At 41.2% G+C, this 134,898-nt stretch overlaps 9 protein-coding genes across 9 annotated transcripts; 5 read left to right on the top strand and 4 right to left on the bottom strand.

Annotated features, from left to right (window-relative positions):
- The first annotated feature begins 20,362 nt into the window (after positions 1 to 20,362).
- On the top strand, positions 20,363 to 30,353 carry LOC149299105 (chromodomain Y-like protein 2). The gene is made up of 7 exons (XM_089486592.1): positions 20,363 to 20,368; positions 22,390 to 22,933; positions 26,552 to 26,769; positions 28,613 to 28,785; positions 29,425 to 29,635; positions 29,735 to 29,878; positions 30,195 to 30,353. The coding sequence occupies exons 1-7, from the start codon at positions 20,363 to 20,365 to the stop codon at positions 30,351 to 30,353; spliced, it is 1,455 nt and encodes a 484-aa protein (XP_089342718.1).
- A 7,713-nt stretch (positions 30,354 to 38,066) lies between these two features.
- LOC149299104 (COX assembly mitochondrial protein 2 homolog) lies at positions 38,067 to 39,442 on the bottom strand. Its single transcript, XM_089486591.1, has 4 exons — positions 39,406 to 39,442; positions 39,008 to 39,078; positions 38,537 to 38,608; positions 38,067 to 38,162 (listed from the first exon to the last, which is right to left on the bottom strand). Exons 1-4 carry the CDS (start codon positions 39,440 to 39,442, stop codon positions 38,067 to 38,069), a joined length of 276 nt encoding a protein of 91 aa, XP_089342717.1.
- Positions 39,443 to 42,112: 2,670 nt separating this feature from the next.
- Positions 42,113 to 48,013, top strand: LOC149299103 (centromere protein N-like). Its single transcript, XM_089486476.1, has 10 exons — positions 42,113 to 42,280; positions 43,582 to 43,627; positions 44,496 to 44,555; positions 44,657 to 44,733; positions 44,826 to 44,996; positions 45,361 to 45,462; positions 46,533 to 46,590; positions 46,785 to 46,897; positions 47,426 to 47,543; positions 47,889 to 48,013. The coding sequence occupies exons 1-10, from the start codon at positions 42,113 to 42,115 to the stop codon at positions 48,011 to 48,013; spliced, it is 1,038 nt and encodes a 345-aa protein (XP_089342602.1).
- A 2,812-nt stretch (positions 48,014 to 50,825) lies between these two features.
- On the top strand, positions 50,826 to 56,166 carry LOC149299102 (ATM interactor-like). Its single transcript, XM_089486500.1, has 4 exons — positions 50,826 to 50,867; positions 53,538 to 53,663; positions 53,930 to 54,129; positions 54,381 to 56,166. The coding sequence occupies exons 1-4, from the start codon at positions 50,826 to 50,828 to the stop codon at positions 56,164 to 56,166; spliced, it is 2,154 nt and encodes a 717-aa protein (XP_089342626.1).
- Positions 56,167 to 58,239: 2,073 nt separating this feature from the next.
- LOC149299101 (uncharacterized protein C16orf46 homolog) lies at positions 58,240 to 59,601 on the bottom strand. Its single transcript, XM_089486590.1, has 2 exons — positions 59,413 to 59,601; positions 58,240 to 59,247 (listed from the first exon to the last, which is right to left on the bottom strand). The coding sequence occupies exons 1-2, from the start codon at positions 59,599 to 59,601 to the stop codon at positions 58,240 to 58,242; spliced, it is 1,197 nt and encodes a 398-aa protein (XP_089342716.1).
- An 8,154-nt stretch (positions 59,602 to 67,755) lies between these two features.
- Positions 67,756 to 68,799, top strand: LOC149299100 (protein phosphatase 1 regulatory subunit 3E-like). Its single transcript, XM_089486589.1, has one exon. The coding sequence runs from the start codon at positions 67,756 to 67,758 to the stop codon at positions 68,797 to 68,799; it is 1,044 nt and encodes a 347-aa protein (XP_089342715.1).
- Positions 68,800 to 85,995: 17,196 nt separating this feature from the next.
- GCSH (glycine cleavage system protein H) lies at positions 85,996 to 90,968 on the bottom strand. Its single transcript, XM_089486587.1, has 5 exons — positions 90,827 to 90,968; positions 88,120 to 88,199; positions 87,441 to 87,504; positions 86,665 to 86,796; positions 85,996 to 86,093 (listed from the first exon to the last, which is right to left on the bottom strand). The coding sequence occupies exons 1-5, from the start codon at positions 90,966 to 90,968 to the stop codon at positions 85,996 to 85,998; spliced, it is 516 nt and encodes a 171-aa protein (XP_089342713.1).
- A 1,281-nt stretch (positions 90,969 to 92,249) lies between these two features.
- LOC149299098 (polycystin-1-like protein 2) lies at positions 92,250 to 118,355 on the bottom strand. The gene is given in 43 exon segments (XM_089486586.1): positions 92,250 to 92,369; positions 92,992 to 93,123; positions 93,561 to 93,662; positions 93,925 to 94,135; positions 94,843 to 95,003; positions 95,257 to 95,384; positions 95,500 to 95,633; positions 95,791 to 96,118; positions 96,288 to 96,473; positions 96,719 to 96,853; positions 98,004 to 98,100; positions 98,362 to 98,590; positions 98,835 to 99,045; positions 99,185 to 99,389; positions 99,893 to 100,113; positions 100,345 to 100,544; positions 100,736 to 100,882; positions 101,235 to 101,413; positions 101,949 to 102,050; positions 102,265 to 102,495; positions 103,044 to 103,287; positions 103,675 to 103,877; positions 104,680 to 104,811; positions 105,962 to 106,088; positions 107,495 to 107,619; positions 108,018 to 108,191; positions 109,379 to 109,504; positions 109,901 to 110,095; positions 110,305 to 110,450; positions 110,813 to 111,016; positions 111,573 to 111,720; positions 111,932 to 112,049; positions 112,324 to 112,531; positions 113,200 to 113,317; positions 113,691 to 113,731; positions 114,005 to 114,103; positions 114,448 to 114,852; positions 115,461 to 115,675; positions 116,030 to 116,177; positions 116,664 to 116,774; positions 117,409 to 117,588; positions 117,681 to 117,845; positions 118,070 to 118,355. Coding segments are annotated over 43 exon segments (7,377 nt in total).
- Positions 118,356 to 123,716: 5,361 nt separating this feature from the next.
- Positions 123,717 to 133,259, top strand: LOC149299097 (beta,beta-carotene 15,15'-dioxygenase-like). Its single transcript, XM_089486585.1, has 11 exons — positions 123,717 to 123,813; positions 126,215 to 126,343; positions 126,871 to 127,000; positions 127,683 to 127,830; positions 128,357 to 128,504; positions 128,658 to 128,878; positions 129,516 to 129,773; positions 130,454 to 130,559; positions 131,175 to 131,269; positions 132,140 to 132,251; positions 133,096 to 133,259. Exons 1-11 carry the CDS (start codon positions 123,717 to 123,719, stop codon positions 133,257 to 133,259), a joined length of 1,608 nt encoding a protein of 535 aa, XP_089342711.1.
- The last annotated feature ends 1,639 nt before the right edge of the window (positions 133,260 to 134,898 follow it).

Genomic DNA, 134,898 nt, shown 5'->3' with positions numbered 1-134,898 from the left:
ATGTCCGTGTTGATCAACGAAATAGGACGGTAGCTCGGGCATTGCTCTGGATCTTTACCCGGTTTGGGGATGACAGAGATGTACGCCAAATTAGTTTGTGGGTCCAAAGCAGCGTTGGATGCCAAGGAGTTAAACAGGTTCGCCAATTGGGGGCCCAATAGGGAAGCAAAGCGTTTATAATAGCATACGGTGAAACCATCAGGGCCCGGGGATTTGCCATTAGGAGTCAACTTTAAGGCTCCCACTACCTCCTCCTCTGAAACTGGGGCATTACGAGATTCCGTGGCCGCCGTCGGGAGGCGCTGGGCCAAATAAGTGCATGAAGGGACAAGGGCTTCATGGACAGGCTGGAACATCTATGGGATTTGGACAGCGAAGGTGGTTGGAACAGAGATCTTGGCAGTGATAGGTACAATCAAGTCACTACCCTCTTCAGAATAGTTTCATTGTGGCCAATACAGATAATTTGATAGGTATGGAGCAGACCAATCAGCTACTAGTAATCTGGACAGCCAATCAGAAAAAAGTGCTGGTGTTGCCATTTTCTTCACCATTGCCAGGTGGAATCCAAAGTAGTTTAACCATTGTAATTGTCCAAACAAGGATCAGGACTATATCTGTTCTCACATTTAAAAAGCAATGGAATTTCTATAAATTTCAATAGGCGCTGGGGAAAAGGCTATGCACTAATTTTGTTCCTAATTTGGTCCAAATATATAAAGTGTATTCAATAGATTTTAACTGACTTTACACTATTTTAGTAAAAGCTTTGCTATCATACAATTAAGCCATTAACGGCATTCTTGAAAATAGAACATCTAAAGTTATTCATTAAGTTATGGGGTTTACCTAAATGTCCTCTTTAGCCATCACAGGGTTAAAAAGATCATGCCAATTACGTTATGGTGATTATGACACATTCCACCCAGGGAACACTACTGTTATTAACAAGTAACTGCTCACATGAAGATCACAAAATGTTCCAAGTGGAAATCTTCAAGTAACATCTGCTCAAGGTCAGAATGCAGATGAAGCAAGTGTGAGTAGATAGTAACGCTACTACTTTCAGTTTTCTCTGAAGGCATTAAAACAGATTGCGGACCCACGCTGTGCTTCCTGTTACATGTCCTGCTGTTTAGGTGCCGCCCTGTCAACGTCAAAGTCATCAGTGGAAATTGCTGAAAGCCTCACTCCATACATGTCATGTGATGCCCTGTTTTGATCATTTAAAGGTCTGCCCTAAGAGTGAATCGCCAGAATTCTTATTTAACTCTATGTTGAATTCACCTAATATTTACAGACAAATATGCTTTTTTTTCATGCTTTTATCAAAATTAATCACCGATTGGCTGATCCATATTACATGGCTCCGAACCTTTTTGCAAGGCTGTCCATGTTCTTGGACACTACCCTGCTAAGAAGCCCCAGGGTTATGCTCCCACATGCACACCTTGTGATGCTCTAATGCTGAAGATTGCAATTTGGCTCTAAGGAAGGAAGGGGGCAGACCTGTCTCTAAACATCTGGTATCAGCATGCATATATGGGTGGTGTATGGTGTTAGTGTGTGTTGGCATATGGCATCAGAGGTAAGCCTAGTGTTGATGCAATGAAAAGGAGGGAGATAGTGTTCACCCTAACACAAAACACTTTCACACAAGTTATAGTTTTTAGAGCATTAGTATATGCATGTATTTTAGTTCCAGGGGTACAAAAGGTATACCAGGACCAAGGCACCACTCAACCTTCACATAGCTGTTCTAGGAAATCAGACTATAAGGCCAGGTCTTCACTCACTGAACATTCTAAATGCTTGAGAAAGGATGTACAGATAAAGCAGAGTGTGAAAATATTCCAAGCACCATGCTATTACTCATTGCTAAAAACACGGGCTGGCTGGGCCGGGGGGCAATTGCATCCCAGGCCGCCCTGAAAATAAATGAAACGGCCACCCACTGAAGTGGCCGATTCAACCAAACCAGGGCCGTCTTTAACGCAGGGCAAAAGTCTGCATCACCCACAGTGGGCCAGCCGGTCCGTGGGCCATCACGCCGAGATGCCATTTCGGCCGTAAGACACGCCGGCTGCTTTAAAATCTTTAAGCAGCCAGCGTGCATGCACCATGCAGCTCAGTGCCTCAGTGAGGCTCTTCGTCCCACCTCTTTGAAGACAAAATGTGCTGCTCAAGGGGGTGGAGTCAGTTCCACGTGACAGAGAGAACATGTCAGGAGAGGTCTGCAGGGAAGGCAGCAAAAAAGTATTTAAAAAAGTAATTTGGGTGATAGGTGTAAGGGGACCAATATTCAAAGGACGGGGCTGCCTTGGGACAACAAAATACAAAAACGGGGTGGCTGGGGGGTATAAGTACTCAACAGGGTGGTTGGGGCATCACAAATCAATACACAAGGGGGTGGGTGGTTGGAGGCAATACACGGGTACATCACAAATCAATACACAAGGCTGTTAGGGCATAAATGCACAAAGGGGGCTGGCTGGGGGCACAAATGCACATGGGGCAATACACAAGGGTGTAAAAAAACAAACCAGTGTGGAAAGCATTTTTTATGCTTTGTGTAGATTAACCCGTACTAATGTGGGTGTGTGGCAGAGCCCGTCCTGGTGCGTGTGTGTTAGATTGTTGGAATGGCAGAGCCTGTCCTGGTGCGTGTGTTTGGGTGTCGGTGTGGCAGAGCCTGTCCTGGTGTGTGTGTGTTTGGGTGTCGGCGTGGCAGAGCCTGTCTTGGTGCGTGTGGGTGGGTGTCGGTGTGGCAGAGCCTGTCCTGGTGTGTGTTTGGGTGTGGCCGTTGCAGAGCATCTCTTGGTGTGTGTGTTTGGGTATGAGTCTTGCAGAGCCCATACTGGTGTGTGTTGTGTGTCAGAGCCTGTCCTGGTGCATGTGTATGAGTGTTTGTCAGAGTCTGTCCTGGTGTGTGTCGGTGTGGCAGAGTGTCCTGGTATGTGGGTGTGTGTGTGGGTGTGTTGGTGTCAGTGATGCAGAGCCTGTAACTGGTGTGTTTTTTGTGTGTCGGTGTGGCAGAGCCTGTCCTGGTGTGTTTGGGTGTCCGTGTGGCAGAGCCTGTCTTGGTGTGTGTTTGGGTGTCGGAATGCCAGAACCTGTTCTGGTGCGTGTGTTTGGGTGTCGGTGTGGCAGAGCCTGTCCTGGTGTGTGTTTGGGTGTAGGTGTAGAAGAGCCTGTCCTGATGTGTGTTTAGGTGTCTGTGTGGCAAAGCCTGTCCTGGTGTGTGTGTGTGTGTATGGGTGTCTGTGTTGCTGAGCCTGTACTGGTGTGTGTTGTGTGTCGGTGTGGCAGAGTCTGTCCTCTGTGTGTGTGTATGGGTGTCTGTGTTGCAGAGCCTGTACTGGTGTTGTGTGTCGGTGTGGCAGAGCCTGTACTGGTGAGTGTTTGGGTGTGGGTGTAGAAGAGCCTGTCCTGATGTGTGTTTAGGCGTCGGTGTGGCAGAGCCTGTCCTGGTGAGTGTTTGGGTGTCTGTTGCAGAGCCTGTACTGGTGTGTGTTGTGTCGGTGTGGCAGAGTCTGTCCTGGTGTGTGTGTTGTGTGTCGGTGTGGCAGAGTCTGTCCTGGTGTGTGTTGTGTGTCGGTGTGGCAGAGCCTGTCCTGGTGTGTGTTTGGGTGTGGGTGTAGAAGAGCCTGTCCTGGTGAGTGTTTGGTTGTCTGTTTGGCAGAGCCTGTCCTGGTGAATGTGTTTGGGTGTTGGTGTTGCAGAGCCTGTCCTGGTGTGTGTGTTGTGTGTCTGTGTGGCAGAGTCTCTCCTGGTGTGTGTGTGTGTGTGTATGGGTGTCTGTTGCAGAGCCTGTACTGGTGTGTTGGTGTGGCAGAGCCTGTCTTGGTGTGCGTTTGGTTATCAGTGTGGCAGAGCCTGTCCTGGTGTGTGTGTGTGTTTGGGTGTTGGTGTTGCAGAGCCTGTACTGGTGTGTGTGTGTGTGTTTGGGTGTTGGTGTTGCAGAGCCTGTACTGGTGTGTGTGTTTGGGTGTCCGTGTGGCAGAGCCTGTCTTGGTGTGTGTTTGGGTGTCGGAATGCCAGAACCTGTTCTGGTGCGTGTGCTTGGGTGTAGGGGTGGCAGAGCCCATCCTGGTGTGTGTGTGTTTGGGTGTCGGTGTGGCAGAGCCTGTCCTGGTGTGTGTTTGGGTGTAGGTGTAGAAGAGCCTGTCCTGATGTGTGTTTAGGTGTCTGTGTGGCAGAGCCTGTCCTGGTGTGTGTGTGTGTGTGTATGGGTGTCTGTGTTGCTGAGCCTGTACTGGTGTGTGTTGTGTGTCAGTGTGGCAGAGTCTGTCCTGTGTGTGTGTATGGGTGTCTGTGTTGCAGAGCCTGTACTGGTGTTGTGTGTCAGTGTGGCAGAGCCTGTACTGGTGAGTGTTTGGGTGTGGGTGTGGCAGAGCCTGTCCTGATGTGTGTTTAGGCGTCGGTGTGGCATAGCCTGTACTGGTGAGTGTGTTTGGGTGTCTGTGTTGCAGAGCCTGTACTGGTGTGTGTGTTGTGTCGGTGTGGCAGAGTCTGTCCTGGTGTGTGTGTTGTGTGTCGGTGTGGCAGAGTCTGTCCTGGTGTGTGTGTTGTGTGTCGGTGTGGCAGAGCCTGTCCTGGTGTGTGTGTTGTGTGTCGGTGTGGCAGAGCCTGTCCTGGTGTGTGTTTGGGTGTGGGTGTAGAAGAGCCTGTCCTGGTTAGTGTTTGGTTGTCTGTTTGGCAGAGCCTGTCCTGGTGAGGGTGTTGGTGTTGCAGAGCCTGTCCTGGTGTGTGTGTTGTGTGTCTGTGTGGCAGAGTCTGTCCTGGTGTGTGTGTGTGTGTGTGTGTGTGTGTGTATGGGTGTCTGTTGCAGAGCCTGTACTGGTGTGTTGGTGTGGCAGAGCCTGTCTTGGTGTGTGTTTGGTTATCAGTGTGGCAGAGCCTGTCCTGGTGTGTGTGTGTGTGTGTTTGGGTGTTGGTGTTGCAGAGCCTGTACTGGTGTGTGTGTGTGTGTGTGTGTGTGTTTGGGTGTTGGTGTTGCAGAGCCTGTACTGGTGTGTGTGTTTGGGTGTCCGTGTGGCAGAGCCTGTCTTGGTGTGTGTTTGGGTGTCGGAATGCCAGAACCTGTTCTGGTGCGTGTGCTTGGGTGTAGGGGTGGCAGAGCCCATCCTGGTGTGTGTGTGTGTTTGGGTGTTGGTGTTGCAGAGCCTGTACTGGTGTGTGTGTGTGTTTGGGTGTTGGTGTTGGTGTTGCAGAGCCTGTACTGGTGTGTGTGTGTTTTGTTTGTCGGGGTGGCTGAGCCTGTCCTGGTGTGTGTTCTGTGTCGGTGTGGCAGAGCCTGTCCTGGTGTGTGTTTGGGTGTGGGTGTAGAAGAGCCTGTCCTGATGTGTGTTTAGGTGTTGGTGTTGCAGAGCCTTACTGGAATGCGTTTGTCAGTGTGGCAGAGCCTGTCCTGGTGTGTGTATGGGTTTATTTTTCCACCCTAGGACCCATGCAAGGGACTGCTGATTAGTGTAATTTTTGTATGCCTCTCCCTCTTAAGTCAGGCCCTAGGCCTGGATGGGCTAGGCCAAGATACAGCCATGCATACATGAGGTTCTCTTTAATCAGAGGATATTTCTGAACAAAATGTTATTGCTCAGTAGTGGCACCTACCGTAGTAGAATTAATCCTAAATGAAATTTGTTTAATTTTAATTCAGGCTTACATATTACTGAATTTTTATCTTGTGTGTTTCTATGGTTTCAAAAGAAAACCTTAGTTACCCTGAAAAGGATATCAATTTGTGCAGGTACATCAAGCACGGAAAAAAGGATAAAGTATTTATACTCGTTGATACTGAAGTTATGTTTGAGTCTTTACAACCGGATAAATGGATAGACCTGATAGACCAAAAGCATCTGATCTGTTTCTAATCACCAATATTGTCCCATTTGTGACCCAAGTCACTCTTCTGCTATAGATTCCACATTTTATTAAGACCTGAGGATAACCAGATAAGAAAGTGTCAGGGGCCCAACTTAATGACCTTCTAAAAAAAACCATAAAAAGCTTGCATGTCTTGGCAAGTCTTGATATTCAAAAGAAGCATTTCATACAATGGTTATAAGACTTGCATGTACACAGCCATAGCTGACAATCCTATGAGTAGTTTATGAAAGGTCATGGCGTTAAGGAAGCCTGGGGTCCCTGTCAGCAGTTCAGAATGGAGTTGGTAACCAATTGGTAACGGACCAATGGATAGCCAAGGAACATAAAAGACAGATTCCTAGGACAATACTTAGAGAGTCAGCTAGATAGATAATGACTTGGATATAGTAACAATTAAAGGTAAACAGAGATTGTGAAAAACTGACAGACCTAGGAAGAGAAAGCGTCTCGGTCAAAAAAAAAGCGGAGGAAAGCAGACTGGAGGACTGGAAAGCAATATGCCAGTACAAAGACAACGACAGAATTAATATTTGGCAATTTAATATGTAGTTGGTGGTGAGATTATTAATCCTGACTAGAGAGCAGGTGAGTAAAGGTTCTACAGGCGAGGGCACTCTGTTGTAGATGCAATAGCCGATTCATTTATAATATGAATCATGGTGTGTGATCAGGGGCCCAGCAGCAAATACCCCTTACCCCAGTCTAATATCCCCATGCTCTCCTCTGACTTTAAATGTTAATGTAAGCACATTTTTGCAACCCTCATTTTATCAGCAGATTTTTCTTGGCTAGAGCCACTGCAGTTACAGACTGCCCCTAGCCCCTATAGATACAAGGACTGGTCCACGTTGGGGCTAGCTGCGCATGGTAGGTTGAGCATGGTACCAAACACTAATCCCACCCAGCAATGAAACCTCCCTTAGAGGTGGTTTAATCTAGCTCCGACACATGCTCTGCCTGGACCTGGGACAGCTGACCACATCTATTGTATGGAGCAAACAGTTTAAAGTTGACAATAGGTGTCCAAAATGTCCACAGAAATATGCAGTTAGACCGATTATGTGGTTCTTTTCTAAAGTGAGGTACCTTAAAAAAGCCAGATAAGCAAGCTTTAGAGAATGCACAGGGTTGTCTATAAGTAATATTAGAAAATGATTGACAGAATCTATAGTTTCTAAAGGTTGTGTTCTCAGAAAGTATCCCGAAACAAAATTCCATTGTAAACAAAGTATTTCACTTCTAATTACTTTACTCCAACCGTAAACAGTTTTGAATATCCCTCCCAGTGATATTTAGTTTTACCAAACACAGAATGACTCATACTCAAAGCACAACCTCAAAATTCTACTTACTGACTCAATCATAACTTAACAGCATGTGAGATCCAGCCAGTCTCCATGGGACGTTAAGTGAAAATCTTACAGAATAATGCTGATCACAGCCATTCTTCTAATTGCCAACAAAATCATCAAAACTGAACATAAGTGTTAGTGACTCAATGCATAAACAATAAAAAAAAACATGAAACGAAGACGTTAACAGAAGCATTTAGATATGGGCATTAATTGTAAAAGCCAAACTGCAAAAATGTAACTTGCTACATTCTGCTTGTTTTTGTTACATTTACGGTATATGAAAGGCTGTTCGGGGATACCGTCTGTCGATGTGGCTACAGTGCTGTCTACATATTTAGAATTTGACTATTAGGTTCTAATAAAGATAACAGCTGAACAATGCTATAGCGTGTGGCTCAATGCTTTGTGGGAATTCTCTCTGATAATTGGTAATCAGCCCAAGGCATCCACCTGTTCATTCCGCTGTCAATTAAGCAAACAGCTTCCAGGTAATCGCCTTACCTTATAAAGCAGGAGCTGTTTAAATTAAACTAGTATGTAGGTTTTAGACACATTCATTAGAATACCTGGGAACCTGCACTGATCCCCCTGAGATGCTACAATTCCAATCCATCCCTGCATAGAGTAGAATTAACTGGAGCGGCCAGTTATGTCACTTAGAGTCTCTGGTATCTTTATGGCCTTATTGTCATGTAAACTTTTAGAATAAACCTGTTTTGTTAAAGGGGTGGTTAAGCATTTTTTATTTACACACCATACCTTGGAAGTCTCTGGTTTACCCTGAGGCTCTAGGTATTGCAGATGATTATGACTACTCCCGATCTCTAGATTAGCGACCTAGCGCTGCCCGCCCGACCATGTGCTTCCCACTTATAGCACCTTTGCATGAAGCCACACCCCTCTGTGAATAGCCCCACCTCCACATATACTGGGATACCTAGGCCACAGGCATGAGTGTTTCCTTAAGTATATATACATTACACTTATGAAATAAACTTAAATAGCATGAAATATAAAAGTATCTTATCTTAGTAGCAATCCAATTTAATGACTAAAACAGCAGTCAATATCCTGACTATTTTTTTGTAACAGTTTTATATTTATAAATCTGGAAAGGTTCAGATTATTAAATCCATAAGCAAAAAAAAATTCAAAACAAATGTGATTAGCATACTTCTGTGGAGTTCCACAAATGCATAACATTAGATTTTTCAGTGTTGGGATATCAGCCAACTGATTATACCCATTTGAGCAAATGCACTGATAAAATATACAAGGAGATATTGTTTTAGCTGCCTCTTCAACTCAATTCAACCTGCTACTTGTAAGTCCACACCTTATAAGCCAAACAGGCCACATTATCAAACCTTCCAAAAGAAATAAGCCAAACATTCCCTCCTTACAGTATACTCACTGCTAGCTCATACAAGAGTTCCAGAGATGTTTGAGATTCTGAGACTGAGATTGTGGACTGTCAAGGTTCTGGGCACCAGATTAGGTGGGCATCCTCCTACTGGAACAGACTCACACAGAAGACCCTCCACAGGGCAACTGCTCTCATCCATGGGTTATGTCCATAGCATTGAGGGTCACAGCAAAGCCTGGTCAATAATGAAGCACCTGCAAGAAAGAATCAGAAGCAAGCTTAGTCAGCAACAAGAGACCTTCATGAACCAAAACCAAATGAAACTGAAGCAAAGCTAGCAGCAGGTTTATATAGGCAGCCCTCTAGTGATTAATTGGTAATAGCGCACAGGTGGAAAAACAGGTGTGCCTAAAGAGCTGGCAATCAAATGGGTGGGGTTTACAATACAAAAACACCCACTTGCACTGTCAATCTCCAGTGGCCACAGCAGTAAAGCAAGAAACCCCAAGCCAGCAGATGTACCATATCCACAGGTTCAAACCCTGTTATCATAACACACATTAATATTGTGTTCTCTTTTAACAAAAATACACTGTATTTATCACTTTGCGCATAATAAATCTTTATGACATATTGATGTGAACCACCTGTACAAGAGGTAGCAAAAACTACGGACGTGTCTACAGTAAACAGCTAAAATGAAAACAGGCACCGTTATGGGAGTATTACAGGCTGCTGGTACATCTCCTGTTCGGTAATAAGTATGTCCTGGACCGATCTGTTCTGTAAGGTTTAAGTTGCCAATCAAATTTCAAGTGTAATAACAACCACTTAATCCAATCCACTCAACAGCATCTGACAAAGTCCCCTCGAAGTGTCACAAATGCTGCAGTTGCTGCCGAGTTAAGTGCAGGACTTGGAGAGCCAATGTTGTTGAGTTGTTGTTCAAAAGGTCATCAAGCCCCTAAGTTGAGTTGGATATGCGAGTATGTCATACAGGGTCGGTGGACAAGTTAATAATCATGCCTGTCAGTCCTATGTAATTTCATGACCTTTGGGCAAATTCACCTTTTTCTTACAACTACAGTTTGGCCGGTGTAGCAAACTGTACTTGGCCTGAGCCAGTCCCACCGACTATGAATAGACACCACAGTCTTTCCAGATAAGATGTTATATATTTTTCCTTGGAAAGGGGCAAAATCTAATTTTGCTTAGTGCACCAAGAGTACTTCCGTCCTCACCCCACACCTTTTTCGTGATTAAAGTCCCATAGACAGCTTAATTTCCTGGTCACTTAATAATGTAACCTTGAGCCAGAAGAGCCAAAGAGAACAATGACTAGTACTTTATTAGTAGCTAAAGTAGATCTGCACAGAAGCAAAAAATGGAAGATGATTGTGTAAAATGCCACCGATCTCAGCTCGGCCGAGGTGGACCTGTGTTTACATTTGCAATTCCAAATACAACCGGAACATTGATTTGTAAAAGTTACTACAAACATCCAAGGTTCTTAGGTGCCGAGCACTTGCGCCACACTCCATACATGCATGATTAAAGGGTATTAACGATCCCCCTAACCTGTATCAGAATAAGCTGGTAGGGAACACATGGTTGAGTAGCAGTGTTATAGCTTTATAAGCTTTATGGAGGAAATATGGCTTATGAGTCATATTTCTTGCATGTTAACTCATCTCTCAGTACTTGACCACGGATGTCTACATAAGTGTGGTATCCACCCCACAGCATTTCCTAGACAATGCCACCCTATTCTGCCTATGCCCCACCATTTGGATAAGGCTACCTGGAAGAAGTTCTGTGGGCAGCCATGTAACTGACCACCATTGAGGACACTCAGCACATATTAGTCTTTTTTCCATGGTTCATACCTAAACGATGAAAACTTTGCAAAACACTGGTAGGCAATGAATTCTTCTTTGACATCTTCTCAATGGCCACCCCAAGGATTTTGCTGACAATCGGGACTATCTCCGCTGCTTATAACAAAGGGGCTTATTCACTAACAGGAGAGTTGTGTTTCCCTTCCTTGACTTCACTATACTGTTTCATGGTTGGGAACGGATCCCACCAAGGTCACAGGACACACACTATTTTTAATGGGGCGTAGAGTGGGTCGTGCTTGGCCTAGAGAGTTTCCAGGTATGCTTGTCAGGTTTCAACCCCAGTGAGCTCATGCCACAGGAAGGGCTTGGCTGGTCCTGTTTAATGTATAGTTAAATCAGCAAAGTCTCCACACAATAACTGGAAACTGTATGGCTCTGGCTACCTGGAGCCCCCCTGGCGGGATGAAGGAAGGAGGTCCCGTCGCTGTTGGTTGGTGGTCCAGCTGACATAACGGGACATGCCGCGGTTTATGGGTGAGGTGGGCGTTTAGTGGGCGCGTCAGAACGCTACTGGGACCCAGAGTTCTCCGATGGTGACCCCAAGAAGAGCTGTTCTTCTCCTGGAGTCTCCGGGCAAGACCTGTTGAGTTCCCAGTTATGCGCCACACCCATTGAATTATGCATTATACAGGGCCAGCTCAACCCTTCTTTCTGGACACCCTTGCTGGTGTTGGCCCCTCATAGCGAAGTGAGTTAAAACCACTGCGCACCTTTAGTGGATGGACCCAGTGGTGTATCGGTTGGTACTATAGGCATGGCTTCCAAAGAGTTTCTGCAACACCTGAGGCCTTATGAATGTCACACATGCAGGACATGGAACGCATGTTCATAGCTCTTTTAATATAACTGAGTGATGGGGGGGCAGATACAGCTGGCCATAAACAACAATCCACGCTCTAAAGTTCTAAATGTGGAGCAGTCTCTATGGAAACCAGTGGCACGTTCTCGCTTCCTGCTCCGCATGCAGCCTCTGTGAATAGGTCCTGCGCCTGGAGCTCCCCCTGGCGGCTGTCTCCGCACAGTGCGCAGGGCAGGAGCTGGGACTCCCCGTGGCTGCTCCGCTCCGCTGTGCTCCAGAGCCGGTTCTCCCAGCCGCCTGCGTGTGATTCTGCGCACACTGACACCCGGAGCCCTGTCATTTTCTACGATCGCAGCCCCGGTACAGCGCGCAGCCCGGTCCCGGCATGGCTTCTGGGGACCTATACGAGGTACGGCGGCACCCCCGAGCACTGATCATCCAGTCGGGGGAGCAAAGGGGGCTGGAGGGGGTGGTAGTAGCTTGCAGCTTCTAAAGATAGGAGGGAGGAAAAGAGAGAGAGAGAGGAGAGGGGGGGGGGGGGGTGTTGAATGCACTTTTCATACGCAGGCCTTGGAAGGGGACAGGACTTATTGCCCTGATGATGTATAGGGGTGCAGGTAGGAGGTGAGGAGTGGGCTTTTAAAGATCTGGCAAAGTGGGGCATGAGAGAGTGGGGAGAGACTGTCGGGAGAGGGCAGTTATAGCTTTGCGATGTGTTGCTTGCATGCCCATGGACCTTAAGTGATGCCCTTGTGCCCAGTGCTGACCAGTAACAATACCCACCTACTGGTCTGCTCTTAGAGGGCATGTATGGCGGTGCCCGGTAGTTTAGCTGCTGCAGCACCTCTTGTCTTAAGGCTAAGTTTGGAAAGGGCCACCTGCTGCTGCTGCGGCACCTCTTGGGAAGATACGTCCCTTTTTATTTGAGGAGAGGCGGCTTCTGTTACTTTTCATGCAGAGGATTCGAGCTTTAATGCCCAATGGTCTTTGATGGGTATGTTGGGATTCTAAGAGGTGCTGCAGCTAGGCGCCCAGCTACGAGGTCATCGGGTAATTAGATGTTAGGTGGCATGATACAGTCCTGGCGTCATAGCCCCCGGGGTTGTTGGGATGTGTAAACTGGCTGGGTTATCTTTAGAACTGGTTTTAAGCTCTTGGAGCACCTGAAAGGTGACAGAACCCGGAGACATTGGCTCTTTCAGGGCATTCTAAAGCAGGGACTAGCCAACAGGTGTAGCTCAGGCTGTTACTTCACTGCAACTCCCATTATGTTCAGCCAGCCACATGCAATTTCTTTTTAGGATCCTGCCTAGTGTGCAGTTACCGGGCAGTTACCTAGATTTTTTTGGGATGTTGAATTTACCGAATACATGTGCCAATTCCTAGCGTTCAGTAGCCACGTGCTCGTTTGCTATGAATGTTTCCAGCTCTGTAGTGTGGAGCCGTACAGATCATCCCCTGCGTAACGTGAATCCCCCTATAAAAAGAACGAGTGGTTTAATGGATACAATCTATACGGCACGGTTTAAATAACAAATAGTACCCCCCCGGTGTATTAATAAGAATGCACCCAAACCCGGCTACTGATTTTCCATGGGGAGCCACCGGCGGGGATTCCGCTGCAAAGGTTCCGTGTCTGACGGTTATTTCACAGACGCTGGGAGACGAGGGAGGATTGATCTGCTTCCCGTGATGTTCAGTAAACGTAATAATAGTCTGAGCAAAAATCAATTCATCCATAGAAGTATTCGTCACATAAATGCTTCGCGGTTCCAGCCGGTTAACCTTCTGTGTCATCTGGACTTCAAGTGTGCTTAGAGATGTGTCCTGTCTGATGGACCTCATTGTCAAGAATATCAAGTATGACATCATTGGCACCTGTACTAGAATCCTTATATATATATATATATGTTTATAAATAACTCACCTTATTTACTAACGTATACAAGTGCGAATGTTGTTTGTATGAACATATGAATTTGTTACTTATTTTGTGATTGAATTTTCCATATGTTTACATATATTATGAACATACGGACAGCAGGTGGATGTGGAGATATATTAAATTATTTAGGAATACATTTATATTTTATAAATGTAAATTATTTGTAAGTAAAGTCTATACAGAAAGGCTTGTTGTATACGTTTTAAAGGTTTGGTGATAAGCGCCCCCCAGGATGCTTTATTGACCTTGTAGAACATGTCCTTTGCGAGCTAAGAGCTAAGTGTTGGGATTTTTGGGAGAATATGTTTTAGGGACTAGGGCAGAAGTGGGAACCGCTATATAGTTAATAAAGAAATAATTTTTAGAATGGAGGTGAATAGGTGACGTGGTTTAGTAAATATCGTACATTTCATCTGCCAAGGCATGTCCAGCATGGCTGAGGAGGACGCGTGGGTTAGAAAAAAAGCAAGAGTTCTAAGATTTCCATAGTAACAGCATAATGGGTTGAAAAAAAGACACATCCATCAAGTTCAACCTTGATGAAGATTACACCTAGGGACATCCATGAAGCGACGGTTTTCCTTTTGAGGAGAAGGGTGGTGGGATTCAGGTGGTCAGGGATAAGAGGAAGGGTGGCGTTATAAGAAGAAGTGGTGGGTCACAGGAGCGTAGAGACCGTATGGGCCGGGCTTTACTCATCCCACCCAAAAAATAAAAGACCAACGAGTATTAGTATGAGAACTCATTATTGGTATGAGAGCTCTCTTAGGAACACACTAGTAGATACCCTGGTATGTATGTGGAAGTGTTCTGGAATAACCATGATGTTTGCTGATGATTGGTCTCCTTAAGCTCATGGAAGTAAGACAAGGTCTCCAGTACCAAGTCCGCCAAATGCTGACCGCTTTAACGTGTCACTTCTCAGTGATGTCACCATTCCATTGTATTTATTTCACGTGATATTTCTAACATGGTGGACAATTTATTAATGCGGAACCAAGGCTGCTACATGGTGCTCAATATGGAATAACCAACACTAAATTATCATTCGATTTCTATGTGATATTACTCTTATATGTGAGCTTTCTTAAAATCACCCCGGGTTTAAGTGCTGGAAATGTGCATTTATTTTGTGTATCAGGTGTATAGACCGCGGAACACTCCGTAATACCTAATGGAATTTACAATTCTATTCTGTGTATTCTATTCCTGCCTGTGTCGACTAAAATGAATGGTTTAAACACGTTTCTGTGTAGTACTATTACCCAGCAGGAGTAAATACTGCACATCTTACAGCTCATTGTTTAATGAAATTGTGCAGGTATTTACTGTAATAGCTCCCGAAATGGTAGAATCAATGCGTCTCTGTAGCTTACAATAAATGCGTTGGCTATACAGAGATTTGTGACATAATAAACCCTTGTAGAGATCTGTATGAAGTCAGAAAAGTGGCATATGGGCCCTGTAATCTTGGGGCTTATTCACACTTGTGAAAGTAGTTGGCTTATACCCCTTAAAAGAGGAGTAGAATGTTATGAGGATTTACGTTATCTTGATATATATTTATATTTTTCACGTATTCGCATATATACCTACTAATTGACCAATCATTGAATGATTTGGCTCTACATACTTATATAACAGAAATTAAATCAAGATTGCTCAAAACTTTAAGATACTTTGGGTACTTTGTCATAAATTATATTTTCATCACAGGGTGCTACTCTTAATTATACCTGCTAAGGTGTGCACCCCCCCTACATTTGCTCTAGTACCAGTGATAAAACATTCACAATGTCATACTAACACTAAAACTACTGATTGTAATGGATACTATGATGCCAGACAAACATAATATAGAACGAATGGAAAAATAAATACACTACATAGTCTGTACGGTTGTGTACATAAGTGAGTGACATAAGTAGGAGAAACCACCATACTTGCTTGGATTGTGCATTAATGCACAAAAGTCTTCTTCTGTCTAAGAAACTATGGAATGTTCCAATCAAGCAGAGCATTTGAGTGAAGAAAGAATCAATTCTACTAAAGAAACGTGAACATTTTGGAGAACTTGACCCATTTCAGAAACCTTTTTGGCCAAAAACTATCAAGCTTGGCTGAGAGCAACTGAAGTTGAATGTTTTCATGGAACACAAATGATGGTCACCTGCTTAGACAGTTGCTGTTGAAACTGCTTGAAATCCAGGAATATTCTCCATTAGAAAGGGTATCATGGCTGTTACGCCTTGTGAATGGGTTGGCATCTGTTTTCAGACGGTGGTGAGGTTGGGAGAAGGAAAGACTAGACAATATCCAACTAAAGGACATAACAGAGACATTTGGCCAACACCTTCTCATGGAGTAGGATAAGTGAGCTAAATTATCTAGGCTTGGCACAGAGAAGGCTCCAGAAACCAACTATTTGGTTCCATTAAAATGTTGTCTAAAGATGGATTTCAACGAACAAAGATCCTCAATTGAAAATTATTTTTATACTTTAAACAAAATATTTTCTAGAGAGAAAATCACTCTGGTCCCATGTTTTCAGTACCAAGGTGGTGATTCAAAATAAATTGAAAACTTGTTGACTATATTGAATCGATCTTGAATTGACCTGTGGCTTGGGGTGGCAGTTTAGCTGATCTATATGCCCAGAAAGGGTGAGACATCTGGCCTGCTAACAATGTCCTAATTTTATCATGTTCTTTAACTCTAGTAGTTTGCCCTTTTGTTGCCAAGAAGTTCCCTTTTTATCATCCACTTTAAGGATAAAACATAACAATTTAGAGAAATATCTAGTGATGACATCAAGCAGAGGAATACCACGGCAATAACTGTAGAAGCAAAGCCCAACAAAAGTCTTGCTGGCAACTGATTAAAAACCAACTTAGTGTCATTGTTGGCTTCTAAAGCCCCAGAAGCCTTTCATGTATCTCATGGAATCATACAATTATCTGCACTGTTCCATATTTATAAACATTTTTCATGAAACATGGAATAAAATGCACATATTTAAATGGACTCCCATTTAGTTTTCTGGGCACCATTCCAATAAAGAAATTGTAAATCCCTCCAAAGGAAGCTTTCTAAATAATCCAGTAGCATCCTTTTCAAAGGCTTTCTGGACTTGTTCATGTCTTCTTTCCCCCGATTTTATTTTTTAATAGAGCCTTCAATCCTGGTTCGAATAAGCGTTAATTGGAAAGCTTGATTCAATTTCATTTGTTGTTATAACTCTACAGTATCCTCTTTGTAGCAGATGTCTAACTCCAGCTAATTGAGCCGTGATCAAGCCCTGTGCAACGTATACATAGTGTATTTACACTTTTACTCATCAAATGCGCAGCAGGTAGCCATTCCTTTTCATTTATTACCTTTGCATCCTTTTCAGAAACATCATACACCTTCTGATGTTTGTCATGGTCATTCATCGTTCACTTCAGTACCATTCGCTATGTAGACAAGGGCTTCATCTGCCAAGAACACCATACTTCCAAGAGCTTAAATAAGAACACACAGTTCTGTATAGATCACTCCAAACCTGCTACAATGGCAAAAACAAATCAAAAAGCAATGTTACTTTATCTTGCAGAATGCTTGTCGTCCATCTATTAACTGGTTGCTCTGCTTCTACCTTAAGGTGCGTGGTTCCTAAGTGAATGTAGTCCTCTGGGTGCTGTCATTTCTTAATCCCATGGACCCATGAGTTGGATGATTCATGTGTTAATGTCTGAAACTGTTCAAAAACACAACGTAAACCCTATGGCTTATGTAGAGGGTCCCATACCATTCCGAAACATTGGCTGGGGTGGGATCAGTAAAAAAAAACCAAAACTCTGAGGTCCACCGGTTAGACGGTAATGTCTTAGAGGTAATTGTATTTGAATAGCAGCTTTTCTTGCTATATTCTAGAATATGTGGGCTGAGAAAAGACACCATGGGAAACTTTGGTACAGATGACGGCAAGTGGCGACTCCTTGAATCCAAGATATTTATTAAAAAAAATATCTAAAATATTTTTGTCAATCTTGTAAATGTCTTTACATTTTAAAGACTTATTTATCCAACCTGTATATTTTTCTTTATATGGATAGAAAGTTGGATAGATGTACAATGAAATGAGAAGCTTAATGGCGTGAGATTCATTTCCCATCAAACTATGTAGTCATTGATATAACTCAACCACTCAGTAAAAATTAAGGAAAACAGATCATTCACCAGCTCTTTCCTTTTGTGCCAAGTTCCCTATACATTTGAACCCCTTACACCTAGTCCATTTCATCCACATATCCCTTCTTGTTTTAAGTTTTGGAGCTCCAGTGTTCCTCTAGTGGAACCTAGAATCTGACCCTTGTTTATTGCAACAAGCATAAAACAATATTCCATCGATCCTTTTCTGTTCTGTGATCTCAATAATAGTTTCTTGGCTACTTCTGGAATGCAAAGAATTACTCATTACTGAGGTTACTCATCTACGAGTCAGCTGTTTTACAACAATCCATGAAATAATTTACCAAGCGTCATCTACACAAACCCCACTGGTGACCTCCTCAAATAAATGTGCTCCATCATTATACATACTTTGCACTCAAAGTACGTATAAATGTCATGTTCCTCGGCCATCTAAAAACCAGAATTTATCAATATGCTCCTCACAAAATAATCTTATCGTGTAGACATATAAAGGACATATGATGTAAATGCAGACATGAGCATGTCATAAAGAAAGACCTTCGTCTGTGTCAGATCATTACAACATGATACTTAAGTTTACATTGTACTAAATTATAATAAAATAATTATCAGGAAATAAGCCAAATACTATATGTTTGACAAAATGTATACCTCTTCTAGAAGTATTAAGGGTTCCTGTGAATCCTAAACACGGATAGATGTCTTTTCAGTTGTAAAGAAGCGCTCGAGTTTGGAATCCCCTTGCTCCCAGTATACTTCTGTAGATGATCTCCTTTTTATATGGAAAGTGAAAACATAGACATTACATTTTTAAAGGCCGCTCTATACGCTTGACTTAAGTAAGTGTTTAATGGGTGGATGGTCTCACTGTCCCTTTAAATAGTGAGCGACTGCAGTTTTAGAAAGGTTCGTGTGTCATTCTGAAACCCATAAATAGCGGTAGCTTTATGTATTTTTTTTTGCTTTAGGATGAGATGTGACTCCACATGCAGTTCTGAAAGCAGAAGCAATCCAGGAACAGAACATAAAATCACTTTCTGTGTCCTGCAGTGGAATGTCCACGCTCTGTGGCCCTTTTCTTTAATGAACCGTTTCACACATTACACCCTACCGTTGGGTACATATGCTCTTAAAATACCCTTTCCGGGGGTAACGAATTTAAATGTCAGGCATATAATCAACCTCCTTACACCATGAGTTATTCTGGGTAAAAAATACAAAAAAGATTTTGTATTGTGTTAAAGCACTAATAATATCCTTAACCACTGTATATAAACAAAGCAGCAATATCCATGTATATATATATATATATATATATATATATATATATTTACCATGGTACCCCACTGTACATTGCTTTGGATTATAATGCTATGTAAATCAATAAAAAAATATTATAGCCGACCCTCAGCTCCAGGTATTGGACTGTGATTGCCGTGATTCTCAGTGTTGGGCCAGCAAAAGACTTGCAAAGGATCAGGGGGACTGGAATGGAACAACAGCTGTAGAGATTCCAGTTGGCTTTTCTGGTTTAAAGGGACTGATTTTAAGATTCCAAAGCTTCTCTCCAAACCATTACATTAATATGAAGGATCAAAGATCAACACGGTTAAGTCATGTGGCATAGTAAATATTATTTATTAATTTCCATGGCAGAAACTTTGTTATGAGAGTGACTCTAAAACTGTGAATAAATCTGTATATAATCTCAATCTGTTTATATGCTCTCTGCTCAGTAATGGTGGTTGGTGATCGGGGAGTTTTAGAAACGGTTGTTTGCCCTATTGCTGTGAATGGATTTATGGAAACATTTCATGTTGATGGCATCATTCCCAATGTTATTCACGCCTTGACATAGCTCCAGTTTACCTGACATTACAAACTCATTTACTAAACATCTACATTCTCTCATTCCCATCCACCGGTTACACAATTATTATGATTTTTTTATTATTTTTGGGTATGTACCTCAGCTTTACATTGTTGCCATTAACATTTTTATTATCTACAGTAACTGAGTTTTGTGCAGGTTTTTAGGCTCCCCTGTACATTGATTCATTGATCTGGATCTACAATTACCCGGTTGACCTATGTTTTCCTTAATGTATAGAAAACACAGCAACCTCTGGCCCCATTTGTTATAATACATGCCTATCCTATTACCAGTCGCATTGTAAATTCTCAATAATGGACTCCTAGCCTTTGTTTGAAGGGCAAACATCCAGGTTCCTAGGAAAGGCTGGTGAGTTATGTTCAAGCCAAGTCACATATAGAGATTTGTGGGGCACTAAGGAGCTCCACAAGAGCATAGGTTGCCTACCTACCCTACTTGAGGCAACAATCCCTCTTTGGTCCCTGGATGTCCCTCTTTTCTAAGAATGTTTGCTGGGTATGAGGACATTACAGGGTTCTAAAGCCCTTAAAAAATCACTACCATCTGTAGAGCAATAGCAGTAAATGGGTTCATAAGTAACATTGTTTAAATAGAATGCGTTGTTATCAATGAGTTGCCTGAAAAGTATTGTAGTCACCCCGTCAGAGTAGGGACTATTTGCCCTTATTAATATTACGGTACTTCTGACTCTTCGTTTTATGATCACGGTATTCAGCTGCGCTTTGACATAAACAGCCTCTTGCTTGCCGTGGAGCCGCTGGAAAGCCGTCCGGTCTCGTGGCAGGTGTGTTTCTGGCACAATTTGTATCAATACTAAAAAAAAAAAGACTACGAACAATAACCCTGATCTGGTTTCTTGATGTCGTTCGAAGAGGTTTCCTTTGTGCTTGGTAACCTAAATGAATTGTAGTTTGCCACCTACAGCTTGGCCCATTTACTGTAATGCTGAAGAACACCATGAGACTATTGAAAGGAACTGTGAAGGATCTGTAGACTTCAGGGTTACATTATAAGACATGTCGGTAAAGTGTATACATTTTTTTTTAAATGGGTAGTCAGACTTCAGCCACCCCAATCAGGGCAACCAACTGGTGACCAAGATGGCCATTATCCATCTAGATGCCTACATTAACCATGTACACAGATCTGTTGCCTTTTTCGAGGTGGCCAGAGGGCTGAACCGGCTGTAGATATATACAGTAAGGGTTAATTGTCTTGCTTGTACCCTATATATGTTTCCACTGGTATCGGACTGTAATCACTAGGTCTGGGAGGATCCCTTGTATCTTTCAGTATCCAACTATATGGTTCTTTTATCCAGCCATGAGGAACATTTGGAGAGCCAACTGCTGACTACCTCCCATTTTTTAAGTGATTTATTATATGTTTGTTTTATCTCATTATAAAGAAGGTGGTCATTGTGAGTACACTCTCAGGGTGTAACTCCAGTACAGTTCATGCTAAGGCACTATGGTCACTGAATGGTTCAGGAAGACTTATCCAACAAACAAGGTAGATTGTCGGATTATATTGAAAGTGACATGTAACTAGGTTGCATTAATGCCAGTGTCTAAAAGGTATCCCTTGAGGTCTAGTTGAGAAACAGAGACATCAGTGTTTCACACTGGTCTGAACTCTGTTATTCGTCTCCTCATTTTTCTGTGTCCTAAAGGCTAAGGATTGAATTGTGCAATGCCAAGTACTTTGTTTCAATGTTCCTCTGCTGGACCACAAGATTGCAAAGAGCATCAGCTGTGGTCCTGATTCCTACTTTCATTGTTACAGCATACCATGGACTTTCTCATCTCCTCCATTCCAAAGAGACGAATTAACTCTAGGAGAATTGGCTCTCTTTATATACGATTATTTCATCCGTCTTGAGATACATTGTAAACATATTTTTATGACAAATAACGTTCTTTTTTATTAGAACAAACTCTATTTTGTTCTCTTGTCATTCTTCCTAATATCTAATGGATGAAAAGATGATTCTCTATTGTAGGAAAGTGCTTAGATAACAGTGCTGTGTCACAACTACAGAAAATGTGTAATTCTTCTCTATAAATGGACCTTGATTTATTTAAATGTCAGTCACTGTCTTTGGAAGTTGACTGACATAAGAAACATTGTGTTAAACAGAATTATATATGTTTTGTTCAACTGCTGCCTTGCTTCAAGAATTCTATAATTGTTAGCAGCATTGGCTTTGTAATTGATGGCTCGTCCTCGTGGATGAATGAGCGTGTCAGAATGTAACAATCCCTTTAGGATAAATGCGAGTTTATGATTATCTATTACGCTCTTATGAATGAAAGTTGATTCTGAATCATCCTCGGTTCTAGTTTACTCAAAATTCATTGTGTTAAGATGAAGAAAAGTGAGAAGAACTAAATTCGGTGGGAGTCACGGTATAAGCTAGGGAGTTCGTTTTGATCCACAGAGTTTGCTGTCTCACCTGCAACGTGAGCAGAAGATACAATAGAGCATCTTCACTAAACTGAGAGTTTAAGGAGACAATGGAGCATTTCACCTGAAACATGTAGCCATGAATTATTAAGATGTAACCTTGGTAAGTTTCTCCTGCTTCCAGGACCTAGGTGGACTTCCATAGTGCATTGCTAAATATATGAAGAATTGTCAATAATTACATTTTTCTTAACTGAACTCAGAGTCAATGTAGAGGTTTTTGAGGAATAGCATAATGCGAACTGTATTATATTGTTGTTATCTGTCCTTTTGTAAAGATGCTGTTCCATCCACTCTACTGAAGACAACGCATATAGTTGAACATAGCACTGGCAATACCAATCCTGTTACCTTCAATCCACAAGCCCTTCCTAAAATTCCTTCTTTGTAGCAATAATTTTCCCCATTTAATGATTTCTCTAGGAGTAAGGGTAGCCTGGGGTCACATAATGAAAGGGCTATGTCATTGATGTGTTAAAAACCATTAAGGGTAGACTACAGTGACAGATATGATTAATGTTGTTAATATAGATGTCCTGCCTGTTTGATTTTAGTTCTTTTTTATATCCTTCATTAGGTTGAAAGAATTGTAGACAAACGTAAGAATAAGAAAGGGAAGTGGGAATACTTGATTCGATGGAAAGGTTACGGTAGTAATGAAGACACTTGGGAGCCGGAACATCACCTGCTGCACTGTGAGGAATTTATAGATGAGTTTAATGGACTTTCCAGAGACAGGAGAGCGAAAACAGGAAGACAGGGAGTCGCTACAAAAATTTTACGAGGGTCTTCCGCCATTACCATGTCCCACAGGGCTAAAGGAACATCTCACAAACGTCGACGGATACACTCCTTCGCAAAACAGAAGAAGGTCTGCGCTGCCAAGTTTTCTTCTGGAGGCCGCGCCACAAAGACGGTGACTTATAGAACTACTCCTAGCGGGTTGCAAATAATGCCGCTGAGAAAACCCATGGAGAACGGGGACCACAATGGTCATAAAGAGCCGACGCATTTTGGGAATGGCTCCGAGAAAGACAAAACTGACATGTACGATGACAAAGGGAAGGAGGACTTGCCAAGCGGGATGGAAGTACCTGAATCTACAGAGGAGAACGGACTGGGTATGTAACGTTAAACCTGGGATTTGTAACCACAGGTCTAGGAAATATATTAACCTAAAATTTAAAACCTAAAATTGTGGTATTTTTAGCTCTCCTGATTGCTTGCTCATTCTGTATCTTTTTTAAAATCTTTTTAACCGATTTTATTATTGGTGGAAACATAAAGCGATCGGAGCAGGGCTTAGCATATGACCTTAAAAATCCATTTTCTCCTATTTATTCTTCTATTCGTTGATTCAGTTTATGTGTGAATGATTCTGTTATATAGCCTATATCTGTTGGCTGTTCTATTCTTTATCTAAATGCCTGACTTGATAAATATCAATCAATAGGCCACATAGTTCCCTAAAAAGTTATTGGGGAATCGCTAGTCACAACTTTTTAGGTGGCGTTTCACATTGATTGCACTAGTATGTTAAGCAAATATATAATGAATAAATAAGAAATAAGTCACACAAACAGAAAACAGAAGCTTTTAAGAACTTCTTTTTTTTTAACATTTCTATGGCAACAACCTATCAATGCCAGTTTTTATGTGGATTGACAATGAAATGCTCCCAGTAAAGATAATGAATTTTGAGTCAGATTTTACCTTTTTAAATAACAGTACCTTTGCTCTTTGGCACATTGAAGGCTTGGGAAGCCTGCTATCGGGAAGTTCTGCGTGGTTTAAAGAGCGCCATTAGAGTTAACATTTTCTATTATTATTATTTATTTTTTACATAGCGCCATCATATTCCGCAGCGATGTGCAAGTAGGGTATTATTATTTTTCTGATGTCAGCAAATTCAGAACGGAAGGATATTTGTTCAAAAATGTTGAAGACGACGTAGAGTAAACGTATAATAAATGGCCTGTTATCCACTCACAAACAGTGGCCCTTTAACTGGCTTTTAATTTAATGGATTTAGAGATCTCGTTTTGATATTAAGTTATATTATGGAGGAGAAAAGATCTGAGGAAATAGCAGGAACTCTGAGGAGGAGAAATTAGACAGAAAGGGAATGTTTGCAATTAATAGGAGAAAATAGGAAAAAGAAGGAAATGAGTTAACTTGAAGCATTTAAGCTTTTCACACAACTAGTGAATGGGCTTGTAGTAGAGACTATAAGGGATATATATGTCATGATCGCTGTGGTACCTTAAATATGAATCAACAGTTACACAATCTTAGGGTACATTTGTATACAGGATAAACTTAAATTGGTGCTTTTTAAAGAACTGACCAGTTAGTTGATAATGGAAAGTGCGGTGAGTGCCAAGTAATGTAACCAAAGATCAACCTGAAGTTGTTTCCAGAGACGTACCTACCAGCCGCCTCGGCCAGTGTCTTTCCTGCGTCCGTGCCTTTCAGACATGGAGCGCTGGCATATGATGTCATATCCCGTGTCTCTAATGCAATCTATGGAGGCTGGGGTGTAAATGGGCCAGTCGGGAAGATCAGGCTCGTTCAGCAGCAGGACCAAGAGAGCCCCGGTTTTGCAGCAGGGGAACTGCCACTGCCCTGGACCTAGTCAGCCAGGAGATATCACTAAACGATGCCAGGTCCTTGCGGAAATATCCTGTACCCATCAAAACTTATGTCATCTTAGCTTATGTCATAAAACATCCCATATGAGTACAACTTCTGGAGGAAGAAAAAAATCATTTTTACCAGAGATGGAAATTCAGAAGAAATGATGACCAGAAGAACTCCAAACAGTGGAAGCTGCAGAAATATCCACTCATGAGGCAGATGGTGGCATTCAGAGGTCCAAGAAGACCTCAAGTTCTAAAAGAAAGTAACAAGTAGTGACTCAAAGGGTCAATTTCAATAAACTTTGTCCATTTGTTTGTATGTATGTATGTTTAATAGGTTATTTGTTTTTACCAGAAAAGTGCTATCCATAAAATAGTCATTAATGTGAAAAAGAGTATCTTGCTATGACATGGGCGACAGGAAACAATAGATCACTGTAGTTGGGATATGGTATTTATAATAGTGATGGACCATGTCAACCCTGTCCTCTTCAGATTACTCTGTCGAGAGTATGTTCCTTGTGGCCAAGATTGTCTAAGGGAGTATGGAGAGGACTCCTTATCTCAGTGCAGATACCACTAGAGTAGGTAGGGGTTAACCGCAAACCAGTGTGTCTAATAACAGTCAATAATGGCACTGGGTAAGGCTATTTGAACCCATAGTATGCTGTCCTTGCTACATCGGAATGAAATGTTTCCAGTTTGTTTACTGTAGCTTGGAACAACACACACAGATAAACTTTTGCCTATATAACCTAGGCGATCTGTCGTCCCTCGGTAGTTACAAGATCATTCTGGATGAATGAGGGAGGTTTTTATAATAAAACAAAAGGAATTGGTTCAAGTACCCAAGTATGGGATGGCCCGGCTTATTTTTGATGTAATTTTGATGTTTTTAGAATATCATCTTAAAGGAGATATCATAATATCGTTTACTGACCTTGGTGGGGTTCATCTTAACAAAGGCTTCTTTTTTAATATTCTCTAAACAAGTTTGGCAATAAAACAAGGCAATACTTTAACTATTTCTGCTTTTTTTTTAGTACACTACATTTCTATGTAACGAAATCTATTTATTGGAAATACCTATAATGTATCCATGTATGCTTACAAAGTCATTTCGGTTATTAGTTTAAATGTAACATACATCTGGGTACAAAATGTTCCAAAATCAGTGTAACAATTTGACTTTCCCATCTTTTCCTGAAATCAACCCTATAGAGCCAATCTTCTTTCTCCAAAGCGAAGCTTAAAAGTAACAGAAGGGTATGATTAACACATAGTGATTATTCACATAATGCGAATACTATTCATATAAAGCTGGGTTCTAACCCATATATTGATTATTTTAGCTTAAAAAAAATCACGTGGCTTTCGGTGATGCGCAGAACTGTAAGATTTGGGAAAGTAACTGCTCTACTTTTTACTATGTTTTGAGCATATTGTGTTCATGATGTCATTGGTGAGGAGTTGATTGAGTCGGTCTGTGTAGGACATTCATGGCCTCATATGAGGTGGCTTTGGCCGCCGCTATCTTCGTAAAGAAGTTGTGGAACAGAAAGTAGATGTTACCGTCAGATCCAGAAATAAGAAACGATTTGTATCTTTTCCCTTTCCCAAAACGCCGATATGCTTTAGATATTCAGCAACTCCAGATACCTGTCGTAACCAGTATGATAGTAGACTTTACTATCCCAATGCCACCATTAGCTCGCCCCACTCCATTTTTCAGTGTAGCTCTTCTGAAGTTGGATCCATGTGAACATTTTCACAGAGATAACGGATTTTATAAGAACTGGTTGTGTGGCCACGTGGAACCACTAAAAACTGGTTTGTAAACCAAAAATGTGAGGGTGACAAGATCTGACAGATCAACCTTGCTAATTGTATATACATGGTGCAGGGTTTGCCTTCTATATAAAAGTTTTTGTAACTTGTACTGAGTGTTTGAATAACCAATGTTATAACCTCATGTCATCGTGGCTATATCCTATTTTAACATCAAAGCTGTAAAGAAACGTACCTTCAGAACATCCCACCATATGGTTGTGCGCCTCCTCCTCCTCCCCAATATTTATTGGTCCTTTTATACATACACAGGAGAACCTTTGACCAACGGAGAACTGAACCCTCACAGCCCCGTGAAAAGAAAATTAGACATGGAAAAAGACTGTGCGTTTGATAAAAGACTGAGATACAGTGTACGCCAGAATGAGAGCAACTGTCGCTTTCGAGACATCGTGGTGAGAAAGGAAGACGGTTTCACTCACATCCTTCTGTCCAGCCAGACGTCCGACAACAACGCCTTGACTCCGGATGTAAGAACCTTACGGATCTTTTAATAATGTATCGCCATTACTGTTAATAGAGTAAAGTGAGCAAATAATGATTTGATGCCGTGTAAATTAAGGAAACGTAAAAGAATGCAAAGGATGCATTTGGGGCTGGAAAGATACTGATTTAACATGTTTCCTGTAGTAGTTCAGAGGAACTACTAAACATTATTTAAGACTTTTGGATTTTTTTATGGTTATTTTTGTTCCCCAAATAAATATCCTTCAACACAATATAAAAATCAGGTATTTTCTTAATTTAATATACAATTACAACTCCAAAAAATTAATTAAAAAAAAAACAATATACTGTTAAAAAAAGTTAAGTTGTGTATTTATTACAGGATCCAGTTTAGTCGCTCTACGTTGGGGGGGATAGGGATATAGTACGGCTTTCAGTATATAGTACGGTGTAAACAGATATTCAAACTGTAATTAGTAAGAAGCCAGCCCGTAATCCCCGGAGCCCCGTAATAACGCTCTGCCACCTTTGGGTTTAAAGGGGCTGTGCCTCTTGGGACCAAATCAAATTCAGAAAATAGTTTAAATACAAGTAACCAGGCTTTTTTTTGTTAAAGAGAACTCATGTTTCCATAGCAGTGAAATGCTCCGGGGAACCGACACAAGCTTCTGGCAAGCTCTGCCATGATCGCACCAAGAAATTGGTGTTTACAGAAGCATTGTCGTGAGAATTGGTGATTTTTATAAGCAATATGTCGCGGTGGCTGGCCTGTACAGTCCTATGTAGCGTCCGCACCTCTTAGGAACAGGAACTTCAGTCAGCCTGCCGTCAACCCAAAAACACAAACATTTTTACGTCTGTCTGTACCTTGTTATCGTGTTTTTTTGTTTTTTTTTAACTCTCTAAAAATATATCTTTTTTCTGCAGAAAATCTGATTATAATTTTTTTCAATAATTATATCCAGAGGGGAAATTGTGGAAAGGGAGGAATCCATGATGTGAATATTACAGAACCGTTTGGCTGTATTTTTTTTTTTTTTTCCTAAAAATGCATCTTTTTAAAAAAAAAAAATTGATGTCACCTACAAACTTCTTGGTTTAGTAGGAGGACTTTTAAAATGTTTAAAAAAAAGCAGCTTCCTGACACTTAATAAGTTAGTGGGTATTTCCAATTTTAAGTTGGCAATAGAACAGCAAACTAAACTAAGGTAGCAGGTAGCCAAACTAACTAAGATTCAATCACAAAAATGACATTTTTCTCACACTCATTCTTTAAGACTTATTACTGTCTTGTTTGGACCAATTAGCATATGTAAAGTAATCCAGTTTTTGATCTTGACCCATTCTCCAAGAAAACTCAATAATAATTAAAATAATAATAATAAAAACACAATATACTGATAAAATGAATACTGTCAGATAAGGTGTGTGTGGATCTGTCCTGGAAGAGGAGGTATAGCACAACTCTCAGCGATGGCCAGCGTACATTCCACAAAAATTTGCCCAAATTTAGGAAAACTGTTGAGTTGACACTTAAATATGGTCTACTGTTGTACTGAAAAATGTTAAATTATCTTGGTTTTACATTTTATCTACTATTCACTCTGGAGCCACTCGATGCATGTTATAATATTTGGTGTCAGCGCTTCTAAGATGCCACACATGATTAAGCTTTCGGTCGCTGATCTGGATGGAAGAGTCTGAAGACGCGTCTTCAATGTTTTACCCCAAAAATGCAGCAAGACTGTGATTGAAATCGTATATCTTAATCCTTTAATCCCCGATTATGACTTTGTTTAGTTTATCTTTAAGAAAATCCAGATTGCCAATTAGTAAAATACTGAGTGTCTGTATCTCGGTTCTCAGATTATGATGGAGGTCCGACGTGCTCTCTGTAACGCCTCCTCCGATGACAGCAAGTTGTTGCTGTTGAGCGCCGTCGGCAGCGTATTCTGCAGTGGATTAGACTATTCGTACCTCATTGGGAGGCTATCTACAGACAGGAGAAAAGAAAGTTCCCGAATTGCGGAAGCAATAAGGTACCCAACATGTGTCCATATCAGTGGCCTTGGTGAGGAGACATGTATTCACATTAAGGGCTTAAAGTGACAGAATTTGGTAATACGAATAAATATGTTGAGTTACGCTTGGGCAGTCGCCATGGAATCTTCTTGATGGATGCTCTACATTTCACATAGAATGCCTCTGTGTGAATATGTCGTCATAAAGTTCACTGCTGATGAGCCTACAGCTTATGTTAGCTAACCAGAAGTACAAAGCACGTGGTAGGTCATGGTTAAAAAAATAAAAAGAGTGTTTTGTCCGGAAAATTGTGGAATGGAGAGAAATGCTGGTGATATTTAAATCCCACACAAAAAGTGCCGGGAACTCCTGTTTTAGAGGAGAAAAGGGTTCGTGAACTTTCCTATTGTTGCAAACGGGTTCATGAACTATTTGTAGAATGGATAGGTTCAGGAACGCTCTTATTTTTTTATAGGTACAAAGGCACGCTAAGTCACTTTATTAGGGTAAAAAATACCAATTTCTCTTTGTTTTATGCCTGTATAAAAGAAAAGAAAAAAAAACCTTTCAAAAGATGTAATCCTCCATGTACTTGCCTGCGCTGAATGCATCTAATCTTGGCCCAAGTCCAACCATTGACGTGTATTTCTTTTAAGGGATTTTGTGAAGGCTTTTATCCAGTTCAAGAAACCCATCGTGGTCGCCATCAATGGCCCTGCTCTTGGATTGGGAGCGTCTATTTTGCCCCTGTGCGATATAGTCTGGGCAAGTGAAAAGGCCTGGTTTCAGACTCCGTATGCCACTATCCGCCTAACACCCGCTGGGTGTTCATCGTACACATTCCCCCAGATTCTTGGAGTTGCTCTGGTAAGCTCTCTACCCCCAGATGTCTTCATTGTTCTTAAAATAATTCTGGTTTCACCTACTGTCTTTCCACCGTCTGGACAATCTTACCATTTTCTGCAGGCAAATGAAATGCTGTTTTGTGGGAGGAAACTCACCGCGCAAGAGGCATGCAGCAGAGGACTCGTCTCCCAGGTATTCTGGCCCACCACTTTCAGCCAGGAGGTTATGCTTCGAGTTAAAGAAATGGCCGCCTGCAGTGCTGTGGTAAGATTGGGTTGAAGTTCATGTTTTTCATTGACAGTATTGTACTGTTGCCATATAATAATGATAATAATATAACCAGTATAACTTTATGAAGCCATAGACCACATTTATCCGGCATTTTCAGGGGTCTTTATCTGTGTGTTATTGCTCCAAGCTGCAATACGGTTAGGCAAGTCAAGCCGTTGGCCATCCACGTTTCTCCAGTTAAAACACCAATCGTAACTTTGTGACAGCGTGTATCATTCATCTTTTAAAACCCTGCTTACCTGCGCCTTCCCACCGAGTGTAACGTTGCTCCACTGTTTCACGCCTTCAGGTTTTAGAAGAATCCAAATGTTTAGTTAGAAGTTTCCTCAAGTCAGTTCTTGAAGACGTCAACGAGAGGGAGTGTCAGATGCTAAAGCAGTTGTGGAGCTCCCCTAAGGGCTTGGACTCCTTATTCAGCTACTTACAGGACAAGATTTACGAAGTCTAAGGTCGCTCGTTTAGAAAACGCAACGGGATTCCCTTCCTCACTTCAAACGCAAGAATACTTTGTATGGAGTTTTGGACCTTGCGTAGGCTCGATTATGCAATGAGGTATTCCACCAAACCTTTCTTACTGCTTCCAGGTTTTGCTTTCTTGTTGGAAACAAATCCTGACCTTGATTTTTTTTCATCCACCACATTCCATGAAAAAAAGAAACCTTTTTACAATATAACAAAAATATTTTCATCTGTAGAAAATCATTTTCTTCTCTGTATCGACTTTATGTGGACACTGCTTAGCCTGCAAATCCATTTGAAGTAACAATGTGAGAATTGCACTTTGTATCTATTTTTTTTATTATTTTGTTGTTTCTTGTACTGAAGTATAAGGGTGATTTTGTGTAATTAATATTCTATTATTTCCATTGAGGATTTTTTTTTTTTTATTAGAATTAATTTATTTAAGTCTATTTCCATATCTCAGTTGTGCTGCCCATGCATTTCTTTACAATGCAACTTAAAAATTGTTAGAAATGTAACAAACGGAGGTTACAATCGGTTCAGTAGTCACCGTTTATCGGCTTGTTTCTTTTTTGCTTTATTAGTAATGTGAAAGTAGTACTACTTGCGTGAAAAAAAAAATGCTTATATACTGAAGCTTGAATGTATAGTTTTAAACATTTCTGCAACGAAATAGGCAGAGTTAGATTTTTTTGTTGTCTTTTTGCTATTTATTTTACGTATAAATTGTTAAAAGGGGAATGGAGGCGCCATAGCCTTTGCTCCACCTTCCTATAATGAGAACAGATATATATTTATTTTTTTGCGGGTTCGATTTTTCAGTGTGAACACATCTGACCAGACGAGAGGTCTTGTAGTAAAACCACAAATACATACTTTAGGGAAGCCTCTTACAGAACGATGCATTAGCCATGCCAAAAAAGTTCATTTCTAAGGAAATGTATGAACTAATGCTGCCGTGCTCACCTGTTCAGGTGAGTCCCCTTCAAAAAGTCTCTTTGGGGACATAACCCTTGTCACTCACCCTGCGCCATGGAGTCAAAGCTCCAAATATTTGGGCATCTTTATTATACGTGCTTCCATAATTGTAGTTGCTTGGTTTGGTAAAATATGCAAACTCAACAAAAATATGTTTTCCATGCCTTATGAGGCATTCTATATGGCCTGCGATACACTATAAAGCAATCAATTGACAATGTCTCTATTTCTAAAAATTACATTTTTTTTTTTCATGGGATTACCGAGACTGGATCGACACTCTATAAAACCAATATATTTTTTTTTTTTGCAATTTAAATGCTTGGTATAAATATATATATATATTTTTCCGATGTCTCATGGTATGGTATCCAGGGTCCTGAAAGTTTGGCCAACTTTGAACAGAGGGTTTTTGGGCCGACCTTCCAGAAACAAAAGCCCCCCCCCCCCCCAAAAAAAACCCCAAGCATCCTATAACCCAGATGCCATACTCAAGCGATCATAGCACTGCTTAGTGCATACCCACTGCAAAGACAGCTAAAATATTTTCTAGAACGTCAAAGAGAGCAGTCAAACTAGAATATATATAATTTTTGTAGTAGCGTATTTTTATAGTGTGTTGTATAAAGAGAATAGAGCTATCATTTCGATTTATCTAGCTAAAATATGCTAAGGTTTGGTTATAAAAGGATTGTAGAATTTCTGGCTGCCGCCTTCGCCTTCGTAATGCGTTTTCTCACCCGGATTACATCGTATTGTTCTCCCCTGACTATATGTTAAAGGTGATATCGGCGGATTTTATTTTACGGCGGGTGCCGACGAGATACCGTCCAGATTCCCAGATTACTTTTAGTTTACATGTTCTAGAATGAGTTGCTGTTTTCCGCGCTAATGTTCTAAATACTTGTTTATGACGTTTGTATGATGAAGCATCGATACCGTCCCGGTACCTGTAGGAAGGACTTTCTAGGAGCGGACACGCCGCGTTGAACGAACTCACATTGATCTATATGTTATAATGGAAAGGAGTCATGGCAAAAGGGACTTCCATGAATCGTCGTTTCATCCCGTAAAGTTTAGTAAATTCCTGATTTTGTTCTATTCTTCCAGAACCACGTTTGGTTATTAACTAAGATGAAGTTCAATTGACAGGTAGATATGTTTCTGTGCCCATTGAGCCACGCACTTTTAGTGACAAAGTGTTGTATCCTTAGGAATAAGCCGGATTGAATTGGTTTCTATGGTGATTGCTCCACAATAGGCGCCTCTTGAATGTTCATTGAAAAGCTCCGGACCGATAAAGATACAGCAGGAAGAATCATACTATTATTTTATTCACTAAAGAGGGAGTTGGTGGGAGAGTTTGTAGGAGAGTTGAGGTTTCTTCTCACTGATTTCACTATGAGGGGTCATTCCTGGTAGATTTCTCTGCTAGAACTTCCAAGCTGGCCCTGCATAATGTATAGCTCAATCAGTAATGACAAGTCAAGAGATGAAACTGCAACTCTCCTGCCAACACCCGCTTTAATGAACAACCCCCCCCCTTTTTTGCATGACAATCAGAGAAGTAGCCAAGATTCACATAAAATAAGTATTTATGATAAGATATGACTTTCTCCCAAAGCGCAATTTGTAATGCGTGTTATTAACGGTCACATATAATGCCTTGTATGCTTTTTGTGGCTTGAATAGGAAGTATATGTGATGTGATATATGGTTTTCAGTTAACCGAAGCGGCGTTCTCCTTTCCCTTTTCTGCCTGCGATCGTTCACGTGAACGGCGAAAGTTTCCGTATGGAGCGCAGTGTATCTGCTGTTCTGTAAACTTATTACATGGGGTTCAAGAACAATGTCTGTGTCTGCACTGTCCTTAGACTCTGTTGGAACCGAACGGTGTGGCAGTAATATTACAGACATTATATTAAGGTATAGTATGTTATATACGTGGGTCATGCAGTTTGCAAGCCTTCAGCAGACAGTAAGTTCTAACTCTATAGTTTGGGTTTGGAAGGCCACGGTTTCTAGAGTTGTCCCCTAAACCAGGAGTTTGCGGGGGGTTGAATATTTTAGCTTGCCTCCTGCCCTGAAGCTGAAGAAGTGAGATGGCTTTCAATAAATCTTCATTAACTATGCATTATACTGGGCCATCTGTCTTCAGTTAGGAGATACCGTCTGGAATGGACACTTTATAACGCCAAGACGTTCCTACAAAGTCCCACTTAACACGCTTCTCTGATTCCATTCGTAAAATAACTGAACAAAAATAAAAATAATTGAGTGCTCTCAATAATGAGACATAATGATGGGCTCTATAGGATAACATAGAAACTGGAAAGGTTCATCTCTCTAAAATTTACAAAATTACTTATAAGCTAGTTTCTTCTGTAATCACCTTAAGTGATCTTTTCTTCTTCTTTATCTCCGTATCCTTACAGAACATTAAATAACGAGGATTACAAATCTAGCCTTTACCGTTGTGTTTGGCTGTCTATAATGTCCTGCGCCGCCGCTCAGTCCATGTTGCTCTGTTTCTAGAATGCGCAGAAGAAATAATATATCTATCTTCGTGTATAGTTGTTATTTTTCTGTGCAGATCTGAAGGATGGTTCATTTTGGGATAATACTGTCATAAATAGCAAAAAAATGGTAATAAAACCCCTCAAAATTGACATTAATTTTATGAAATAATAGGGATGTATTTTGCTGTAACTTCAGCAGCCGTACCTCGGATTTATTATTTAAGCACGTTCTAGTTTAAAGGAAACATGCTGTACGGCCAAAGGCATTCTAGAAGTGTGAACCACAACTCTCATCACTCCTGATTTATTATTTATAGAAATGTGAAATTGCTTTGCAAAGCGCTCTTGCTTTCGTTATTGTTGGAGAAAACAGGAATGTTAAGTGAAATATTTTACCCACCACGTGTGAAACTTACCTACTTATTCTTTCAAATGTTACATATGATCATAAAGCTAAACCGCTGGCTTATAAATGGCCTTTGGGCTTAGATTTAAATACAGAAATATTACTTTTCGGTAGACATCTGGGTGTTTATTCACTAAACCGTGTGCTGCGGTAACTTGAATAAAACAACAATCACATTAATTATACCCTCCTTGCACGGCTAAATCCATAAGATGAAATGTTTCATCTCTGATGGCTCACCTGCCATCACCTTAGTGAATAAATTTGCCCCCAAACCAAAGGGTTAACATGACCCGTTCAGTGGGTAAAGCCCCCTTTTCACGGGGTCGCAATAAATAATTACAGCGGCTGCTGCAAATAAAACCGGTGCTTAGTTACAATTATATACCGGAATTATTAAGGCTTATGTATAAAGCGCAATTCTGGTGCAGAATGGGGAGCAATCAGAAGGGACTTTCTATCGGCTGCTATGCTTTATGAATTTACACCAGAACTGTACTTTATATAAAATCCTGATGGGGATTTTAGTTATTTTTTTTATATTTATAGATTTTTCTATTCTGCTACGCACTTGCTGTATTAGGTTTGTGTTTACATTGGTCTCCAGAAAAGGTTTCATAGATTCGGATAAGCCGTGTTACGTGCTGTTACTTACCTTTGGATCAAACATAAAGAACTGTGTTGTCCGTCTCCAGAAATATCTCTTGACGGACAGAATATATTGGGCTATGTTTAATAAATTGCGATCGATGAGGAGCAATCACACTGGAAACCGACCAAACCTTTTTGTTAATTACTTAACGTTTTCAGCTCTACAAATACACCCCGGCGTTCTTCCCACATCAGCAATGCATATTCCCGATAATTCTTTAATGCAAAATAGAGCATTTGCACATAATGTGGGCATGTTTAAATTCTGTCATATGTATAAATCAACATACAATGGAACTGAATCGTAAATGCAGCATGTACGACACCCTGATATTTAGTAGATAATGGCCTAATTAAGAAAAGAAAAAAAAAAAAAAGAAAAGTTTCCATAACATGTGTGTAGTTTATTTTTCCCTATAACTTATTTTTTTTCTATTTCGATCTGGGATTTTGTCAGCCTGAGGGTCAGCAAAATGAAGAAAAAGAAAGCCAGGTTACATTTAATTAATTTTAAGGGGTTAAAATCAAATACGTGTTGTAGTGTTTTTACTGGAACGCTGTAAGCAGTGCAAGGGTTAAAAAGTAGGGTGCCTACTTTGGTGTATCTGCCCCCTTTAACTCCCCAAAAAACAGAGCAGTAAGCAATCCTCTAGGTCTAAAAGAATAAAAAAAAAAAAAAAAATTCTCTATTTTCTTTTTTTTGATAAAGGATATAAGGCAGGCGAAGAATATCTATACTTTATATAATATCACTAGGGGTTCCGGCCCCTTCTCCCAGCGATGTAAATACTTTCCCACAGCCGTGCATATATTTACTGTGTTAATTGTCCTGTAACTGGTGAATGGACACATTTCTGGGTGCCTTAGAAGTCGTATTTTTCATGTGTGTTAAAAATACAGTATTTATACATTGTGGAAAAAGCTGCTTTGAATAAAAACTTTCAAATTTCCCCGCTTGGCTTTTTTGTTTTGTCGTCGCTTATATTAATATCGGTGCAATTGATTATCTTTGAATCGTCTTAAAGGTGCTGTACCACTTAGTAAAGCATTACGTGTTTTAGCATGTTAAGCAAACAGAATTGGCATGGTATACTTTCCTATACGGCCTGAACACCGTTCTGCTACTATGGCAACAAACCTTTTTAAACCTTTCACCAACATTAAGACCTCAGTGTTCTATTACTTGTTGTGTGTCGGTCTCTAATAGGGCAGATATAGCTTTGTATTGATTCTAATCTGTCCTGCGATGCTAATTCTCGGAGGATCAGTTGGCATCTGTGTAGTCTAATCATGTCTCTATAATCGTCCGCTGTCTGATATGCGTGCAGAGAGTTCCACGTGCTGCCTACGTTCGCACAAGTGGAGACGTTCTGGGGATTAAGGTGAATTGTAAGGAGAGAGGAGCTATAAAGAGAGGGTTTTGTGGAAGTAAAAGGGAAGAAGGTGAGTGAAGAGTGGCATGGGGAGAAAGAGAGACAGTAAGTCTAAGCAGAGTCTAGGGGCTAAGACTAAGGTATTGGTGGGCAGGGAGGAGAAATGAAAGCTTGAACAAATCTAAGCTAATTTAAAGGCAGCATGCAGCTTTCGCACACATACGATGGCTGAAGAGTCTCTTTAAAAGGCCGACGTGTGGCTTTAGTGTCCGCGTCAATGGTACGAGTAACGGAGACCCCCAACTCATAAGGTCAGTACATCTTCTTGCCGGTAGTCATGTGACTTGGTGAAAAACATTGTTTGGTTTTTTTTTTCTAAGCTTTACCCTGACTCTCTCTCTAGCGTTACGTCCTTCTGTTATCATCGTTCACCAGGCACAATGGGGGTAGGTTGCGCTCCTTAAATGTCTTTTTTTTTTTATTTCTTTACCAAACCCAAATGGGTATTGTGAAGCTTCTGCCTCGGTGAATCAAGTGAGAGTTGTGTTATACGGAGACTTAACTCATAAAGTAAAAGAAACTCACAGGTGTTGAGAACAATAGAAGGCGCTTCTTCTTTCACTTCCTTCAGTTTGCTGAACTCCTGAGGGGAGATGCCGTTCCCGGGTCTCTTACCGAGACGAATACGCGGTGGAACGTCTAATTAGTCTCTATTAATAACTTTTTCTCTTGTTATGTCTGCGCCTGTAACGAGACTAGAGTGAATCCCACGAACGCTAATCCAGATTCCAATCGTAACATGGCAAAAAAATATTTTCACATCTTTGCTGTTAGTTTAGAACAAGATCTTCTTTTTCAGCCTACAGATGGACGAATTCAATGAATAATAGTAAAAAAATAAATAAAAAAAAAAAATAGTATTCACCTTATTAACCTATACTATACGTGAGGGAATTAGGTGTGAGAATAGCATCTCGACGTGTAATTATCTAAATGGCAATGGTTTAATTACAGATGGATCTTGGATTCCCCTGGGTCTCTCTTTTCACATGCCCTTCTCGGGTGCGAGATACCTCTAGGATTTATGCTGTGTACACGTTTATCTATGAACTGGTTCCAGGCTAGTCTAACAAAGCAGGTTTCTAAGAATTGGGGGAATCTCCCCTAATTAAGTTGGGTTCCTATATCTGATGATTTACAAATAGCCTTGTTTTTCCACACTTCATAATAAGACTTCTCACTTGGGGAGTCATTCAAGTAAATGCTTAGTTGTCCCATATGTATTATAAAACTAATATTTTATTAAGCCCAAACATTCTGAATGAACAATAGAATGGCTCAGTCTTATTCACACTGTAACCAGTGAAAGTCTATGGGCTAACAGACTTAATTAGATAATCGGGACTTCATTAGCATTGCCGTAACGAGTCAGCTCAGTGTGGTGTATGAGCATGGAAAGTCACCTAAAATATCGCATGACTGACAGCGATGGTGGCCTCCAGCTCTGCGGATAAAGGACGTTTATTGGTGAAGAATAAAGTAAAACCAGTTTTTCTAAAGTGCTAAACTACATTACTGCCTACACAACAAATGTGTTTTTAAGATGTACAAATGACCAGTAAATAAAATCAAACAAAGTCCACTTGCAATAAGAAAAAAATCCAAATAAACTTTATGATTATCGCTTTGCCATAAATACAAAACGTCAGGCGAGGTCTCACACGGGAAGGAGGAGGATGGTTTGGCCGGAGTCCGTATCTTGTTGACCCTTTTCACTTGCTTTGGGTTTCAGCTTCTCTCTGAGCCTGTATATGCCTTTGTCTCATCTCTTCAGACTTGGCACGGTTTTTGGCTCTGTTGTCTTCATACTGAGGTCAAGTAGAAGAATGGGCACCAATATCACAACCAAAATGTATTTTTTAGGGGATTGCGGTAAACACAGATACAGAACTATAAATATTGATTTGAAATTTAACCCACATTTTGACTTAAGATCAAATTTTTTCAAGTTATATACAGAGAACGGGGCAGATGCTGTAATATTTGTGTCTTGGCACAGAAAAAAAATTCCTTTAGGGTGTATTTTCTGAAATCTTTTTCATGTTTTACTTAATTTGGCCTGTGGATATTTCTTGGTTTGTTTTTTTTTTAAACAGACAACATTTCCGAGACTAATAAAAAGTGTCGATACAGCCATGAATGGTTTATTATTCTTTTTAACAAAGATACTTCCCACACTTACCTCTTTTTTCAGGCACTTCAACATTTCTCGGTTTATATCATTACACTGGCCAAAATACTTCAGAAATTTGTTCTGCAAATGCAAACATTCGGCTTAATGTTGTTTTTCAACAAACGCTTGGAAATTCATCACCATATCTATCAATGTTTGTGTTTGTATATACAAACATCAAATAGATGGGAAAAAAATATATATAAAACGCTATACACACACCTTTACAATATTGTAACAAATACTACATTATTTTTATTTACATTATCTCTATGTACAATTTTTTTTGGACATGTCCATTTATCTTTTGACACATTGAGTAGCATATACAACCTCAACATCACTATACTGTAAAGGCTTCTGGACTGGGTGGACCTCGCAAACAATGCCATAAAGCAAAGCCTTTCTGATGGAAAGACTGCTCAGGGTTTGTATCGCTGATCTCTCACATTATAGGAAATCATGATAAATGATACTCACATCGAGGTGACACTGCTTCAGCATGTTAATGACCACGTTGCATTCGTCGGTGTGAAGATGGGGGGACAAGTCTGGATGCATTTTAAATTAAGGAGCAACTGCGTAATTGAAGCATAAATGAGGAAAAAAGAACAACATTAAAGGGGGAAAATCAACCTTAAGAGAACTTAAAGCATTAGAACGTTCTTCTTAGATACAAAGTATTTATCTACACTAATTCCAGCAGAGAGGGTGGCATGGGGGGGGATCCTTGGGTCTGTATTGGGTCTGTTTTCAAGAACCAAGGTTTCTATTGGCCCCTGTGATATTACGAGCAACCAGCAGGAGTATCACATGATGCATATAGCCCCTTGCATGCAAATGAAGCGGTATTACCTTGTATGAGGTGTAAAGGATACGGGCCCCACCCCAGGCCATGCCTTCACTGGAGCTCATATTTATTGTGACCGGGACCTTTTATTGGCAAAAAGCCAACCAATCCATGTCAGAATGTAAAAGGAACAGGGGTTAGATCTTCCTGGGTCACTGAATGTATTCTGATCACACCTAGACTAGAATGGTCACCACTAAGGACCACGTTGGCTTGAGGTCAAATAACGCTTAAGACTCCAAATCTACCCATGCCCATTTTCCTGAGTTCGGAGGGAAGTAGGATTAAACCTGTGTTTGGATGCAGAGTAAAGGCTCACTTTTTACCAAGGGCACTTGTCTTAGTTTCACAGATTCCGAAATCTGCCATGAAATTAGTTGTTACGTTCATCTAAAGACTCAACAGAACCTACGTGTCTCAATAGCGGAAAAACTAATTATTTCACAGACCCTCAACTACAGGCATTTGAAGATGTTCCTAAAGCATAGCCTCTACAGGACGCCATGTATCTACGTTTGGCTGGTAGCCTCTATTCAAATACACCGCGGCTCCTTACATACACAGGCGGCTTTCGCGGACACTCTGCTTATTCACCAATGGATTTGCATTTCAGACAATCCTGTTTTGTTCATATGTTAATAGACTAAATGGAGCTAAATGACGGTGACCTGACCTCTTTCTGTATGTGCAGATCTACAAAACACCGCCTCTCCCCTGTGATGTTGTCGAGTTCTTTTTGCCGCTCTGCCATTCAAAAGCATTGACAAATGAAAAGGTCTACTTTAACATAAAACGTAAGAGAATGTAAAGAAACACATTCATTTAGATGCTCTGTATCCGGCAGGTTCCCACTAGGTGGTATAGAGTCTTAAACTGCATGGAAATAAGACCCTGCAACTGCTCTGACTCCTCGGAGATTAAAGAATGCATCGTTCAAACCTCTCAGTTACTCAAACTGTGAACTTCAGGGGAATGGCGGTGTCTAAAAGCAATGTTACAAGCGGGTGCTTAGATCAAGACGGTAAGGAGTTCAGCTACAGGTCTCTGAGATATTACCCTCTAGTCTTATTTGCCCATCAGTTCTGTTGCGTGACAGTTTCTAAAACTGGGAGAAAAACTTGAACTATACACTTGTTTTTCATTTTATAAAATCAATAAATCACAGATTTGAGGACCGATATGCAAGGTTAAGAGCTTTTAGTTGCTGGTTTGTCAGGTGATTTTCCTCTCTCACTATAAAACAATTGGTATTTCTGGCAACCCCATCATGTGCGTTTCTAGTGAAAGTGATGCAGTCACCATAGCAACCAATACAATGTTCTTAACTGACCGCGTAACACTTTGCTTTTCTGTCTGCATGTTTTGCCCCTGGTACATAATCGTGATTTATATAGCGCCGCCATATTCCGCAGGGCTGTACAATGGGTAAACAGCTGGGCCCTCTCGTAAAGTTGGTATGATTGGTCAGCTAATAATCCCTTATGGATGAGGTTTGGGGTACTAATTTGGACATGTTTACTACCCGGCACAAGGACCCACACACACACACATATAATAATCTCTTTAGCTGTCGTACTATTAACTCTAGTTAACACCTCACTCTATGAACAGTGCTAAGTGATATATTACTGGATTAACCCCTTATTGTCCCAGGAGTGATTTACAATGCATACTCGGGGTTCAGGCCTCCAGGAACCCCAAAGGTTAAAACACAAATTCTATAAACTTTGAGAATTATATAAAAGTCTGCTGAACAAAACTGTCAGATCGAATCAGACATAACAACCAACTTCATTTATACACGTGAGAAAAACTGCTATTGACCTTGCAGGAGTCAATGGGCACACCGTAGCATGAATGTAAATGGCCCAATGTGAAAACACTACCCTTTTTCAAGCAAAATACCCTTTAAATAAGTATAAAAGGAACACTCACCTTTAATACCCCCTGGCATACAAACCAATAAGCGCTGCCCTACACCTTACATAACACTATAGAGACGCTGCAAGCGAACGCTGCATATCATTCCCGTCATGGGACTTTCCTCCAATCAAGAAGCGAATGGATACGCCCCCAGCCAATCGGGGACTAAAGGAGGCGGTTTTACTAGAGACAGCCGAAAAAGAAAAACTTTCACGTGCATTGTGGTGGGGGTGGCTTGACGTCAGAAGCAAGCGACAGAGGGCCGGGTAATGATTGGCTGGTTTGAAGTTGAGGGTTGTTGGCGCTATGGCACCGGCTACCGGGAGTGTTCGGAAGCGGCAGGGGCGAGGGTAGGTATAGCGATCCAATGGGGGTAACTGGGGCTTCTGCCTCCACAGGCATCTGAGAGTGAAGGGGTGTCCGCTTTTCCATTTTATTAAGGAGGGGGCCGAGTGGCAGATAAGCTGCTCTTGAACCCCTATGATCCTCAGCCAAATATTTAAAACAAAAAAACAACAGCATTGAAGGTCAATTTAAGCCTCAGAATAATAACTGAAGACCAGTCTAGACCAGGGGTGGCCAGCAGGCAGCTTTCTCTCTCGGGTCATTAAAGAATGAATACACTCTCTTTTGGGGAGTTATGGCTGAGCATCATGGGAGTTCTGCACCAGCCCGGGTGCTACCCTGTGCCAACCACTTATTTAGTGTGTAGTATTTTCTATACAGACTCTTTGGAGTACTTGTCATCCCTTCCTCTGCATATCTCTCCTTTAACATGCTGTCACATACTTCTTTATTCCAGCACCACATTGATGGATGAATGGGTCGCCGAATTTATAAGACGCACAATACTGAAAATGTCGCTTTCCGAGGCCTTAACCACGTTAAAGGCGTGGGCTTTCCTATCAGAAGGAGAGTTACAAACTCTGAATCTGCGGCCAAAGGAGCTCCTGGCCATGGAAGTGGTCCAGCTGTGTGAGGTAATAGACCAGAAAAAGGCGTTTTATCAGATTCCAGCATTTCTGTCTATTTGTAAACGTGTTGGCAGAACGCAGAGATGGCCGTGATGGGGAGGATTCTTGGGTAATGATGTGTGAAGTCATTATTCAGTAATATAGTGGACTGCTGACAGTCTGCACGTGGTACTGGAATCTGCCGATGACTCCGTTTGCCATGGGATTGGGGCTAGGAGTAAACTTTGGAGTATTTAGCGGATGGAGGAAGTTAAGGGAAAGGTGATGCTGAAAGATCGATGGAAATATAGAATGATAAGCATTAGAGGAAAATGTCACACAGGCCAAAGCTTTTTAGTGACTGAGGTGGAGAAGAAAGTTGAATAATTATTTGGCGAAACAATATGGTTGTTCGCTTTGGTAAGAGGAGAATTGAGAATGATTCGGGAAGAGCATTGGAATCCACAAAAGAGAGCCAGCTGCATTAAGTCAAGAAGACCTTAGAGGTCCCTAGTTGTAACGAGGAATGACCTGATCCTAGCAAGAGGATGTGGAGCTGTGAGGGGAACTTGGGAAGCCGGGTTAATGACACAGGTTACACGTTATCGTATAAAGTGACGTATCCCAAGTTATAGTCAAGGTAACAATGCTGGTGATCAGATGAGTTATTCCACTGTATGGAACGCAGCTGTCAGTGATAAGACTTGGTAGGCGTCTGAACTGGCATTCGATGGGGATACTGAAGTAGCCAAACCGGATAGAGAGAATGCCAGCCTGCTATAGAGACGATATGACATATGCCAGGGAGGTGGCTTCGATCCACCTTGTCACATGCAAAACCGGTTAGATGAGGTGATGGTGTGGAGAGACCACAAATTCCTGTTGGGTACTTAATAGACATACACTGCTGTGTAAGTAACTATGAGGACCTCAAAGTGATCTTTAGTGAATGTGAAATATAAGAGGATTTTGAGTTCCATCCTGAAGCACGCAGGCAATGAAAAGAAGAGAGGTGATAGTCATGGCAGGGAAGATAAGCCTGGCAGCGGCATTTATGATGGATTTTAAGGGGTGAAGACGGATAAGAGGAAGATCAGGTAAGACTGAGTTCCAGTAGTCGAGATCTGACGTAATGAGGGCAGGTAGACCACCACTGCTTTGCTTAAAACCTCAGGTAAGACAAGCGAGGTACATGGCGCAGGAATGGATTTTATCGTCTGCAGTGTAGTGAAGGGTATTGATACAAAACTTGTAACATGTTTAATATGTTTATCCACATGTCCTGTGCACTTGGTTCTCAGGCAATTGTAACATTTGTTTATTTTTAGGGTAAAAATGCAACAATGAAGGATGCAGCTAATCTTGATTTTGTCTGTAAGTATACGTTACATTTAACTTCGCATGGATGATCGGGTTATTACTTGCAGGGCAGACGAAGAAGAATTGTAAATGTTTGGCAGTCCTTTTCCTAAACCCAGCGGCTAACGGCTTACTGGAAATGTAGAGTCCATCTAACAAAGTGTGACTCCTATGCAGCGTATCGTCCAGCCACCAAACTGTTGTCTATGCCTGAACATTGCTGAAGCCCCATGTAGGTGGCAACCTTCATCCGCTACCCATACTTTCTGGCAAAGCCTATAGCAAGACCTCGCTCTATATATTTAGAACATTCACATTCTGAAATGTGTGTATTTTAATACGGATCACAATGCTGGTCATCCTTTGTCTTTGGCTTTTAAAAGACAAATGTATGCCTTGTTGCAGGAAGACTTGCGGCAAAGCCTATAGCAAGACCTCGCTCTATATATTTAGAACGTTCTCATATCAGGGGTTGTAGTCATTTCCTTCCTGGTCTTAATAAAAAAAAAAGACTTGTCACTTGACTACCTTGCATCAAACCTATGTGATGGCATCTACTAGTACGGCGATGAGCCCATGATGCCCTGTGGGCATCTACCATCGGGCCACTTCCAAGAGGCTTATCTGGACGCTCCAGATGCAACAACTGGGTCTCTTAGGTGCATTCTGGGACAATATGCTCCAAAGGAACCGTCCCATTTAACCTAGACGAGGAGGGTTAGAAATGTATTCTGTCCTTTTATTAGAATATTTTATATCACCGCACGGTTTATTAAAATGGTAACATAACGCAGAGATGTTTTTATAAATTCACGCTGAAAATGTTATTTGGTTGTATTTTTACATTTAATTAAGGCATTTTTCTCACCTCGCCCTCCCCTAGTTAATCACGCCAATTCAGAAAAGAAGAGTTGGAGTGTTTATCAAATGTCCAAAACTTCAGGTAAGTTTGGGATGGGCAGACTGTATATGATATATAAATTAAATAACACGCATATATATATATAATCGATGCGTGAAGAATTCTTTTATGTTGTTTTGCAGACTCTGAAATTGATTTCTTCGACCTGTCGGAATACAAGCTTCAGTTTAGAAAAACTATTCACTCTGTGTCCAAAAATGTAAGTTATGGGTCTTGGAAGAAATTATTGTTATCGTTTCAGTGCCCACTAAAACATTGTGATTCTATTAAAGAAAAATGTCTCCGTGGCAGGTGACCATTCACTTCAAAGAGTTTGGAGAAGCCGTGTGGATCCGAATAGCTTGGGGCAAGAACCATATCCAGCCAAATCAGTACAAGCCCACATTCGCGGTATATCACTCGCAGACTCCATATGTCTTTGTGACCAACTTGGGCAAGAGTTTCCGACCGTTGCTATGCCAGGTAAATGTCATTGTGTTTCAAGCCTTTTCTCCAAAAAAAACATGAATCTTTAGTGTTTAAGAGAACTTGCCTGTTATTCTGTATCCAATGATGTTTTTCCTGATCGGACGTAATTTCTTGCGTTGAAATGTGTATATTTTAATACGGATCGCAATGCTGGTCATCCTTTGTCTTCGGCTTTTAAAAGACAAATGTATGTCTTGTTGCAGGAAGACTTGTCCTGAACGTTGTGCTAAACATCTGTGCTGTGGTTTATATCTTGAGATATATAAATATATATATAATTAAATATAAATTTATTGTAATATAAACATTGGGTGTTAATCTGGTCAGTCTCCAAATACATTTCTTTTCCTTTTGCAAGGCCCTTGTAGTTGCAGCCAGTTATAGTCAGATTCAAGAGCTGGAACTGAAGAGTCGAAGTCTGGAGTCCTTAAAGGATATAGTGTTCAAGAGATTTCACCAGGTGAGCAGCGTGGGTTTAAATTTTATTTTATTAAAGCCGATTTGTCTCTTTACCCAAAACCTGCTTCTTATGGTACCTCGCACTGAATAAACGAGTGTAATGTTGCTTGCGTAATAAGTAACGCGTTATGTACTATATCATGGGGGTCTTCATCTCTTCTTCTCGGCATCTGTATGGTTATCTCCTCATCCCATCCCATCATCTCTCTCTCTGTTAAGTTACTGATTCTTGTTGATTGGTATAGGTAGCCCATGTATGGGTGGTAGGAAAGATGCAAGATAAAATTAGATAATTCTAGTTTTATCACCTTTCTTAACCTTGGTTTTCAACATATGTCCAAAGCAAATAAAATGCATGGATATGTTTGACACATTTCTGTAGTAATGGCGCTCCGTGATGATTAATATATAGGCTTAAAATGCCTATAGAAAAGTGTTTTTCCTTAACTGATGACATCACTGCCACGGCAGGAGGCGTTCACGTTGAGTACTTTTTATGCTTCCACTGTTGCCCATTAGAACCCGTTGGTCCTTTCCAGGCCATGTCCTGAGAAGTCTTTTCCTTTTTCAGGCCTGATTCTAGACCCTACCAGCAGGTGGGAAAAAAGCCCCCCCTTTCCCAAGAGGAAATCCTGAGCTGTTAGTAATCTAACATGCGCAGCTTTCAATAAGGTAACCAACCAGGATTTTTTTCCCACCTACTGCCAATGTTTTTAGAATCAACCTTAAATCTGATCCTAAAATGCGGATGAGTTTGGCGTGTGGAGCTTCAAATTGAAGGCTCTTACACACGTGGGTATTGGTGGTGTTTGTTTCTAGTCTGGTCCGGTGTTGTGGCTTCCGTAACATCTGTGGACTACTGGCAGGTATTTCTGTGGGAAGTCTGGTAGTTCCAGGGAAAGGAGAATGTCCTTCATCCAATGTCCAAACAACTTAGATTTGATTCTGTGTCCTGTCTCCCTCGTATACTGTGGATGTACGAAGCGTGAACCTGGCTCCTGCGGTGCTTCTAGATTTTAGAATCTTTTTTGTCACACTTTAATAATCTGCATATTTTTGTTTGCATCACAGCCTTTCCAGTCTTATCATCCTCGGCTGCTTCAGGAAAGAAATTATAATCCGGCAATAGGTAGGTACTTCTGCGATGGTTTGCACCCGTTACCAAACCTTCCCTCTACCATCAAATACAGAGTAGCCACAGTTGATGCTTACAGGACATTTTTGTTCGATTATCTTAGGAGGGTTTTTTTTTTTTTTTGCTACCTGAATCCTTATCCAGCAAACTGTGCATCAGACCACAAACACTTCTCACCTTTTTCCTAGTTGATCCGAGGGTTACTTACGAAAACATGAGAGAAAAGGAAAGGATCCATCACATTACTCGGGAGACCTTCGGAGATGGACAGCTGCCAAAGCTAGAATTTGCTTCGTACAAGGTACTATGACAGATATCTAGTGTTTCCTAATGTTGGCGTATGTTTTTATGTGGTAGTCCCTCAACTTATTCCATATATGTGCAAGAGGGGAATGCTTGAGATTAAAGGGAGAGGGTCCCAGATAAAGAACTGGTTTGTTGCTTTTCTGCACTTGCGTACCAGAGACTGGTGGGACTGACCGTCGTGTGTTGGGAACACTAGGGGTTTGTGTGTAAACCACTCATTGCACATTGTCAGAAGTAATACTTAAATTCACACATCAGTATGTAATATCTCCGCTTTAAATGACAGTATGTAGAATAATGCTCTTAAGGTAAAAGCGCCTCTCTTCAGTAATCAGACCGCAAGTATTGAAAGAGACTCCCTGCAGATGAAGGACCAAGTCCAACTGTCTCAAATGATGATCTACGTCACACTTATATTAATAATTATTTCTAATCCTACATCTTCAGCCAAACAGTTTGTGCTTCTGCAGGGTTTAACTAGATATTGATGACAAATTCTCACCTGGCCTTGTTTGTTAAACAGCTGGAAACCACGTTTAAAAGCACAGGAGCTGTCCCTCCCCGACCCGAACCCTACCGCTGTGTTGTGAAGTTCTCCAGTCCTCATCTTCTGGAATCCATCCGATCCTTGGCACGAGCAGGTGGGTTCTTTTCCAGCAAGCTGTTAATAATGCAAATTGGTTACATTCCCAAACTAAGTGTTAACAAAATGGTGTCTAATTATACTTTAAATCGCAAAGTTGTAATCGGCGGGTTAGAAGAAAGGAACAGTCGCAGGTTAAGGCTGACGGCTCATCACGCGACCTCCTTTAGAATCCTGCGCGTTAAATTACAACGCGGGTAATCTATCTTTATAATATCCGGGCTTTATGTACGTTATTGTTTCCGGCTTTTTCTACATAGTCTTCAAAAATTACCTTTTAATTGGAATTGATATATATGTCAGTTAATTCCTCTGACACCATATGTTTTTCCTTCCCTTTTAGGCATCTCAGACGCTCCGGTTTCCAATTTATTGACATGCATCCCCCAAAAAGCCAGAAATATATTTAAAATCACTGAAAAGCAGCGAGCCTTGCACCCCACTCCGAGCCAGCAGCCCCCGTTGTGACGTTTGGAAGGACAATCTCTGACAGAAATTGCTTTTATAACCTATTCGAGTCACTTTGTACAGTTCCACAGTACTGGCTGTGCTCATCGGAGCGATACTCACCGGAGCGATGTTCACCGGAGCGTTAGACACTTTTTTTTTTTTTTTTTGCATTTTGCACCTAAACATTGTAATATTTATTCTAAAGCTTTATTGACTTTCAATTTTGATACTTTACAGGGTGCCAGAATGCACACATTTCACGGTCCTTTCATTTCTATATGTTATTAATTGTACGTGTCCAGTAGGAACGGGTGTTTATTTTACCGTTACCGTATAAAAGGCCGTTACTGATAATATCACAAGTCTTTATGATGTATTGATTCTTATTGATCTGCTTTCATGCTTGGCCATTAGAAAGATGGGGTGTGATCAGATGTTAATACATTGCACACCATATCTGTAACTTAAAAGGCATATTTCCCTCTTTTTTTTTTATTTCATTTTAAGCAGAAAGTGTATCTGGGGTCCACCAGATGTGCTACAACAGCCTGTCCAGCCTGTGAGTACACGGCCTCGGGTCACAAGCATGTTCTAAGGGACATTCTGTAGAGGAAATAATATCACGACATACAATAAATACAATTCGGGGGTTTTGTAAATAATATATAAAAAGTGATCCTATAATGAGCACAAACAAATACATTGGTTGCTATGGTAATGAGCCATCTTAAAATCTGTAACGCCCAATGTGTGAATGTATGGGTTCAGCCTCTCGTCGATCCATTTAGACCATATCTCCTTTTTTGGGGGGGGGCAAACCAGCTTTTTATGCTCCATATCCGTGGTATAAACACTGTTCAGGGGGCTGCATGTTTTATTGCATATTGTGTATCAGAATGGATTGCGGGTAATACCCTTGTCTTGTGTATTTTTACACATTTTAATAAAGTAATCATAAGCTTCGCTTTTTTTTTTTTAAATGGATGAAATAATTGAGTGATGCCAGCACGACAACCGGATTTTTATTTTCAAGGGTGTGGAACCAAAAATTCTTCACCAGATGCTTTGTTGTCCAATAAAAATAGGCATTTATAGAAACAAATATCTAATAGCTGGTCAAGCCAGAGATCACAAGCCATGGTGTATCTACTGCAGAACCTTTAGTCCAATCAGAACCAAGGGATAATACCATGTGACCATGCAATGGTAAGCAACTCCTTACAATAATATATATTTAGAAACACGGAATTGTTACGTAGGTCATTGGCCACGGTTGGTACGGGAAAGAATATGGATACGTTGTCGGGGGTTCCATTATTTTAATTATTTGTTTTAATGACAGCCGTAGATAAATTCTATAAATGTAATAACGTTGATTTTTCTCAATCACCGGCATGTGAATAATTTGTGCTATAAAGCTGCGTATGTTTCTGGTACTTTTCTAGAACTTTTGTTTGTTTTTGTACATATTTGTACATGTATTCTTTTAAAAAGGTGTTATGTACACATTTAAGTGTTTTCTTTAACTCAACTATTTCTCGTTATAATAAAAAACTACAATTTATGATTATCGGGTCAGTGGGTTTTTTTTGTTTTTTTTTAAATGTATTTGATTATGAATGAATTTCTTAGCATGGGGTTTAAGCAATTTGGCACTCGGGAGCAACCCTGATTCAAGGAGTCTAAGATATGCACGGGGAGGGTAGCTTTACCACCTCTAGAGATTAAAGGGACTGCGGTGATCGCCATGGCAAACCGGGAGCCCCTGGGGCAAATCCAAAGAGGTATCTGGTAATTTGAGAAAAAATGGTGCCACATTAGGATATAATGTTATTCTCCACTCATGGTCCTGGGCAGGTGCCAGCGTGACATGTTCTGTTCCAATATATGTTATTTTAAACATTTCCTGACTGGGTTACCTGCAGCCGGACTGGGAATAGGTACTATCAGACTGAGACTGCACTGGGGAAATAGACTGGCCAGACTGGGAATGGCTAAGTGGGCCTGCAGTTTAAAAAGCCGCTGACTGGATAGGTTCAGCAGAATATGAAGTATGGGGCACTATCAAACGGCGGCCTGCCAGGTGTTTCCTCAGTTTACTTCAGGGCCAGCCTGGACAGACAGTCCCCCTCAGATGCCCCAAAAAGTCCCAGTAATGTGTAGAGAACCAGCGGGAAATTATAATCGATAAACCGTGTGAATGAAATGTATTATACTCTACTTTGTGAATACTTACTGTATTGTATAAAGGTTAGTGGGCCGGACTGTCACATAATGCCACAGTAACCACTGCCATGTCTGAGGTGTGCACGTCGCACAATAGAGAGGCCAGGCCCAGGAACACATAAAGTAGTTTTCGCCCCGACCGTCCGGGCCCGCCACACGGAAAGAACTTGCCTGTGAACTATTTCTCAGGTGTAACACCGCGGAAGGGTACTGTCACCGCGCAAAGTGTTTTATTTCGCACCTGCGGCAGTACAGCGTACTAGTAGACAAACCACTCTCCCCATAAGCGTAAACCCGCCTCTTTATGTAAATATGGATTTCTCCAGCCAATGAACTTGTTGCTGTCTGCAGTCCCCGCCCCCGGAAGTAGTTCTCTAGCGGCCTCGGGGGGACTCACGCCGGGCTGTGTCTGGGGCACCGAGCTGGCGGTGCCATGGCTGCCCGGATGGATGGGGGCGGGGCTAGGGTCCGCTCGCCGTACTCGTGCGAGCACTGGGAGATTGTGAAGCCGTCCGTGAGCGAGCTGTCCCGGGAGGTCCGCAACAACATCTTGTGTACTGTGAATGGATGTGGGAAAGTGCTGCCCAACCCCCCGGCTCTCAACATGCACCTGGTGAAGTCCCATGGAGTGCAGGTGAGGGCTAGGGTCCAGGGAGTGGGGAGGCGATAAACCACGCCCACATGGTCACAGGCACTCTGAATGGGGTGACACAGAGCAGTGAAGGTGGGGGCATCCAGGGGCAGATGCTGCAGGGTAATAGGGAGGGTCCTGTAGAGTGTGGGAGCAGAGAGTGCCAATGATCATGGAATTGCCACTTAATAAAGAGGGCGCAGCGTGATGAGCCCCGTGTTAAGGCATTACATTTCACACTTATCGGTGACATCAATACTTTTTGGTTAGGGAGCCCATCGCTCAGTAATGATGTTCTTTATGCAGAAGAACATGGAATCCCTCTTCCCGGACTCCCCGCGCCATACACAATGAAGAAACTCCTAAAATGCTGCTGCCCACCCTAATTGGCTTATTCAGGACCTCCATCTGGGGTTCAGTGCTGTGGGAAACGCACAAGGAGCGTCCCTGAAGAGTAAATCCTGAACACCGTTGTTCCTAGAGGAATGTGAGCCACACAACTGTCCAGCAGTCTGTGTTTGGCTCACTAATGGTTAAGGACCACAACGCTAACAATCCATCACATCCTAGCATTGCCAACGCTTACTGATCAGTTTGAGTAAAACTAGATAAACGCAGGTTAAAGTGGTATTAAAGCTCAAGCTTGGGGACATTTTTCTGTGGAACATGATGTTTAGAAATGAAAACATAATAATGTACCAAATGTGATTGAGGGGCTCCAAAGTACAAGAAGAACAGGGGTTGCTGAAAGGTGTTAGGAGGGGTTGGGGGCAGGAGAAGAGCTTGAGTCGGAGGGCAAGGAATGGAACATTCTTGAGGATAATGCATTTGGGTTTTTAAACTGCGGAGGAATAACAAGGAAAAAGGAAACTGAAAAGGATGGAGAGGAGAACAGATGGTAGAAAGGAAAGTATAAAGAACAGCATGCTGAAGAGGACTGGGAGGAAGAGCACGGTGCAGGAAACATGAGAGAAGTGGGAGCTGCGGCCAATATGTTAATGAGAATTCATGAACGAGGAGGAGATGCTGGCGAGGACTCGGTGACCCATAACTGCGCTGCAGGAATAGTGAGGGACTTCAGTTGCAGACAATGCCAGGTTGTCCCTAAAAGAGACCACATTTTTAACCTGGCGTCACTCTGCTGAAAATCAGCACTGGGCCAAAAGTATGGGATGAAGAAGATGAATGGGGACATATGAGATGATGGTGTGTCGGAGGTCCCACAGCCTTACGTTTATACTGGGTCTCAAAATTTCCTGACGTGTACCTGAAGGAGACCCCATGGACTATCTAATGAACAATTTCCAGATCTTTTATTCAAAGCAGACCCTTTCTGGAGTAACATAGTTGAGAGATTTGTTGTATATTCAGGAAGTATTGTTGGGGAGCTATTGTCTTTAGAGATTCTGTTTGTGGGCCTTCTTCAGATGCTTCAGTTGAGGGCATATCTTGCACCTCTGCTCAAGCCACCTAAAGGAAAGCAACCGTTGACAACAACATCTTCTACCAGCTTTAAAGTATCCGTAATGACAAAAAACACACTTCCCATCCATGCGGCCAAGGGGGCAAGAGAAGTATTATAGCAATAGGTGCATTGTTTCTTCTAATATTCCGTATTATTACCAATTCCGGTTACTAAATGAATTGTCCTCCATTATCATGCTGGTTGGGTATCTGGAGGACTGACTACACCTTGCTACAGAGAAAGCCGGAGAAATGTTCCTTTAAGGCCTTTGGCTCCACTAATCTAGTGACATTAGTGCCATGACATTGAGTTGAGTTTGTAATTATAACCTGGTTGCGTTTGGCTTTCAGGCTTTTCTCGTTTTTGCACATCAAAGAATCTCACCTGATCGGAGTGTTTGAAGGCCCCGGCTTTTGAGGTTTTACACGGTGTTGGTGATTACACTGTTGCATTGTTCCGTGGTGAGGGTCTCTCCGTAACGCGTAGCAGCGGATATAATGTGTCCCTGACATAATTATTATGCTCTCGGGTGTCTCCTGCAGCGGTGTCACTAGCCGCTCATTATAGCAGGAGCGATACAGTAGCAGAGTAAATGGATACAATGCCAAACCAAACATGGTTTACTTTCCAAGAAGGAGCAGCGTGACCTCCTTGGCTAAGACATCCCAGCATGCGTTCCAAGTATTATCTTCAGGAAAGCCTGTGTTATTAGACGAGCAAGTGTGATCTTCAACAGCAGAATTCTAGCAAAGTAATAAAATCTGGCATTATATATATTAATATATTATATTATATTGAGTTTGTCGACTTATACTTTCTATTTCCTGACTCCTCATCTCTACCGCTTTGCACCAGAATTCTACTTTACTAAGTAACCTTGGAGTGTTTCTTTGGAAGAATTTGGTTTAAATGAGAGACACCAATGTAACAATTCACCATGGAAAACAGTGGAATGCTTTGTTAATCCACAAGGAGGCCAATAAACCGCCCTGTATAATAATCTGTGCGGGGAGTTTCCAGAGCAAGGGTTGGTGCCATGTGTATATATATAATTTTATTATTATTTTCTTAGAGGAGAAGGAAATTGAATTTGGGAATGCAATGTTACATTGCTGGTCTCTGCTTTTGAATGTTTATTGCACTGAGAGGATCGGCTACAAGGTGTCTAAATATTATTTTGCGGTATTTCACATTTTCTCCCCCCCCCCCCCACCTCGCAGGATGGGATTGTCAATCCTACGTTAAGAAAAGATTTAAAAGCATCTCAGAAGTTATACTGCTGCCCGATTGAAGGTTGCCCCAGAGGGACAAACAGGCCTTTTTCTCAGTTCTCTCGCGTAAAACAGGTAGGTTTGGCTGTTTTTTTTGCTTTTTTTTTTTTTGTATTTTTTTTTTTTTTTTTAGGATTGATTTATAAAGTTTATTTTTTTATCACTCCATGATTTGTTTGTGTACATATAATAAAAATGACATTATACATTTTTATTGCTTTTAAACTTACAATTTTTAATTGACTCTTTTGCTTTAAAACCAGGTAATGCGATATCAATGCCGTCCACGTGTCTGCTTTCCAATCGTAATCCAACGAATGTGTTTATCACGTGTATTTTAGCATTTCATGAAGATGCACGCTGAAAAAAAGCACAAGTGCGACAAGTGTGGAAACTGCTACGGCACAGAATGGGATCTAAAGAGACACGAGGGTTACTGCGGGAAGATTTTCCGCTGTACCTGCGGCTGTCCCTACGCGAGCAGGACGGCTCTGCTCTCGCATACCCACCGGATGGGCCATGAGATTCCCATTGAGCACAGGTGAGACGTCTGCACTGGGATCGACTACAATCATACTGGGTGGGAAACACCGAGCGGAAGTCTCAACTGGAATCGGCGTCTGCTGTAACGTGGTCCAATAATCTTCACATACTTTGTGATCTTCTTTAAATGCGTTCATGAAAACTTTGCTTCATTTGAAATATTAAGTCGTACTCTATCTCTATCTCTCACTCCCTCTCTATTGCTAAATTAAATTTCTTGTTAACGTAACTGTTTCTTCTTGCTTGCAGAGACCCCCCTGTTAAGAAAAGAAAACTTGAAGCTTCCGTGCAAAACCAGAAAACTGTAAATGAGGAAAGTGTTGTGAAACATGACTTACCCGCTGTGTACGCTACTGAAGACAAGCACATTGAACGTTCAAGATCCCCACCCTCGGCGGAAACCAGCAGCGATGTCACAGAAAGCTCCCATTCGCAACCAAATCCCTCTCAGAAGCTGCTCCTGCCCAAGCCGAAGTTGGCTTTCATTAAGTTACCAGTAATGCAAGTCGCTCACTTGCCGGTTTTGCTGTCGTCCTCTGCATGTTCTGTGAAACCGGTGGTCGTTGCAGTGAATGATCGCGGCTCGGTAATGACTACCGTGCAAATAGTGCCTCACTACAATGGAGCCGTTCTTCAGACCGTGGAGAACGAAGTCCCCGTGCCTGCCAACCTCTCGCTTTCTAGGAATGCAAGTTACGGCTCCCTTGATCCCATGAACTCTTTTGTCCAAGTAAGTCTGGATAAACCGCTGTGTAACGAGTCAGACGTCAACGGCGTCTCTTCTAAAAACAGTATCACATCTGACGTTCAGACCGATTTATCCTATTTTGCACACAATATTTTGTCAGGGGGTTCCTGGCCTACTGAATCTTCGATATCCTCTTGTTCTCAAACAGACTTATCGTTCGGTGCTCAGGTTTCTCTGCCGATTAACGTCGAGACCCAGACTTTTCAACAAAATTCTGACCTAACTTCAACTGCTCGGTCAGAGACCAACAGAAATCCTTGTTTTCCAGGTGGGATTTCTCGAGAGACTCAGACGAATGGCGATCTCTCAAGAGAGAGCACCCTGCATGTGGACCAAGCTGTCATGTGCGAAAACCTTTTTAACGGAGGTAACTCTCTTTACACCGTGTCAACCCAAACCAGCCAGACGGAAAATGATTTCCTGTCTGGGTCTCTGGACCAAAATCTACTTAACGCAGATGATCTTAAAGAACTAAGGGAAGAGTCTATTAAGTCTGCGCCTTACATAAACTTTCACGCGCACAATGGCGCGTTCACCAACAGTAATATGACCGATAACCAAACCCAAACAATGGAACTTTTGAGTGACCTTGAAAAAATCTTATCCGATAACATGTCCACCCAATCTCTGGACAGTCGAAGTCTGCTGACGGATGTTGGGACAGGAGCAGAAACCAATTTAGCCTCAAACTGCCCTCCCAATCCTGGAATAGATTTTGATATAGAGGAGTTCTTTTCCGCGTCCAACATCCAGACGCAAACGGAGGAGAGCGAGCTGGGCAACCTCAACTCAGAATATCTAGATATCGAAACCCAAACGGACTTTCTGTTCTCCGAAGATTCTGCTCAGTCCTATTCTAACAAAGGAAACTCTGGTCTTCTCGGGATGGAGATGTTTGATACGCAGACACAAACGGATCTGAACTTCTTTCTTGACAATAGTTCTCACTTGCCTTTAGGTGGCATCCTGAAACAATCTAGCTTTTCGCTGAACCACGAACTGTCAGACTGCGAAAGCAATGCCGATGTTACGCCAGACACTAAAAACATGGCGTGTCACGGCCTGGAAAGCCAGGTACAGCTAAACAGTGCCGAGACCCAGACTACCGACAGCTGCTTCGATCACCTCGGAAACTTATTCCTGACGAGTAACGAGACTCAGACGGCCATGGGCGACTTTCTTCTCGCAGACCTGGCATGGAACACGATCGAGTCTCAATTCAGTTCTGTCGAAACTCAGACCTGTGAAGAGCTCTTCTCTCTGTTCTCTGAAAAGTCACAGAACTGATCTTTACTCCTCAAAACTGACAATGCCGATGAATAAATAAGCGATATTTAACAACCCCAAATCATTGTATCTCCACTGCTTCTATTTCAGGTCTTGGCTTGCATGCTTTACTGTGCTGTCCAAAAGAACAAACCTCTTTTGAATCTTTCCATAGTGTGTTGAAAGCCAGATCACTTCATGCACGTTTTCTCTTGTAGGAGAGGAGTGCTATAGAACAGTGGCTTGCAAAAGACCGTTTTAAATTATTGAAATGTGATGACGGGAAACGCATGTATATTTATATGGATGCCATACATTGTAGAGGTCTGGTCTATTTTGTATAATGGCTGTACCCTAGAGAAAGCACTTTATTTATTTTTGTTGTTTTTTTTTGGTGTAAATTATTTATATGGTGATAAAGAATATATGGTCTGAACAATACAGCGTTGTGTGTGTTTTTTATTAATCGGCTTTTGACTGTCAATGCATCAGCTGCTTGGATCATGAGCTGTGCCGATAGAAAATATGTTTGGTTTTTTTTACTTTATAAATGCTAGGATACTTAATACCGGTGCTAAAAGAAATATATTCATAATACAACCTTACTTTTTATGGGAGCAAAAAGAGCGACAAAGACGAGTTGAAAAGGCAGAACGTGCTCCTTTTGTAAAGAAGCCTATAATTATATATAGTTTTTGTGTGTGTTGTGTAGTACAGTAACACATTCCAACACCCACTAACGCCCTACCAGCCAGCATGTTTATTATTCATGCACTGTTGTATAATACCACCTTTTACTAAAATCATCTATGTATTAGTACTGTTGGTTGCATAGGAACCACATCCCTATCACAAAAGGCTTCATTTATAATTTATTGTAATGTCAGACGCTCTGAATTTAGCGTTTTAGATCTAAAAAAAAAACAAAAAAAAAAAACGCACCTCCTTAAAAGATTAGTTCTAATCGGGTGTTTTCCTATACGATCTCGTCTCATCTGCAGCTCTCTTAAAAGCTTCATGGAAGAGAAATGTAAACGTCTCATTATAAACATTTTTCATTATAATTATATTTTTTTATTCATACCATGCTTTCGTGGGTATTAGCTGTAAGAAGGCCTGTGTCTAATCGACTGTGCAGAAGAGCTATGCACCGTGTGAAAGACATGATCTGGTAGACATTAGCACACGTTTAGTGGACAAGCGCCATAGAGGTTCCGTTTTTACAGGTTCCTGTATGTAAAGTAAAAAAAAATATTACTGTAGACAAAAAGATTGCATGTACCCAATGGAAGTACATAGGATGGACCCTTGGGATATTTGCACTGTAGTTAAAAAGTTGGGACTTTTCTGTGCTTTATTGTCCGAGAAGGGCCAGGAACATGTAGGAATTGTGATGCATTTCACTATGACATCATCATGGGGAGAAGTAGTAGTCTATCCCCATATCAGAAGCAAACTAGGCTGCCATCACAATCGTTACCTTAAAAATGTGTTCTAAAAGAACACTTTCATCAACAATACATGAATGGAAGCTAAACAATGTGTTATAGGCATTGCTATTTCTTTATATCAATAAATATTGAAAATTTCACTCCATCAACAGTATATACCCATTTCATTGGTATAGCGCTACAATATACACTACCTTTCAGAAGTTTGGGGTCAATTTGCTGTTTTTTTTTGGTATACAAGAACATTTCTTGCTGCAGCATAATTGCAAAAGGGGTTTTCTAACAATTAGCCTTTTTTAACATGGATTAGCGAATACATCGGGCCATTGGAACACAGGAGTGATGGGAGTGATAAAGGGCATATTAAGACATCAGCTGTTTCCAGCTACAATAGTCATTTATAACATTACCAACATCTTGATGAACAAAATTTGCATTCCTTTCAAAAACAAGGACTCTTCCAAGTGACCCAAAATGTTTGAACGGCAGTGTACGTTAGAAGAATAGAGGTAGTTAATGTCTGAAACAATCTTTAGATATTTTTGTTACATACACATTTAGAAAACTGGAATATATTGCCATCACTTATTGCTTTATTTTATCTTAAACAAAAGGATCCCCCCCCCCCCATGTGGTTTTCTTCTCATAAGAATCGATGGGGAACCACTGGGATTCGGACCCTTGTAACTGTTAGTGAAGGCAAAATCGCATTTGACAGCATAGGTTTGGTGGCCGATTTTGCTCTGTTGCACATCTTCATCTCACTACGGTGCCTGAGATCCTGCCGGACGTTGCGTTTGTTCTGCGTGGCTCTTGTGTGAAGAAATCCCATCTGTGATGGACCGCCATTTTGTTTCATGGAAAGCGCATTGGCGTTTGACAAGTTGGTTTTCTGAGTAACCACTGAACACTTCCGGTACAGGCGGTCTGAATCTTTTGAAGGGGTTTTTGAAATATGAGGCGTAGAAGAGAGTGAGTTGAACGGTTTTGCCTGCTCTTTCGGTAGATCCCACATTCCCTCAAGTAGCCTCTTCTCAAGCTTTGGCTCCATCTTGTTAATAATCTCTGCATTTCCAGAAGTTCCTGGAAAGGTCTGTGAAGGAAACTTTTCAGGCAGTTGAAACATGTTCTCTGTCTTGTGGACACCATATCCATTGTTGGCTGCGTTCTTGAGAGGAGGCAGTAACACTGGAGAACTTAACACTGGTGGTTCCTTTGTACAAAAATAGCTGGTAGCTAAAGAATTCGTGAAACCAGAGTTGGCTTCCTGAACGGAGGCAGGAGATGTATCTCTTTCAGAACTATTCGCCTTGTCTTGTCTTTGTCCGTCACTAGATGGCTGAGTATCGGACACTTTGTTACAATAGGTTTCTATTTTGGAAACTGTTGCAGTAGAAGGGCAGTGACCGGTGAAAGCCGAGTGCAAGCTTCCTCCCGCACAAGGTCCATTATCGGGACGGAGCTCGGGCTCTGTTGTCTCCTGCCATGAGTCTGTTGTGTTTTTAGCTTCAGGAGTTCCGTTCTTACTGTCTGTGATGTGACACATCTCTAAGCAGAGGATACAGTCTGAGGTTGCTTCTGATTTAGGCTTTCTTGTTTTCTTCTGAGGCTGTAGACAGCTGGTTGAAGAAACTGCACCCCAACCACACACCTATTTAAAAGAAGAATTAAAGCGCGCATATCAGTGCCCTATATTTAATAAGTAGTAGAACTATGATGGGCGTTCCTAGACTTGAAGGAAATGTATTGGTATAAAGTGACGTTTTGGGTTGATAATTTCCATGACTGTTCACGCACGTAAAATCCAACTACTTACGGCTGCTTCCCATCCTCTCCCTGTGAAGCATTCTATCGATTTCTGGTGGTCTTCAAACACTTTATCACTGATCCCAGCGAGCTCTTCAACAAGCTGCTGTTCGGTTTTATTTTCATAGTAAACGCGGCTGCTACATCTAATGTCTTCTGGGGGGTCACGATATTCTACCACACCTTCTGGGGTAGCCATTGACATTTTTAATTAAATCTGTAATAAGCAAAAATATCAGCGCTATGGAATATGAAGGTGCTATTTAAAACAATAAATAATAATAAATCTAATAATAATAATAATATTCAGATACAAAATTACTCCAAAACATTTAATTTCACTCATAATCTATCTTAATTAAAAAAAAAAAAAAACAACTATATACAGACCAAGCCATGTGCCTATACGCCAGGGCGCCTACCGCAATAAATAATTACGCAGGTCATTACATCATAGATAAATATGTTTCCGGCGTACGACTATATAAAGCATTAAAAAGATTTGTAACCAGCTGTTGTCTGGTTAAGTAGAAACAACTTCGACGTCATGTATGACCCCGATGCTCAGCAGCAGCACCCCTTCCAACGACTCTTTTAGGACATCACTTGGAATCATACGGGTTCAGGATGGAAAGTCTGAATATAGTGAATGAATCCTGGGGGGTTTGCAGAGGTTGATTTAATATTTTGCAAAAACTGGGATTTTTAAAAATTACATTTTTTTTAACATTTTTGGTGGAATTTTACAAGGTTCTGCACATTTATTTTATTTTTTACCGGATACAAGGCATTGTTTCCAAGCATTACGCGGCCCGCTTCAGGGAATACGTTCTCAGTATATAGAATAATGATAATTAGGTAGCGTTATGTTAGTACCCCACGCCATTTTTTAGGGCGGCACCTCGGACAGCTGCAAAAGGAGTACAAAATGGGATACTCCGTGAGCTAATGATTTTACATCACAAAATCCGATTCAAAACCATAAAGAACGGGACTCTGGTGCTAAAAAGTATCCTTATCACCATAGCAACCATTGGAATGATCCAATCAGCAATTTTGTTGGTCGCTTATAAAGTTGCCACTTTTTACACAATCCCGGTCCAGTGCCGTCGTCATTTAACTGGAGTCATATCTGAATCCTAGACCTTAATATGTAAAATAACATGCCACGCAGTACACGTGTATCCAAACACTCGATCGTTACGCAATACTTCGAAAATGTGTTTACAAACATAACAGAATGTACAAAAAATGGATACACAGCTATACACAAAGTCGCTGGGTAGATACACAGATACATAGATAGATGATAGAGAGGTAAATAGATTGTAAGCTCCTTAGACCAGGCACTCCTAACTTTCCATTTCTGTGAATACAGATTTTGATGTGACTTACTATATATGTTTTGCTTTGTCTGTTGTACAGCTCTGTGGTATATGGTGCTGCTATGGTAATTAATAATAATAATAATAATCAGAATAGAAATACCAGTGTATGACTGTGCGTTTCCAAAATCTAGTAGAGTGTTCACAAAAGTTGACATATCATATAAACTATACAATAATAACAATAGCGATCGCTACATCTACTAAAAATAATATAAATAATAATAACTTGTAAGAATATGTAGAATATATATATATATGTAATATGAAGCTAAGCACGTTCAGTGAGTCTGTGCCCCGGATCTGTATTACGATACACGCCGGTAAAGCTCACCCTGCTCCGGGGCTCCATCGGTGCGCGGTGCCCAGGCCTCCGCTGCCCCCCTGCACAAAGCGCAGCTGTTGCCATGGCAACGCGTGCATCCCAGCTCCAGCAGCTGATCGGCCTCTCACGTCGCCGGGGGGGGGGGGGAGAGACTGGAAAGCGTCACGTGATCCCAGCAGCCATGTGATCCACAGACGGAATCTGTCCAATAGGAATCCAGCTGATCCCCGGTACTGTTCTCCTGGTACCCTGTATGTCACATAACGTGTGACGCTGTACGAGACGGTGCTGAGAGCTGCCGTTTAACACATTAACTGCTGGAGCAACATATAGCTGTGAGATGGCAGGGAAGGGGTTACAGAGGGAGGGGGGGACTGGCAGGAAGTGACATAGGTGTATGGGCAGAGTGACCCTGATGTCGTTGTTGTGACCTTGGTCCTGTGTGGTGGGGGTAGGGTCTCCATTGTCATGCATTGCAGACACACAGCAGACTACCTTCCTTTACACTGCGGATATAGGATGCTTCTGAACAGATACTCCGGCATAGAAAAGAACCGGACCACTTCTACTAACCGGGCTCCCCGACAGGAAAATCATTCATGTATAACACATTTATTTAACAGGTAGAGCCGACGAGATCAGTAAACATTTACAGCGTGTATCATTGCTACGGATGTGGGGATATATCTCTTCTAAAGCGTTTCTGTCAACAAATTGCAGAATGCCCATCAAGAAAGATTTTTATCCCGCAAAACGTATCAAATAAAGCGACGTGTAAATTGTTGGCGCTATATAAATAAAAAATAATAACAATGTAGCGCCCTGGATGGATGATAAATCAGAGAATCAGCATTGATTGTATTCATTTATAGCGTGGTTTCTCGCGGTCGGGACCTCTCGTCGGCTCATTACTCATTTCTGTGGCATGTTGCTATCGCTTAAGGCTCTTGGAGTAGGTCAGACATCGCCGGGGTGCTTGAAATGGACAAATCCCAGATAACAGCATTTTGTACGATGGTCAATATAATGCCCGATTATATATATATATAATGTAAGCATAAGGTCAATGAAATTTGCACCTTTAGGAACACTGTTGCTTCTCCTATTGACTCGTATTCACTATGTACAATAGAGATCAAAAACTCAGTAGGATTATGAATTTATTAGAATTCATAAAACCGCCAGGGATAGATTTGTAGCCACTTAACATGAAAAAGCAAAGGATTTTCCAGATTGTGAGTGACAGCAGGATCAATACCGGCGATGCTTCTCGAATAGACGTGTCTCACATGCAGAGTACCTGTGTGAAAGGTGAATCAGGTGTAGAAATGTCTATTTGAACGTTCACCTTGTGGAAGGGCAGATCGCAGGCAAACTAAACCATCGGGGCTGATCTTCTAATAGAAAAGTTACCGTATTACACAGCTTCGTGGTTTAGTGGGGCAAAGGCTCGGGTTACCCACTGATCACCGCTGTGATCCATGTGATGCATGTTGACGGGTACGTGCAGAGATCTGCATGAGATCCCAGAGGATATACTGATGTCCTTCACAGTCTTACGAAGAACAAGCTTGCCCACCCGGCCCTCTGCTGAAAAAGGAGCACTAGGCACTAAAATTGAGAATAATAAAATTGATCGTTTTTTGGTTGCTATGGTGATAAGACTGATTTTTAGACATCGCAGCAGAAGTTGTATCTTCTGTAAGGACCCCCCAACACGGTGAAGTTCATTTTGAAAGGATTATTTCTTTGGTATATATATCTCCCATAAGTAGCTGTAAATGGGGGTATACAGTACGTATGGATCATTACTTTGTATTCGCCCGTGTTGATAGGTAGCCGGGTCTGGATAAAGGATAGCCTGCTCCGTATTGTGATTTTTTACTTATTTTTTACGTGTTGCACTCTGCCTCCAGCACTTAACATTCCTTTCATATTTAGGAGCCATTTCTTCCTCCGTCTGGATCCTGACCTTGCCAAAGTCTAAAGTAAACACAGCGGCTAGATTTAAACCTTCAAACGGATTCATCAGTGGATAGTCTCGCAGCCCAACGTTATATGCGAGAATATGTTTGTTTTTACAGCAAAGCTAAATAGCTACTTGCGTGAAATATTTACTGCCGATACTTTTCTTCCCCGAGTCAGTAAACAATGTTATATTCGCTGTTCTTTTACGTTTCATTGGAAGCCATATCAGGTTAGAGTGTTAAGCAAATTCACCAATTATCAGGAATCTCCAAAACTGTCAGAAATAGTCCCGGCTCAATATTTTAACTTTGAATAAAATAAGCTTGAGATGCTTCCCTTCTGATGGACAATTTCTGAAGCTCTCCTATAAATGCAATGAATGCTGAAAGATTATATCTTCCATAATATTCATCTCTTGGCTATTATTGGGGCGACCTGGCCCTTAGTAATTCGACATCTAGGGGAGAACATCATTGTAACAGTGTAAAGCATTAACCCCTTCACGACAAAACCCTTACATGTACGGGCTCACAATGCATTGTCATTAATGGGTTTAAGGACAACCCGTTGCCCTTAAGAGCTTAAGGGTACACAAAGGAGCTCTGGCACCTTCTGGCCGGGCGGGCATATAAAGCCATGCTCCCCCCACCCCCACCACAATTAATACACACAGACTAACACACACTTACTCTAACACACACAGTCACTAACATACAGACATCATTCTCCAGGGCAATACGCACATAGTGCAAGCTGCTACGCTAGTACTGCGAGGTCATATAATAAACCTTCACAAGCATTCTGGCCCTGTGTAGCCCCTCAGTAGTGTAGCCCCTCTGCCACTAGCCGAGTCGGCCCTTGAAGGTACATTCCAGCCATTATACGCACTTTAATGCATAGGACAGCTAAGAGTCTTAGAGATAGGTAAGGGTTTTCTGCCATCATTGCATCTGTATTCATTCTGCCCTGAAATATAAGTGCCTTTTTTTGCTGCCGGGCATTTAAAGAACTGGAATAGTATAATTTGATTGTGGTTCGGCAGCCTGTATTATACCACCGTGTACCTTATGTTCTAATTAAAACAGATCTAACATATCCCCTGCTATATGCTAAGGTAGTGATGCCTTGCAGCAGCACTAGAATATACAATGAGTCAGGATGTGTCCTTCAGACACCACAAAAAGGTTATTATTGTTCTATACAGATCCATACCAGTGCCGGCTGAAAGATGAATGATCCCAACAGATATTGCTTGGTGTTGATTAGGGAGATATTTCATTGCCTATGTGTCAATGCCATGTGAGCGAGACCAACTTGCTCTGTGAAATATAAGCAATATTTACTTAGAGCCCAAGATGTAACATGTTGGTTATAATGGGGTTCAAAAGGTTGGACTGATTGGCAGGAACAAGTATACTAAGCCTTGTAGGTATGTAATCATTAGAACCCAGGATTGTCTATTTTTGGCCCTAATTTAAGTTATAAACTGGTCCATTTTTACCCTTTTGCATACATGATCTATGTTTTTTCTCCTTGTGATGGATCAGGAAAGATCAGAGAGATGCCACTGGGTTGGAGCGCTAGTGGTAGTAACCAGTATCTCTGTCTAACCTGTCCAGCATCCTTTCACTAATTGGCCATATGTATATGTATATATATTGGATCTATGCACTAAAGGGGGAGATTGCAGGAGAGTTGTGCTTCAGCTCCTTCACTTTACTATTTATTTTGAAAGCCCAAGAGAGTTTCTGCTGCAGGAAGAGCTTACCCTGTATAATGTGTAGATAAATCAGCGAGATGTCTTCAAAGTCTCCTCACCCAATGAATTATGCATTATACAGGGTGAGCTCAGTTCATTTTATTGGAGAAACATCCCATTGTAAGCTCATCATAATGAATAGTGAAGAGAGGGAGTTGAAACCACAATAATTTTTCATCAAAGTCTCATATTGTAATATATCACACTTGTATGAAATAGCGTTTCCTGGATTTAGGAATAGCGTGAAAAAAATGTAATAATATTTATGGAACCAATAGCACAGCTGCTACCCACAAAAGTCTATCTCCAATATCTAACCTCAGATTCCTTTGAAACTGTTCTGGAGGCTGCAATTTAGTAAGCCCCTGTATTAGGGCTTGGTTGCTGCCTATTTTGGCCATACAAAGCAATTAAATGGACCTTTTATATACTATAAAACCTTTGTGAATTTGCGGTATGTTTAAAGTTGGTCCCCAATAGATTTCCCTTTAAAAACAATTACTGACTCTAGGACTTTATTGAATTCTCCTAAAGAGATTTCATTCTATTGGAAATTGTCCTTTCTGGAATATCAATGAACGTTTGTCCTGTGACCTAAAACGAGGGATAAATAATTGCAATTTGAAGGCAATTTTTAAGACAGACCAGATTTAGCCGAGCAACCTCTTTGGACCACCTGTCTGAGAACAGAACTCAGGGTATTAACCTTCACACCATGGTTTTCCAATCAGCCCTTCAAAAGCCACTCAAACAGCTTAAAGGTTGATAATAAAAACCAATCCCATTATTTCTGAACAAACATCGGAACATTGTGATATAAGTCTTCTGTAACACCATCTGCAATGAACTATGATTCCCATGATGTTCTTCCCGCTTGGGATTGGGGAAGTGTTGTAGGACTGGTAGTCCAAAACTGCAACTATATAAACACCTCCATACACATAGGATTGTGTATGCGATGAAACTACTTATCCATGTTCTGTTTATCTCCTGTGTCGAAGACTAAAGAGGATCCCTGTCTCCATGGAGACTGGACTGTAAGGGATTGAGGTAGCCTAAATAATCTTGACCGTTCCTTTGCATTGTGTTATCACACCTCTTATCTTTTTTTTCTATCATGCTGAGACCATATCCTAGCCTTTTCTCACTTTGGGATTTACTCACTGATCTATGAGATGAGACTTTTCATCTCAATTATTTAACTCTATAGAAGACCAATTTAACAGATGTGATACTATCTTGTGTTTTGCTATGCATTTTGAAGGGTCCTCGTAGACCTCGTAGAAGAGAATGACAGAGGTTGACCCTTCATAACACATACTGAAGTGTGATGAATTAACCTCTGCGTTGGCCTTTAGTCATCAAGGTCTTGTATTGTTGCAAGATTCAGGAGCTACTACGTGATCATGCTTAGAATGAATAGCCCTAAGCATGGTGAAGAAGAATTACTTTCTGTAATGCACCAGATGCACCGTCAGATGACCAGCTTTAGTTGATAATGAATTGTTAAATACATTTTACCAACGCTGAGGAATTATTGAGATACTTGTAGTTTATTTGCCATAATTAGAGGGAAACGCATTTAATAAAAATAGATTTTCTTTAATTGTTTGTGTTCACCAGCCTCGTTCTCCTGCCTGAGCTTTTTATAGACGCAGACATGCACTGGGAGCAGATATTGCATTTCTGTAGTTTCAGTCTCATATGGTATGCGTAATACACTTGGAGTGGGAGGCATGTTATGGAGATCTTTAAAGCAATGATGAGAATTGGGTTGGATGGCAGTGATGGTTGATAAGAGGCAGCATGCTCAAGATGAACGCTTTAAAACCTTAAGAATGTTTGAACAGCTTCTGGCTTGTCAAATGCATCTTTAATGAGTGTTCTAGTGTTGTGCTGAGGGAGAGGACCACTAGGTGAATGGAGATCCCATGCTGTATAATGGCAAGACGCTCATACCTGCGTACAGCTGGATGATGAGGGTGATCTGCTCTCTCTAGGTGTCAGCATGGAAGATATGTCAATGTGATCATCCTTAAACCTCTTTCACAGAGGGCATACAGGCACTGACTGCACAATCATACACTTTGGCTGGTACTCTGTTCTAAAATGTCATTCCATTATGAGTGCCTGCATTGTGTTTATAATGCATTTCATACATTATATTTATATCCAAATAACTCAGAGCGTTTGCTTACTGTCATTGCAACACTTTCAGATAAACTGTTCATTTAGAGGCTCCTGGTCATTAAGATATAAAAGGCACATTCACTAACCCTGACCCTTTAAATAAAGGCTCCAGACTGGTGTTTAGTGTATGCCCATTATCCAGTGCTCTGCATGTTAATGGCTTATTACACTTGGCATGTATGAGTTAATAGATGGGCACTTGCATCGACATAATAAACTGGCATATTGGCATTACATGTAATGGAAATGTATTCTCGTGCTGACATTGCTTGGTCTACACCATCACATTGGAGTACTGGATAGGATACTGAATTATTCTGTACGGGTTACATTGAAATGCATTTCTATACAGACTCTGCCTGGGAATGCAGTCTTTATCATGAAGTACTGGCATTGCAGTGTCAGGAAGCCCTGGCATGTGCCCTGTCACTGCCCTGAGAAGAGGGCTCTTGCTCCAGTTGCAGGCATTGTTTGGAGCATCTCATTGGCTTCCCATGGCAGAGAGTTAAATGACAAATGCTTGGGAAGGAGAGAGGGGGCAGTCACTCCTCAGCTCCTGCAATGAAAGAGCTGCACCAAGGCTCACAGCTCTCTGCCCCAGCCTCGGGAGACTAGCACCTGCTGCGGGTGCAGGAAGGTAGCTTCTCCCGTGCCAAGCTCCCAGACCCCGATCTGCTGCCCACCCGGCCGCCCTGCTCTCCTGGCTTAGAAAGGGTCCTCCTGATGATGCTTTCTGCCTCCTCCCCCAGTGCAGCTTGTGGTTCCTGCAAAGATGCGACTTGCGTCACTACACGTCAGCCCCAGCAGCATCTGCCCCCTGTCCACAGCCACTCATACAGCCTCTCATGTACCGGTGATCGGGCAGACAGCGCAAGCAACTGCCCCGGGTGCATGGACACCATGCCCACTCACCGCCACCTCCTGCCTCGCAACTTCAGCTGCACGGCCGTGCTGTACGGGGACAGCCCAGAAAACCTGGAGGATGATGAGGATGATGATGATGGAGAGGAACTCGCAGATAAGAGCAAGGAGCAGAGCAAGCCAGTCACCCGGGGCAGAGAGGTTTCGTTAGCCCCTCAAAGTCCCACTGCACGCAGGAGAGCCAAATCCCTTCCAACCCCAGCGGAGAGAAGACATCTGGAAGTGGTGGCCCCTAGAAAAAAGGTGGTGAGATTTGCAGACTCCCTAGGGCTGGAGCTCACCTCTGTCCGGCATTACAGCAACGCAGACCTGCCCAGGGTTCCTCACCACGTACTGGCCGGGCTGCGCTGCGGGGAAGCATGTCCCGCGGGGGCGGAGCTTAGTGCACTGCTTTTCCGCCCTGTCTCTAGCTCTTTTTACTTGGACCCACTCTTTACCAACCCAGGAACGAAACCTGACTTTTTGGATGTGGTCAGACAGCGTAGGGTGTGCTTAGAGAGTCTTCACACTGACCCATTCAGCATTACAGGGGAGCTGAGGGTCCTCAACCTGTCCTACGAGAAGGAGGTGGTGGTCAGGTACACAGTGGACTCCTGGAAGACCTCTAATGAGGTCTTGGCTGGGTACCAGAGGGGATTCAGCGACAGATACACTGACAAGTTCTCCTTCAAGCTGCTGTGCCCTGCCTTACTCAACAAGGAGGGGTTCCTGGAGTTTGCCATCCGGTACCGGGTGTGTGGAGCCGAGTATTGGGACAACAATGATGGGCACAACTACAAGGTCAAGAGTCAAAGAGCCACTGTCTCTCCTCCCAAGGAACTGGACAGTGCTTGGATCCATTTCATCTAAGGTCGAAAGGAGGGGAAACCAGAGGTCCAGGTACCCCTCTTATGGCATTAGTTAGTGTGGTGGTGCCACTAGGTATTGCCCCTGTTTCAAACATGAGGCATTTAAAGTGACTTGGAGGTGTAATTAAGAAAAGTTAATTATAGGATAGTGGCTGTTACATGACAAAGAAGACATAACTCAAATGGTATTGGCAGAAACACCTATACTTTTGTGGATACACCTAACAGGTTAATTTACAGAAAAACAGAGGAGTAAGCCTCATGCCTTGATTTACAACTAAAGGTAAAGGGAATTATCTGATGGTGAACAGCCAGTCTTAATCCTTCAAGTGCCACAGAACCATCACACACTGAAAGAGTTAAGTGTGAATCTTTGGAAAGTGCCATCATGCCTTGGAGGTAACAAGACTTAAGAAGGAATCTGACTGCCTCTGATTTTTCTCCTTGATTTACAATACTCCTGTCTGGATGGAAGGATCAGTCACTTATCATGGAAAAAAATGTATTTTTATATGAAAACACAGATGACTGAGTTGTATTTCTCCTTATTTTGTCTCTTTCCAGATCTCAAGTGCTGTTGCTGTTACACCAGTGGTCTTACAAATCCTTGCATCCACAGCTCACCTTATATAATATGTATTTATTTAGTAATGTGTTAATGAGTGTTTTCAGCAAACAAGTTATTTGAGTGTTTGTCCAAACAATGTGTATTTTAGTGTTCCACTAATCACATTTTTTTTTCAACTTTTTTTTATATTTCTATTCTGTATATGCCCACATATTGTGTGTCACATTGCATAGCCTTCACTGAGCTATGGATTTCTGGTTTATCAAATAATTCAAGGTTAACATGGTCAGCCTTATAGATGCCAGATGCATCTTCAGCAAGGTGCAGTCCAGGGTTACCAGACAGAATTTTACCATTCCTTTGAGAATTCTTAGTTAATTTCATTCTTATCTCCCAGTGGCTTTCAGTATGAGTATTCACCAGCAAAGCTCTGTGATGTCTTCATCATGTTCTCTTGTGTAAAACATAATTTTGTTTAAACAGCACAGCATTTTGCTTAAATGTTAGTATAGGACGGTTTGTGTAAGGCTGTCATGAAATAGACTATGCATTCTTCTGTATTCTTGAGGTTCTATTGAACGTAGGGGTATTCCTTAAGCAGGTCATCCCTGAATAATTGAGTCTCTGTGCTGCAAGATGCAGAAAACATTGTCTCTGTATTTACCAAATTTATTTTTACCTTAACAGATGTGGGCTTGACACAATGTGGGCTTCCACCTACTGCAGATATACTTATCTTGTCACCACATATTTCAAATGTAATTTTCATGTTATCGTGTTGTACAACACATGAGTATGGTGTGACTGCTAGCTGTCTGATACACATTATTGCTTTTGATCATAGAACTAACATTCTTCTAACACGCGCAGACAGGTCTTGAATTTGCCATTTTTCATAAAGCGTGCTAGATTTCAAAGACTTGATCAAAGGCAAGTGAATGGAATCATCATTATTATTAATGCTCACGTGGGTTAGAGACTGTTTCTATGACCCAGGCTGCTATCTTTTACTTAGATTGATCTTGGATCGGCTATACGGTATTGGTGTGAGTGTCTTGTATGAGACAGCTATTCAGTAAGAAAGCATTGCGGGTGGGTTAGAACAATCTTTTCTATACGGTGAAGGACAGGTCAGTGACAGGGCTAAAAACCCCTCTCTGGTCCATCTCTGATCTCCACTGTGTTTTATAGGGAAATAGGCAGGTAATGGAGAGTCTACCCTTCCAAACATTTTAAGTTCTTCAAAAGGAAACAAACAAACATGCAGACTCTTTGAGATGCCACAGTTTGCTCCAAAGAACTTAAAATATGTTTAAAGATGTCTGTCTCCTGTAAGGACCTTCTAATCTGTTGCCTGCCCTCCATTGAATAATGCCTTCCAGTAAACAAGACTGCCTTCCATAAGCAAGATTACTCTCTGCCCAATGATATTGCCTTTCCGTGATCGAGATAGCTCTCTTTCGAATGTCATTGGCTTTTAGCAGGTTAGAGAGTGTTCTCCATTGAATGAGAGTGCCTTCTATTAAGTGAGACTGTCCTCTGTTGTATAAGATTATCTAAGCAAGTGATATAGTCCTCCATGGAACGAAACTCAATTTTACTAGGCGATGCCTTTAAGCCTTATGTTGGCTATGACTGTCCCTGATAATTGAGACCCATAGAACAGCCTATGGAGGGCATGCATTTTCGCTCGTGAGGTATGGAAATCTCTTGGTAATGTTCCAGTTTGGTTCCCCGTTGATATGAAGCAGCACTGATTACACACCAGGTCACATTGCCAGCCAAAGGGTTATCTGCTGTTTAAAATATTCTGCTGAAGTTGTCTGGTGTTACTAGGAACAATGACAGCTGATGTATTCCCAGGACCTTCTGCTTCACTGGCTGTTACCACGTACGAGATTTGGAATTGCACGTACGCATGAATGAGGCAGGCTTAAAAGATCCCCATGCCTCTCATTATTTTTTTGAGGCTCTCAAAAAGTTGTATCAGGAAATACCTGATACCTAAGAACACCTAAGGTACCTAAGAATTTTAGAACCGACCGAAATGAGTTTGTTGGTATTGAATAATTACATTTTTGTCTTCTTGATGAAGTCTGTGTAACGTAGTGATCGGAAATTGGTATAGCGTTACCGTAACACCATATAATTAATCTTGGATTTAGCCCAGGGACAGTCCGCTCTGTAATAGGCACCAGAATAATTCCCCAGTATTAGCCAGAGGTCATGAGTTATCAGGTCATCAGCCATCTTAAATAATAAAAAATAGCTGTATAATTAATAATATAATTAAATATTAAAGAATTCAAAATAAAATATATAATATTAAATAAAATAATTATATTTTCTATCATTAATAGTCACTGAGCCTAATCATTGCTTAGTGAACCTGCATTAGCTGTTTTTGAAAGTGTTGATGTTAATGGCAGACAAATATATTTAGGAAATAACAATGGATGTTATGGATGATTAACATACAATAAAATATTGTATATATAGTATTGCCTGCAATATCTTATATATATATCATATATATATATATATATATATATATATATATATATATATATATATATATAAGATATTGCAGGCAATACTATGTAGATATCACTCTTATATTATTATCCAAAAGCAATCCAGACACTCCAGCCTTTAACACTCATTCTCCATATAACAGAGGTCAACAGAGTGCAGCAAAAAAAGTGAAAATCTCTGCAGTTTACAGTTTATTGTAATATTTTGTCTCTATTTTGTGAATTTAAGCAAACCATGATTATCTGTTTTGGGTTTTGATGTTACGTGTTAAGCGTATATGCAGTTATATAGGGATTATAGGGAATGATGCTGGGAGTTTCTTGTGAGTGAATGAATGAAATACCTTTTTGCTGCATATGGAGAAGCAGGTGTTATATGCAGTGGAAATATTGCACAATTGTAATGAGTGATTTTGTCATTCGATATACAGAGTTTATTAGTTTGTGTTGTCAGCTGGGAAAGGGGGTTCATGACATGATCCTTTCTGACACGTGTATCACATATCTGTGGAATTAAATGGCTGGAAGACAGTTTTTCCATTCACCCAGGGCAAATGGTAGGTTGGCTGTAAACTTGCTGCTTATTTTAATATAGATGACAAAGGGAAGCTATAACTGTTCTGACTTTTTAAAAATATGATGGAGATTAAAGTAAATTAATATTCATTTGTGTTTTGGACCCAAAGAGCGTATTTATCATCAATGCTGCCATAGGCGTAAAGCAAGGCAGCTTTTACTGCCACCCCCTCTGTGCTGCCGTCATTAATGCTGAGCGGCAGGATATGATGTCATAAGGACATGGCGGAGGGAAAGTGAACTGTGTCAACAGGGCACTGTCCTCCATAGTGTTAGTGGGCCAGCCGGGGCGATCTCCCTTTTAACCAGCCCACTTAGCAATGGCGGTATAGGGAGTCTGATCACCCAAAAGTGCAATTGCTCCCTGTTATGGCGCAGCGGGGCTGTTACCCCCCTGGATCTGCCGCCCTAAGCTTTCAAGACCCTTTTTAAGCATCTTCTCAACCTTTTTTCCTCCCCATCCATTTTATGAAAAAAACTGTCACTTCATAAATCATTGATAGGAACAACCTCAGCTGCTTCTTTATATCTTGAGTAAAGCTGCTGTCGGCAGTGCAGCCTTTATTAGGATCAGCATTGGTCAGTAGTCTCCCCCGTGCAAAACTACAGCTGCTGTGAACTGAGCATCCTGGGAGTTGTGGTCCAAAGCAGTTGGAGCCCCCACTCTCTGACTTGGGGAACGTTGTAAGATTTTTTAGCAATGGTAAAACATGGATGCAGTTAAAAAAGCATATTAGATGAGCCTGTGTGGGAAATGACCACAATCCCCAAAATTGTGATCAGCCTACATGATGTTTATGAGTAAAAATATTTCACAGGCAGCTGAAAATACAGATCTGTATCGGATTTCCAAGTATCAGTTCCATGCGCTTCTACTCTCCAATTGTGTGAACATAACTGAACATCTTTGCTTGGATAAGTTATTCGTTTATAGCTTTTGTTGTTGATACTAAACTATGCTAATGCTTTCAGATGTTGGATTTGTTTCATTTTCTGGTTATTATCCTAGTTTTCTTTGTGTACCATCAAATGGGTCTAAGTAGAAACAACGTAACAAATAAAAATATAATAAAGAGAAAAATATTAACAATATAATACAAATGTTATTTTTCAATCAATATATATAGATATATATATATATATATATATATATACTGTGTGCACCTAATTATTGCATTTTTCAGACTTAAAAAAATACTATTTTTATGATAATATAATGAAGAGTTTAGTTATTGAGTTTGTCACTAGGCAATTCAAGGCCTGCAAACTGCTGTTGGTCTTAAAGAGTCTGTGCTCAAGTGCTTGCAATCTTTTGATTTTATGTGAAGAATATCGCTGTCCAGGGTAGTCAATATTCACCAATCTGAAGAGTTGGGCTCGGCATACCCTGTCATTACATTTTTGAAATCAGGTCTAAAAATGTAGGGCATTAGTGGGGGAGGGGCAATAGCTTTTGTTCCTTGGAGAACCTGGGATTTAAATCCAGAGTCCCTTAAGTATGCATTGAATCATTTAATCTTCCCATTCATCGCTTGATATAACCAGTTGCCACATATAGTGTCAAATATTGAAACCAGTTTTTTTAAGGAAAATACTATATGTTTTTAGGGCCATCCAATGTAGAAGCTCAGCTACTGTAGCCATTGGCCCCATCAATCATAATGCAAGGTAATGACTGCAATGTCCTCCTTAGGATAACTCAGGGTAATGTAAAGAGACCCCATTGTGTTTCTGTCTGGCCATGTCACATAAATTAGAACCAAACCAAACTAAAAAGCTGGGATTTGGGAAAGTTGCAGATCTGCTTTGAAATTTAATGAAACTTATAAGGAAGCCGACTGATTGTGTGGCGCATAGAAATGACTTAAAAGACATGTTTAAAGAGGCCAGATACACCTGTCCGTTATCCTGCTTCACTTTGAATGGAAACTGATCATTGTAAAACAGTTTTTAGATAAATATAGGTGTCTTTAGTGTAACTTAGTGAATGTCGATTTCTAGAATTTGTGTAAAAAGAATATTCTGTACAATTCGCTTAGGAAAAAATCATGGTTTGGGGCTTAGGCCACGACCGTTAGATTTCATATGTAAAAGCAGAACTACCACGATCCCAACAGAATTCTCAGGGTTAGTTTTATCGCGATCTTCCTGCGACACAAACCTACTCAAGTTAAACAATTATGTTCTTGATGAACGATCAATATGTCCGCCATTCATTGATGATACATCATAGAGCAAATAGCAAACGACTTATGTTATTTGGTAATAGCGCAGCAATGCTATTTAAATAGTGTTGTTCTTGTTGGTGTGCGTTGTGTGGTGGGATTCAGAATGGGTAGACTGTTGACGCCATGATGTCATAAAGAGCGTGCCGGAAATCAGCTAATAAACTCAGCATCACAAAACGTTGGCAAAGACCACAATGCTCAATATGTATTTGCTGAAACTGATGGCATGAGAAGTCCGTAAAGGGTGCAGTTAAATGTTGTTATGGAACTGCAAGTAAAAAACACAGACAAGGCTTCTCATAGTGCTTCCCAATCTTCAAACCATCGCAGCTCATGGGGCAATCCCTCCCCTGGAAGCCCCGCGTATCTACAATCCATCGGCCCCTGCACTGGCGTCTGTATCTCCACGTCTGATACATGCTTTAATTTAGAGCATCTCCCATAGTCTCCTGTGCTGTATGTGAATGTAAAGTGATCATGCTATGTTATGCCCGTATTCTTGTAAAAGTAGTGTTCTGTAGCTGGAGGTGCAACCTTGTGTTACATTCAAGCAATAACGCCTTACCAAAGTACTCATCACTAAAAAAAGTGCAAACAGATCTCTGTTGTCTATTGGAACACTGTGAAAATCTCTTTCTTGTCTGCTTTTTAGCTTGGGGGTTACGCTTGCATGAACTTGGGGTTTTATTTCTCTCACATGTACAGAATGCTATGCTGTGTCCTGTGCCATAAGGTATCATGTCATATATATATATATATATATACATAACAATGTACGCGGTGACGTTCTATCGATGATATCCACTGATAAGTGTGCGTAAGAAGAAGTGTGAAAGTGTTCAGGTTGTGTCTGTAGCTAATTTCAGGTAAACCTTTGTGCTCAGGTAGAGACTAACAGAACCTCAGCGGTATTTCTTGGTCGAAAAATAGTTATTGAAGGATGCCTGTTATAGAACTAGAATGGGTACAAATAAAACACTTCCAACACAAAACTGCTTTTTGCTTTTCTGGTTGAGAGTGATGTGAGTGCACTTGGATGTGATACCGGTATCTGTATATGTCATGACACATGGGGGGGGGGGGGGTTGTTGCTGCAGCCATCCGGTTGCTAGTATACTCGGCACTATGGCCATTTGTACATGCTTTACCATTAGGGTGCACTTGGCCCTGGTAGCCTCTGAGGTTGGCAGACTAGGCAGCTGCCTGATGTTTTACATTTTGTGCCCTTTTTGATATTTTCTCAAATATGATTATTATTATGGAGAAGACACTTTGAATACACGGGGTGCATCCCTAAAGTACCAATCATGCTGCGTTAGTGAAGATATATACAATATATATATATATATACACACTTATTGTAATAGAACCGACCTACACACAACATAAGTAGCAATCTATTTGTGCTGGAGGATATATTTACTACCCATCCAACGATGCTGCAGTCGTTGGTTGCCTTAGCAACCAGAGACACATTTCTTATTAGGAGACATTGTAATGAATTATTGGTGAAGGCTAATTCATTATAGAGATCAATAATGTCAGTGACACCTACTATTTATGATCCCAGCTGCCTGGTTGGCAAAGCCGTATCCAGTAGATATAGAATATATTATAGTGATTTGTATAGCGCCATCATATTCCATGGTGCTGTACAATGGGGAAACAGGTATCTCCGTATATTGTAATAGAAACAAAAGCTATTCAAGCCCCGTTATCAGAAATGTAAGTCAAGGGATGGCATTTTTGTTCAATAATCCTCACAATCCAATAGTTACATTAAAAGGGGACTATAAGTGATGTAACCTTCTATAAATTCAATTTAATACCATTACCACCTCTCCCCAAATCCCCCATAAGGACTGATTGGGGCAGAAGGAGCTATTCTGTTGCCTTTAAGCGTTGCTGAAGGCTGTGTATCCAACGGTATCACCTGTTTGTTTTTTGGAAATGGACTGAATTATATTTTTTTTTACCACACTTTAGCTAGTGGGATACATATATATATATATCTCCGTATGAAGATATTAAAAGTTATTCAGAGTCGTTCAGCCATTGAAAATAATCTTGTAAATTCAAAGTGTCAATAAAGTGTCAATCTGGCGTTTCTTGCCTAAAAAAAAATCCATTAATTTGCGCATTATAAATAAAATGTTATGTTTGCATTTTTTTAAAATAGCTTATCAATTTATATTCTTGAAAAACAAATATTGACCTTCCTCGTGTCTATTCTTTATGCTTTAGGCCCTTTTTCTTCTTTTTTTCTTTTGGTTTCGTATAAAACGTTTTATAAAGATTTTTTTTAAAAAAGGAGAAGAGGGCGAGCAGATTCACCGTATAAAAAAACATAATTCCCGCAGAAGAGATATAATTTCCATGGATCCTATTGAAATTTCATAAAAATTTCACACTGACGATTATTTATGGTCTATTACATAATGTATATAGCAATAAAACCGTGCCACCAATTTTACCGGGGGGGCTATCATTGTGCACAGTGTCAGAAGCTTGAGTGGATACTCACTGAGTGTGTTACAATAAAGCTTGAGAATTATGAATCCTGCAAAAAGTGCTGTCAAAATGAAATGATTTTAAGATTAGCTGTAAAGGCAGCAGATTTGCCCTTGATTGTGATATACAATATATATATATATATATATATATATATATAGTGGAGGATAACAAGGTGTCATAATCTTAAACTAGAGGGTCGGGGGTTAAGATGTAAGTACGTTTTACTTTACTAAGAGGGTGGTAGATACGCGGAACAGCCTCCCAGCAGAAGTGGTAGAGGTTAATTCAACAAGGGAATTTAAATATGCATAGGGTGGGCATATGGCCCCCGAATCTAAAACTAAACCAAGGACTCGCATGTTAATTGTCACATAAAAGCAGACGAGAATTAAGATTATGAACAGTGTTCCCTCTAAACTGTGCGCTTGTGCGCATGCACATAGCTTAAGAAAAAAATTATAATTTTTTTTAAACTTTATGCGGCGCGGATATTGTGTGCACAAAATTTTTGCTCTGTGAAAATTTTTGCACAAGAGAAATTTTCTGCGCACGCCAAATAAGAAAAATTAGATGGAACATTGATTATGAATACTGCTAATTTGGTTAAAAGCGTCTGTTTCCACGCCGTGATCTGCTGTTTTTGATCCTGTAATCAGCACACGAACTGCATTTAGCAGGAAGCGTGATGGCTGTGAAGGAGAAAGCCTCTCCTCGTCAGGTCCTTTGGGTAAAGCCATCTGTCACGCATCCAAGGTGCCGTAGGATCCCGACAGCGCTCTGTAACCCGGTGATCTCATAGAATTATCACAGGGGGTTTCCAAACAACACGACCCTGTCCCTGGCTGTGCTTCATACAGCAGAGACGTCGCTGCGTGGGAAAGTACGAATGTCAAATTCATTCGCACCGAAATATATTCATTCTCAGAAAAAAGATTTGCTCTAAATATTGCTTTTATACATACAAAAAACACACACACACAGAAAAATAGAATCCGACGGCAGGTAAGACCCATTCGGCCCGGCTATAATGCCATATGCTTACCCCGTGCAAGCATAAATCCCATTACTATATCGGCTCCTACCACCTCTGCTGGGAGGCGAGTTTGATGGTGGATACCGAGGAATTGGTTAAAATAAAGCAGGGACTCGGAACACGCATGTGCGCTGGCTCCACCGGTAGCCCGAGGATTAATTCTATAAAGCTCACTGTCCCTTTAAATGCAGCGCACGGCGATTACTGTCATTTACGGTGAGAAACACACAGTATACAATATTTACAGCTGTTTTGTAAACATGTTGGCTGATGTTTATACACATCGTTGTTAGTTTTGTTGCCATGAAGAATATATTATACAGAGCTCCTGAGAGGCTGGGGGCACTTGCATGCCAGATTGTTTTCTGCAAAGACATTCTGAGCTCATAGAAAACAGGGACATCTGGGGAGGAAAAAGGGACTGTCCCACCTAAATAAGGACACTTGGGAGGTTTGATGTGGGTCCTCGGAGTTGTAGTTGAAAACAACTGCAAATATCTATGATGGCTTGTTATGAAACTGTATATGGGGGTAGCTAAGTTGCCAGCCCTGTCTACTATGACGACAGGTGGGTGCTGTTACATAACAGCTGGACAGCATCCTATTGGCTGCTAAACACACACGATGCCCTTAACAATGATGGCCGCTGCTGCTTCTCCAGCACTCTGAGCATGAGTGTGCTATTTGTGGAAAGTGCCGAGGGCGAGGGGGTTACAAAACACACAGTTCTTGCTGTTTATGTAACCGTGTTCGTGGAATACATTAAGCGGAGCTGCTCATTCAGTATGGATGGACCTGTCTCCCCTTCATTGTCCCAGATGGAGGGACTGCTGCAGGGGCTGTTGGCAGGCTCTATAGAAGCTGATGAATTCTTTTGCATGGTGCTCTCGTTACTGGGCAGCCACAGGACTCGCTCCCAATTCCCTGGGCTAGTGGGGAGGCTGAGAAAGCAGGAGCCCACACTGTATACTCAATTAATTCACATGCACGCCGACTACTTCCACCAGGTAGGATCTGCTGAATGAATGGAACCCCCACAAGGGGAGACCCCCACACCCTCAGTAAGGGGTCTGCACTGTAGCGGAAGCTGATGCTTACTCCTACTGCCGTATTTACATTAACCCAATACTCTAATACACTAGAGTGCAGCAAAGAGATGCATACCTGCCAGCTATCCCAGACCAACAGGGGCAGTCCCTAGTTCCCATCACTTGTCTTTGCTGTTCTAACTCATTAAAGGACTTAATGTGCTGCCCTTTCATGTTTTAGTGTAATTGGACTTCTTGTCTCAGATGATAATAGAATTAATTACCGAATGTCTCTGAAGTTACTGGCTGCGCTTGTACTGTTGTCGAATGACACCGTCTTCTATGATAATTTTAGTGTCATGAGAGCTGCAGCTTTTTGTAACTTTTGTAAAGTTTTTTTTTCACTTTGAATCCCGACCTGTTCTTTTCTTTCGGCATAGGTGTCCCCAGATTCGGAAATTTTGGATAATGATATTGACCTGGAGCTTGCAATAGCTTTATCTCTCCAGGAAGACTCTTCTACTGCGCAGCCTTCCGAAAGTTCACCTGCATTTCAGGAATTCCAAAGACAAAGGGGAGATGCCAAGATTTCCTTTGCCGAAGCTGCTAAAGGGTCCTCTTCTCGAAGTCACAAGGACCCAACACCTTCACGCTTCAACAAAGATGTAAAGACAAAGGACAACCAGACCATGAAAGAACCTCCTCAAACTCTACAGAGGCTTCAAGCTGTTGAGCAGAAGACGAACGCCGACATCTCATACAATGGTCAACCAGAACCGGAGGACTGCGTCCTCAACACAGACGGTGGGGATTTTTTCTCTTTAGAACCTTCAGATCCTAAACAAAGCAAACCTAAAAAGAGCAGAAGAAACAGAAGAAAGAAAAGCTCTGATCCATTGAAGAGTCCTGTTAGCATGCGACCAGTCCTGGTTTGGTTCAGGAGAGATTTGCGCTTATACGATAACCCGGCGCTAATGGCCGCCCTGGAGCTTGGAGTTCCGGTCATCCCTGTCTTTTTGTGGTGCTTGACTGAAGAAACTGGTCAGAACTTCACACTTGCCACTGGTGGGGCTACTAAATACTGGCTACACCATGCTTTATCCCAGCTCAATCAGTCTTTGGGGCACAAATTTGGCAGCCATATTGTTTTTCGGGTGACCCAGTCTTGTGCCTGTGAGCTGACATCTCTTGTACAGGAGACGGGGGCGGACACTGTTGTAGTGAACACAGTATACGAGCCGTGGTTGAAAGAAAGAGATGATGTCATAGCTGAGACCCTAAAGAAACAAAGGGTGAAGTTCAAAAGGTTCCATTCGTACTGCCTGTACGAGCCCTACTCCGTCAGCACAGAGGGGGTAGGTTTAAGAGGTGAGTTTCTCCAAATATTTTCCTTTAGCGGTACATCGTTTGTTGATTTAGCCCCCCTTGGACATCATTGCCTGGTACTGCTGGCCTGTAGTAATGCATATAGGCCTTTAAAGATACTACTGATGTCATGTAGTTTTTTTTTTTTTTTTTTTTGCATGATTTTCTCCATGTATTTATTCTTTAGGTATTGGTTCCGTGACTCACTTTATGAGCTGCTGTAAAAGGAACACCTCTGGTCCAATAGGAACCCCTCTCGAAGCCCCCACTAGCTTGCCTATTCCATCACGCTGGCCTGAATCATCGGACCTAAGCAGACTGAACCTGTCACGAATGCCACGTAGGAAAGACGGCACCGTGGTAAGCCAATATCACACCTTTCTCGTTCGTATTTCTTCTAATACACATTTCTAGAGTACATAACTTACGTGTGTTCTTTGTTCAGGTCGATTGGGCAGCCACGATCTGGGCAACCTGGGACTTCAGTGAAGACGGTGCTTTTAGGTGTTTAACCAACTTTCTTGAACATGGTAAGACTCCTTATAATAAAGCCAGGTGTAAATCATTATTTATTAGTTTCCCACTTCCTAGACCCCTTCGTTTTTTTTTCTTTTCATGGATGTAGGTGTCAGACACTATGAGAAGGAATCTGGCCGAACTGATGAGCCGTACACAAGCCATATTTCTCCATACCTCCACTTTGGTCAGATCAGCCCCCGCACTATCTTACATGAAGCTTATTTTACTAAAAAGAACGTTCCGAAATTCCTGAGGAAGCTTGCTTGGCGTGACTTGGCATATTGGCTGCTTGTCCTCTTTCCCGACATGCCGACCGAACCCATCAGACCTGCATATAAGGTACATACTTAGTAGTAGTGTAGTTGTACAGTTGACTGTGTAACTAAAAAAGCAAATGTGTTGATGGAGTTGGTTTCAGTTTTTTGATAGAACTCATTTATTTCAGAGTCAGCGCTGGAGCGGTGACCAGGACCATTTACGAGCGTGGCAGAAAGGCATGACCGGTTACCCTCTGGTAGACGCGGCCATGAGAGAGCTCTGGTTGACCGGATGGATGAATAACTACGCAAGACACGTGGTCGCCTCCTTCCTGGTAGCGTATCTGCATATTCACTGGGTGCACGGATACCGATGGTTCCAGGTAAAGGTTTTTTCTTTAAAAATTAAGTACGTTATGGTGAGGCTCTACACCGCACTGCATGGGTTCCTGCGCATGTTTGACCTTGTAGACGAGTCGGCACGTCCTTTTTTAGACCCAACGCAGTGCCACCTTGTTGGTACTATCAATGCAAATGGCCTTCGAGCAGTTAATGGAGGGGTTTAGATAATATGGACATTGTTTCTCATTGAATTGATGGGTGAGGGAATTTGAGGAAAGCATGAGAATTCCCTTCGTCTTGGTTTAACATGCCCCCACCCTGGCAGTTGAACGGATCCCGTGTGTACTTATTGCGGTTTTCTGTTAAGCTTGTTGGATATCTGTCTGTGCCGTACTGATACGTCAGGTAGGTGCCTGTCACCATCACGTAGATCCTACAACAAGAATACAGAGCTGCCAGGGAGACAACAGGGATCGGGGATACAAATACTCACCTTGTCTATGTTTTGGCATGCAGGACACCCTTGTGGATGCGGATGTGGCCATCAATGCCATGATGTGGCAGAATGGGGGCATGGCGGGACTTGATCATTGGAATTTTGTTATGCACCCAGTGGATGCTGCTCTCACTTGTGACCCGTACGGCTCCTATGTGCGCAAGTGGTGTCCGGAGCTCGCTGGGCTGCCCGATGAATACATCCATAAACCATGGAAGTGCGCGCCATCTCAGCTTCGACGGACAGGTGAGAGGAATTGGCCTCTTAGTTTTAGTCAAGCAGGCAGGGTCTCCAGCTCATCGAAAACGTCGACTCCCATGATGCCAACTATGCAGTATAGTTTTGAGTTTCGTTGTCAGCATTGTGGTTTCTGTTCTCGATTGCTTAGATTCCAATTCCTTTATTTTCAGTATTTGCAGTCAGAATTGGGAATTCATGCATCTTGCCTGCTTAATTCAGACAATGGCCCTGGGACACCTCCTGGCATTTATACCTTTGTTATATATATATATATATATATATATATATATATACACACACACACACACCGCACCCTAAAAGTTTGGTGCTTTTTAAAAGAAATTTTTTTTAATAGACATGCTGCCACTCTGTCAACCCCCCCCCCCCCCCCCGAGATATGCTGCCACTCTGTCAACCCCCCCCCCCCCGAGATATGCTGCCACTCTGTAACCCCCCCCCCCCCCCCGAGATATGCTGCCACTCTGTCAAACCCCCCCCCCCCCCGACTTACCAAAGCAGACTCCCGGGTGTCTTGCAGGGCCAGCGGGGGACATCTACGCTATACGCGTATACAACTTCCGGTGCCGGCACTCAGCGGATGTGCTGGCACCGGAAGTTGTACACGCGTAGTTGTATTCCCGGCAAGGGAGATTGTTAAAGCACATCGTGCAGACGTGCCGGCAGCGGAGGCTGTTTACCCGCATCGCTGCTGCCGGTGAACGTCTGCACGATGTGTTTAGACAACCTCCCGGGCCGGTACCCCCCCTGTGGGAAGTGCTGGCAGGGGAGGCTGTCTGAGCGTATCGGGGAGTAGGATGCAGGTCCCCTGCGCCGCTGTGGTGCATCTGTATCCTAACCCTGCCCCCGGAACTGCATCTCCCGGGCGTCGGGCGCTAGCCCCCGAATATAGGCCGCACTTTTTTCGTGCGGCCTATATTTGAGCCAATACGGTAATCCTTTTTTTTTTTTTGTTTCCGAGTGGTTTTAATACTCGTTTGTACATTCCTTTAAAGGTGTAACTCTAGGCGAAACCTACCCTCATCGCATAGTTGTAGATTTAGAAGAGCGACGAGAGCAGTCGTTGAGAGACGTGGTGGATGTTAGGATGAGGCACTCTGCATACATAGACGATATTTCTGGATGTGACATGGTGCCCATTCCTGATCATCTCCTGGCCCTCACGCTGGGGCAGTCTGATGGAGAAGATGATGTCACCAAAAGCCAAAAAGGCCGCTTCCTCTTACCAGTCATCACCCGAAAGGAGTTCAAGTACAAAACCTTGCAGCCCCATGCAAAGGATAACCCCTTCAACACCGTGCTTAAAGGCTACGTAAGTCGCAAGCGCGACGAGACCATCGCTTACATGAATGAAAGGCATTTCACAGCAAGTACCATCTCGGAGGCAACACAGATGCACGAAAGGAGAGAAAGGACCTCGCGGTTATTGGAGGGTCTCCCGCAACCCAAAGACCCCAAAAATAAAAGCAGGCGTACGCCGAGGAACGACCCCTACACTGTTGTTCCTCCGGGTTTTTTCCACCTTGCTAATTAGAAGATGACTTTCACACAAACATACTATTTATTTATTTTTATTATTAACCCTGAGGATATTTTTGATTGTAAATTACCGTTTTTTCTTCCAGTGGGACATCCATATTACTGGGATTTTTATTTTAATAAATTCCTGTAAGGAAGGTAAACAATGTTTTAGAATCCATATTAAAAATGCCAACTTTCTTCCGAGGTTGTTTTTATTGTGATATTTTAAGGGAAGTCTTAATTGTATACGCTAAGGTACCCTTCTTCCCGTATGTTTTAAAAATATGTATTGGAATCTTTTGATACATATTAACAAAACGCTCAACGATAGTTTGCAAAATTACCAGACCCCTAGATGTAGCTTTGTCAGAGGCAGGACATTATATACCAAAAGTAATCTTACAACAAGCAACAGGTCACTGGTTGCTATGGCAATAAGACCACTTTTTCTCTTTACATTAAATAGGAGAGATTCTCTACGAAGTTTATCCATGTTTGTAATGTCTCGGCCCTTCCTTCTTAGAACAGAAACTTACAGAGAATGGCTTTTCACCGGCTTACCCACTACTCACTGTTTGAAACCGTTATGGTTTTAATAGCGATATATAAACACGGAGTTGCGGGGTTTTCAAAGCTCTGAAGGCTTCAGCACTGGGTAATTAGCCCTTCCCACAAATAGACATCTTTCTAACAGTTTGCCACGTGCTATAAAAATAACAAAAGAAAATCAGAAATCACACTAACCTAACACGATGGAAGAAAACGTTTACACAGCATTAAAGCAACGGTTCAGCCATGCATGTTTCTAAACATATACCAAAGGGCACACACACAGTGAAAAGATGTTTTGTCGTCAAACCAGGCAACTGAATTTAGGAAATTAAATAAAGAATGGAAGAATGGTTTGGAGAGGCCTTCCCACATAAAATATATACTTACCACTAGAGGGCAACTACAAAATACCAGTACATTGTGAAATGATGTGTACCTGTGTTTTTGTTTCTGTTTGGGATCACTTGGTTTTTGAAAGAAATGCTAATTTTGTCCATTTAATGAATACTACATGGATCAGAAACCCAGTGCAGACGGGGTTAATGCTGGAAATGACTATTGTAGCTGGAAACAGGCTGATTTTTTATAGAATATCTTAATAGGCATACAGAGGCGCTTTATCACTCCCATCACTATGTTCTAAGGATATGTTGTGTTCGCCGATCTAAGTTTAAAAAGCTAATTTATCGTCAGAAAACCCTTTTGCAAGAAATGTCCTTGTTTTCCATGAAAAGTGACCCCAAATGTTTGACCGGTACGGTATATATTTCTGACACAGCTGTATTCAAACGACAGATAAAACAGCGTGTTCTACGCTCCAACATCCTTTGCGCAAATAGAACCCTCGTCATCCATGGACCGAGCCTAGCGTGCAGAGAGCTTCCTCAGGTTTACAAACTAACGTATACACTTCCTGCGATCGTACCCTATACTAGTCTATGCGGGACTCCTCAATAAAGAATGAGTAAAAAACTATAAAGCAATAAGTCCAAAAGTCCGGTTTTATTACAGCGTATTATAGTCAGAAGACGCATGAAAACCATGATCCCCTACTGGAGATAACCATTCCAGCATAAGACAGTCTGTTGCTAAAGATGCCTGAGGAACAGTATGCCCCCCCCCTCTGGTGTCTGAACTATTACATCAAAATATGTTGGCTAGCTTCAAAAATTCTTAAATTCTATAAGACAACGATGCGGGCGCGGAAGAGGTTTAGAAAGATATTCCTGTAGACTGCTTCTACAATGTCTGGTTCAAATCACAAGACACTTCTGGGGGAGAGACGGCTCAAAACGAAAGAAGAAGAACGTGGCTGCGCCAGTCCCAGCAGCGCGAGAGAGAGGACCTTCCGCACCCGACTCCCAACCTACACGGGGATATCAATCTGGGAAGCCAACACACAGTTATCATTCCTCAATGGACTTGACATATTTTGTGTACGCATCTTCGCTCATCAGCTCATCAAGCTCAGACGGCACGTCTACAGTCATCTTGATTAACCAGCCTTGAGGGAGAAATGATATTCATTAGTTAAACTGTAAGAAACCGTTAAGACCATTTTCTGCACAGTCTAACACTGAATAAACGTCCCTCATATTCCTATCGTGCTCCAGTTATTGGCACATTTTAGGAACGTCAAACAGGTGAGTCAAGGACTTGGTTAAAGTTTCGGGGTGAAGTTTGTTCTCTATGTAGCTCAGCCATTGGTTATAGTTTAAATAATGCTACCCACCCGTTGTGCTGGGGAGATACCATCTACCATCATAGAGCAGCTTTGCCACAGCTCGTTTTTATCCACATAAACATATATAACGGATATTAAACCGGAACAGGGACCAGGACCAGGACAGAAGAAGACAGGTCTGTGACCCCAGCGCACTTTAATATAATTTCTCTTCCCTTATCTATTTACCCAAAGCCAGAGTTCTAAGGTACACGGCTTCTTAACGATATGCGGTCCTAAAAGAGCCAAACGCCACAAATCTACAGAACGACAGGAGGATCCGAGACGCTGATTAACACGCTCAGGATTGTATCATTAGCCAGACATTGACAGAGGGGCTCAGCGTGTTTACCTTCCTCGTAGCAGGATTTGTTCACCAAGCCTGGGTTGTCGGCCAACGCTCCATTTACTTCAGTGACTTCGCCCGTCAACGGGGAATAAAGTTCACTGGCGGCTTTAACGCTTTCCAATGCGCCAAACTCATCTGTGATATAGAAGGCATCAATTGTGATGGAGGATAAGAATCCAACCTCATAGGCACGATTCATATTGTAGCGTATTTTTTTTTTTTATAAGAAAACGGAGGCGTGGGAAATTGCGCATGTAGACTTGGCGTAGAAATTCAGAAACAGAGGAGATGCAACAAATACAATCTCATGATTTGTTAAACATTTTGCTACCAAAAATTGTGGGTCAAATAATAGACTTTTTAAAGAAGGCTAATCATGTATTGCAAAATAAAGTGGGATTTATCCCGTGATATGTTTTGGTAAGAAGATGCTATCCCCCAGGCTCATGGCACAGACCAGGCACGGCCGGGTCCATTTGAAAGGGAACTGCCCATAGCCAGGGGGAAGGAACCCATTAATACTCCCAATTCGCTGCTCCACTCGCCGCCGGCTGACAGACATCTTCACTGCCTTTTCTACAGACAAACAACGACTTCATCACTGGGGCAGCCGGTGTCTTACTAGAAAATTGTCCTTCATTTCAAAGAACAGGGGAGGGGGCGATATATATCTGTGCATCAGTTTCAGCCTGTCACTCAATGGTTTATGTGAAGTACAGACAAAAAGAAAAAAAAAGAAAAATGCAAATACATATATAAAAAGACAAAAAGTTACATACCCATTTTATTCAGCTTGGTGCCAACTTCTGGAAGACCACAGTAAACCACATCCCCCAAGGACTCCTTACCGAGAAAAAAGAAATGCAAACGTTCAATGCCGAGTGTAATATGTAACAAACATCTTACTTTAACCAGTTCTAGCCAACGGGCCTCACAGCAATCATCTCGGTATCTGTAATGTGCCTCATGTGGATGTCTGTAGCGTGTAAGATAGAGTACGGCCCCCACACGCCACGCGCATGTTCTGTATCCGTGTCTCATCACTTTCTTACTCTGTGACATCATATCATAGAACAGTTTCAGTGAAATGCCAGAGTTGGATGGAGAGGAACCTTATGCCTTTAAACACTCCGCTAGTAGAAACTTGGGTTCCACCTCAGTCTCCAAAATGCTTGTTTTTCTTTGATATAATTTATGCTTTTTTTTTTAGCTATTAATATTCATATTATTCCAAAGGCTGCAAAGGAGCAGGTAACCTGGGGTTAGGGCTTGAATGTACGGGTCCTAACGCTTTGTAGCACTTTAGAATGAAGAATTTGGACGCTTTTCCTTCCGAATCCAATATTAGTCCAAAATAAAAGTATGAAATAAGATGCAGTAACCGTCTACGTGTCGACCGCGTGTTTGCAGATCTCACTGATCACTGGCAGGCGCTTTTACAACAAACAAAATCGATACCTGGGCATATTTGCTGATTCCCACAGTCCCAACTCCGTTTTCAACCGATATCCATTCATGTTTGTCTGTGAACTTCCGAGCTGCAAGAAACCAAGCATTAGATATTACGTCCCGGACGACAAAACCAACACTAATTTATAGGACTGCATCCCACCTACACAAAAAGCAAAACGAGGGCTTTCTATAAGCAAGCCCTTTTTTCCCCCTCGATTAGATAAACGTAAGCCGCGCGACTGTCTATAAGAGGACATTTTTTATGGGAAAGAGGAGGATAAGACGGTTTTTAACAGCTTGCAAACCGGATTTTATTTCTAAGGCTCTTCTTTCCTCCCGCGCCCCGGGCGCTTACACCTTGTGGGGGAAAAACAGCCCTAAACGCATGTGTGAATAGCAGACAAAACAATAGAGATGGCTGCCGACGCCGGCCCCCGGATCATTCTCAGCATTCTATAGAACGGGCGTGCAAGTCGAAACATACGGAGAGAAAAGTTACACAACTAACTGAAATAACTAAACTATCACAAAGACGTCACTCCGTATGGGAGTCATACTCGCTACTTCTGTATACAACGAAACGGAGGGGCTTAGTATTATTAGTAAAATCAAACGTTTTACAGAACACTTTTGTGTGGTTTTTCCCCCCCCAATAATATTCATTAATTCAAGTTTCATATAACGTATCGGTTTATCTATGTTCTAGTTCCGTGAGACCCTTTGAATGTATGAACTGGAAGAAGCGCTACGGACACTGTTGGCACCATAGGAATAAAATAATAATAAGTAAAATTGTGACCGAGAAATAATTATATTCCTAATATCATAATATGTAATATGTAATAATTATTATAATCCTACTTTTTGATTTACTTATACACGTGTTACTGGCATGTTACATACCGTAAGGATAGGGAGGGGGCTACAATATTTCCCAATACCCCCTAAAATCCATCCTGTGTTTTAACCCTGAAGACTTCTGTTTACAAACCAGACAGAAGATAATTGTAAACATAAACAAAAAGCATCTGTTGGATACATTGCGGCCGCTACAAAACAACACAACTTCTAAAACAAAGTCTGCACGGTAATTACAGACGGATTCACTCCATTCATTCGCACGGAGCGTACAACTCTTGTGTGGGGTCTGGCAAGTAACCACCGGTTCAAACCGGATGGGGACTGAAGCGGCGCGGCTACACAGGGCCTCGCGGGGGGGGGGCTGATGTGACGGGACGCGGTTCGGTTCCTGCCGTTTTAGAACGTAGAAGGCGGCGGATAAACAGGACGGGGTTTTGTCGCTCGCCTGGGCGCACCGCAGAATGTAGCGGTCTCCGTGCCAAGTGATCTCCCGCCAAGCGCTGCTTCACCACATCAAACAGGATTACCGATCCGCGGCCCGTTAATTGGTCTGCGCTCAACCACCACGGGGCAAAGGTCTTGGGGGCCAAATGCGGGGGAGGGGGGGTTAAGGGCTGTTTTTAAGCAATTGTCATATCCTTTACATACGTGCAAACAAACGTAATTAATAAAAAGCTGCATCCGAACATTAAAACAAACCCCACATCTTACTGTCCAAAATACACTAGCTGGGGGGGGTATAGAAGTCAGAGCGAGCACAGAAAGGACCCAGTCATTAGTATGCTGGCCGTCAATGATAAATTCGGTGCAATTTGCCCCTGAATGCCCCTGCCTAAAACTCACCGCGCACGCTGTCAGGTGACACACTCCCTAGTGCAGTTAGAAAAGTGATCCAATTATTGGTCTATGGGGTTGCTATGGTGATAAGAATACTTTGCACCAGAATCACTTTTTATACCCTATTCCGCGTGTGCGCGGGGTAATTATCCCATGCCGATATAAGAAGTGCCCCAAACCGAGTGCTGTGGGGCATTTTACTGCAGCAAAGTATCTTCACCCCAGGGCGCATCTTAACCAATCACAGAACATCCCATGGGCGGCATTAACCATGGGACGCTGCACTTCGCCTCTCCAGGTGCCATAAAAAAAAATACTTTGAGGTCAGAGGTCAAAGGAGTAACAGACATAGCATGTTATATTCATGTGCAGTGACCTGTTAGCATGACGCAGGTGGCGTGTGCATTTTTTTTTTTGTACACACAGAGCTGCCAGCACACTGACAGCGAGAACTTTCCACACATACACTTGTGTTTGTGACACATGCATGACATTGACCTGTGAGCACACTGTCATTCATGCACCTGACACCAAGACATTCATACATAGCAAACATGCCAACATTCACACACACACACTGACATTCATGCCCCCGGCACACTGACATTCGTGCCCCCTCTTGCGCCGAGCACACCGACTGGAAAGCATACATGGCAACCATGCCAACATTCATGCACCTGCCAAGCACGCAGACAGGCATATCCTGGGCACACACATGGCAGGCATGCCCCTGGCACCAAGAACAATGACAGGCATGCCCCCCAGGCACCAGTATGCCAACATTCACACACCTGCTGCGCACACTCATGCCCCGGGCACCAAACACACTGACAGGTATGCCCCCTCCGGCACTCTCATGGTACACCAACATCCACCCACTTTCCCCCGGGCACACTGACAGGCACTATCCCCGGTTTTGCCGGGCGCCTGCCCGGGCTCCCAGTCACAGAAACGAGAGGAAATTCCTGCCTCAGGGGAACGCGGGACAAAACTGAAGTAACTTCCAGCAACTCACCGGACAGCGCACGGGAGCCCGTCCCCAAAGCCCTGGCGGAGTCCAGCCTCCAGGTGAGGCGGCAGGCCGGTTTATGAAGGCTGGCGGCGGCACGTACCGACCTCACACCGCCCCGCACACAGCTCAGCACTCGCATCGCCATCTTACCGCACGGAAGCTCGAGCCGCCGCCACCGCGCGACTGCAGCACTGCCAGGGAGACGGAGCCGGCGCTGGGCGGGGCGAGCGCGTGCACGACAAGGGGGCGGGACACAGCACGCTGATTGACACGGGGTTGTGGGGCTCTGCAGGCTCTTTTATCTGCATGCTGCTGAGTTAAACTTGTTTACTGGTTTCAAAGTCCAGCTGGAATAGAACACTTGTGACAATTCCAAGGTTCTTAAGGGGACAGTGTGATGTTTCATGCAGCCCCTCCACTCTTAAAGGGACACTGCAGCCATTATACGCACTTTAATGAATGAGATAGCTGTGAGGTCCCTTTAAAGTTTCATGATGTCCCCCATATAAATGCATGAAGCGATTCTGCAGAGTCCCCAAGCGCGTTTGATTGCCCCCCTGGCAATTTTCCTTGCAGGAGATGTGTTTGGAGCACCTCCGGTGAACCCCAGCGCTGGCTTGGGAAATGCCACCCGTGCAGAAAGTGCTCCCATTCATATCATTTGGAGTTCTTTTCCTACTGGCAATTGGCTGCTTCAAGTAGCCAATCAGTGGCAAAAATGGTAAATACCATGGAAAGTAACCATATTAAAGTGCTCAGTAGTTTAATATACATTTTCTTTGGAATAGCTCCCCGTGACATTAAACTGTCTCTTTCATATACATTATTTTTCATTCTAAATGGATTTGCCTGGTGAATAGAGTACCGTCACCCTCTGCACTGAATTTGATGGTTGTGATCCGTACGCATGTTTGTGGGGGTCTCATTAGACCTCCTGGAACTCTTCTACAAGGAAGCACTGAAGCTGTCCAGGGGTGAGAATGTGCACCTGCGCGTTAATGTCCTTCACGGCCAAGAGTCACTCTTTGTACCCTTTTGACACACAGAGAACCCTTTGCGGTTTTTCCACTTGTTGCATGACACAAAATATCTTGGATAGGTGGACATTACAAGCTCCTACCATCTTATTCAACTTATTAACTATGTAACCCCAAACGGAGAGGGAATCTGCACCTTGACCCCATCTCCAGCCCTTCCTTGATTCTTTTACAAATAAATCCAAGCTTGGTTAGATGCATAATTTATTAGGTACAATAAATAAATGAGCATTTCCACATGTATTTAATAAATATACTTGCTGCCTTATTAACAATTTATTCCTTTGCTGAAAAGTGATGCTAATATACAGCACATTTGACCGTATGTTACAACTACGTGACATCTGTAACTAGAAAAATACCATAAATTATATTTGCTTAAGAATTCTTTAGTTGCCCCGGATACTGGAAGAGACTTTGGAAACACTTTCCTCTTTATTATGTTTCAGTCCAAGAAAGCTGCAGATCTTCATCAGCATGAGGTCTACAATTTCCTCCTCTTCGGAAGCCTAGAAAAAAATCAAAGAATGCCGTTAACCGTTACTCATAAACAAAATACATTGTGAAAAGCATCCAGGAGATAGGTTTGTATAATATGGTTTTATAAGTTGAACAATTATTTAGGTGAATACAAAATCAATAATAAAAGCAGTAATATAATAAAAATAATAATAAACAGCATCCAGAATATATTATGATATAATAATATAATAGTGTATGGGTTCATGAAAAAGAGTTATGGATTCTACTGGTCGCTGGTGATGTAGAATCCATACACACAGATTTTGGGGCATCTTAAATGTTAAGGTCCCAGAAATAAGGAGATCTATACAGATCTGTGTTAAATATCTCACATATTAAGCCCCCAACCATTCCAAATTCTAGACGCCATAGCTACTTTGCTTCTGGGATGTGTCCAGCCTTGGACAAGTGTTCTTAGCCCTTCCCCTCATACTAGAGTATTAAGGTTATTTATTGTGGTTGAGTATTGCAGTACTCAAAGGATGGAGAAGGAGAGCAGGGGAACCCGTGAATCTCCCTTTACACCCAATTTTAAATGTGTGATGTTGGCTCTGTTCCAACCATATGCTCCTCATGTGGTGTAATGAGTTATGGAGCCTGTTTTGGTACCTGGTGATACTTTTGTTCTTGACTAAATGCAACCAGAATAACCGAAATGAAGAGATTCAGTACGACGAACGTCATGAAGATGATGCATGATCCAACTAGGAAGGAGCCCAAAACAGGATTGTAATCCAGAACCTAAGAAAAGAACAAACAAAAGATGGCACATTACTGGTAATAAAAATCATTCACAAAAGAGCTGCATCTTTGTCTTATAAACATCTGTTTGGCTAGGCTAAAACTCAAAAGAAACCCCTAATGCTGGAAATTGGAGGGATTAGTAAATGCCCCATTTATCTAGCGTTTGTCAATTTCCTCAAGATGTCCCATAACTATGTAGTTATGTTCTTTAAATGTCTTTTGAGGTTTTCTGGGTTGGTAAGCTTCAGTGGGAGCTCTACTGGAGCTTACCAACCGAGAAAACCTCAAAGGACATTTAAAGAACATTACTACATAGTTAATTGCTGAGTTTAACTTATTAATAAGTTAGATCTGGCTTGCATGTAACCAAGGCATCAACATTCCCGCAATATTCTGCCCCTCCGTGTACGGCATCCAACTTTGGAAGAAAGTACCTCTTCATAGTTGAAGATCCCCAGCTGTAGGCTGACCATGGTCGTTGCTGAGTCAAAAAGAGTTTTGTAGGAATGAAGCTTCCATCCAAATATCAAGTTACACTACAATTAGAAGGGACATACAGTCACCCCGGAGCAGGGTCAAGGTCATAGGACATGAGGACATTAAGGAATATTAATACAACTATCGAACGCTCACACATCAATAAGAAGGTTGGTTCATAATGGTTTTATAATATAAAAGCAATACTTTAAATTAATATCATTTTAAATGCATACTGTCCCACTAAAAAACCTAATGCATCTCATGTCATTCAAAGCAATTAGCGAGAGAGGGAAGAGAAAAGACATTGGGGCAACTCACCGCAATGGAGTAGGCAAGAAACATGATGATGATGACAGTGATGAATCCAGAAATGTCCCCCCAAGCTCTGCGCAACGTCGCTGTGATCATGTTCAGCTTAGGATTCAATCTTAGCAGGTACCACAACTTAACGGTTGATAAAAGTACCAAAAAGGCAATCAGATAGCCCAGAGCTGCGTCCGCCATTGCAGTTTCATTAAAACTTACAAACCTTCAGAAAACAAAAGAATGAGAATATATATATATATATATATATATATATATATACAGCATAGATATATATATATATATATATACAGCATAGATATATATATATATATATATATAGTTACAAAACGGCTATTTTCTAAAACAACATTCTTCATACAGGCTGGGCCCTTACAAATGATCTGCTTTGTGAAATGAAAACTTGAAGAACATGTTTTTAAGTTTTGGAACTTAGATCACATTTTTCATCTCTTCATATATATTATATTGGATGGCCGTTTTGAAGAGTGTAACACTGGGAAATGTTACAGGATTTAAAGTAACAGTCACTCTCGAGCCGATACAATATTGTTATTCTCTTTGTAGTTGAACACAGTGTTGCATCTTCCTACATGAAACGGGTGATCACATTGCCATTATGCAATATTACCCGATGAGTGTAAAAAGTTAACATGAATCATTTTTATTTCAGGGCTGCGTATTGTTCCAGGAGGTAGTAGGTGTTTTGGGATGGCCGTGTTGTTTATGAACTTTGTATCTCACCCTGTAATGATGGAACTGTTACCTAAACTTGGTTTTAAGTGGTGCCTTTCAACCTTTAAGGGACCAGAAGCCTTCAAAGACACTCAAAGTGTTAAAAATTATTATTGTTTATATCTGTGTCATGTCCCAAGTTTCACAGACACGTGAAATTACATGTATGTTAATTACTCATGTTTGTGCTCCTGGTAATAGGTGATGTCTCTTGAGCCGAGGATTGTCCTTTTCACGAAGATTGAGAAGGCACTCCAGCTCATGATGATTATTGCCAATTCCAGCAAGTTCCATTTGCTCTGGAAGTAACCCCATTTCAGCATCTTCATGAGTTTCCCCTGTATACGGATCAAACAGATCAATAATTACACTATAGTATCAAAATAACAAACGGTGTTCCGATTATTACTCTAAGAATCATCTACGATGAAGCCTTTTCCAAAGCGTGCTCAGGGATAATTCTGTGCTTTTAAGAGCACAGGTGGACCTTTCAGAATCGAGGAGCAAGCAATGGGAAAAGGCACTAAGATGGCCAACGTAGGACTTATGAATCCTGCCAGCAGGAAATCCTCATAAAGGCTCTCATCTTACCTGTACAACCATATAGTAAATAACAAACAGAAAGTAAATGACTTCTGCGGCGACAACAAAAATATGCAACCCGTCGGTGAAAGGATAAAGACGGATGCTCTGGAGATCAGGGTAAGTGAAGAAGGCCCCTGTAAAGTAAGACGGAGATAAGACACACAGAAAATTATAGGACTTGTACATGTAACCATTAGCTATTCCAAGCGTGTTTTTAATTAGAACAGATATCAGTCAATGTATTCTTACCTAGTGCATTGGTTTCAAATACCAGCTTCACTATACAAAACAGATTCACATTGGCATTATAGATTGTGAATTCTACAAACACGGCTCTGGTGTACGTGTCCAGCCATACATTGTTGAAGAGATTCTGCAGAACACTGAAAAGCAAGGGTTACATGGTTACAATGGTTAATCTAGTGCTAGACACTTAAACCATTCCAAAAAGAATGAAATTCAATGTAGCTGTGGGAAAAACTCAAAGGTGAGTGTTATGATTGTTGCTGGAGGCCTCTTGGATGTTTTAGAGGATAATACCTGGATGCAGTATTCCGATCGCTACCCAAATGTGCAACATAGCCGCCTCCTCTGTATGTCGCCAGCTTTCCCCAGGTTGGATGACCCCTAAGTTTGGACTGGTTCTGATAGTTCCACGCTGAGCTTGCGTCCGTTATGTTTGCGAAGGCAGAGACATTCCACCGCTCCTCATAGTTGCCCATATCTTCTGCATCTAGGGAGTATGGGCTCCGACAGCTTTCTATTGTACCCTGCAGTACATGGGCTATGGGGCAGGAATCTCGCCTCACCCTGACCTGACGCAGTCTTGCACTGCCAACCAGCTTGGAGTTACCATCTGTTACAAAGCCTACATCAAAACAGAAAGAAAAACACCCATACATGAAGCAGAATTGTAGAAAACGATTTCTCTCCGTCTCATTCAGTTGTTCCTGAAATGGGTAACGCAGAAGAACCTGACTTCTTGTAGAACCGAACAATGGAAAGATTGGGGCATATTTTATGGAGATCTGTCTTACCTGGGTAGCTTCCAAACAACTTGTTGATTAAAGTTGTGTTCGCCCACGTAAAGAAACTTTGGTAGCTGCAAACATCGTCAAGCCCGCTGGTAAAGCTGCTCTCAATGTGCTTATTGAGGTAGTAAGAATTTGGGTCTCTCTGCCCATAAGCAACTAACAGCAGCATCCATAGGAACCCAAGATAGGCTGCGAAACAAATCATAAGACATATTTTTATTGCATGTACCATTCAGAGATCCATAACAGCCCATTCCAATGTAATATTTGTGCCCAGGACCTACATAGATCTAAGCCAGTTCATATACCTTCTTCAACTTGGTTTATTAAACATTTTCTAAAACCTACACATACTCTGTTTATACCTAAAAGTGATTTTATATAATATATATATATTCACTTGTTCTCCCATTCTATAGTTGATGATAAATTACCAAGTATTTCACGAATTAATGCAAACACTTTTTGTTCCTTGATATAATTGATCTTCATCCTGGATACGTCAGTAGGAGGTGGAGGCTGATAGACGTCACTGTCTCTTCGAGACTCAAGGAAGGGGCCGAGATCACCTGAGAGAAATGAGACAAAAGACTTATAGGATCCCAATCTCTGTAACACCACATTATCTATTCAGGGCTTTGAGGGCCATTAATGTCTAATTAAAGGGTGGATGTTTGGTGGCCAATAATGTCCTTAAGATCTGTAAGGTTTAGTATGGCTCCAATTCTGTTTTAGACCTTTGGCATACGGATACATAGAGAAGCTGTGCGTTGAACTTTTGGTCTTCGCAGATGAGTGATACGGTATACAGCTGTATTCTTGCAAATATTTAACATTATATATAGCAAGACATTTTTTTTTTTTGTCACCGCACAACCTTTGACCCTACTGTAAATTTTGTGGTTGTGTATAATGGTCCTCTGTTAAAAATATCTATAAAAGCTGGGGTTTAGTTCTCTCTAGTAAACAGTTTGTTATTATGGACATTTTTACAAGATGGTTTTCCAAAGTAAAGAGTAACAAGTTTTCCCCATCCTCAACAATGCTAAAATTGCTGGGTCTTCAATGATTTATTAGATATCCTTATTGTGAACTACACAATGAGGGTTATGCATGAAGAAGAAACCTGATGTAAAGTGGGACAAGAAGCACAAACATTCATTTAATTGCTATGATGACTGCACCACTTTTACTACTTAGACTCTAAATCGCTCTTTATATATAATTCCCATTTAGTTAGATATCAAGTAGACAATCTGAAGATGACAGGATTGGTCTGTTAGACATATCTGGTATAACATTACAAAAATCATGCAGTATTTATAGTTGCTATATTTATATAATTATATTAATATTTGTATTAGTTTTTTTTTTCCAATCTTCAGAAACATGCTTTCCATTCCTGCACGGGAAAATATATTACAGCAAAAGTTAGAAATCAATTATCTCTTTAAAATATAGAAATATAATGTTTCAGAGCAGATAAGGACTGCATGTGGTCAACATGAGGTCATTTGAAAGGGGAAACCATTGGTTTTTAGAGGACTCCACGCTTACAAGTTGTAAAGTTCTGATAATGTATTGGCCAGGTTGATTGACAACATGTCAGATAGAATGCACCCAACGATGTTTGGAAAGTATCTATTATTCGGTAAGGGGTTTGACTGAGGAAAAACACATCTTGCAGGTTTGATCAGAATTGATGTAGAATGCAGATACCTGGCGCAGACAGATCTCCGTTGAGCGTGGTCTCTTCTTCATCCTCAGGTTCTACTTTCCTTAGAACAAGAGCAAAAAATGCTGCAAACCCCAGCACCTAAAAAAAATCAACGCAGGTAAAAGGTAAGGTGATTATATACTTGTAGTTCTTCAATTATTTTTAGTTTTCAGGTGTCATAAAGACAATAGATACTCATTGAACTGAAATTGAACTTATGGGACATTTTAGGCTTCACCACATCTTGTTTATACAACAGTACTATCTAAGGGTGGGAGCCACCCATAGAATATTTTAGTTAGGTGGTATTAGTCTAATTTACAGCTAGCAAAAATGATGGTCACTTTTGAACACAGTTACCTTTAAAGGCTGAGTAATGAAGAGACTCTCAAAGAACGAGATTGCCATTGAGATCAGCCACTTAATGGAACTCTCCTTTCCGTAGTGCAATCCGTATAACATGGTGAAGAACCCAGATACACCACTGGTGGAGATCACCAGAAACCAGCCGATGAAGACAAACCACCAGGGAAGCCCTTTGGATGTGTTCTTCTTCCCGTCTTCAGAGAGACTACCCATGGATGAACATCTACAAGACACAGAGATATTTTATTAGTCCTTGTGAGTTTACCAGTTACCACAGTTTAGTTTTGTTATGTTAGTCAGAATTATGTGTATACTAATATTAAAATATTGTAGCTCCTGTATTGGGAGCTTCAAGAATTCTTGAAGATGCATAGTCTTTATTTCATCTGTCATGACTTGTTTTCATTTAGACCCTTTTTTTTGGTCACTCGATATGCATAGTATGGAAATAACTCATGGTATCTCACACTTCACTGGCAGAGGAGGAAGAAAAGAGGCGATGCTCCAGGATCCCTTTCACGTGTTGCACTTGGTTAACAGCCTGCCTGTAACTTTGAGGGTTTGGGAACTGATGAGGTCCCAAGAAATTGAGCTTCTTCTCCACATGCTGGATCTGTTGGTACAGAAAACGGTTCTGATCACGAGGAACCTTATCTGGGGTTGGACTCCTGGTTTCATCTGAAAGAGATAGAGAATGCTTAATAAAGCAAATCGAAATAACTAAATATTATTGTTTATATGCTAAGCCTCCCCAGTTCACTTAAAATGTGTTAAATCAAAAATGTAAATAAAATAAAAAAGTAGGTCAACAATCTACCCTGGAGGTTCATTGAGCCCAGGCTGAGTATAAGAGAACGCTCTCTCTTCTTGCTGTCTTCATAAAAGCCTTGCTGGTTCTGCATGACAATAATGTCCTCTACCAATGTTAAGAGTTTGTTTATGTCATTGGACTTTCCCAAATCCACATGAGATGAGGCAGTCTTCTGCGATTTATAAAGGAAATTGGCAATTCTCCGGATATCCTACGCATAATAAAATGGATGCATTAAAGTTTGTTGTAGCCACACGAGGTTGATTATAATGCAAAAATATTGTATTTAGTACAGGTCAACAATCAACAAATAGAGAAAAAAAGGACGTTATGTGGCACCAGTTCATTCAAAGGTCTTGTATGATTTAAAAAGTGGTTTTATCACCATAGCAACTGATTAAATGTTTCTGCTTACTCAATCATTCCATTGGTTGCTATTGTGAAAACATTTTTTTTAACTTTGCACCAGAATGCTTTTTAATGCATTACCCCAATGCTTATATGAGTGAGCTACCAATTCATTGACCTTGTTAGCATCATAAAAAAATTGCAACACAGTGAATTTCAATTCTCTTGCTTCATGGCGGCCGACTCACAAAACATTATTTTTCTCATACGTAAGAATTGTTTTGTGAAACAAAACCAAATATACCGTATGTTCATTGAAAGATTTGCTCGTTGAACTTGCTAGCATCCATCCAATTATTCTCATACCTTCATTATGGACTCTGTTGTAAGAGAGAACATTGAAATATCTGGTGAAGACTTGCTAGCGGCTGTTGGCAAAGATTCTCTGTCTTTCTTCTCTGTAGAATCCTTGGTTTTCCTTGGTCGAACATTTCTGAAGATCTGAACAATCAGCAGATTGATGGGGAACATAAGGAGGGAGCTTTCAAATCCAATCATCACCTCTTGCCAAGTGAACTCTATCTTGCCTGGAGAAAAGATGCATTGTCTGTTATGCATGTGTAAAGGTTTGTTGGCCATGCCAAGGGCTGGGCAGGAGGTGCTTGGTTTAGTGAACTTGTAAATGAAAACTACAACAAAAGGCACGGACAAAACATCAAACAATAATATTATATTATTTTTTATGGCAGGACCAAACTCTGAACATTAGTGTTCTCCTGCAAACAACATAATTACAAGCTACACGAAAATTTTTTTACCTAAGTCCATCTTCTGCTCGGCTGGGTCAGTTGGCACCCCCCAGAACATTATACTGGTCAGCATGGTACAAAGAAGAAGTGAGAAGCAGCATGACACCCGTTGTACTCTGGTGAAAGGGCTTCTGGGAGATCGGCTAAACACCGAGTACCAGATGTGTCCATCCCGGAATCCTTTGGAAGTCTTCATAAAAAACAAATTGCTAGAAAAAAAGAAAGATAAGACTGTTTGGAAAACATGCAGTTGGGATAATACCATGTCTAGATTACCCAGTAAAACATCACAAGTATTGGTTCCATCAAAATACAACAAAAACCCTAAAAACCCATAGCAGTGTTATCAATCGTGGGCCATCTTCAGAATTTCTTAGCTTCCACAAGGGCATAGCATTACCTGAATTGTTTCATGTCTTCTTCTGTGGCAACACTGAACACTTTATCCAGCACACAGTCTCCAACATCAATGGACAGCCATGAGCTGCAGAGGAAATACCATTTCTTGTCTAGCTCCAAGTCATGAACCAGCACTCTGTTGACATACCTGTAAGAAACAGATATCAGGAATGAGAGCAAGAATGGGAAAGGATGCCACTTATTGTTCAAAATAAATTAATATATAATAAATCAGCCCAACAGATTGACACTGGAGAGTGTTTTGTACCCTTTTACAGGGTTTTACTTGCAGAAGGCAATATACATATACAGTAGATATGTGAACATACTCCGAATTCCACAATTATCCCACATTTATTGTATCCAAAACTTTAGTTTTATATTTTAGAGCAAGAGTATATCTGCATTCTTCATGAGTTGGGATTCGACAACACGGCCTTCTAAAGGAACATTGAGCCACCTTCCTTCAAACCCATATTCTCTGTTGTCTGCTTTCTTACCATGACGGCTTGCTTCCAGAGTTGTTGTGCCAAAGCCTGATGCTCACTATGTCTCCAAGCGGCAAAATCGTTGTGATCAAGAAAACATCAGCCCCACCACGTTCAAACGCAGGTCCATCTGGGTCACAAAGATGGTGAGGCTCACTCTGCCCTTCAGAGCCATAGAGGGTGATAGTCACCTGCAAGTAGGGAACTCCATTAGGAGTGAGGTAATGTGGCACCTAACATTGATACATCCTATCAGCTTTGTCTCTAAAGGCATTATCTTTACTCAGTATAAAATATACACAACCTATTGGTGGTCATTTACATGGCCACAGGCCTCATCTGGTGGGTGCACATGTGCAGCCTGTGATAGAATAATTGTATTCCACATACTCATGCAACAAGACTGTCCGACCTGATGGCCGCACTAAGCTAAATGTGCTAAACAAAGCCCCCCAAAATAGATGCTTGTAATGAGGTGGGCATGTGAGAAGGTGATGCATGCACCTTGACTGGCTTTTACTTTGCATTATCATGGTCCATCTTGACTAACCAGTCTATTGTAAGGCAAGAATCCCACCACTTATTCCAGAACTACCCCTCTCCCTCAAGTGTGTTGGAACTGAATTCACATAGCTTTTACTGTCAATAACCATTAAGCAGTCGGGGCTTATTTATTAGGTTACAACTGGTCACACAGTCACATCTGTGGACCCTCTCGTTGTGTACTTTGGAAGTGGTTGCGGCTCCTCTGCGATGACCGGTAAAAACGGTGACGAGGTAACGGTACTGTGCAAATGGGTCGTTATCTTCCAGTGCAATGACCTTCACCTGAATGAAAGGTAAACATGACTTAGTCTGCATGTGTCAGCTCACAGATGAGCTATTAACTATTGTACACGGCAGTAAAGGTAAATTTGTGGCCTCACTGGCCACTACCTTTTATTTTGGTTACTGATCCAAAGAACCATGTATGCTGGCGAGTTATTTAAACTGTTTTGATTTGTACAAATGTAGTAGTGCACTCATTGATCACTTTACTCACCTTAGCGCAATCCTGGATATCTTTCCTCCTGGCCCAAATCATCACCAACACGTAAAGCACAGCGATACATCCGACCGTGGTCACCACTACAGGATTATCCACAAAGGTAGCAAAAAGCTCAACTGTTCTACTAACATCAACAGCGTTGGGCATCACTATGAAAGAGCTTCCAAAGAAGGTGAGGTGGCTACAGAGACACTGCGTGCTTTTAGGGCTGGTTTTGGGGCCCACCTGAAATATATAAATATTAAATATTTAGAAGGAATTCCAGGATTTGACTTTGTATTTTAGTACAAAGGTTTTTTGTTTTTAGTTGTAACCTCCCCAGCATTTAATCATGTTCCTAATGAAGGGCTTGTGATGCCCATGTTCCCCAGTCCCGGTTTCGTGGTGGGGTTGTTTGCTGTTGCTGCTAAACTCTATAGCACTGAAAGAGTTTAAGCGGTGATATAATCTGGTTGGCTGAAGCTGTTTTACTACTGGTGTTGGGTTCTATGTCACAGTGAAGAGGACCAGTCCCCAGACAAACTATGTCTTTGTTCTGAGCCCTATTTCAAATCACCCAGTTCTCGCAACTTATTCTCAAGCACAGGGACCACTTTGCCTACCAGCAGTCAGCCGCCTATGTGGTGGGGCAGGCCTGCAAACAGAAATCTGCAGACCTGATGAAGACATGTCCTTTCTGCCCAGACTTTTATGAAGCCAATAATAAGAATAATAAGAAGTTAATTTGTACAATAAACATCAGCAGTATGCACCTTATGGATACAGACACTTACCTTGCATCCTGTGGTATTCCATTCCCCATTAGTTTCATCCCAGAACACACACTGGGTAGTAAAGGAGGTAATAGATATGGTTATGTTGCTTTTCCTAGAAGCGTCGTCTTCCAGGTCAGCTCCAACCATCAGGTAATATGTTCCTTCACTTAAAAATAACTCCTCCGGGTTTATAACCCACGAATAAATATTATCTGGAACAGGATAACCTTGTTACTGTCAATACTAGGCAACATAGTCCAGTCTAAGCAAATGGTCTCCCTGTGTGCCACTGATCAATGGGTCAGTTATAAGGGAAATATCTGATCTTCCCAACTAGTGCAGCCTCCATACTGTATAACATCATAGCAGTGAGGATGATGTTACCAGGCATTTAATATAACCTAGGTAAAAAAATAAATAAACTGTGCACCAGAACATGTTCTTTGATAATTTCCTGATCATTCCTTGGAAAAAGCACATGGAATATTACTGAAGGACTAAATGAGAAACGTATCATCACTTTGTTTCTGTTTATCTATTTTAAGATATAAAAAAGTCTTATAGGAACATTCAGTGTCTGTTTTACATATTACTGTTACTGCTTGGCACGATCCATTCAATCTCACCTCCAAAGTGTGTTCCAGTAGGCAGACGAGTAGTGATGTCATAGTTTGTGTCATTAGGATGATATTCATAACCCAAGTACAGAATCAGTGGTATTTCCTCACTGGGTTCGAGATGAATCACCAGAGGAACGCTGGCAGAAGTTACATTTATTAGGAGGGCTGTGAAGTTTCTCAAATTAATGATGCTTTTCTCTTCTTCATCCGGGGAAAACCTGGGTAATATTATCTGTGGCCAAAGTCAAACAAAACAGAGTTAGAGAGCCTGGCGGAGAATGCTGTGCCACCAAGCAAAACTTCAAAAACCCAGAATAATCTCAAAATATATATATATATATATATGGTAAATATTATCCCACATTCATGTTCTATACCTATTTCTAACGTCCATAGTAGTGCATGACAAAGTAAAATAAAGATGGAAAAACTTGGGTGGATTAATCAGCTTTATGCAATTTACAGGGTGGCATTAAGGATCATGAGTAGTGAACCTGGGACCCATTATACTCATAATAGGAATGGTTTCATTTAAACCAAAGACACTTCATTATTCCTTTGGTATGTCTTTAAAAATGCAACACACATGGCAGGATGGGTTCTCACGCTGCATACATTTGACATAATGACATTAAATAATCATATGATGCTCATATAGAAAACTAGAACCATATAATAAAATAGTGTCATGTGGGTAGAAACACTCCTCTATAATCTGGAAGAGATACAGGCAATACCCCGTCATCACATCAAGGTTCTTTGTTATGAATGTAAGTATCCTGGTGGGACCCATATGGTTGAACAACTGTCTAATTCCCACAACGTCTATTGAATATTAACAGCTGATATGGATCAGAAGAGTCAGTAGTTGAAGTAACAAAGTGATCAAGCCCATGGAATCTAAGATTTAAACTCATGCTTCAGCTCTGCTTTCATTTGGCATGTAGGCGAAAGTAGGAATCATTCACAGTCGTGTTTTCATTCTTCCTTTGGCGCCCACGGGCAACAAAAGCTAATGAAACAGAATTGCTCACCTCGATGTATTCTGTGAGGTCAATAACAGGTATGACAGATCCATTAGTGCTGGTAAGCCTTAATCCTCCTACAGACCCGCTGACGTCAAACGCGCAATCCGAGGAGAAAGGATTCACAGCGAAACTCACCATCTGTAACAGATAACTCAGCTCAGGATGAATCGCACACACAATACGATTCAGGGTAAGAAGACAAAAGCTCGCCCCAACCCACAGAAAGGGAATCAAATGAAAATGTGCCCTCAACTGGCTCTAGTAAGATTCACATAAAATGAATGCGCACCTTAAAGAACATTTAAGAAGCAAAGTGGGGCCAGAGCCCTAGGTGACTGCCTAGGGCATGGGGCCACGGGTGTGTGTATGTGGGGGTCCTGGTCACTAAGGCCTGATGGGGTTCAGCTGTCACCATTGGCGGGTTCAGAGGATGTCCAAAAAAACAACAGGCAGGAAGTGACTGGTTATGATGTCATTGCCTAGTGTTTGGCATCATTCTGCAGCCCACAATGTATAAGCAAAGGCTGTGGGGGGGGGCGCTTTTTGGGAGATCACACAATCTATAATTCCTCAGCTGCTATAGATACAAACCATTTCTACTAGCATACTATCTATATTTTCTCGTTTACTGCCCCTTAAAATTATAGCTCCCCTGCCAGTAATAGCCCATAACATAAAATCTAAATGTTATTTTTTTTAGGGATTAAAGTTTATTGCAAACTGCCACTAGATGGTGACAGATAATTATATATCCACAACGAAAGCCTTGGAGCTTTGGAAACCACAAAGCAATTACAGTTCTACTCCATTCTACTCCATTCATTTCTTACGGGTCCCAAGGCAGACATATTTAAATAACAGGTTGGCTTTAATATTGCGCAGATACAGAACGTTTTGGAAAATGCACATTTTTGATGTTTTCCTTTGAGTGTGTGCATGCATTGGGATAAAATGTGACGTTTTAGTCACTGTCACACCGTATGGACACTCTATAAATGCCTTATACAGCTTCTACTGCTAAACTATCATGTATTAAGAATCAGTATATGAGTATAATTGAGATAGCCTTTGTTCTGCTAACCTGTACATCTCCCTTTGGGCTTATGGTATTCTAGTTTGGAACATTGGGTACACTCATGCACACTAATAGAAATAGCAAACATTTCAAATGCCTCCATGTCCACTTGCTCTGGTCTTCATATCACGGACATTCATTGAGTTCTGTCCCCAGGTGGATTGTTAGTAAGTACTAATTGTCTATGGGCATTATTAGCGATCACGGACTTACCCTCAGATCTATGGCATCGTCACTCTCTGTAGAAAGCGGCAGGGCAGACAGGGAGGGCAGGGTGAAGGCAGCTGTGTTGGAATCGGGGATATTCACAGAGGTCCTCTTCACTTGGTCAGTCTGTACCCTGTGAGATACGGCAGAATAACACCGCATTGTTAATACTCCGCTTACTTTCTCACACGATGGGGAAAGTGTGTTCTTAATAAAGGATGTGTAGTTCAGCCAGAATTTAATTAGCGTGATTCCTAATTATAGGACTACAGAGAGAACTCCTTAATTCGCTTAGTGGATGGGAAAGGCAGGTAACATTCATCTAGGGGTCAAGTCAAGCCAAGTGGCCCATTAATAAAGCAGTCTAGTTCTGGTAGATAATCCACTCACTGCAAACTATCCATCCATGTTCAATGCACTTTCCTAAAACCCATAAAGGGAACCAGAAAGGATCCGGTTCAGGGTATAAATTCTGCACTGACACAATAACGTATGCCTTTTAGATGTAACCTCAACTAAAATAATTGGGACCGCATCACTGGTTGGACCAGTAGGACCATCCGAGAAGAAGTCGAGTTCTGGTTTACACATCTACAGTACAAGACACTTGGGAAAACAATTTCACAAACTCCAACAATGGCTTCATAGTATAATTAGTAGGATTAATATAGACGAGTGCGCCTCTTTATGAAATTCCAACTAAAACTTTGTTTCGGCACAAAGGTGGGGACTGAAGTCACAGCTTCTGAGAACGCACCAGGCCGATGATATTAAAGTCTATTCCAACCAACCCATCATCCCACTCAGCGCTAACGATTATTGAAAGTAAGCAGGCTGTCTCTGTTGCGGATGTGATTACTGGCTGCACGCAGTAATCTGACATACTGAGTAATAGAAATGATCTCTTTGTACTAGAAAATGACTCACATCGTGTTGAGTAATGCTGATGATTCAGTGCCGTTTTACCCTTTCTGTGCAAGAATTGGTCTTCTCTGCCTTCTAAAGGAGTCCTTGAAATATATTTAATATACACGACTGATGTCTTGGGTGTTTGCTTACGTTAAGGCAACTGAACGACAAGGGGAGGCTAAACCCTTATGCTATGTGTTTTTTACTCCCTTGGCACTCGTCTTTTGAGTACCATTATTCATTTGTCATCTGGAGGCTACAGATTTTTGTAGACCTGTAACATTAAACTTGCTGTACGCAGGTCAATAGGTTACGACCACATTTGCTGATGGTGTACACTTAAAGACACCATTAATAATGCCAAAAATTACCCCACTGGTGTATTATTTGCGTTTGTGCATCACACCATATTTGAATGGGTTCATGGCCAAGATAGCTAGAATAACAAATCTCTCCATATAAAGCACAATTGAGACTGTGAACTCGATAGCCTATAACATTAAAAAAAATATCCCAACACTTTTTGTAGTCCCAAATATATTTCTATTCACCCTTTTCATTCTTAATACTGTAGCACTCTTAATTTGTCTCCTGTGCTTTTTTCTAGAGGAGTCTTGTTTTTGCACCCACCTGTTAATATACATGGTAGCCGACGGTGCCGCTAGGATCACTGGCTCATTATCTGGCAGTTTACCAATCAGTAGAGCACTCTGGAGATTATCCACCGTACTTAATAGATGGAGGGACAGGGAACTCTGCAGAAGGAATTGATTACATTGATTACATTGTTTATGATTACAATGAACCTGTTAAAGATAACTAAACTCGAAATCGCCGAGACCAGGGCATCATGTAACGCAGCAAACTTATCCGGTGCAGCGAAAGTTTGCATGGAGCTGGCCAGAGTCACTGGGGACCTGAAATACGGCTTCTCAAGAACATCGATCTGTTAGAGCCCAGGGACGAACCATATTGCACTTAAACGTTGCTGGAAGTACCGGTTCTTAATAGTATTTAGCTGCTAAACGATACCGGTAAGCGCTGTCAGAAATGTTTACGTACACATCAAATGACACTTATTCAAAAATACATGACTCCCTCTTAAACACAGACTTTCTTCCAGTGTATGCAGACATGTAGTACACAGCGTTACCTGCATGCTGCCGGTGCCAAGGGCGAGACTGCTTCCATTACTGACCGTAGCCTCTAACACATTGCTCACGGCATTAAACAGATAGCCAGCTGCCTCTGCCCTTGTCTGGTCTGATTCACCTCTAATGGTAAGTAAAGACCCACTGACATCTTCCAGAGCAGCGCTGGCTTCCACCTTGGGGAGTAAAAAACATATAATGCATGGTTATAACACCAGGGGGTGCATATATCACATGTGATAATACAGACAGAAGGACTTGCAGAATCTGATTAAGTAATGCAGTGTTGAATATGTTGAATGGTCTATTTTTGTCATAGGAGCTGCCAAATGTTCAGTTGTGGACTTGAAGGTGCAAGGGGCTATGCTTTATATATATGGGGTCATCAAAGATCTCGTTTCCGCATCCCACTCACTGTTAATCTGCCAACGATTTTAGCCATGGCAGCTGGGGCTCTTCTGAAATACTTATGGCCTTCCCTGCTTCCCAATGAAACTGATGCCAAAATCCCACAAAATCCTTTCTCTTTATTGATGCTGCTGAATAATCCATTCCTCTTTATAATTCCTGTTTTTATTTTAAGAAGACGTCCACAATTTATTTTGGCATTTTTAGTTTGGCCGCACTCTCGTGGTTTCTTTAAGGTTATCGCTGATAAACAAGGAACGCAGTCTGACCTCTGCTTGGTATTGCAGCAATGCTTACATATGTATGTATAGTATGTGACAGCTGTGCATTATTTATGGCATTTGTAGGAAGCATTTAAGAAATTGCCATTTTTAAACTCATTTTATTGAGTAAACTGACACCCCTACGGTGCACCCCTTCGGTCTGGCAGATAAGATCGTTCTAGCCTTTCCAGCAGAATGCTTCACTAATGGCATGGACATCACAGCCAGGAAAGGATTCATCCTGGTAAAAGAAAGCGATACGACTATCTGTTTATCAAGACCGATGAACATGAAGAGAGTGGCTGGGGCCAAGATCAGGTCTGGACTGACCATCGGGCCGTACTCACTCCATATGCTGCTCCAGTGCCCATACCGCTGCATCAGTATAAATACGTAGCAAGCCTGGCCAAGTCACCTTGGTAAGTGGTATAATTTGGAAGCAGCATAGTTGCAAACATCAGGAAAATCAAAGCAACAACAGAAATGAAAAGTCAAATTTAAGATCGTGTCAATCAATGTGTTGCCAACGATCATCTTGAATTAAATGGGACTCGCTATAATTCTGTTCTCGTTAGAATCGGAAGTGCAATCCTTTTTGAAAAACACTTGAGGAGTCCATCAGCTTCGTGAGATGAGATATGCAGCGGCATATGCCATGTAACTCAAGTGATTATTATGTGGACGCGTCTCACCTGCGCTGAGGTGGAGAGCTCTTGGCTCCTCCACGTAAGGTCTTTCAGCACCTCTGAGATCTCAAGAGCAGTCTGCATGGATGTGACATTTACATCAGAAAGAGCTGTTAGCATCACTTCTCGTAACTGTTGAGGGAAGAATGACACAGGGAATGAGAATAAGCAATGAAAGCCATCCCCGACAATAACAGGGGAAACCCTTCTAATACTAGATGCTCCAATGACATAACACTACTTTTTTCTAATACATATTATTTCCTTAAAGGAAAACTCTTCATTTCTATGGCAACAAGGTGTGAATGCCTGCTTTTGTGTCACATGGCAATTCTCCGAAAAATATGAATGACGCCGAACCTTTTTTAAACACTCTAGTACCTAAAGGCAGTATTGGGCAGGTGAAAAATGCATTACCTTTACTTTTCAAGAACATATATTGTTATAACTTGAATACTAGCAATGTTAGAGCTTATTATAATTTGGAGCTGTTGGAGCATGTAAAGGGTCAAAGGGTACGAGTCAAACCTCTTTTCTGTTTTCTTTTTGCCAGGAAAGATTCTGTTTGTTTCCTGGAAAATCCTGATTCAGTACAGAAGTTACTGACTTGTACAGCCGGATCAGCGAGGAACCTCCGTTTTCCCCTTTCAAAATGTTATTAGTCTTCGCGGACACAAAAGATGTCAGGATTTGGTTATCTAGATCTGTCTCATCATATTTGATCTGGAAAAGAGCATAAAAAAACAACGAGAGGTTACAATGTCTTGGTTTACAACAATCAGCCAAAATAATTATGGGGAAGAGGTTATAAATACTAGGAGATGATGGATAAAATCAGAAGAGGTCATCAGGACCAATATCTAGCATGGACATCCTACCAAAGGGCCAATATGTGACGAAGGGCTTGATGAAGGGGACGTGGAAATGCTTACCTTAGCTTTGATTGTTGTGTTGACGGAACGTCCAAAGTTATTACTGACGGTTACCGTAACATTTAGAATAAAGTCACTTTTTTCCTCACCCAGTGGCAGATAAACTGATGGGAATTCTGGGCCGGGGCCACAATACAGCAATGATTCTAGAGCAAACAAAAATAACCCATAAGTGTTCATGACTGTTAATAACCTTCCACTGCTCTTCAACAAAACAAATGCCACTGACACTATTTTAGATGAACCACAAAATAATGGGAGATTGTTTGGAAAACAGTTGTAGTTTAAGATAACTTTTATCTATAATCCAAATAAAGTCATGATACATCAAAACAGCTTTTAGAATCACTCCAAGTTCCAAATGATTAACTGTGGTTTGGCTCACAGAAATAACTTCTGCAAGCTCACTTTCCCAGGAGCTGGTGAGTAATGTATTCTGTATGCAAGTACTTGAGCACTGCTTCAAAGCTGTTTGATAACACGGTTATTACAATGAAGTGATACGTACTTGGCTTTGGGTAAATGCAGTAGGTGAGAGAGATGCGTTTATCATTAGTACATGAATCTGTAAAAGAACATGGAGAACGGCAGGAGATCTGGAAGCTGGTCAGCACGGACCCCTCGTCAGGCTGTATGGAGCATCTTGGGATCTCTGGTGGGGGCACTGCGCTGACGACCAAGGTGTCTTCTCCATACTCATGGGAGTTCATGGCTGAAACAGTTCACAAAAAATGGTCATTCTGTGCATTAAAACACCACTGGATGTATGGCCAAGATTGAATCAACTGGGTCTACAACAATTTAAAAAGACCATTGTAAGCAAATAAAAAGACAAATCACAATAATTGTGATTTATGACATTGTGACATTTATGACATTTATGAAATTGTGATTTACGGAAAGCGGCATGCTGGCCTAGCCCCCCTTGGACTTGCCACCTTAGGGCTAGTCGTTAAGAACACATCACTGTTTAAATTTGGTGGAAGCTGCTGCTAAATGGCGGTCTGGAGAAAATAAAGCAGCGAGATTTGTGCCTCTTCTCCGGCTCACATAGTTGGTTCAGTTCCCGGTCATTGTCCCGGCAAATTACATTTAGCCGGCATCTCTTATATCACACAGGATTAGAGTGCTGTGTAAGGGAGGCACCTGTGATGAATTCTGCAGAGCTTTGCTTACAATTGGAATGGAACTTCCCTTGGGTCCACTGTTCAATTTTTATATTTTTCAGCATATATATACTATATACTATATAAGGTTTAAATACTTACCCGTCAGCTTTATTCTGAAGGCCACTTCTGATTTCTGGTCTTTCAGAAAGGTGCTGTTGAGTACAAGAATTGAAGTGCTACTTTGTAGCAACAACCAAGTGTTCTGCCTGAAGTCACGCAAGTGGCAGGCCCCCGGCAGCAGGACACTCTACGAAAAATACAAAAAACGGGATTCACGAACATGATTCCGTTAAAAAATATACATTGTAAGCAAGTAATGCTTCTTAAATTCCCACTTGCACTTTTTTGTGCCCATTAGGTAAAGATGCTGTTGTGCCGTTTATCCAGTCCCCATGTGTTGTAAAAATTTAAATACGGTGTATATTTTGGTTATGTCGCTTCCGTTTTAGGAATCTCACCTTCGCAGGGAAGCTGGTATCAAGGTACCAGCTGTACGAGACCCCTTTGCAGTTGTCACACGCAGCATTGAACACCATATCCTCATTGTCATTCATTTCCTCGCAGTTTGTTTTACAGCTGAAACAGCGATATTAGCGTTTAATTTTTAATTAAGGAAATCTGGACATTTCCTAGGCAAAAAATGGACCGCATTATTATGTATGCAGAAGGCGTCAGGATATTTTTTTTCATGACTTGTAGGTATTCTACAGGCTTCAGGAACACTTTATGCCAACTTATACTTCAGGAGGTATAATAAAGCTAGTAATTAGCTGGAAAAAAATATATATATAAGTATTTAATGTCTTTTATCATAATCACTCTAAAGTAATGCTTGTGTAGTTAAGCAAACCTGATTTTAGGTTGAAGTTGACGTTTAGCTGTCAGGTAGAAGCACTGCTCGTCCCGAATCGTGTCTTCGTCACTGAGTTCCACGCGTGCTCGGATAGTAAAAGCAGAATTGGGTGGAGGCAGACAGTTGGTGGGAATTAGGAGATTATCGGAGTTGGTTGGTATGATATTCTTCTCTACGCATTCAAACCAACCAGGCCAGCATGTTCCTGAGCACAGAAAGCAAACATATCATGTACTGTCCACAGTGGCTTAAATACTAGGACTTTATTTACATTAAAACCCTGTGATTTTTTACTCCCACGTCTGAAAAGTGAAAATTTCCAGAAGTGGCCACTAATCCATCAGCTCGGTATGGGTTTACTCCTACTAGCTGATACTGTAAATTGCCAAGCTGGTGGTTTGTATAAGATATATCATGATTTTATTGTGTTAGTATCTAAACCTTTTTTTTTTGCAACAACAAACTTGTCACTATCAATGCATACATGGGACATCCCTCTACATCATTATTCTTACTACTAGGCATTGTTATATGATGTCAGATACTGGCTCTCCACTTTTCATGGAAGATGAAGGGAACAATGCCAACTTGGCGCAGTCTTCCATAGCGTTAATGGGCTGGCTCAGGTGATGTCCCTTCGACCAGCCACCTTAGGCTAGTCTGCCTAGGCTAAAATCCATCACTGTTTTTATCTGGATGAAGCTGGTGGTCTAGAGAAAGGAAAGCAGCGATAGTTGGTTTCTCTTCTCCTGCTCACTATTATGGTTCAGTGACTGAAGGCTCCATGCGATGACAGGGAGAATATACCAATGTACCAAAGCTATACACATTTATAGTGAAAAGGCTTGTGTTTCCACATGAAATGACACCTACCACATGTCCAGGTGATATTATGGCTTGTACTGTCTGACCAGCGCAGGGTAACATTGGAAAAAGGATTCACGTGTCTGCTGGGCTCAATCTGTATCATCTGCTTCCCGTTCACAGAATTCTAAGGAAATGAGATCACTGAAACGCCAGCTTGTCCCTTAAACTGAGCCTTCTTACAAACCTTAACCATTGTATTTTGATCGTTTAATAAATGATGATAAAACACTGTTATAAGGCCTTATGGCTTGTTATGGACAAGGTCACTAGCTGGCACCTATTTTTAAATGTATTGATATCTTTGCCAGTATATTTTCACTGGATATTTTCTTTGATTAATCATCAAAAGTATAGTAGCTCCTTGTAGTAAGTGAGACTTAATGTACTAAAACCCCCAAGCATCTCCTCTTTGGCTAAAAACTACAAGTAACAAGACAAAGAGACTGGGGACCATTTTCCATCGTGACCATCTCATACACCTTGACTATGGTACTCACCCTGTGTTTTTCAGACTGTGGTCCAAGTTTATCCTGCTCTACTGCAAAAGAACAGAAAACTGTCAGGAAAGAACCTTATCGTGGCCGACGAACAGTTGCTACTGATCAAAAAAATAACTAATTGCACTCATATAGTTTATTCAGACTACTGCATGTAGCCAAGTGTTGTTCCTCTAGAGAAGACATGGATGGCCGCATCGTCTCAGTTAAAAGCAAATGGTTAAGGTAACCATAAGATCTCTCATCAATGAGACCAATAGCTTGAAATAAATCTGTGTTATATATATGTTACTTGATAATCTTCAAATGTTTACCTTTATGTTGAGTGGAGCTGTTTACTATGGTAATGTTCCCAACGTCCAGGCTCATGTTAGACAAAGCGTTTCCTGCTGCTATGACTATCAAAAAGGTCCCTAATAACAACAGAAAAGCACCAAGTATAGTAAGTGAACAGAAAGAAAACACTTTATAATATTGATATTATCTTATCCTGCATCTTCTCAGAGTTTTACTCTATAATTTTCCATCACGTCTCTAAGTTATACCTCATCAAGAGTGTTCATCAGGGATAATTATGGTCTTAGGAATAAACACGTCCTTTAACAACTCTCTCTGAATGTAACAATAGGAAAGTATCAAAGAAGTATTTCTGATGTCAATTACAAATGAAATATTTCTTGGGCAACTGAAACAAAACCATAAGTATGGGCAATCTAAGATATTATCAAACATACAGTAGATTTAGAGTACAACTAACCTTCCGATTGAACGGGAATGTTGTACATGGTTGGCAAACCCAATGGACTTTCTCTTGTGTGACTGAAGGTTTTATTAGAACCTTGGAATTCAATTGTCAATGTAACCGGTGCACCTCGAGTAACTGAGACGTTTATTGGGAGTTCTTTTCCAGCTTCCAACGTGGTGTCGGATATCTGAGCCTGTAATCCAGACACGGGCTCAATAAGATGGACAGTGATAGCGTTGCTGAGTTTAGCTTTTGTTTTGATGTTGGACTCCATGATGTGTAGCCGGTGAACTCCAGGGCCTATCAAGGTTTGGGTAGCTGTGTCCACTGTCAGGTTGTGAGAGGTATGCTCGGCACTTCCTCTGAAGTTTATCAAAGTCATATTGCCTGCTACTAAAGAATAGTTGGTGTGGTTGCCTACAGTTAAAAATATATATATATATTTAAAGGTTTGGTTCATTAAAGTAACTCTTAAACAATCAGATAGAATTCCCCAGGATCCATTTTTCTACAGTCTGTAGGTACTCACATCTCTTTCCCACTCAGCTACCAGGTTTTGGTAAGGGTGGGAAGGGTTCTCTACTTCATGCTAGAACATTTACTGTACCAGACACCACACAGTGGAAGAAAATCCTATGGCTTGGGTAGGGTAATGAAAAGGGTTTCTTGAAATTGGAGACTGGGCAGATAACGGGTAAAAAGTTAAAGGCAACAGGACATCTCAGCACAAATAAATTAAATCTCCCATCCCACTGTGGTGAAGGATGAATGTATCGCCCGTAGTGTAGCCCCCACATGATACATTTTCCCCTTAACCCACTTTACAAATGGTTGGGGATGGTTACGGGTGATCACAACCTGAACCCATCTTGAGCATGCAGGCTGAACACAGGGGGTTTGTCATATAATGTTGACATATCTAACGTGTCTATACAGAACTAGAGGAGGGGGTGAACACAAACGAACGCAATACATTCTCAGAAATGGTTTCTTACCCACAGGTATATGTGACGTTTTATTCTCACCTGTATTCAGTTCCACCTGTATCCACAGGGTCTCTCCATATATCGACCTACAGATGTCCGTTGTATCGTATTTGCTGTAACAGCCAGTAATATTTAGATTATAGCCGCTTTCCTCTACCAGTATGGTCTTCTGAGCAGTCACGTGCCATTCACTGGTTGAACATTCAACAAACACCGCAAATTCTCCAGGCGCTGAGAAACTGTGAGTTAGGCTGCTGGATATGCTGTAAAAAGAGTCAGCGGACATGTGGTATTAAGGAGTTTTAGTCATATTACAAGAAGTAAATTCTACTACATTGCTCCAGGGTCATGCAAACTTTGGCTTGGCAGATGTTGCTTGATTACAACTCTGAATACCCTCAGCCAGCTTATGACTTGGTGTGGTATTCCAACAACAGCTAGAACTCTACTTCTTTTGTGCTCTCCAATGCTGAACCAAGTGTGAAGGTGCAAAGCTATAACATATTACTATAATCTTCTTCTTCTTATTATTATTATTAATAATATTATTATTATTATACAGTAGGTTCTGTCATTCACTGTAACTTTTACCCTGGTTTGTTACTTACTTGTCAGGCTGATAAGGATCAATAGCATAGCCATCTCCCATGCTTATAATACAGGAAAGGTTCCCGGTATAGGGTTCTAGAAGCCATTTCAAAGTCATCGTTATGTTTTCAGATACCAGACAGGTGTCTACCACATCAAGCTGCAACCCTGGACACCAGACAAGATACAAGCCACTAAGTAATACTGCTTTTAAAGGGAAACTTCAGCTCAATGTCTCTTGGAATTTATTAGGTATATCTGTAATAGTTTTTATGTAAAGTTTAAACTCTGCTGCAAAATCTAGAAGGAATGGGGGCTCTCAAGATTCATTCATAGGGGAACAATATATATATATGTATATATATATATATATATATATACACATAGTTATTACTGAAGAGTATAGTGCGTGTAGAGGGTGCGTTTCATTTTTCGATGATACACATTTTCTCAGTATTCCATAATCACCCTCAAACATGATAGAAAATAAGCAATACGATATGAGGAAGATGCACATTATAATTTTATTCCGCCTGTGTTTTCACAGAAAGGCTGATGTAGCATTTATAATAGGTGATGCAAGAGAAAAACACACAATTACATTGATGATGATGAATCTACGCATGTTGTGTGGTTGAGTAGGAACTCACCTACCTTCCATACAGCTGTAGTTAATAGACAGGTAACTACCAAATTTCAGACAGGTTTCTCCAAATACTGTGGAGTCTGTGGCAACTTGACAAGCTTGCAGTCCATGACACTGACCTTTAGGATATAAAGGATGGTATAATTACTGGTGTCCACCACACAGAGGAGAACATCTTCATGTTAAGTGCTGTACATTGGGACTGTTGTAAATATCACTGCCTCTGGACAACTAGCTGGTTGCTAAATCATCAGACTGGCTTTAGTTACATTTGGTCTTTCTATGTAGCTTTCAGCTTACAAAAACACTTGTGATGCAGATCTAGAAGACCACACTGACCTTCTCTGTGATACTAGGAGGACCAACAACATCAAGTTCTCAGGATCCCATTCATAATATTGTAAAATCAAAGGGCCAGTTTTAGAAACACCTGGGCTTATGAGTATTTTGGTTTCCCCATAATAAGATATTTAGCAAGGATCAAACTGGAATATCGACACTAAACAGGATGATCTAGATATTATTTGGAAACTATAGCAGTAAGGACAGGTAAAAGGTTGAGGATGAGAAAACCTTGTGTATCACTAAAGATATATTTTTATCAATGTTAACCTTACACCCACGCTCTCACACACTTACACATACATGCTTACACATACATGCCCGTACATACCTTCCTGAAGACAGGAGATCATTTATAGAAAAACCTAGCACGTTAAAGCAAGGGTCAGACCGTAGAAGCTTAAGTATTACCTGCCACTTCTTCTCTAATGTTGGTCCATCTACAACCACTTGTGGTTTCTCTGGGAGACTCCTGGGTACAGAAGAACGGACTCTTACGGCCATAGAAGCTGTCACCAATCTGGACCACTTCCCCTGATCCACACTGCACCGTGGCATTATTATTATCACATGCTATGGTGTGTCCAGATTCTAAAGAGAAGATAAAAGTAGTATTCATTGTAGAGAATCCGATGAAAGATGCAGGTAGGGCTCTCATAGAGTATAAACAAAAGGTGGCATACCAAATTCACAGATGAAGAAGAATTCCTGGCTGCAGTTGACAGTCGCCCCCCAGCGGTAATCATAATCTTTCATTAAATAGCCACACTTGCCATGATCAGCAACGGAATCATTAGTACGCCAATAACTGTAATTTACATTGGATGTATCCAACCAGATCATGGGTGCTGTGAAAGAAAAATGCATTTTTTACATCTAAGAATAAAATACTAATTTAACACAATCTGCTATTTTACTAGACACATGACAATGTTCAAATGTCCCCTGTTTTGTACATCATTCCATCTCTCCCTCGTTGTCCTTCTGAACCCCCTAACCTTAATTTTTTTTGTGATAAAAATAAAGTTATACCCTAAGTGAGAAAAATGACTTTTTACAACAAAATATTTACCTTCATGCGAGTTGTTAGTAAGTTGCAAGTTGCGAACAAGACCGATCCACCAATCTGTATCATCTGACAAGTGTCTCTCCAAGAAATCCTGGGTCTCTTGCTGATTAATAAAAACCAGGTGCCCCCCTCCTCTCTCACACCACGTCTGGGCGCTGTGGAAGGTGCGCTCAAGTCTGACAAACTCATAACATGAATGGTCGAAAGAAACCTGGTACTTTGAACAAGATGTGGAGTCTCCATAAAGGATGGAAGCCACACAGCACAGAGCAATAGCCAGGAGCCGCATCCTAACAGCGGACCCCTACAGTACCATCTGCAGGATGCTCTTCTCAGATGATACCTGTGGACCAGTGGTCCTTAACTCTCTGTACCATTTGTCTCATTGCAGAAGTGACGCTTCACTGGACCATTGTCTTTTTTTAAAGAGGCTATTAGGAAGACAAAAGTGGACAATACCTCACTGGATAAAAATTATGAGACAGTAGCAAAACAGCTTGAAACAATCGTAAAGCTTTCCTTTACATAATCATTGTTCTGGGCTGAGAAGATAAGGGTGCAGGTCTTCTTCACCTACAGGTGGTAGATGAAGATAAAGCTAATTACTCTCATTCCTTGCCCACTGCCTTTAATTAATTCACAGTGCTGATGGCTGAATAGCTCTTTTTAGTATACAGATCATAAGTTAGATAAACAAAAACAATGTGAATAGTATACAACCCAATGGTATTTAACCCGGTCTTTGTTTTTTTACTGCAGGGTTTATAGTATTATTATTGAGATTTCTACATCCCAGTTCAAACTTCTACATCCCAGTTCAATTCTTGTAAATTATACTCACCTAGCAAATCATATTAAAAATCATTATATATTCAGTCAAATCATTCAGTTATTTCCAAAGTCAGCTCTTAGGTATATATATATATATCTTGTGATTACTGTCAAGAATGATTACATGTCACCCTGGTTAGTTTTTTTTTTCTTGGTGTTGCAGAATGCCTCGACCGGCTGAGCAGCAGGGCGCCGGGATATCGTCTTTTAATATGGCAATTTTTTTTTGGTGTTGCTGAATGCCTCGATATCAAGGCATTGCAGCAACACCGGCTGAGCAAATATCATTTGATCACTTTCTAAGCTCCTTTATCCCCATGACATGCCAGACACATCAATTGTCCTAAAGGGGATTTTTTCATGACATGCCAGGAACATCAGTTGTTGTTAAGGAGATGTTCTTTTGTGATGTGTTGTCAGTTGTCAACTTACATACTCACTGGCACACATTTTTACACACGCTCTCACATTTGTAAATACGTATACACTCCCACTTTCCGATATGCACACACATACTAACACACCCTTACACCCCATGCTCATACCCACATACAAATCCATGCTCACACACATCCATGCTCACACAAACACAGGTAACTGTACTTATTTATTGATACTCTTATCTATATATAATGAGCCAGACATTGACAGTGGTACAACATAGCTCTCATCACTATATACTGAGCCAGGGACTGATGGTTCTACACCATAACTCCCATCACTATATATTGAGCCAGACAATAACGTGGTACAGCATAACTCCCAACACACTGACGCTTTCTCACACATTTACACTCTCCCTTTCCCATGTCCTTGTCTTTCTTGATGCAGCTTCTCTTCTTCTTCCCTCTCTTCTTTCTTCTGTCTTCTTCTGCGTTGACATCGCAACCCGATCTAGTGATGGCACGGCTTTAGTGATGAGTGCCGGGATATGAAATCATCAGTAGCCAGCGCACATTGTGAAGTAGGAGGATACGGATGTCTATATGAAAAGACCTTGCGCTCCTTTTGGGTGTGTGAGAGGGAGTGCCAGTGAGAGACAATATAGTTAATCTCTGGAGAGGAGCATACCTGGGGCCAGCCCTGGTGGCACCTCCCTGGAAGAGAGGCACTTGGGACTGACCAACCCTCTGCCCCCATTAGGTACCCTACTTAATAAAGTGTGCATTTTGGGTCCCTGGGGTGGAGTATCTGGTAGAATCCAGGCTGGGGTTTTGTGTTGTACAGAGCTGCAGGGAGTGGGGTAACTAGGCTCACCAGTGGCTAGTTACCAGGTAGTCAGTGCTTCAGCACTCAGTGTGCTTCCCTTAATTATTGTGTAGTGCCAAATATCCCAAATATATCTACATCATCGGGATTAGGTTTGTCACTATATATATATATATATATATATATATATATATTATAACTGAATAATTGCGTCAGAAATTCAGATTGTTCTTTGAACATTTATGGCTCTATAAACAAGTATTATCAGTTTCTATATGCTATCTGTAATTATGTTTTTGTTTTATCTCTAAAGCTAATTTGTAATTGGTACAATTTAGATGACAATCTTAATTGGAAACACAAGATATGTTGTTTTTATTGGCTTATGATATGTCCTCATGCACAGATAGCATTTCATGGTTAATGCTTTCAAATAAACTCAAGTCAGGAGTTGGCCAACTTTTCTTACTTGGCATAATGACAGCGGCCCTACAGCTGCAGAATTCCCACATAATGCAAGGTAGAATATGGTAGGATATGATCTGCAACCTATATTAGGATAATATCGGGGTAATATACATTGGACAGCTACATGTTGGCTGTTACAGGTCATGGTACCTATACCTCCAGCTTGATGTACCTGTTAGTAATTGGCTTTATATGCTACGATTTGTTCTAGTAATTAGCTCTGGGCAAACAAGTCATTCATTCACTTTACTTCTGGTTTGTAATTCGTTAATGTCATCTTTTTATAACCTTTGCTCCACTTGTCCGCTTGTATCCTGTTCACACCAATAAACAGTCCTCATATGCCTTTGAGAGCTAATAATGATAAGATTGATCACGTCCACATAGAAATATTTAACCAAGATGACAATTAGACTTTGCTTCATCTCTTCCAGGTTGATACAGGCTGTAAACTTCATAGATAAACATTCCGTACATGCAAATTGCGTGCCTTTCCTTTCATAAGCAATTATTTCACCAAGTCATTTTCAATTTCGTGGCTATAATCTAAGTCTAGGTTTCCAGTTGGGGTAGCCTAGGGTAGGATAGAGGTAAATCTTGTATACCAGAATCCCACAGATACCAGCCTATGCACCAACCCCACCTAAATCCAAAATCCTAGAGACGGTAAGTCCTAAAACATGTCCAGGGCCAGACTGGTGATGCCGGGGGGCCCTGGCACTTTAAGGCCAGCGACCGCTTAATGACATAAGTGTGGCCGATGGCTAAAAAATGCGTGGCTGCACACTAAGTGTATGTGGCACTATTGGCCAGCAGCCCACCCGGCTTTTGCCCGGCGTGTTAGATGGCCACTCTAGGCTTGCACATGGCATAGGCCGTAGCATTTAACTTGTGTTTTTTAATTACTTGTAGCTATTCACAGTACCGTTCCCATTATGAGCAGGATTTGGACTAACCATAGGAGAACCGAAATCATGTGAATTAGGCCAATTACCACTTAAGACGAAATGTGAATCCTAGGTCTAAAAACAACTGAGAACCTCTTTTGTAAAATGACCTGATTAAGGACTAATTCCAGAGACAGATTATAAAAGGAGAGATTTATTGTTACACGTTATTAACATGAAAAGAAGATTAGCATGGATTTCACTGTGGGTCACTTTTCATAGACCCTTTTATTACCCTTTTGGACATTTAAATGAACATATCTTTAAAAATGTAAAATATACATACCGAGGCGGGGAAGAATTACTCTCTACCAACAAAATTACATCCACCGACCAACGCGTTGCATATTCTTGGCATGGATATACTTTATTTTACAAATGAATGCCTTCCATGCGTATGCTGAATTAAAAAAAAAATCATAATAAAATAAATTATTGGATTTTAACCTTTTCAGCGTTCATGTCGGTACAGTAAGTTGCAGAAACGTTATCCACATATAGTTTTTTTTTAGGTTCCACCAGTATTTTTCTGGTTTCTGGCTGGAGCTGACTATCGTATCAGGTATATAAGGTAATTATTGTCGGTAGATCAGTCTAGTTCAGAAGGTGTTCTATGAAATCCCAACCTATTGGGATTCGGTAGAGCTCCAAACACAGATATTTGACTAGTAGGACGCCTTTCATCGTTGTTACAAAGAAACACATCAGTCTGTTCTAAAGAAGAGTAATGAAAGTTTATTAACCATGTAGCATCCAGAGGAAAATTCGGTACCTTCCAATGGTGTAATACTGTAAAGTTGCTTAGATGCAGATAGATATAATTCTACAACACATAAGAGAGCTAAAGAAAAATTAGGTAAAGAAAAAAATAGAATAAATTCTTGTTTATATCTAATGAAAATGTATTACTATTTTAAATGACTTCCATCGATTATGAAAGCTCCTCGTGAGATGTTTTGTCCTTGCTGGGAATAACCACGGAGGAAGTATGTTCATGTGAACTGCTGTATCGCATGTGTGTGAAGGGGCAGAGAACAGAAAAGCAGGCTACAGAAAATCATTAAAGGGAAACAGCATTTAAAGGGATTTAACAAAGTACAGGAGGGGAAATGTTACAAGAGGTCATCATCTAAACATGCATGAGACAGGCATATGGCTCCTGAATCTAAGACAAGACCAACGACTGATTAAGGTTTGGACCTTAACGTCAGGAATGGGTCTTCTCTATCCCACATTGCACAAAAGTAAGATGGTACGTACCCTGAGAGATGAAGGCACCTGTATACCGACTGTGGCTTCCAGATCTTAAAGCACGCGGTTGGCCGTTATGTATGGACCTGCTTGCACGACTTGGCGACTCCATTGCATGCATTTGCAGCTGCTCATCAGAAGCTAGCAAACCATGACTTTGAGTGGTTTTTGGCACTTATCCATTGTTTCTGCAAGAAAAATCAATATATAGATATTTAGTAGATAGACGATATTTTAGACCAAATTTATGACCAAACAATTTGTGAATTTGCATCTCACTGATGTGAGATGAAACATTTAATCTCATCAACCTGACTTTGCATGATAGAGGGCCAACCCTAACACGTTTCGTCTCAAAGGACGGCTGTGTCGGCCCTGTATAATGCATTTTAAACCTCTACGATCATTTGACCGCATTAACTAGCCCTTGGTGTTTTTCGCGCAAAAGAAGCTATCCTGGGTTGGCCTGTCATAGTGGGAATATTAAATGTTAAATCTTACAACTCAGTTGTAGGACCCTCGTTGCCCAGTTTTTCTTTCTAATGATAACAATTATACAACGTGACCCCCATCTAGTTGACGTGGTGGAGCAGCATGTGGTCAAGCAGGTGCCACTGAATTAAAACTCTCATTCTTTTCATGGTAATCATGGGCTAAAAACACCCGGGAAAAGCTACGAAGTGGTCCCCCCAGAGGTAACGGCCAAGCTGTCCTTTTTTTGTTGCTCCCCTTACATACAATAAGGCAGAAGAGAGATAATCTCCTTGGTTCTGCTGCAGAGGAGGAGGGAGAGTGTGTGGGTGTGTATGTCGGGGGAGTAGTCCATTGTGCAGCTATAAACACACCACCGTCTAAAGCCTGCACTTTGACCAAGACATCTCTATATATAACCTGGGGAGGAAATAAGGGGATAGACGAACCGTCCTCGCTACGCCGTACCAGCCATGGACAGTAACAATAGTCTAGTGGACTCGGTTGTAAATATTGTGTTCTGTAAAGACCGTGATGAGTGTCCTGAGCCAACAAAAGCAAAAGTGCAAGGTAAGAATATATTCTGCCTCCTTGGCGTAGCCATTCCTGGACAGTTAACCCCTGTTATTTTAGGTTCCAGCCCTACTAGTTCTGAAGCTGCTGTGGATGACAACCCCAATCAAGACCACCCAAATAAATAAAATAGGGGAGATATATAGAAGCATTTTAAAAAAATGTGGAAAAAAAGGTGGAAAACACAGTATTCATCACATTAAGAACTTCAGGCGCATTGAAAGTTCCAATCATTTACTAGATGATGCAGATAAAGAGGGACATTGAGAAGTTAAGTAAATGCACATTGTTGCTCTTATTCATTTTTGTTATGTTTATATCATGTTTAAGTAACATAGTCCTGCTTAACTTAAGTAACACAGTCAAGCTTAACTTAAGTAACATAGTCATGCTTTACATGCATTAAAGTTAAAGATTTTAGATATTGGTCTTCCAAAACACTTACAAACTTCAAAAAAAACATAATCTATAAAAGTTTTCTTCTAAAAAAAAATGCGTAGAAACGTGCTAGTCGTGCGAACACAATTATACAATTTTTTGCTTTGCACGTCCAGTGCTCTGTCTTTGCTGTCCAGTGATTTAAATTCTTTTAATTGGAGGGGTTGATTTATTATTGAAAAGGGAAAAAAAACACAACAATGAACCACTCACTAAGCCCATTCAAAGCCTGTGTCATCCTCTTGTGACCCTGGTCAAATTAATTCCGCGTCACTGCGGAAATGGCATTTATGCTTTCGTGGTTATTTTCCTGTTGTTTGCCATAAAAAAGTTATGCTGAAAGTATTTTTTCAATTACTCTTTCCCAAGTACATAAGTTATCTCTTAAAGCTAATAGATTGCAAGCTTCAGACCATCTCCACCTTCTGTACCAGTATGTCTTAATGCGGAAGCCTAACCAGGGAGTCCGAAGTTCTGCACCGCTTCTGAAAGGGTATGGAGGCACATGGGCCAAGCATGCCCCTCACCTTAACATGCTCCTCTTGTCCCGTAGATGTCAGGGCCTGCCTTAGTGTTTTTGTGTTATTGACAATTTTGTATATTTTAACTGTCCATTATTGCAACAACCCTATGGAATCTGCTGGTGCTATATAAATAAATGTAATGTAAAGCTTAGAGCGGTGTAATTCCCAGTTGTTAAATCTTTGTATCTTTGCTAGCAATGTGTAGATAAAAAGGTTTTCTAGTGTAACGATGCACTAATGTACAATCAATGTATTAATTGGCTTTAGTGATATTATTGGGAGTTATGTCGGTGAAGGTAAAATACAGGCTGAACACAATAAACCTTATCGTGGAAATCTCTCGTCACTATCTTTCTATAGGGAGACGCTATATCACATCGTCGCGGTACAGGTGAAGAACATTACACGCTCCGTAATACTATCACTTTTGGAACCAAGGTCATCTCTGACCCTTTTATCACCAGAGATGGTTTGATAAATCCCTTGCTTATTATCTCGCCTTATTGAATGAAGAGTTCTTATCTACTTTAAATATTTATACATATACATGCTTCCATAGGGCACGGCAAACTTTCTCAGCCTGTATATGTATACCTGATAGCGATCTTTGAGGAGGTCATGGAGAGTCATAGTATATGTGACTCCTAAGTGTTAAGGGTACGGGAGTCCTTGTCGAGTAACATATTGATACTAGAGGTTCTCTGGTGGACAAATATGTCCCAAGACTCTCTGTGTTGGGTAAACGTCAGTTTGACCATCATGTATGTTTTACTGGGAGACTTATTTTCCTTGATATATATATATATATATATATACATATGTGATTGCTGCCTTTATCAGACGTTGGACTGTTTGTTGCGGGGACTGGAATTTCCCATTTGGCATCTACCTTGCATTGTAGTTAATTCTTGTTTTCTATTACCTGGGTTAGCGCTGTGTGTGTGTGTGTGTGTGTGTGTGTGTGTGTGTACGCCAGTGTGTGTTTGTTTGATGCTCTTTTTTTATTGCTGGTAACGTAAGGACAAGGGCTTACTAAACCAAGGGTACAGTTTACATTGGAAAACAACTTTGCAGCTGCAGAACATATTAGCTAATAGGAGAAACATGAAACCACATTTTATTACAATGTTTAATTCCAATTAAACGCTACATATGCTTTGATAAAAAAAAAAAAATATTGATTTTCTAAATCAGGCCTAACCTTAATTTATGCCCCATAATTGAAATTATTTAATTCTACTGCGAGGGTGGAATAACCTCCCAGGAGTGGCAGATGCAGAGGCAATGTAAACATGCATGGATAGGCATATGGCTCCTGAATCCAAGACCTACGACTGAATAAGGCTTGAGACTAGATGGGGCCGAATGGGTCTTATCTGCCGGTAAATTCAATTTTTCTATATTAAAGCTGATTTACATGTTTACTCCTGTACCAGGCCAGATACCAAAATGGTTGAAGGGAACTCTTCTTCGTAACGGTCCAGGAAAACATGCTGTTGGGGAAATGTCGTACAACCACTGGTTCGATGGACTTGCTTTATTGCACAGCTTCACTTTTAAAGACGGTACGTGTTTGTATTTCTAGAGCTTCTAATTCCTAGGACCATTACGTTATCTATTGAGATAGAATCTTCTATTTCCTCGTCATTCCACATTAAGATAGGGACTTAATGCTGTTAAACATTGGTAGGGCAGTAGACGCCATTAGATGAACCGTGTGATGCAACAGATCCTACCTTTTCCTGCAGGTTGCAGGCCATTAAGAAATCATGGACCCCCAGTTATATAGATCCCCCCCCACCCCGAATTCATTATTATAAAAAAATCTCAACAAACCGATGAGAAGTGAAAAAAAGAGATCCTTCTGATATAACTATGTAGTCACATTTACAAATTAACTACTTCAATGAAGAAACGCTGATTTGCAGATGAGACCGTTTGGTGATGTCACAAATATATGTCACAATATGAAATTGTATACTATAACATCATAATATAGAAACTATTATTGAGTTTACTATACCAGTAAAAAAGGGACAAGTAAACTGAGTACAGTTGATCCAAACCCAATCTCTGGTTTACTTATTGACAGGTGAAGTTTACTACAGAAGTAGATTCCTGCGCAGCGACACCTTCACCTCCAATATGGAGGCCAATAGAATAGTGGTTTCAGAATTTGGGACCATGGCTTATCCAGACCCCTGCAAAAATATCTTCTCCAAGTAAGTCTGTTGCCCTGCCATTATTTGGACTGACTTCTCGGGATTAGCTGTGCACCGTTTTAAACATAATTTTATTTACATTATTTACGTTTTTCCCTTTCTAACTTAAGGTGGGGGGTAATGGTTAGCTACATATTTTTAATTCTCACCTGTATTTGGCAGCAAGATGATCAAAACTTTCCAAATATCTAACTGCGCTGTGCTGTGACAACTTAAAATGGCCAATTGCAGTAAAATTACACGCAATGGAAGCTTCCTTATGGTGCTCTCTGTGGTCACTCGTGTCTTCTCTGGACTCAACCGGTGGATGATCTCTTTATGCCCTAGGAAATGCCTCACATTATAATTCTATGTAATTGAGCTCAAACGTGCCCTCTCAGCAAGGGAGGGCTGCCCTGGGGAGCAGCTATAAAGCTAGGGCAAGGTAAGGGTGCGATAGTGAGCATGTTTTAGTGTGTATGTGTGCTAGTGTGTATGTTAGTTGCCAGGGGCTTGGGAAGGAGCTGGGGGCCACTCAGCTTTACCTGCTCCCTGGGCAAGAAGGCACCAGCCCCCCCGTGCCTCTCTACAGCCTAATTGCTAATAGACACGTCTTGACTCAACTATCGCATTAATACAAAGAGTAATTCTATGATTGCTGGAAGCTTTGTGATTGAAACTATTGAACGGATGTTTGTTGCAGAGCCTTCACATACCTGTCGCATATGGTGCCCGAGTTCACAGACAACTGCCTAATCAATATCATAAACTATGGGGAGGATTTCTATGCTTCCTCTGAAACCAACTTCATCAGGAAGATTGATCCTGAGACCCTGGAGACGCTAGAAAAGGTAAAAGTTATCTGGAGACGCATAGTTATAATCACAAATAAAGTAATATAATTGAAAATAATATGAAAGATCAGGGAGATAATTCAAACTTAAAATACAATTAAAAAATATAATCAAAATGTATGTGGTTGCGCTTGAAGATGTTATGATTTGTAGATTTTGTGGAAGTTTCACCTACTCCTCTGTTTGACAAACACTGAATGTTCAAGGTTTAAGGTCAATGTTTCCTGCCCCCTGGATTGTTCATTTACGTAGACCTTCCATGCCAAATGGGGTATAGCAACAAAATATGTGTGCATGTGTGTCCCAAGCTTAGAGTCAGTTTAGGATAAAAACTTACAGGAAAAAAGGGATAAAGAGAGATATCAGACATTTACCAAACGAATGCTGTCTTCTCGCCCCATTCTTCATGCATGCTCTTTGCACCAAATGTTGAGTTGTTCATAGTTGGAACAATGCAGTACTAAGTATGGTCATAATAGCAAAGTATGTTAGAGCCAAATTTCCCTGGTTTTGTTTTTCGCAGGTAGACTACATGAAATATGTAACCGTAAACCTGGCCACTTCACACCCCCATTACGACAATGCTGGAAATACCATAAACATGGGCACCTCCATCGGTGATAAAGGGAAGACAAAGTATATGGTTTTTAAGGTTCCTCCTGCTAATATAGGTAAGAAAGATGTAAAGTTATCCCCATTCAACAAGTGTTATGATACTATAATTCCCTTCAGAGGCTAACAGCGTGCCATTTTGGGAAACAAAGTATATGACGTTCTACAAATCCTCACAATCCATAAACTGCAATCTGTCCTTGTTCCACTAGACACAGAGAAAAAGAAGTCTCCGCTGAAAAATGCAGAAGTTCTCTGCTCCATTCCTGCTCATCGAATGCTGAGTCCCAGTTATTATCACAGCTTCGGAATGACTGAAAACTACATCGTGTTTCTGGAGCAGCCCTTGAAGCTAGATATAATGAAAATGGCCACAGCCTACTTCAGAGGAGTCAACTGGGCTTCATGCATCGCCTTCCATGGAGACGAGAAGGTACCTTAGCTTGTTTGATTTTCTGCATAATCTAATCTCAGAAAGCCCCCTTTAAACTATGGAACGTTCCCAGTGTAGTATTTACATGGAATGATCTATGGGGTTGCCTCCCTGTATTTTCAAAATATATGCCATCACGGATGAGGGACATCTTCATTATAAACATCATGTTCTCTAGAACGCTATGCATATATTTAAGGTCCCAAAAATTAAGCTCCACTGGCACGTTCCTACATTGAAAATTATTTATATAGAGGAACTGTAAGTCTGATGTACTCTAGGAAGAAATTGCTCGCCTTTGGAATAAGCACTTGTCTCCAGCAGAAATCATTTCATAGCCTCGCATATATAATTTGCGTATAATTTATGTATTTTCAGTGGGTGCCATTACTCCCACCCGTATACAAATCGAAACCCTTAGAAACATCGGTAACTCTTTTGGACCCAGATCATGGGTCAAATTATATGGGGATTTAAAACTTTGAGTTCCGCACTTTGCTTTTCCAAGGCATTGCTTACCTGACATCTTTGATGCATCAAAGTATCAAATATATGCCAGCTTCTATTCTACAACATAAAATAAATGTCAATAAATTGGAAACATAATTAAAATGATCTGTTTTGTAATCATTCTTAGACATGGATTCACATTATCGATAAAAGAAGTAAAAAGCAAGTGGCCCAGAAGTTTTACACAGACGCCCTGGTGGCTTACCACCACGCCAACGCATACGAAGAAGACGGGCATGTAGTATTTGATATCGTCACTTACAAGGACAACAGCTTGTATGATATGTTTTATATGGCAAATATAAAGAAGGGTCTATCCGAAGACACTGTGCTGACCTCGATACCTACCTGCATGCGCTATGTTATTCCACTGCAGCCAGACAAGGTCAGTCCAGGAAAGCCAATGTCTTGTAAATTCTAGAAATAAATCCTATATGTTTTATGTATCAACCGGCTGCAGAGGCAAACATAAGAGTAGGGGTACAGTGTTCTGTATCATTATCTGTACCACGTATAACCCATTGTAACATGATAAAAGAATTATTATTACTTATTACATATTGCCATCAAATTCCGCTGTGCTCTTATTGTTTGTACTTATGTTCTCATGTGATGTCATGAAAACCGCTCCCCTGCTGTACAGAGGTATACATGAGCGTATTCTTTCTGTAAGTGCATGCATGCAACCTATATACTGCAGAGGGCAGCACATGTATTGGTTTGGAACATATGAAATGTATATGTGTCCTGTAAAAAGTGGTAGATGCAGTCACACTAAGCGATGCCTCATTCTCTGTCTCCTCTAAAATAATTCTAAGCAGGCCCCTTGCATTCACATGATTAAATCAGAATGTATTAACGTTCTCCCTTGACGATGCAGGATCTGTGTTTTCCCCATAAGATCAGATAGCTCTTAATCAGCAGACACTGATTTCCCCATCTGTGTGCTTATACTGAACCATGCGCTATGAGGGTCCTTTGGGAACAATGTTGAGAATATTATAAAATATGATGTCATATTATATGTCTAATTGTAATATAATTGTACTTCTGTGATGTTTTAAGAATTCAGAAGAAGGAGCCAATCTGGTGAAACTTCCATCGACAACCGCAAGTGCAGCAAAAGATAAAGACGGAAATATATCCTGCCATCCGGAACTCTTATGTGAAGGTAAGGTGCATGTATAGCTTATCAACGGTACAAAGTTTCGACCATAATGCACAGTTCATAAGTGACAAAAAGGAAGTCATGGCCACCCTCTAGTTTCCTCCCTGCCGAGTCCGGACATAAGAAAGTGACTTTAAAGAGATATACAAAGCGTCTATTATATGGAGTGTCCTTTTAACCTGAAATCTCTCCAATCTGTGAAAGCCCAGTAATCTACCCTACATAAAGGGTTGTTTAGGCAAGGAACATGCTATATACCTCTCGGCTACAGAAGCAGTTCAAGCCCCATTTTGATAGCTGCTGTTCTGGTTTCCCGCTCACTGAAACCAATAAGGTAGTGTAATAATATACAGCAAGTAATGTTGCCCCTTACATTTAAATATATTTGCCTCTTGTTTAGTAGATTCTAAATTAAATACCTTCTGAGGGCTTAAAATCTGGGCATTTAAATTGAAATTAAATATTTTTAAAATTAAACTTATTTTAAAATTCTAATGTTTTGAATGTTTGTTTAGATGCTCATTATACACAGTTTAATTTGTGGGTTAATAAAATAACTTTGGTTCCGTACATTATGCACGTGAGACCAAAAAATGTGTGCATCTTTATTTTTTTTAGGAATCGAGCTGCCGAGGATCAACTACAATTACAATGCCAAAAAATACAGATATGTGTATGCGTCACATGTCGAATGGAGGCCGATTCCCACCAAGGTACAAGTTCTTTTATCTGAATCATACCGATCCTTACGATGCAATAACAGGCATTCTGCCTTTTTAAAGATATAAACTCATCACCTCCCAGACGGCCCGGCGCCGCCATACATTTCTATGGCCAGCAATGCCCACCCGACAAAGAGTCACTATTTTGGGGTGATCCCGAGGGAGCAGCGTCAATCCCGGGGTACCATTGGAGAGCTCAGGGTCTGTAGATGTTATGGTCCAAAAAGCGACGTGATCTGACGTCGGGACCCTGAGCGGCAGTGTTGGCAACTTCCCCGGGAATAGTTTGCGCGGTAGCCGGACCAGAGTTCCATGGCCGCGGCTGGGTTACCCCGTTCCTAAAGATTGGTAATAAAACCACACTTTCAATACCTGAGCGGATAGAAGCATAGAATGTGATGGCATATAAGACCCATTTGGTCCGTCTAGTCTGCCTGTTTTTCCTGATGTGAAGACCTTAACAGGTCTATAGTATTATCTTGGATTCTGATATACAGATGCCAAGAGGTTCTACATGAAAGACAGGAATCAGTCAAACAAGTTTATTTGCTTCACTGATTCTAGTAAAAAGATTGTGACTTACTCTTTAAATGGTCCATAATGGAAGACCAAATGCCGACTCTAGAGAGCTTTGCCTACCCATAAAATAAATGCAGGATTTGCTGTAAGCTGGGGTAATGTTCTTTGTTTGGGTGTCAGCTGAACTGTTTGTAGGTCTACTTTAAGTTTCCATTTAACATCAAACAGGAAAGTCGTGTATATTTATGTATCCACATGTATTTACATAAGGCATGAAATTTCCTTGGACAGGCTAAAGCGTTTTCATTTTATTTGATTAGTGAAAGTTTGTGTTTAATTTAGATTGTGAAATTTGATACTGTAACAAAGGACATGCTGGTCTGGACTGAGGACATGTGCTGGCCTGCTGAGCCTCTGTTTATACCGCACCCAGATGCCAAAGAAGAAGATGACGGTAACTGCCTTTGTTTTGAGAGCTCACGGTCGGAGATTTACAAAAGAGGCTTCAGAGATTATTAAGACTTTACAGAGTCTTATTTGGCCCATATCCATGGGTGACAACCTGTGCTTCATAACAATATGAATGCAAGAATCAATGAGCACTATCATTATCAGAACTATTAAGGAGAAGCTAAAGTAATGTATAAGAAAGTGCAAAGTGTTGAGCAATGATCCCACGCATTCCAGTGGTTGAATAAGGACTGGTTCAAATACAGCCTTCCCGTAAAGCAGACATGGCTTCATTAAACAGGTCATGAGCCTAGGGGTTATTTTCTCTGCACCAAACATGTTCAGCTACGACTGTCCCATGATCCTTTTCCAGAGGTTTATAGAACCTGTAGGTGGAAACAGGATCGGGGACGATGAGGCCCACTGGCACTTTAAGGCCGGTGGCCACCAATGAAGTTAAGTATAGTCAACAGCTAGATATGAGGGATGCATGTTTTTTAGGTTTTTAATGGTCACGCAGCATATCCAGCCGGTGGTCGTACACAGTAGCACCTGATCAGAAGGAAAACCCTGGCCTACCAACTAGCATTGTACCTGTTAGCACACATTAAACTGACTTATGCCTACTGATCTGCCTCGGACACCGCATGAACATCAGCCCAATCAGTGCTGATTAGGATAACCAAAGGACAAAACAATGTGCTATCAAGTGTTATGTACATGTGTACCAGTCAATACAGAATAACTAAAATATAAAATAAATCGGTGAATTGATGACATAATAATCAGTCTATATATTCTGCTAAAGAATAGTTTTAATTTTATTTTTTTTGCTCCCAAAATCGTAGGAGTTATACTGTCTTCCATTGTGTCAACTGACCCAAACAAGTCCCCTTACCTGCTTATACTGGATGCAAAAACATTCAAGGAGTTGGGACGTGCTAGTGTCGATGCCAGCATCCACCTCGACCTGCATGGAATCTTCATACCGGAAAATAATTCATCAGAGTGACCTACATTTTGAGATAAAGCAGCACTTAATTCGACAGGTTGGCCATAAACCCTGAAGTCTCTCTAATCAATTCTACTCCTGTCTTCCGTTACTGTTACATGGATACCTCAAAACAGAATGACAGCTTCAGACCACTGAGAGCCGTCCCGTTATCAAAACAGCACAAGGACAGATCTAATAATTATTGTAATTCCATTAACTGGAAAAAAAAGTTTGGTTCAGACCACAACAGGCTACAGGCGAAAGCCACGTAAAAATATCTTAGGGCAATAAGGGAAATATTCAGATGCAGTTCAGAAGTTAAGGAATTTGTAGTTCTAAGCATTCCGTGCAAAAAAAGTGAAAAAAAAAAATAAGAACACGCTCTGAACGGGTAGATCATATGTATTTTACTGCCATTAACATGAAATACCTGTAACTGCGGGCAATGGGTCTAATACCAGCAGATCCCATTCCCCTCACTTATGACGAGTGTCGTTATAAAGAAATATGGAATTCAGATCACAAACACCACAGTCGACAGAATTACATTACAAATTTGAAGAGACACCCATAGTAATTCTTCAAGCAGTTGTGGTAGAGGGAAATACAGCGAGGGAACCTGCAAGATGATACCAAGGGCTGAGTTTGAGTCTTTACATGGGGAAGACCATCTGATCAAAGGGATCCATAGTCAAATTCTCTGTATTTTCCTTCTGATTTTCATGGAGCGCAGTATGCATTTCAAAGATTCACTGCTCTGAAAAGGAACAAGGAAACACTGCTATACATTAATCATGTTTCTGTAATTAGAATGGTGCGCTTACCTATGCAAATGATGGTGTGATTTAAATAAGATATAGATCATGTCCAATACACATCAAATACATAAACCCCAAGAATGGTCCTTCCAGGGGTCTAAGCACTCGAGCTAATGAGACTGAAGAACACGGGGAGGTTAGAAGTACCGGTGACATTACTCGGTTTAGTTCTTGTTTTTGCCCATAGATGCATTGAGATTATTTAGCGTACATCCCAAGTGGTCATTCCTGCTGGTTGGTGGTATGCATGTCACCAAAAACCTTCATTTCAGGGATTCTACTTCCTCTTATAACGTATACAGGATTTTGTAATATATGTTTAATTTATGAGCAATGTTTTATTTTGTGTCCGTATCAATAAATCTGGATTTGTAAAAAAAAAAAAGTACACAAGACTAGTCTAGTTTTGTTCTAAACCATTTCGAAACTCAAACACACTGAAGTTACATTATGCCCAAAATTTTGACAATTTTAAAGTGCCAACCATAATGTTGGCATTTTTAGTTCTAATTCTCTTGAGGTTGACAAAAATGCATACATTTTCCATACCTTCACTCCCTTGTTTAATAAAAAATAATATTCTCTTCTATGCTCATTTGTGGGCATTATAGTAACTTACTACTTGCTGCAGGTGCTTTAAATGGAAAAAAATGGATATAGCCTTATTCCTCCAAGATAGGATAGTGTTAAGTGTTAAGTCACATAAACTTTTGGGACCTCAAGGTATCTTCTTCAGATGGAACAAAGAAAAGACCTTGTAGCAACTTGCTAACATCATTGTTTCAAAATCGCTAATCCTTATCACAGATCTTTCATTATTTACATAAATATCAGGATTT

This window comes from Sceloporus occidentalis, unplaced genomic scaffold (assembly GCF_023333645.1).
Source record: "Sceloporus occidentalis isolate IW3139 unplaced genomic scaffold, rSceOcc1.0.p SCAF_29, whole genome shotgun sequence".
Taxonomy (NCBI): domain Eukaryota; kingdom Metazoa; phylum Chordata; class Lepidosauria; order Squamata; family Phrynosomatidae; genus Sceloporus; species Sceloporus occidentalis.
This window is presented reverse-complemented; position numbering and strand designations above follow the sequence as displayed.

Excerpts from the sequence above, each read along its gene's own strand:
- LOC149299104 (XM_089486591.1), bottom strand. The coding sequence starts at position 39,442 with ATGAGCTCCAGTGAAGGCATGGCCTGGGGTGGGGCCC. Across the intron at positions 39,079-39,405 it reads CATGGCCTGGGGTGGGGCCC|ACTTGTCCCCCCATCTTCAC; the intron begins GTATCCTTTACA and ends AAATGCATCCAG. Across the intron at positions 38,609-39,007 it reads TGAAGCAGTGTCACCTCGAT|AACAAATTTCTGAAGTATTT; the intron begins GTGAGTATCATT and ends TTGCATTTGCAG.
- LOC149299103 (XM_089486476.1), top strand. The coding sequence starts at position 42,113 with ATGGATGAATGGGTCGCCGAATTTATAAGACGCACAATACTGAAAATG. Across the intron at positions 44,734-44,825 it reads TTCACTCTGTGTCCAAAAAT|GTGACCATTCACTTCAAAGA; the intron begins GTAAGTTATGGG and ends TCTCCGTGGCAG. Across the intron at positions 46,898-47,425 it reads TAGAATTTGCTTCGTACAAG|CTGGAAACCACGTTTAAAAG; the intron begins GTACTATGACAG and ends TTTGTTAAACAG.
- LOC149299102 (XM_089486500.1), top strand. The coding sequence starts at position 50,826 with ATGCACCTGGTGAAGTCCCATGGAGTGCAGGTGAGGGCTAGG. Across the intron at positions 50,868-53,537 it reads GAGTGCAGGTGAGGGCTAGG|GATGGGATTGTCAATCCTAC; the intron begins GTCCAGGGAGTG and ends CCCACCTCGCAG. Across the intron at positions 53,664-53,929 it reads AGTTCTCTCGCGTAAAACAG|CATTTCATGAAGATGCACGC; the intron begins GTAGGTTTGGCT and ends CGTGTATTTTAG.
- GCSH (XM_089486587.1), bottom strand. The coding sequence starts at position 90,968 with ATGGCGATGCGAGTGCTGAGCTGTGTGCGGGGCGGTGTGAGGTCGGTA. Across the intron at positions 88,200-90,826 it reads GGGCTCCCGTGCGCTGTCCG|CTCGGAAGTTCACAGACAAA; the intron begins GTGAGTTGCTGG and ends GGTTTCTTGCAG. Across the intron at positions 87,505-88,119 it reads GAATCAGCAAATATGCCCAG|GAGTCCTTGGGGGATGTGGT; the intron begins GTATCGATTTTG and ends TTTCTCGGTAAG.
- LOC149299097 (XM_089486585.1), top strand. The coding sequence starts at position 123,717 with ATGGACAGTAACAATAGTCTAGTGGACTCGGTTGTAAATATTGTGTTC. Across the intron at positions 126,344-126,870 it reads CAGCTTCACTTTTAAAGACG|GTGAAGTTTACTACAGAAGT; the intron begins GTACGTGTTTGT and ends ACTTATTGACAG. Across the intron at positions 129,774-130,453 it reads TTCCACTGCAGCCAGACAAG|AATTCAGAAGAAGGAGCCAA; the intron begins GTCAGTCCAGGA and ends TGATGTTTTAAG.
- LOC149299101 (XM_089486590.1), bottom strand. The coding sequence starts at position 59,601 with ATGGCTACCCCAGAAGGTGTGGTAGAATATCGTGACCCCCCAGAAGAC. Across the intron at positions 59,248-59,412 it reads GGAGAGGATGGGAAGCAGCC|GTGTGTGGTTGGGGTGCAGT; the intron begins GTAAGTAGTTGG and ends TCTTTTAAATAG.
- LOC149299100 (XM_089486589.1), top strand. The coding sequence starts at position 67,756 with ATGCTTTCTGCCTCCTCCCCCAGTGCAGCTTGTGGTTCCTGCAAAGAT.
- LOC149299105 (XM_089486592.1), top strand. Across the intron at positions 22,934-26,551 it reads TACAGAGGAGAACGGACTGG|GAGAACCTTTGACCAACGGA; the intron begins GTATGTAACGTT and ends ATACATACACAG. Across the intron at positions 28,786-29,424 it reads CGAATTGCGGAAGCAATAAG|GGATTTTGTGAAGGCTTTTA; the intron begins GTACCCAACATG and ends ATTTCTTTTAAG.